The sequence below is a fragment of the Neltuma alba genome, unplaced genomic scaffold (assembly GCF_004799145.2).
Source record: "Neltuma alba isolate B1F8T4 unplaced genomic scaffold, ASM479914v2 tig00013636_pilon, whole genome shotgun sequence".
In the NCBI taxonomy this organism is placed as follows: domain Eukaryota; kingdom Viridiplantae; phylum Streptophyta; class Magnoliopsida; order Fabales; family Fabaceae; genus Neltuma; species Neltuma alba.
The window spans coordinates 1-132,283 of NW_021637820.1; the positions used below are offsets into that span (position 1 = coordinate 1).

The following is a 132,283-nucleotide window of genomic DNA, read 5'->3' on the forward strand; positions in this document are numbered from 1 at the left end:
CCTTCTTCTACCAAGCCAAATTCACTGTGAAAACACTGATACGAGTACTTATATCGGACTCATGTGGTGTTTGCGTTGTAGGAATGATGTAAATGCTATTTCCTTGCTACATGAAATGGTCTCTTCAACTGTCAACTGTCAACTATTCTACAAGTCTTAACTAATATGCGACTTCTTTTCTTTTTTTTTTGTTTCTATCTCAACTAGAGACAGTAAGTGGATAGATAAATTGGGCCCTCTTCTTTTAATCCTGGTGTTATCCAAGAGCCATAGTTTATTTCTTCAGTTTAAAAAATGTTGCCACAAGAGTACTAAACAAGTTTTAGCTTTCGGATTAAGAGCTAAGCTTGACATTTTTGTCCCTTTGATATGTGTGCCGTCTCTGAGAAAGAGGTGTGAGATGCTCATTCATGGCTCTGTTACAGTGCCTGCTTTCACCTCAATTTCTGAAGCCAATCATGGTCATGCAGGCTCACATTTTAATGCCATTGCTTCTGTTATGGATGTAAACCATGCGTGCTCGGGGTCTGTCTATATATATATATTTTTTTTCAAAGATAAACTAGTCTTCTACTGAAACCTATTCAAAACACTATCGGATACTAGACGTGAATGGTTTGTTTATTTTTAATTTAACAATAATCATAAATAGACTCATGTTCAAACCGTTTTGATGTTACAAAAGAATTGATATTAGAATAACATTAAATATAAAAGTCATAGCTTAACATCCTATTAATAAGCCATAGATTATATAGCTTTATTTTTTTTCATAATCAATGTAATGCATAGGCAAATCACTCATGTTCAAACCGTTCTGAAGTCAGAAACAAATCCATGATGAAAATGCCTGATTATTCAAGGATTTTAAAATTTGCACTTATATGAAGTTATTATAATGCAAAGAAAGTAAAGGGTGGGGAGTTTTTTTTATTTATTCCTCTCTTTTTGTAAAAAAAAAAAAAATTGTTTTGACCAAGCTATGGCCAATGGACAAGGAACCAGTAAAAGTAAAATGAAGTAAACAAATTTTTTTGAGTTAAAATATGCCTACAATAAAATACTTTCCCGCTCTCTCGAGTCTTTTTCCTAATTTGATATGTATTAACTCAATCAATCCACTTGTTTATGTTTATGTCAAGTGTCTTAGTCACAAGGGACAATATGAATAGTGGTAGGAGAGCAACCTCTTTGCGTGGTTACACAAAAAAAGCACAATTGAAATAATTTAAAAGACAAAGAAATCAATGATATGAGATTCTAGTCCATTTCATCCAATTTAATGCTCCTATAAGCCAATTGTTGCCCTCCAATTATTCCAAAAAGACAGGTTTCTTAATCAACTTCACATAATGCCAAGCCGAGTGAAGTCTCACGCAGGCCTAAAATAGTGAAATGTTTCATATTTTGGACACTTCAAGGTTGGGATGATGATAGTTTAATGTTCATTTGAAGTGGACAAAACAATTAATTCTTGACGTTGGCCTGCAAACAACAATGCTGATTTAGGACTTGACTTGGCCATAGCTGATTTCTTCAAGTGTTATAGTTTTTCACTTTGATGAGGAGTAATCCCTAAAATTGCCAGTACTAAAGATTTAGCAAATATTCCAACTTTTGAGTGCGTGGCTTTTCCCCCCTATGATTGAGTTTATAATAATCAGAATAGCTTTTATGTATTTTTATAGTGCTCAAAATGAATCTTGTCATTTTGTATATAATTACATGATATCCGATAATATCAATAATTGTATTCAAATATTATTAGGTCTAACTAGAAGTGATTTTTTTCACCTAAAAAGTGAGATTTACAAGTTTAAAGTTTTTTTTGTCCACCTAACGGATTAGTAGGAATAAGCTATGTCTTTAAACTTGTACTCGCAGTATTGAAGTTTCCATTAGTAGACATTTTCATCACATGAGAAACATAATCTCTTTCTTTAATCTTCTCTCGTAACTTTTTTTTTTTTTTTACGGTAATTAAGTCCTTACCCATTCAAACCACCATTAGCGAAAAATAAACTATATAACGTTTTTGCTTATAAAAACAAGTGAAACAAACTATACAGGTTTTATTAATGTATTGAAATCAGTATGACTAAAATTATTGGAACATGTTGCTGGTTAAAAAAAAAATATTGAACATGGGGAAGCGTAGGGCAACAATATAATTATAACAAGTTCGTATTTTGTTGATTTTTTTCACATGATAACATAATAAATCAAATTTACAACATGGGCTAATTAACAGGATTGCCGTCCAAAGTTAAAAAAGTTTGAAAAAAAAAACATTTTAAACAATTATTCATACCGCTTTTAATCTTTTCAACTTTGAAATTCTGTCTAATCGTTGGTTCTTCTAATCATTATTACGTGGGCACAGGCCAAAATGAGCATTTCTTTTAGCTTTTAGTCAGTTTGCTATTTCAACAAAAAAAGTTAAGCGTATGAAGCTAAAAGGTCAATACAAGGTAAGTAATTCCCACTAACTCTTATATTTCTTTTATAAGATTTATCCCCAAAAAAGAACATTATATATGCCCAAAATTATGGCATGCATCTTTCACGGGTATTTAAATAAATCCCATTTATTTTTTTTAAGAGGAAACTTTTTTCTTATTAGAAAAGAAGTTTACTAGCGAGCTAATTTATATTGTACTCCTCTTGTCCTTATTATAAGACCCCATTTGACTTTTTATTTGGTCCTAATTATAAGACCCCAATCTATTTTATCTTTTATATTTATGCATTTTTTTCCAAGATAATCCTTCTAATAATGATAGTTTTAGCCATATACTTAATTAGCAAGGATATTTTAGGAATGACAACACTTATTTATTTTAAATAACCAACTTAACTTACTTCCTTAATCTCTTCAAATAAGTCAATTGGGTCTTATAATTAGGACCGGAGGAGTAGTATATAATGGTATGGTATATAATGTGATAAAGGCATTAGTAAAAGAAAATGAAGCAAAGTGATGAGTAAGGGGGAAGGAAGAACAAGGGGAAACGGTGAAGAGTGAAGACTAAATGATGAGGTCCCTCCCGCGGATCTTTCCCAGAAGCAAAGTGCAATATTATACCTTTAAATGTTCACCTAAGATTTGTCTTTAGACTTTAATTTGGATGACCTTCACAAAAAAGGGCAAAAAAGGATGATGTGCGAATGAGATTGAGAAGTATCCGCGCAATTTGTGAATTATTATATTATTTGATAGTTTATAAAAATATAAATTAATACTACCTCCAGTACTAATTATAAAATTTCGTTTGTAGATTAATAAAAACCGGCGATAGTACATATATAGCCAACATACCAGTTATTTTATGGTTAGTATACGGAAGGTTTTTCATAGTGGAAAATAGCTAATATAATATTATCTGTGTCTCAAATTATCCATACTTACTTCTCTAATTCATAATAAATAGTACGACCCTCGTGAATGTTAAGACTCCCATTATTTCAATGATAACGCTCAATAGTCTTGTGATCACGATACAACGCATCAGAATATTTGAAAAGAATTGTCACAAAAAAAAAAAAAAGAATATTTGAACTGAACAATCTGGGTGATGGTGACTTCGTCAAATTCTATTTCAATTCATGCCACTTATATTACATCCTCATCCAGTAATATTTTCTTTTTATTAAAACATAGGTATCCTTCTATTAAAAGTAATCCCATTCAAGATACTGTTGGGCACTAAATGTGAGTATCTCCTCACTTAATACTCCTCCAGTCCTTAATATAAGACCCATTTAACTAATTTGATTAGATTAAAAAAGTTAGATAAGTTAGTTAATTATAACAAATATGATATTTTTTCCCTAAAACATCATAATCATCTTTCTTAATATCACATCTTCCTCTTCTACTTGATTATGGTGAAAGAAGTATCCATAAGAGTAATTGAGAAAAAATTGATAAGTATGAAAAATAGATATTATATTTAGGACTAAAATTAACTTAACAATTAGACTCTATATTAAGGACTGGAGGAATAATATAATTCAATATGAACTAGTGCAATTCATTTCCGCCCGTAGGTTTCGAATTATCATCAAATGCATTGCTCTTTCCAGTACATATGTGTATATGTTGGTCACACTGTATCCAATAATACTGAGCATTAGCTACTTGTAGGTTCAGTTTTGATTGTTCTTTAAGTTTTTTTGAAGAACTTTTGTTGTTCACGGAGGTTGTTTACAATTGCCAAGGCTAACTAGTAGATTTCTCACTTTATTTGACCTTGTCTTCTCAAACTTATCAACCAGATACAGATTTGAAGTGGGAAGTTAGAGAGAACTCATCAGGAAAGCACACTGGTATTATACAAGGAAGTTATTACAACTCATTCTGCCCCTAACCGAAGGCAAAATGGGGTCCTAACAAAACAAAAAGAGATATAAAGATATTGTAACATTTGTAACTACTATCTAATGATTAACGAGGATGAAGATAACTATTTAATTAATTTAAATAAATTAAAAAAAAATTAGATAAATTAGTCTATTAATATAATTTTCCGTCAATCTCGTAAATAATTTAGGAAGACAAATTGAAGTGGTGTAACTGTGACGAAAGAGAAGTAACACCAAATCCCTCCTGTCCTGGCTTCCCACTTTAGTAGCAACCGACGTGCCTGAAGTGACTTTTGCATCTCCCTCTACACTGCTTGCCGCCCACAAAAAAAAAGAAGGATCTAAGCCACCTCTATGGACAACCTTCCCACTATAGTCATCAATAGTTTTCCAAAGTTGCCGTCACCAGTGTTTTTCGTTTTTGAAGAAACGTAAGTGAACTTGAAGCAACGTGAATTGTGAATTGTAGTGATTCAAAACTCGAATGTTTAATGGATATTAATGACAGGGGGTAATAATATTGTAAAAATTTATATATAAGTCCTTATAACTTCAATCAGTTTTAAATCAGGTTCTTATAGTTTTTTTTTTCATGTCCTTATAATTTTATATGTTTTTAATCAGATTTTTATAATTTTGTTTCTTTTTATCAAGTCCTTATTGTTTTACTTTATTTTTAATTAGTTCCTTGTAGTTTTTATTCTTTATTCTATAAATAATATTATTCTATAAATAATAAATATTATAATAATCTTATGTTAATATTCTTTTAAATTTTTAGTTAAACATATATATGATTTATTTTTCAATTCTGATGTTTATAATTATAAAATTCAAATTATAATAATAAAATTTTCTAAAATTAGAATATAATTCTAAATAATTTATAGTTAAGTATAATTGATTATTCTGATTAATTATCAATTACTTAATGATTATCTTAATTATTTTGTCTAATTATATAAGTATTAATTTAAAAATGAAATTAATTTTACAGAATAAAGTTAATAAATAATTTTTTTAAAATGAAAAAGGACCTAATTAAAAGATAAGTGAAACTATAAGGATTTGATAAAAAGAAAAAAAATGGAGGGGCCTAATGAAAAACACGTGAAAGTAAAAGGATCTGATAAAAAAAAATTTATAGGAACCTGAATAAAAATTAGATAAAACTATAAAGACCGGAGATTAATTATCCTGATAATATTTATATTTGTGATGTACTGAAGCATCAACATCTCATCTTGAGGAATTTTTGAACCTTATTTGTAGGAGTCCATGTTTTCCACAAGGGTTGAAGCCTCGCAATTATTAAAACTGTTGAGATTAATAAAAAAAATAAAAATTAATAATTTAAGAGGGTATTTGGATGGAAATCAAATCATGATTTAAGAATTATTTTATGATTATGTGAGATGAGTCTTGTCTCAATTTAGATAAAAATACATTTTTCAAGTGCCTTTGGTTACCAAACACCCTCTTAATCCACAAGTGGGTGAGCTCAAATGAACCACGGTCTCTAAACTAAAATACAAGCGTTGTGCTTCATATGAGTCTTGGCTCTCTGCTTTCTGGGTCTTCTCCGGGCCAAGTGGACCAAAATGCCAAGGGCTCAGCCTTGGGAGAATGACCCAATTGGTATGGGCTAATTGTCAAATCAACGGCCCATTATTACCCCGGGTCGTTTAAAAACCAGATAATGGCAAGAACGGATCATTTCATTGATTTTTTTAGGAAAAATTACAATAAAATACTTTCTGAATTTCAAAATGACAAATAAGACACCCAAATAAATAAAATGACAAAGAAGGCATCAGGTACCAATCTGAAATTTTAATTTTTAGCCTTAAAACATGTTGCAAAACCCATTGACCAAGTAGTAACTCTTACTATAAAAGTTGTAAATTTCACTATGCGTTTTGTAAAATTCAAAATCAAAATTTCAGATTAATACCTAATACTTTTTTTGTCATTTTGTTTATTCGGATACCTTATTCGTCATTTTGAAATTCAGAAGGTATTTTACTGTCAATTTTTTTATGTTTAATGGCCAATTAATGTTGTTAATTTAAACACCAAATATTCTTCTCTATTGCCTTTTAAAAAAAAAAAAAAAAAGAATAGCACTTTTTGGTGAAAAGCATTCAACATCTTCACAACTTATATAAAGTAACTAGAATTTCTTCCCCGTAAGATGTATATGGATTAACATATTTGATTATATTTAAAATTCTAATAAATTGCATTATCTATTGTAGTTCTAGATTTACTTTTTATAGGAGATGGTTTTTTTTATTCATTCAAATAGAACTTGAATTAGAGATGCTTTCAATTGACATACTACTTAATTATAATGCTCCACATTTAATATAATATATTCAAATCCCAATTAAAATATTATCCAAATTGAAAATTAAATATTAATTTCTTCATTTAAGCCTCCAATTGAGTTTTCATTTATTTATAATGTTTTCTATTTAATTCAATATATTCAAATTTTAATTAATATGTTATTCAAATCTCATTAATTGAATATATTAGGATCCAATAACGTCATACCCGATTCATTTTCAAACAAATCGAGTATTACATGTTTTTAAGAATATAATTGATATATTGATATATACTCCTCTAGTTGTATTTATAAACTACTTCTTTTATATTTCGTACAAACTAAAGAAAACTTTAAATTTTATTAATTTTCATTTAAAATTCAATAATTTTTAACTTTATCTCTATTTAATATACATTATACCTCACATAAACAAAATCAATATAATAATAAATAAAGGGTAAAATTATATATTTATATAAAAAATTTCTCTCAATGCCTTATAAAATATAAATAGAATTAAAAAATATATTCTCTTTCTTTCCCGTAAATATAACAGGAGGAGTAGCATTTAGGATCACGAGTTGTTTTCAAAGGAAAATGATCATGAAAAAGAGCAAGGGGCGTTATTTTCGGTAAAATTATGGCTTCTACGACTTTTATAGAATCTAGACGATTGGGAGATGGAAACAAAAGCAAATGGATGAGAAAAAAGAAAAAATGCACAAAAGCAAATTGACTGGGGTGACAGTTAAGTGGGCGCGCGAGAGCAAATTTGTTGCTTTTTATAAGTTGGGTTTAATAGAAGGATTAATTCCTTACAATATAATCAGCTAATATTTAAATCTCTGTTAGAAAAAATATTCACTAAGACTGGTAGTGTTTGGAATAGTAGTATCTCTCATAAGAAGATGCATATATCTTAGGGGAAAAAAATATATCAAGAGTGCGGAACTTTCAGAGCGGAACTTTTACACGCTGAAGCAATCTCCTTACCTTAGCTGACGCAGCACGGCACGACACTTCTTATGATCAACACGTGATCCGTTCTCCCTCATACTTATCAGTTTATCATCATCTACCTGTCGCCATCATCCATTTCTAATATCAACTAACCACTCTATGATTGGCCTAACAGTAATATAAACAATACCAGTATGATTATCGTATTTGGGAACAAAACAGCAACTTCCAGTTTCATCATAAAACCAACATATTGCTAAATTTTAATTCTGCTTCACCCACGCTTCTTTCACGTTAACAATCTGATGTAACCAGATATGCATTAGTTATTATTGCATGGTTGGTTAATTTGATGAAACCGAATAGGCCTCTCCGTTAAGGTTGAGTTCAGTGTTGTTTTCTTTCACAGTTTCTGGGACAAAACGTGGCGCCATAGCAGTGGCCCACCACCAGCAATTTCTTGCTTGCGCTTTCGTCACCGTTCTTATCAGTGATACGCCCATGCGCAGCTTTCCATGTCATTCTCGCCAAGGTCCGACAAAGTTTGCAAATTTAAGTTTAGTTGGGCCCTCCCAAGGTGACGTGACGGTGCGCTCTCTATAAAAGAAATGTCTTCATTGTCAGAATTCTGAATATTGACCTTCATTTTCCAATTCTGCTCATTATCATCGACCTTCATTATACTGATTTTGACCCGTGTAGCAGCTGGAATATACGGAACTTCCTGCTCTGCGATCATAGGAGGTGGCCCCGATCGAGAGGAGTTGGTATTTTTTTCTTTTTTCTATCTGAAATCTGCTCGGCGTTTAGTTATCTGTTTAAATGTTTATTGCATTACCGTTCAAGCTTTAGAGTGAATTTCGCTTGAGATTTTGTCTTTTGTCTTTCTAGTGAATGGTTGTATGGAGAAAACCGGGGGAGCTGCGGATAGACGGACGATGCTTGGGAATGGAGTTGTTGGCATACTTGCGGAGACCGTGAATAAATGGGAGAGAAGGGCGGCTTTAACACCGTTACACTGTGCTCGTCTTCTTCACGGTGGAAGCGAGCATACAGGGGTGTCTCGAATCATCGTGCAGCCGTCCACGAAGCGAATTTATCATGATGCATTGTACGAGGATGTTGGCTGTGAAGTATCGGAAGACTTGTCCGAATGTGGTCTCATTTTGGGCATAAAGCAACCAAAGGTGAATTTCATAATTTATTTGACTTATGTTCCTCCCCACGTAATTTTCCAGTTGTCTGTGCTTTTTGTGATTTTGGATCAGGTACTTAGCATTATGCACTGAAATTTTGACGCTATCATATGGTTTTCATGCAGTTAGAGTCTATTTTACCCGACAGAGCTTACGCCTTTTTCTCCCATACCCATAAAGCTCAGAAAGAAAACATGCCTCTGCTGGATAAGGTATCTTCTGCTCTTTATTTTGGGATTGTGACTTCATCAAATTTCTAATGGAAATCTTGTGACTGACTGTTATTTTTGTTGTTTCAATTGTAGATACTAGCTGAGAGGGTATCGTTATATGACTACGAATTGATTGTTGGGAACGAAGGAAAAAGGTTGATTGCATTTGGGAAATTTGCTGGTAGAGCTGGAATGATTGACTTCCTAAGCGCGTTGGGACAGCGTACGTTCTTCTTTGATCTTTGTCATTCGTACATTGAACGTGTTTATTATTTGCTTGAGTTTTTGAATCTTCCAAGCTCAGATAGGCCTATTTTTTCCGTCTCTCCTTGGCTAATTTTGTTTTTGGTCTGTTAATATATAATGAAAATATTCACGAGCTTTTGTTTCATCGCTTAAGCTCTTTTTTTTTTTTTTAACTGAATTAATTGTATGACCTTGAACTTGACATTTTCTCTGTTCATAATATGCCAGGGTTTTTAAGTCTTGGATATTCCACACCTTTCTTATCACTGGGATCATCTTACATGTACCCTTCATTGGCTGCTGCAAAGGCTGCTGTGATTTCTGTTGGGGAAGCAATTGCTGCCGATGGCTTGCCAATGGGAATCTGTCCATTGGTCTTTGTATTTACTGGTTCAGGAAACGGTGTGTTGATAAACTTTGTAGCTTTGCTAGGAAATTGTGCTTTAACTTTTCACCTTACACGTCCTTTCCTGAAGACAAATAATGCAGACTGAAATTAAAAATGTCACTGTGTCCTTGAGCTTAGATTTTTTATATCTCATTCTGTTCAATTGTTAATTTTTCATTCTGCTGGAATAACATTCAATCTCTCTGATCACTCATCTATCAGCAATGATACAGTCTTCTTGTCATTTAATTACATGTATTAATTTAATATTGAGCTGTAAATCCTCTGTTCTTCGTAGTTTCTAATGGCGCACAAGAGATTCTTAAGCTACTTCCTCACACCTTTGTGGATCCGTGTAGACTTCACGATCTTCATAAAATGGTAAATTATCAGCAGGATACTAATTTTAGAACTGTAAATTCTTTGTTTTCTCTAGTTTATGTGGAGAAAGAAAGCAATACCTTTTTCACGAGCTCATCACTTTAGTATTCATGTGGAATAATATTTAAATCTTTATACGAAAAATACTTGTATAAAAAAAATAAAATTCAAGTACTAATTCTACATTGTAATCAAATTACAGTATGTTGAAAATGTTATATAATTATATTGCTTCTCAGGTTCCTAATGCCTTGCAATCAATCTCAAAATAGCCCTTTTTTTTCTGGTGCATTTTGATGTGGATTTCCATTTCAGGGCATGAATTTTTTGTGGGTAAATGCCCCTCTATATCTTAAAATTATAATATTTTTGTTGGTCAGGGTAACGATCAATCAGTGCATACATCAAAAAGAGTTTTCCAAGTTTATGGCTGTGTTGTGACTGCCCAAGACATGGTTGAACCCAAAGATCCCGCAAAATCATTTGACAAGGTGAGTTGGCTAATATTGTGATTGAGTTTTGGCATCCTTTTTAGCTGCATCCCATTTGTTCAGCTTAGGAGTAGTAGTTTCCTTTTACCATGAACTGCAATAAGTCTTGGCTTGCTGTTGGGATGCACTTGGCTCTAGAATGTGAGATCCAGTTTTATTAGAATGCATGGACTGACATCGGCGGTCATGGTCATTCATCATTGTAGTGGACAAGTAAAGAAGTAATGCATTTCACAGGTAAAATATCAAAACAATGCAGTAGAACAATATTACTCATAGTGTATATGGGCCATTGTTTTTTAAAGAAAGAAGCATGTACTGTTTATTAGCAGTCCTCTTGGATGACTCTGGCATATAAAAATTAATTTCTACTATCATTTTATCATTGCCCTGTTTCACGTGTTGACCAAAGGTAAATAACTGAATCATCCATGGTCTCCCAATTGTTAAAATTATTTGAAAATGACTTTTTGGAGTGTCATGCTACACTAATCAATGTCATTGCTGCTTCTGCTTTATTATTATTATTTTACTAATTGTTATCTTAATTTTGAACTGTTCTTTACAATTTCTTTTTCATTGATGCTTTTTGTTTTTTCTTAATATTCATGTATATAGTGATTCCGCTGTTTCAATTTTTAGTCATATTATCTTCTTTGTTGTTAGGGTGATTCAAGAAGATTGGTGTCTTCTATTAGTCTGATGGTGAGATTTTGGACTTTCACTAACTTTATATGGTAATTTCAGGCTGACTATTATTCACATCCAGAACATTACGACTCTGTTTTCCATGAAAAAGTTGCTCCATATGCATCTGTGATTGGTAGGTCCTTCTTGCTTACAATGTTGAGCCAACTTAATGCTTTATATGATTAGCTATTCTTTTCAATTTGGCTTGGCCTTCATTTTTCATGAGCTGATTAAATGGCTTTAAGTGTATTTCGTACTCTAATACTTCCAATTTGAATGTTTTGTTATTTCTTAAAAATGATAAATACACACGTTCTGCTTTGTTTTCAATGATATGGTTTGTAGATTGAGATGATTTTGAACCATGCCAGGTTATGTTTTTAATACATTTAATCTTAATAAATTGCTTTCATTCTGTGCTTTTCATTTTCTCTTGCACAGCTTGTGTGCATGTGTTTGTTTATGTATTTCATGATCTACAAGCGCTACTTACATTTACCTCTCTTAGTCAATTGCATGTATTGGGAGAATAGATTTCCTCGGTTGTTAAGTACAAAGCAGCTTCAAGATTTGATGAGAAACGGCTGTCCACTTGTTGGAATATCAGACATCACATGTGATATAGGGGGATCAATAGAATTTGTCAACCAAACTACATCAATTGATTCACCTTTTTTCAGGTATAGCATTGGTAGAGCTATGGTACTGATTTGGCATTTTGATTATTTAGTCTTGTTTGTTCATTTACACGGTTGACTTTTGTTTTAAGAGAGTAATAGTGGTTATGCATTCATTGTTGAATATCACAATAATTCTGGTATTCGACAACATAGAACAGAATACATTGATTATATAAACATTTGTCCAAGTTAGTGAATTACAAAGCCATCATCTGGAGACTATCCTGGCTGAGATGTTTGTGAAGAATTAGGTAATAGGAAAGAAAGCTGTCAGAGTATAGAAATGAATTTTTAAGGTACCATTTATCTGTTTCTGATAATCACATTCATGAATTTGGAAGAGAACAAAGAGTATGCATAACATTGGAGCTGACATGCACCAAGAGACCTTCAAAATTTTGTTTCATTTTACGAGCCAGAGAAAGCTGTCATCCCATGTCCTGTATGAAACTTCTTGTTGCTGTCTTTCAAGCTGCATTATCCCTTTTGAAGTAGGCCCATGGTTCGGACACATCTATGTCATTGACATGATTGTCAATGTTACTTTATTCCATCTGCAAACTTATGGATTAAACTAAGTTCTTATGGTTGGGAATTCGAAGGGCTACTCTGGAAGAGGAAATGACTAAAAGTTCAAAATAAGAGGTGTTGTGCTCTAGTCTCCAATCATCAATGATATCATCAATATTACCATCCTTACCGGAAATAGTTATTAATGTGAAAGTATGAAGGAAAGTAGCCCTCGTGCTTCAAGAGTATACTTAAACTGAGAACATAGCTTCATAAAATTTTGTTCCATAATTTGATAAAAAATCATTTATTTTGTTTGTAGCTCGTGAACCTTCTGTAGCTATGAGAGTTCCTTCACTTCATATCAACATATTTGGAATTAAATGAAATAGGAAGGGGAGGGACGGAAAAAACTTGAGGGCGTGAAATACCATTATACTTGGTTTCACATTTTGTAGCCATGAAATGTAAATATGGGTAAAAGTTATGCTGAAATGTTGCATTATAGATTCTGTCCACTAGGAGTGAAGTCGAGCTTGAATAAGTATCTTAGGCAAGTGGTATGTTAAAAGATCGATAATGGAATCACTTTCATTTTCTGCTTGCAAATATTTTTTATGCATAAATGTCAACATTAAAATAGCACACAACATAATGACATTGCATCTATGATTATTGAGAAATTTTGTACCCCTTCTAATGATGCGGTTAAACATTGCTTTTAGATATGATCCCTTAACTGACTCCTACTATGACCACATGGATGGGAGTGGCATAGTATGTTTAGCTGTAGACATCCTCCCAACAGAATTTGCAAAAGAGGTTGGTGTATTGTCATTTGGGAGTTACTTTTATAATTTTACATGAAAGAATTCTGTGATTTTGCAAATTCTTGAACATGTTATTTCTCTATGGCTAGGCTTCCCAACATTTTGGAAACATACTGTCCCAGTTTGTCAAAAATTTGGCTTCTACTTCAGACATTTCAGAGTTGCCGGATTACTTAAGAAGAGCTTGCATAACCCACGGAGGAGTGCTGACCTCTTTATACGAATATATACCACGCATGCGGCACTCTGGTGGAGAGTATGTTTCTAACCTATCATTCCAGACCATCTTTGTTCACGGTTAATCTCTGGAATACAAATTCTGCTTCGAGTACTACGAATTTCTTTCTGTGAATTCTGCAGGGAATTTGCTTATCACGAAATAGCAATCTTTGACAACTGTACCAGGCTTTAAGCATTTTTGTTTTGGTTGAAAATGCTTAGTACTGTTGCACGATCTTTAGTATAATTGTACTCTGCCTTGTATAAATATCCTTGCCTAACCTTTCAATCTACCTTCTTTATTAAATGATAAATAATATACTAATCTGTGCCTGCTGCTTCATAAGTTTTACCTGCAGTCAAAACATAAGGTTTCGTTCCTTTCATTTTTGACTGATGCTACCGGAGGGTCATCTGCTTTTATATCCCTCTAAATGAAAAACGAGGAAGTAATAAAGAATTAGGACAGAAACCTTTGAGATTAAAAAAATTACACGGAATAAACTGTTGAAAATTTAGTATGGTAAGTATAATGACTGAAATTATAGTTCTTGACTTATTACCCAGCTTCTTGGCTCACAGTTAGGATAAAGTTGATTGATATCATTTGATGAAGTAAATAGATGTGTCTCTGAATTTAGAACTTGAATGAAAGTATACACCAAATTGACTCAATATTTTACATCAAAAGCAATCCTTCTCGTGCACAATATCAGCTTCATGCCCAAGGTCCCCCAATTATTAAAGTCCTTGTTCTCCACTTAAACTTGTACAACACTTTCTGATGTCCATCAAGCTGGAAGTAGCAGTGTTCTCTATTTAGTCTCCTTTTTAGGAAACTGTATTCAATTTATAACTATTTTATGAACTTACTAGTTTTGTTAAATGGACTTTCAATATACGTATGTTCATTTTTGGTTTATCTAAGTAGTTTGTTTACTGTTTTCTGTGTGATTGTTGTTCAAATTATACACTATCTGTCGTTTTATTTGCAGGGAACTATCAGGAGGTTTAGCAAATTCTTCATCTCATAATATCAAATACAAGATATTGGTATGTTATATGGTTTAGTGTTTTTAGAGATTAATTATGTTTTGCAAGCTGAGTTGTAGTCATGGTAATCAACATGGCTGCTACTTGATTTTCTGATCAAGATGGTCTGATATAAATGACAGGTTTCTCTGAGTGGTCACTTATTTGATCGGTTTCTGATAAATGAGGCTTTAGATATTATCGAAGCTTTGGGAGGCTCCTTCCAGTTAGTCAAGTGTCAAGTGGGTCAAAGTGCTGATGCTATGTCATACTCAGAACTTGAAGTGAGTAGCCATCTAATTTAAACCAAGATGTTTATCTTTACGCCTTAAAAGTGAATAATTCAAGTAAGTAAAACGAGAAGATCATTGTTAATGAAGTGAGTTAATGAAGACTTCCCATTAGATAGTAAATTTGACGGAGAAATTTGTAGTATATTTGAGTGAATCTCGATGGAAAGCAAATCTGGATTTTCACAGAAGCATGTTTTTGGTCATTCAAAAGGTTTTGCCCTGTTAAAAGCAGTTTGTATCATCTTGGTATTTTTCTCCTCCCTCCCTCCCTCTCACACATATTCTGATCAAAGCATATCTTCTTGGTCATATTGAATATGCTCTGATGAAAAAGTAAAAAACAGATTATTTCCTTTTTGACCAAAAACGATTTCATTTCTCTCTCTTACCTACTCAATATTTGGCTGTCTTAAGGAAAGCTACAATGGTTTAGTGATCTTTGAATGCAGTTAAAGTCAGATTTATCCCAAGATTATCTACATTTCCTCTTCATTTAGATATTTATTTTAGAAATGATACATTTAAAGTACATACGAGTGGATTTTTATGTTGGTTCAATTATAATCTAATTGTATGCTGCTTATGAACAGGTTGGTGCAAACGATAGGGCAGTTCTGGATCAAATCATTGATAATTTAACTTCTCTTAAGATTTCACTGAGACTTGGCAAAGTTCAACAGAGTAGTTTAAAGAGTGAACCTGAGCCAAAAAAGAAGGCTGCAGTTTTGATTCTTGGTGCTGGTCGTGTATGTCAACCAGCTGCAGAGATGTTATCATCAATTGGAAGTTTTTCATCCAGTCAATGGTGTAAACCATTGGTTGAATATGACTACGAAGAAGATACTGATATTGAAGTCATTGTGGGATCTCTTTATCTGAAGGATGCAGAACAGGTACTTTGACCAAGATATTTTGCTTTTACATCGGTTAGTTAAGGAAGCAAACTGGGTTTGATGTGGGGATGCTTGATATGATAATATTGCTGATCAATGCAGATTGTTGAGGGTATTCCAGGTGCCACTGGAATTCAACTTGATGTGATGGATCATGCCAGTCTTTGTAATTATATTTCGCAGGTACAATTTGGTAGTCTTTTGGAAAGTAGTTTCTATAATACTCATATAAATTGATTCTTTCAAAAGCATCTTGCTGAGGTCTTCAGTATATGCTTTAGGAAGACACGCAGATGGAATTTGGAAGGTGATAGCACCTTGCTCTATCTAATGTTATAATCCTATAATAAACTAATACACTTTCTTCATGCTTTAATGTTGACTATGGTTTGTTTCTCGGTTCTTGGTCAACTACCATTTTCAACTATAATGTACTCCCCTTGCACAAACTTCCAGCATACCGATCTCTGTCCATCTTCTTAGGATCTTGTTGGCGGTCCTATCAACATCTTGTCTTTCTTATTTCTTGACAGGTTAACGTTGTCATAAGTCTTCTGCCCCCGAGTTGTCACATTTTGGTAGCAAATGCTTGTATTGAGGTACTTCACAGTAGCTAGTGCGATGAACTGGGAAACAATTTTTATTTCTTTGTTGTGGCTACATTAGTGACTTCTATTTCATGCAGCTTAAAAGACACCTTGTCACTGCTAGCTATGTTGATAGCTCCATGACAATGTTAGATGATAAGGCAAAAGAGGCTGGTATAACAATCCTTGGCGAGATGGGCTTGGACCCAGGCATAGGTAAGACTTATTTTGACGGTATCAGTTCCCAGGACTTCAGTAGCTTAAAATAGGTTCTAGTAGTGCGCTTATACCTGGTATTGGTTTTTGGACCTTGGTTTACGGGGGAATTTCTGTAAATTTATGTTTCATTTCTGATGGTATGATGCTTATGGTTGAAGGTGTCATTTAAAATCGTTTATTCAAAGCATTTTTGCAATCATTTACTTCTTATTATATATTTATAGAAAATTCTCCCAAGTATTTTAAAATGAATTATTGTTTACTATTTTCATACATCAACACATTGAGAGTGCACATCTAGTATTTTCAGCAGATATCGCAATAAGCTTATTGTTTGTGCATGTTTGGCCAGGTTGTCTTCGGTTTACATTTTTTGTTCAGAATTTTTCCTCTTTTGTGTTGGTTCTTTTAGGATCAAATGTTCCTAATATTTTATTTTGCTAATTTCCTCTTTTGCTTAGGCAGCTAGTGTGCTTAGCATTTTTCCTACCTGTGACCTAGTTCTAGTCCCATTGGTGAGCGAGTGTCAGAGATAATTTCAACTATGACTATTCAGCCAAAATACAAACTAACAATGGTTTTATGTCTCAGATCATATGATGGCAATGAAGATGATTGACCAAGCACATGAGAGGAATGGGAAAATAAAATCTTTCACTTCTTACTGTGGCGGACTCCCATCCCCTGCAGCTGCTAACAACCCATTAGCATATAAATTTAGGTAATTCATGGAATTTCTTATACCTACGCAAACGGTTTTATATTGTTCCTAAAAGTGATTATTACTTTTGCTCATCTGAAATTGGGTTTTTATGCAACCTATTGGTGAAGAGCTGAAAATCACCTCTCAAACCGGCACATTATGCAATTATGAAGCTGACTTCCTTAAGGAGAAATGAGAAATTACTTGTTGATTCTGTTCGATGTCTTGATAAATTACTGTTATCACTCTGAATTGTGCAATGTCAATGATTTGTATGGGGGCATAATTTTCTATTACTAATTTTAGAAATATGATGCCATTAAAGCATACATGTAGGTTTTTTATATGCATAAAATAGTCACTTCATCTATGCATTCTGCTTATAGGGGTAATTTGATGGTGATTTGGTGACCATTGTTGCTGTCAGAACTCATAATTTGCTATTTTCAGTTGGAATCCAGCGGGGGCTATCCGAGCCGGGCGCAATCCTGCTACCTACAGATCTTGTGGTGAAACTGTGAATGTAGATGGTGAGCTTTTAATAAGTTGCAAATATAATGTCAAGAGAGCAGTTGAATGCATGCTCGGACCTATTATTTTTCTTGTTCATTTTCTGCTTTTCCTTTAACTCGATTCTGTTATCTTGCATTCACCCATCTGTTCTGTTTTTGTACCCCTCCCATCTCTTCTCTGCGTCGGGCTATTATGTTAATAGCTGTTCCCTTTCAATCTCACTTCATTTTTTTGACAGGGGACAGTCTTTATGATTCAGCTACAAGACTACAGATACCTGATCTTCCAGCTTTTTCTTTAGAGTGTCTGCCAAATCGGAACTCCTTAGTTTATGGAGATTTGTATGGAATAGGATCTGAAGCATCAACCATTTTCCGGGGAACCCTCCGTTATGAAGGCATGGCATATTATATCCAATTTTAGGCATTTGAGATGGGTTGATCACATTCTGTAAACATGAATAAGAAAATTATGATCACTTGTTCTTACTGCACAGGGTTTAGCAAGATCATGGGGACACTTTCTAGGATTGGCTTCTTTAACCAAGAAGCTCATCCCTTTCTTAAGAATGGAACGAGACCAACTTTCAGAGCATTTTTGTTCGAACTTCTAAAAATTTCAAGTGAAGATCCAACGGGGTCTCTAATTGGAGAGAAAAACATCGTGAAAAGGATATTATCATTAGGACATTGCAAGGAGCAAGGAACTGCGTCAAAGACAGCCAAAACTATCATGTGCGCAGACCATTCCCCTCTCTTTGTCATCTATTCATTTGGTAGATTATCTTTGTGATTGTGAATCGGGTCCTATCTTTTAGATTTTTGGGACTTCATGAGGAAACAGAAATCCCTGTTTCCTGCCAAAGTGCTTTTGACGTCATCTGTTTGCGTATGGAGGAAAGGTTAGCCTACTCCAGCACAGAACAGGTATGTTTTTGTGCAAAAATGAAAGTAAAATAAATGGCGAAGTTTGGGTGTCTGAGTGTTCTCTTGAAGCATTATAATATTTCAAGTAGCCAAGTTTTGTGAAAACAAGTGATGGCTGGGTTATTATGATCTATGCTCTTTATTATGGACCAGAAAATTGCTTATCCTCAGCCAGAAACGAAGTGTTATTGTAATATGTAGTACAGAGTAGTTATAGATGTACTTAAGTTCTATCTGACAAATAATCAGGATATGGTGCTTTTGCACCATGAAGTGGAGATAGAGTTCCCAGACAGCCAGCAAACAGAGAGCCATAGGGCAACATTGCTCGAATTTGGAAGGACTATTGATGGAAAAACCACAAGTGCCATGGCCATCACTGTTGGAATTCCAGCGGCTGCTGGAGCTCTGGTACCTGTTTTGCATTTCTGTTCCTTTACACTGTAATCCAAGCTGCTAATGTTAACAAAACTTTCTATATCTATTTTCACAGCTCTTGCTGAAGGACAAGATTCAAACAAGAGGTGTCTTGAGGCCTTTAGAATCTGAAGTATACAACCCAGGTCAATGCAATGTATATTCATCTGGTCTTGATTTATTGTCCACGTGGCGGAAAAATGATGATTATATCACCTATATGGCCCCCACAAATGGAATCAAAATGAATCTTAAAAAATTGCTTTGCAATTGTTATTGTTAGTAGTATGTATCAGTGAAGCTACTTGGTATATTTGGGAAGTGTTTTTAACTAAAGCAAACTTGTTTTTGCAGCTCTAGATATTATACAAGCCTGTGGCATCAAGTTGATAGAGAAGAATGATTGATTTGTGCTGCGATATTCATATTTGGTTGAAAGAAGCGTGCTATGCTATTCAATGTTCCTTCAAGTTTCAGCAGCTTCACATCACTGTGAATAATACCAATTGTAATAATTACTGCAAATTATATATATATTCACAACACACCTCTAGTGTTGCGTAGATGAGAAATGCCAGGGATGGATATTGTTCGCTAAATGTAAGTGTTCAACCCAACTTTGAAAACAAATAAAAAATGATTCGCTTCTGCTTGATCATGGAAGTTTCCGTTTTTTTAATGTCCTTGTAAAGATGACTGAATAGATTTATTTATTTTTTTAACCGAGTGAAGTAAATAAATTGAAAGTACTAATTGCTGTTTAGTCATAAACTCTTGACCTACCTTGCCATACTTAAGAAGTTAATTCAAACTTTCATAGCAGAGATTCCAGAGACTTTTTTCAGCTTTTTGAAAAAAGGCTGAGCATCTTGAACTCAAGAAGACTCATTTTAAGAGACATTTTAAAAATTGTGAACTAATCTGGGCATGGATGAGGAAGTAGAATGCCCACAGAGCATCTTGAACTCAAGAAGACTCATTTTAAGAGACATTTTAAAAAATTGTGAACTAATCTGGGCATGGATGAGGAAGTAGAATGCCCACAGAATTCCTCTGATCCAACATGATTTTATTTCTGGATGACCCAACATGCTTTGATGACATAGTCAAATCGAGATATCAATAACGTCAATATATCGTCAATATCAACATATTATATATAACATCACACACACTGCACCGTTTAAACGATATAAACAGCGCAGCTCATTCTAGATTCCGTGCAATGCATGGAGAAATGTGTCTTGAAATATTCATTATTGTTGTACAGCGAACCCAGTAAATGGATAGGATAGCAACGGGTGACGACTGCCTAACCCTACGAGTTTAAGATCAACTTCTATATCCATAATGGAATTGTAAAAGAATTCTCTGCTTAGATATCCTTATATAGTAGAATCATAGAATTTCCACTTCAATGAACAATTTCACATTCCACTCTTCCATGATGCTGCTCGAAAGTGGGGAAAAGAATGCTATTGTGAGCAATTTTATACTATTACCCCAGCTACCAGGCAAGTGCTCTCTCTTCAGCTGCTTCAAATTGTCTCACCTCCTCCATACATATTGTAGGCCTATTAATTGAACAGTACTTCGTAGCAAAAAGGGCGGTGTCACAAAAAAGTTACCAGCAGATTTAGAGACTATAAAGCTGTCAATAACATTATTTGTTGTTCCACTTGTTCCCAGTTTCTAACTTTCGTCACCAGAGGATGCTGATCAACAGATTCAGTCTTGCACCAAGGATACGAGTTCTCATAATCAAAAAGCAGGACCCTGATTCCGACTTCAGCACATTCTATAGCATATCTTGGGTTATCGTCAATTAGAACTTGAGCATCTAAAGACCTATCAGTTTCAGTAAGGAATATCTCTATCAGCAAAAATCACTGAAACTGACAAAGATCGTAGCTTATAGAGTGAACAGGGAATAGGGGAAACAAGATCACGAGGCAATTGCTCGTTACAACAAGTACAGTCCACACCACAGTTCACAAGGTTGGTATAAAAGCATCATTCTCACAGAATCATCAGAATGCATGTGAACAAGACTAGGGGGCATACCTACAAATCTCCGACTTGGGTCTAGGCACCCCATCAAGAGCAAAGTGGTTTCCAAAGTGAATTTCCTGAAAAAGTCCTGGAAAATTCTTCTCTAACCAGTCAATTGTGTGATCCTTGATAGCATTCTGCCGTGATCTGATCATAAACATACACAGGCAGCACCCTTTAGTTGAAGCTAACTAGATTTTGTTATAGGTTAAAAAAGGTTTGGCACAGTAAGCATACGTTACAACTGATAGGTTACAAAATCTTGATAACTTCTGAAGGGCTGTCTGAGCACCTGGGAGAGGGTGGATCCCTGTCTTGAAATACGGTGTCTTAAAAAACTCATGCACACGGGCAGCAGCTGCAGATCAACAAGGTCGATTGGCAATTAATTGCATGAAGCGAAAGAGAATTTCAAGAGAAATAAGAAACCTTTAATGTTAAGATGTTTGACAGCTTCAGCCTTCAAGGGACCTTTTGCCCCTTTTGACCAGCCCTATAAAAAGTCAGTTCTATTATGTTACAAATAAAATGCAACTGACAACTTGTTTATAATTATATGTCTTCTAGAGTGAGTCTATAACTATAATACATTGATCTTTAGGTATCCTGTGTAATAATCTGTAGAGGTTTTCTTTTATTTTCCATGTTCAGATTGCTACCTGTGGGCACCATGTCTTCTGGGAAAATTACTACGCGGCAAAGGTTAAAGAACCAATTCAAGCTGAATAGTTCAAGAATGAAGAAATGAGATAATCAACATCAGGATAGGCTGTCCTTATCAAAAACTGCCAACACAAAAAAAAAACAACTACAATTTGATTCATTTTGAGAATGAGATTTTCAGGGGATCCAATTTCAAGAACAATCCAATTCCATCACACAAGACACTTGATTCAATGAGCACGGCAAGAATCAAATGGGGGAAGGTATAATTGAAATCATCCTACAGGTTTTCAAAAGGAGGTGAGCAGTAAAACTGTTCACAATCTGAGAGGGTGATGTAGCCAATTAGCAGTTACCTTCCTCACGAGAACAATTCCATATCTGTAAGAGAAAGGAAGGGTGCATCAGACGCTAGATGAAAAGATGGAAAAATCTAAAATGACACCACAGACTGACTCTGCTGTTAAACGTACTAATTTTGTATGACAGTGAAATTTTGTAAAATAGAACCAAAGATCCCTCAATGCATATAACAAACAAGAGAAGAAAAGTAGTCCTAGAAAAGCGGATGCATAAAATCAAGAAGATTCAAAAACATTGACAAAGAAACATAAAATATAATTTACGAAAACTAAACCAAGGGCACAACGTATTGATGATTATCCATCACATTGCAAATGGGGATTACCCTGCACGAGATATTTTGGAAAATGGAAGGAGAAACAGAAGAAGGCACTGAACCACGCAACACACTCTTGCACCCCAGACTTTTTCCCTTAAAAGATTGGCGCATATCATTATCGATGGTAGGTTAAGTGCTTATCATCAAAATTCACGTTATGGAATATTACCAAAGAAATCAACACAGCCTAGATATTCCAACAACGTATTGTTTTCACAAACCCTTAGCCAATGCTTAAATTATATTATTTAATTATGGTGAAAAAGGGGCAGAAACTAGAGTCTAAAGGAGCATACCAATTGTTAAAATCACTGTTAGGTTAATAAGAACAATAAACAACATTTGCATGACCCAGTCACTCATCATGATTGTCTGGAATACTCAAGCAGCAACAATGTAATACCTTGAAAAACTCATACACATGGTACTCAGAAACTGAATAGTTTGATGAGTATTGATCTGCAATGAACCTGTTTAGAGCCGACACAAAGTTCCCTAATACTGCACATCAGAAAGCAGATAGGAGAATAAAGATTAGAAGAAAAGAGGAGCATAATCCGAAATTTGAACATGACATCAAACAGCAAATTGAAATGTCAATTGTGAAGTGTAACCTTATTTTAGATAAATTTCACTACATGATTTATTTCAGATTAAGGTGCTTGATATATTGCAGTCAGAATTGATATGGTATCTTGTATACTAAAGTATGAGACACCATGGCATTCATAATAACTATATTTGGCATGGCAATTGGCGGTATATTATGTTTCAATTATGGAAGATAAAAACATTAGGTTGCATATATTAATCAATGTTATTTACTTCGTGAAGTTCCAAATATACTCTTATAGGTTTAAATAAATTACCGGGTAAAGCGTCATCTGCATTCATGCCAAATCTAATCAGATATAAACAGAACACAGAACAGCACATGCCAGTGGTAGCTACTGAAATTGGAATGCACTCACGATGCGGGACAGGCTATTTATGAGGTAAGATAAAGAGAGGCATATGCGTTGATACCTTCATCAACGTCAACCGCAACAACAATTTTCCGGGACAAATGGCAATCCCGAAAATTTAGGGGTTTAGTGGGACTCCCATTTAACGATGTATTTATAATAGCATTGCGATTATTGTCCTGGACAGTAGCATCCTCTGTGTCCGCTAACAATGGCGGGCGAGGGAAAGCTGCAAAACCCCGGGCCGTCGGATTGACAAAAAGCTTATTATTATTGCTACTGGTATCAAAGCAACCTTGAAGAGTGAACCCAATGCATCTTTTAACCGGAAAAGCATTGACATGTAGTTGCTTCCGAAGAAATGGGAAAGATGGGTTGCAGCCGCTGCTCCCGCCACGGCCAGAAGAAAGAGAAGAATACTTCGATAAGGTTAAGTTGGAAGACGGGTCGTAGCCAACCATATAAGCCATGAGAAGATAATGGTGGTGGTGGTGGTGGTGGAGGTGCAGAGCTTGCTGAAACGCGAAGCGTGCAGAGCCTTGGCTATTCTTCAATTTAAACAACATAATATCCGTAGAATTTTACAATCACATGGTAACAGCAGCATGAACCAAGAAAGAACCCGATAATAAATTTGGATGAAAAGCAAAATACCCTAGAACAATGGCAAAATTTTCAACCCCGAAAACAAATTAATCTGATCAAACAGAGAACAACTTCACAGCCAATTGTGGCGGGGACAAAGAGGGTGGTTCAAGCACAAACTAAACCGAAAGAAACCCTAAGAATAAATAAGGAGAAGGAAGCCAATCCCGCCACAAAAAAACTGCAAGCCTCGGCTTTATAACATGATAACGTCCCAGTTCGGAAAAATCAATCCAGGCACCTACACCTCAGATCCCGTCAAAAAGAGGAAACTTCAGAAAGGAGCATTGGTTCAGTGAAATGACGGAAAACCTAAGAAAAATTGTTCGGCTGAAGAAGAATTTCTAGGTTCAGAATGGAATATGCATCAAAACAAGAAATCCCAATCAACGAAGCGGCCACCAGAGATCGTTCTTCACGGCTCTCTTACTTTCCCTCTGTTAAAAACTCTTCAAAAACTAGGCTTGGGTTTTGCCCATTGATTAATATACACACACACAAATATATAATCCAGCCCTGCGGACGTGATTTTTTCGTTTTTCTAATAGACATGAATTTTTTGGCCAAAAAAAAAATAGACATGAATTTTAATGCTAATGAATTTCTCTTATAATATCAAAGAAAATAAGCAAACACGTGATTGTTGGTTTATCGAAAATTCGGGCCGGAATTTCGATTCTCCTTGTCTTTCATCATCTATCCATGCAAAGAATCTGGCCGAAAAACAGAAGAAAACATTCAAAGAAGAATCCTGTATCAGATTCTCCTTTTCCCACCATTGTGTTATATTTTCATACATTTATCCCTTTTAATTTTATATATAATTTCAATTTAATTTTTTTTATTTGCATACTTTTAATCTTTTAATTTTAAAATTATTAAAAAAATATGATATTGAAATTTTAAATATGGATAAAACATTATCAACTGTTACTGCTAACCTATTAAATTTTATTTTCAAAACATCATGATCATTATAAAAAATCATTTAAATCTAATGATTTAGAGTTAAATGACAAATTTTTTTTAAATTAAAGAATCAAATTAAAATGTGTAAAGTTAAATGACCATATAAATATTTTATCCTATATTTTTAGATTTATTAATCAATAATAACAGTATCAATTGTACTTTGTGATTTTGATTCACATTTTTTATTCATATCTACGTATTACTTCTGATCCTAATTATAATATCTCATTTGCAGACTATAAACAAAATCTTATAATTAGGACCAGATGTAGTATTTTATATTTTATTTTGTTTTAAACACCTTAGGTTGAAAGGGATGACAACAAAAAAATACTTTTCCGATTCTAAATATAAAACCCATTTTATAGTATAATTTATATTTTAAAATAACTCTCATATTTAGGAATGGAGGAGTGTAAGATATGGCTGAAGATATACTTTTCCCAATTTGAAATGAAATTTTTATTTTGAATTAAATATTTTTATTTTAAATTTTTCTAGATGAAAGCACTTTGATTGAGAAAAATCCTCTTTCAAATAAAAATAAAATAATAATAAATCATAGTATACTTAGGAAAAATATGGAGTCTCAGAATATGAATCAAAGTGGGGCACAAAATTCCTTGTTCTCTGATCCTTATCCTTTGCTGAATTATTTATATGCTCTTTCGGTCCTCAATATAAAATCTAATTATTGAGTTGGTTTTGATTTTAAATATAAGACTCATTTCTCATATTTATCAATTTTTTCTAAATTACCCCTATAGATACTCTTTCAACCATAATTAAGTAGAACAGCGAGATGAGATATTAAGAAAGATGATTATGGTGTTTTAGAAAAAAATGTGTCACATTTCTTATAATTAATTAACTTACCTAACTTCCTTAATATAATCAAATTAGTTAAACAGATACTATATTAAGGATAGGAAGAGTATATATATTTTTGCAAATTGTAATTTTGATTAACCAGAATAACTTCCATGCAATTGCGCGCGGTTTATATACATATATGTGTGTGTGTGTACAGGTGCTTTTTTTTGGGGGGGGGGGTCAAAGGAGGCAGATACTTAAGAAAAAAAAAACACACACACACATTAGTAAAATAACGGTTATAGCGATTTTGCTTTTATATACGTTGAACATATTGTTTGGTATTATGAATGAAGCTGAATAATACGACTTAGGGGATAAAACTTTAAATAATGAATATAAATATAAAATATAAATTTCACATGTAATGAATGGCTTTATAAATACAAAAATATGTGAATTTAGGTAAATAAAAAAAAGTAAACCTAGAAAATCAATATCATTAAGCATATAAAACTCATAAAAAATCATCCTATTCCTGAATCATTAATTAATAATATTATTAATTTAAATTACCACTTAATTTTGTTGGCAAAAAAAATTAAAACTTAATTTCTTAAAAAAACAAAAAACAAGAAGAAGAAACTACACCCTCGCTTTTGGTGTAGCTTTTCCAGCCACCAGCGCATAATCATAATGCATATAAAAGTAAACAGTTAAAGCGACTTTGATCATTGGCCAACAAATCAAGAAGAAAGAAGTGACTTTGACAACCTATTTAACTTTTTAATTTGATCCATAATCCAGAAGGAAAATTGACAAATTACTATTCTGGAATCATAGCCCCACATAAAGTGAAACATTTTTGTGGCCAGGAAAAAAAAAAAGAAAAAACATTTTTGTGATCGTTTTACTTTTTGAAGAATCTGCTCATCTTTTTTATTTTCGAAATTTTCATCCGTTTCCTTTCCTTTTTATTATTTTGAATATTTTCTTTCCTCAATCCTTTCTCAGATAACTATTTAATAAATATCAAAGCCTATATAAAAGCGAAATTCTATTTCAATATTTATTTATCATTTTTTAATATAAAAGTTATATATTCTCATTTTTGAATTATATATTTATCTCTTTTTTGGTATTGAATTACTAGGGGTAGGGGATACTTTTAAGCTTACTTACATGATTATTTACGGTCATATATTGCCTACCAATAAGATTCTTATATTAAAAAATAGGATTTAATAATATTATAATTGTGGGTATGAGACGACTTCTTATTTTCAACTTTTGGCAAACAAAGTAAAGTTTAGTAGTATGAAAAATATCATTACATTCACTAATATCGGGAAGCCAAAACAAATCAACCAGGAACAAAAACTTATCGTGACAAAACAATCTCCAAATCTTCCAAATCCTTTCCAGAATAGAACCTAGAGACGACGATGGCTCACTGAGCGAACCTTGCGTTCCCCTACCTCTCATAATCTCAATTGCCACATAAGCAGCGGCTCCAATTTATTGCCTCCACCGGCTGCCTACTACTACCTTGCTGTGTTACTTTTTAATGATTAAATTGTTTATATGAGATTACACGATAACTTTTCTTGCAATTTACTAACTTCCAACTCTTTTTTTGGAGCACTGTACTAACATCCTACTTACTTCAACTTTTATTAGATATTTAAAAAAAAAGTATACTTAGTTGATTCAATGTTGGCATGCTTGTGATGATTTGTTTTTTCGTTTTTTTTTTTTTGAGTGAAATGCTTTTGATTATTCCTAATTATCAATACTTGCAAGTTACCATCATGAGCATTGAGTTTAGTTGCTGTGTCGCACAGACATGCGTAACTAGATTCATTGTACCATTAATTATTAGCAGATGATGTCGATTTTTTTTTTCTTCTTTTCAAAGCCATCATTGTGAGATGGTGATGAGTCCTTGTGACAAATATTGTTAAACCGTTGAACTTTACATCCATCTTTATTCTGATCAATGCCTCGAATGCTTATGAAGCTTGATATCTGTCCTGTCGTTCATCTTCATCCACTTGCACTTGATGCTTCCCTCACCGAAGTTTTAGTTAAGGAGAAGGTTAAAAATCATTTCATTAATGTCTCCCTGACATAATTTACCTGTCTTTGTCTGTTACAGACTAAACAACACATAAATACAAAGCTATAGTTATTGGGCAGAACACGGTTTCGTTACAGAACCACCTCCTGATCCAACAGCTATATTGGCCCCATCATAATCAAGTCTCATTTCATTATGCATATACGAGTTTGTTGCCAATGGAATACTTCAGCAACATTTTACCTTCTAATAATGACCACTTCAACTTATGGAAGTAACTGTGCGGTGCAGATGAACAAATGCCGATCCTTTTATTACACTCTGTCATCCACAAAAAGCAATGCCCAAAAAGGATTGAAATATGGAAGAGCACATCTACTGCCAAATTCAAAGCTTTTCTATCACCAAGTGATCCTTCTGAGCTAGAATTTTCTCTTGGTAATGATGTATCCAGGAATGACTCAACTTCGCTAGGAGAAGACAAGCTTAAGAGATCATCCTTATAGCTGATGGAATAATTTTGCTCTCATCGAAGAAGAATGCGATGAGTTTATTGTATCTCATGATGATGCAAATCTAAAAAGTAGATCCTGCAATATGAAAAGAGGGATATGGCACAGAAGGGAGGAGAGTAGGGCCACTGGCCAAGTATATGCACGGTTATGACTGGTTGATTAAATCTCGCATGGGAATAGAATATGGATGCGTAAACTAAAAAGACAGATCATATAAATGCCCATTGACATTGGCTCTAAAGGATAAGATCATTTCAATAATCAACCGATCACACAGAGATTGATAATCTTGATGAAAATAAAACTATACAAAAGAAAATCGTGATAATAGCCAACTCTGCACAACACTAAAAACAATAAAGAATAAATAAATTTAATTCCACAAAGTGGAATGATGAGCATGAAGCTTGATACCAGCATGACTATTGAATTCAGCATCATCATTGGGACAGCCAGCGAAGCGGAGTTAGTTTCGTGCTTCCCCAGATCAATCATGATCTCAAACTTGCAGCCACCTTGAGGGGGTGAAGGATCTATCTTAGTGACCATTGAAAGATTGTTAAAATTGCATGCATCCTTGCGCTGATCCATGGTTTGGTAGTACATGTTAAATGCATAAGAAGCATTCATCTTAGGATCCAAATTTCCACAAGAAGATCCAGGAGAAATGCTAGTGCAATCAGCATATGTGCAGGCATTGCTCATACTTTGAGCAAAATTTGGGTCTGAAGTACTTGCTTGTGGTGACATTACACACCAATGCTTTGGCAAATACTTGACCCCTTTTGCAGGAACCAGCGATTTTCCACCACCCAAGTTCAAGGGGTATTTTAGAGACCCATCATAGTTGAAGATCCCCCAATGCCTCTCAAAGTTTCCAGGATCAGTACTCTTAGCATCTTCATCTAGAAGCCCAAACACATAGATATCTGGTGGGGTAGATCTCTTTGGGCTACCTTGCTTTTTAACGATGCGATCAAATAACCCTTGATTGAACCTCTGGGCATTCTTTACATTGGCATTGGAGCTTCCATCTGTAGGCCACCCTACCTCCCCAATTATGATGGGCATTGAGCCAAAACCATTCTTTTCAAGAGCAGAAACAAGGGTATCAAAGTTGGCGTCTAGGACATTTGTGTAAGTTTTCGAACCATCAACTACTGGTTGTGCAGAGCCATTAAAAAAGGCAAATTCTTTTGGAAAGTTTGGATCAGCATCGAGGCTTAGGAAAGGATAGATGTTGATGGCGAGAGGAGCACCATTTTGGTTCAGAAACTTGATAATGGCCATCATTTGGTTATGGATATCAGGCCTAAAGTCTCCTCCTGATGGAAGGCCACTGCCACTCTGATACACATCAGCATTTAGAGGGACAGTCGCCTTCACCTGCCTTCCTAACCCAGCTTTTATGAGGGCTGCTTGGATGTTCTTGAGGGCTGGAAATGTGGATTGCACGAACATACCATTGTAGGATTTTAGAAAAGGTTCATTACCCACAGCAACATACCTGGGAATATTCATAGGCACTTTTGTTAGGGATGAAATTCATTTGGAACTTTGATCAAACATGTAGAAGAGCACAATGAGGATATGGGTTTAAGGATTCATTTGCAACTCCGCTAAAACACATAACAGATTGAAAAGAGCATGCGAACTTGTTTACAGAAAACGGTTCCTCGTATGAACTTTGTCGTACCTCCAGGCACTATTTTAAGAGGAGAAAAGCGGGCCACACATCGGGCAGAGACGAGGAAAGCCGCTTTTCTTATGGATATTCAAATGAGAAGTCAAAATATTTTTTTATCTCATGTAAATAAAGTCATACTCCCCAAAGAGACATAAAGGTAGTTCAACCCAAATCTAAAGTTGGGCTACCTAGGATATTAGATGCTCCTTTTAATGTGGGCATTTTAATTTAACCCAGCCCATGTGGCCTATGGCCCAATAAGGAATATCATATCCTTATCTATCTCGAGCCGATTATCTCCAAAGTCCAAACCCATAATGGGCTATGCGGGTTCAATTCAAGCCAATCCCAACCTTCTTTTGTTTGCCAACCAACTCAATTCTTATTTTAGTCATCCAAACTATACATATGTACGTAAGTACGTACATACATATGCACACGCTTATATCTAATAAAATTGTATGCTGAAACACAAGGAAGTGAAAAACAATAATTTGAAAAAAGGGATTGATTCGTAAACTGAAAACAGAAAGCGAGCAGAGCAACATGAAAGTTACCTGATATTGACCCCATTTTTGGAGATGAAAGTGGATACATTTTGGGAGACCCAAGCCTCAGCATTATTGACATTACTTGCAAGCGAAGCCAAGAGGTCATTGGGTATGCCAACCATCACCTCAATGCTTGAACGACCCAGAGCCCTGAGTGCCGCAGGATCTGCCTCGAATAGCTTCACTTTGTCGAACCCATTGTCCTTTAGGAGCTGCACCACTATTTTTGGTGGAAGGGGATGCGTAGAACGAGTCCCCCAGTTGCAAGCAAACCCAAACACGCCCTTCGCCAAAAAACATTGGCTTACAATGCAAAACCAAACCGCAAGGAACATAGTATTGTTGTACAACCCCATGTTGTCTCTGCTTGCTCTGTTTCTCTCTGTTTAGCCTGTCTCCAACACGAGCATGGGGTTTGAAGCTGATAAGAGCGTATTTAATGGGGGGAAAGAGTTGTGTCCTTTGATTCCGAAGAAAGTTACGGAAAGCATTGCATAAAAGTTCGACAAAGTACTGGATTCTAGGGGAATACCGCATGAAGACAAGAACCCGGATAACTTTCTGTTTTTTGTTGGAAATATGCGTGCGTGGGAGGACAGGAAGAACAGTCTAGGAAAGAAAGGAAGAATCGAAGCCAAAAGATACCTTTGTGTTTGACCCGAAACCTCACACAGAAGCAATGCACCTTTTGAATCCTTCCAAGTGTTGATGAAAATGAAAGCCACTTTTGATTATTCCCCCTCCTCTTAATGCATCCAGCCAAGGGGAATGGGAGTTCAAAATCCTTCAATTTTTTGGCAAAAATGAAATATGACATATTTATTTTATTTTTATCATCATTGTTTGATAATATTTATCTTCATATTATAGGGTACACTGTGCATACTCCTAAACTATAAATGTAGGAGTTAGTTTACTGCCTTATAAAAATTTAAAAACTTAGACAATAATTTATATGCAGCTGATTTTTTTTAAAATATTACTTTTAACCAATACTATTTCCTAAAATACATTTGCCAATACCTACTTCTTAATCAAACCTCCCCTAATATATGGAATCAATAAGAATATTGAGTGCATATATGAAGGAAAAAAGAAAAAGGAAAAAAGAAAAAACCAGAAATGTCCATCTCTTGATGGTTAAACTTTTATAAATCATATGATGATGGAAATTGTTTTTGCAAACAGATTGAGTAGTTTATATACGTAATAAACCTTATATTTAGCCTCGATTAGAATTATCAGATCAACCTTAAATACTCTCATTATACATATAAAGAACTTGAAAATTCACATCCGCGCTTCAACGTTTGCCTAAATTTGTCGTAACCGGTTATAATGTTGGCATTAAAAAAAAACAAAAAGTACCCATATAAAATGTAAAATCAACAAAATAACTCCATGCGAAAAATTCGAATTGACAAACTATTAATCAAATCAGACATGGACAATTAATGGGTAAGGCACTGTCGCTTGCCTTCTACCAATTCTTGTGTCTCGGGAACCTCAACTGTTGAAAATATGCAGGAAACTACTAATTTGCAACGAGTGGGGCAACAGGAAAATGCTCCCTTTGTTTTCTTGAATGATTTAAGAAAACTAAGTATTTGACATCTCATGAATACAAGGGTTTAACAGGGTACACAACTATTATGATACAACAACCAAAAACTGGTTCCACATGTTCTGAATCAGAATTTATGCTAATGTTCAAACACTACACTGCACAAACAACTGGACCTGGGCGAACTGCTATTGCGAGATAGATGAAGAAAATGACTATTACATTTGTATTGCCGGTCTTCTATAGAACTCCTACGGCTAGGCCAACACAAAATTAATTACCTATAGAAGATTTTCTTTTCAGACTGATGTCGAAGATTAAATGCAAAAGAATACAATATTTCCCGTTTCCAGGTCAAAGAAAATTGAATAGTATTTCCCGTTCCAGGTCGAAGAGAGTGGGAGGCCAAAGTGCTGAAACGGATCGTCTGATAATCAGTGACATTTAGAAGTAGCTATGGTAAGAGTGCTTTCAATTGTGCTTGAAATAGATCACCGAGGGCTCCCCGAATGTCCATCTGATCGAACCCAAAAAATGTCAGCATATCACAGGGCATTTCCCTCAACTAGTTTGCAAGCATCAAAATCATGAAAAGAGAATAAGTGGGAAAAAAAAATTGGTTGAAAATTGATATTTAAATTTTATTAGTATTCCAAATTTAGTTGTCCCGCAACTGCTCCGGAATGGCCTTATAGCTATTCTTTTTATTTCCTTTTTTCCCAGATATGCAATTCATCAAATACCAGGTTTGAATCACCCAATAATTTTCCAAGTAAATGAGCCTTTCAATGACTGTAAAAATAAGAAATTACCTGGTCGCAGCATACAAGCTTCGTCAGCAAGGGATAGAAATCTCTGAGGTGTCTTCTGAAAATCTTATTATTCATATAACACATGTTTTTAAGCACCTGAGAGAGCAAACAATTATGAGGACGTAAATATCTCAAGATCCGAACCATCACATGAAAAGCTGAAATGCATTGAGACCAACAACTATCAATAAACCATGTTCTTTCTGACTGAAATCTTAAAAGTTACAACTGAATGTGAAAGTAATTTGCAAATTACTAAAGACAAAAATCCGAAACAGAGAGTTCAATTGTCCTGTCAAAGGAAACATAAGCTGAACAAGCTATATCTACTACAATGGAATAGCATTAGTTCACAGGCTCCTTAAGCAGACCAAAAAAGTTTTCAAGGGAATGCATGCCAAGTACATAGTAAGTAATTAAGATAGCTAGAGCTTTTCCTCCATGTCCAGGGAAATAAGATGCAGAATTAGTTGGCAGACAACTCAAGGCAAAATTGCTCTACAAAGGCATGACGTGAAAATGCATAATTCTGTCACAGATGCGAACTGTAATACAAGACGCTTTTACAACAACAGAAATAAAGAAAATGTATTTGAAATTTCATATAAAACCATGGAGGGCAAATTGTGTACCTTCACTATGATAGGAGCACGCAGCTCCAAGACACGATGAATATCCATGTTGGGGGTTTCTCCAGCACTAGATTGGAGCTCAGATGCCTCCCTCAGTACCAGTTCACAGAAAGAAACCAGTTTCTCCTCAGCTATTCTTTCAAATTTCTCTTCAACCTCAGAATGCTGAGCAATGCTGGAGCCATCATCCACTTTACTATCAGCATGCTGAAAGCTGTCAGACTGCAGGTTCTTCTCTCTGTTTGTATCAAATCCATAAGTCGATTTCTGTAAGATTTCCAAATATATGCTAGTACCAGTTAATTCCTGGCGGAGAAGATTGACGGGTGGCCTGCCCAAGAATCATTTTGAGGTGATTTAGAGCTCCATACCAATGACAGATGAACTTAACACCATCAGCAAAGAAAAACAGATATGGATTTATTGACTACCTATCCTCGGGAATCTGGTGCATCCGAGTTCTAAGGTTGGCGGATGAGTTATATGAAGCAGCAAACTCCAACAGAGACACCAGAATGTCCGTGACAGCAATTTTCTGCTGTGCTTTTAACTTGCTCCAGTATTTTTTCTGCAAATGAATGTTACCCCTTGTTTTTAATTAAATAAATAAGTCAAAGTAGCAATTAAAGGGAACCCAAAATATGAGATTTAACACTATAAAAACAATCGCAGACAAACCTGAATACCATCGATTGCGCCAAGAAGAAGTAATTGAGTAATGCACTTTCCCCTGACAGTAACTAGCAAAGGACTCTCTTCATCCTTGGTATCAGGTTCTACAGCATCAGTAACCTAAAATGGCATTGAATCAAATCAAAATAATAAAAGCATTTATATGATCACTTTAAAACAGATGACATAAGATCAGCAAATGATAATCATATCCTGTACAATACCATAGCTGGAGAAGGAGGTTGAGAAGCATCTGAAGGTCGGCTTTGAGATTTGGAAGTAAGATTTCTGAGAAAGAGATTGTCCATCATATTTCCCATAATACGTTGACCTAATGTTTGATTCCGCTTGAGGCCTGCAACATCTGCCGGTCTGGGAGACCTTCCAGATGGTGAAGGAAGGCCTACAGCAATAAATAATTTCATGACTATCATCAAACATATATTTATTCTTCATTTTCCCCTGTATCCCACTTTTCATTTTCTTTCTACAGTGCAATGTAGAAAGAAAATCAAGTTAGCAATTTCCTATCTATAATGGTTTTCCATTTTCAAAAAAATACAGTGTCCATTTGATGTCATTTCAATAATCCCACTAAAAGCAAACTATGCATAAATATGAAATTTATTAGATGTTTTGAAAAACCTGACCTTCAGATCGGTCTGAATTTGTCTGCGATCCTAAACCTTCAACTCCATCAACATTTATATTTGAGTAAGCTTGAGGGAATAGCTTTCCGTTATCATTGACATTAAGCTGACGGACACCCACTGCCTCATTGTCAATAGACTTTACAGTAAGACCATCACCTGCACTGGTATCTGATCTATCTATGCCTCCATAATTTCTCATATTTTCAATGCTGAAGGTATTAAGCAGCTCAAGTGGTTGCGTTGTATATGCAGCATCACTGGAGATCAAAGTTAAATACACTGATCCTATTAATAAGGGCTTCATCACAGAAGATCTTCAGAAAACAAAACAAAATGTACCTTATGCTTTTCAGCAGTGTCTCCCAGTCAGCTTCACTAAACTGATGTCCCCCAACTTCAATTAGATGAACCAAGGCACCAAGAGATATTGAAACCACAGTTTGATCTGGCTTTTTGGCACAATCTAACAGCAAAGCCAGCAAAGGTGGCAGCATAAAACAAACCTCCTGGAAGAAAGTTGGCTCATAATTAATATTTTAAAACACAGCCATAATTAAATAATTGATAAGAAAATTTAAAAATTGAACTCATTCTTCATTTAATTTGAAGAAGTCAATCCTTCAAGTTTAAGGTATCAATGATGTAAGCACATTAAGTCTCTTCAAACAGCACATGTACATAAAAAAAAAAAAACAGTATTTCAGAGAAGCGCCTTCAACAATCCCAAATAACGACAGCTTGATAAGTAAATAAACTATTTTGACATATATACTTGTTCAAAAGTTTTCATGATACATATTCATTATCTATATCAAATGATTCAGTATATCTAGTTTTCTTTTTTGACCTCTCAACTGAATAAATGTCCTGATTGGTAGCATATCTTAATTCAATAACTTCAGTAATGTTGTTCTTCTCTCGCCAAGCTATCCCCAGTCTCATTAATCTGAAGAAAGCACCGACTAGCAAAAAGATGCATTGGTCTCAAGAAGTTCTTGGTATTGGTATTTGAATAATGAAAGCAACAAAATTGGTCCTGGCAGCTGTTATACTGAATTGACAATGCTAAAACTTAGCATCAAGATGAACAACCCTGATTAATATATTTAAAACTAGGCTACCCAGCTTATTAGCAGTCAAGTCACAAGGATAATAATGTTCTTAGTTCTTTACCTTGTAGAAAGTGTTGAAAAGGTTGCAGAGCAGCTGAAGTGAATGTATAATTGTTTCACGGAGCCATTCATCATCGGAAGAAACAATGCCCTCCTTTCCAGCTTGTCTCACATGATCAAAAATGGGAAATAGAACACGATGGAATATATTCTCCCAAAATGATGAAGAGAACTTGCTGCCTCTTTCATTGAGTAAATCAAACAGGACTTCAAGCGCACAGTTTCTCACCTCTGGTCTCATATCTGATGTTAGATCAGACAAGCCAGCCAACATTGGAAACCAATAATGCTCAGTCACATCAAAAGTTGGATCTACTTCTGCATTAATTGGCTTCAAAGCACCTCCAGGAATAAGACCCTAAAACAGACAAGCAATCTAAAACACTCTGAGTGATTTTGTAACAAGCAAACACCAAGGGTGATGACTTAACAAGAAACCAATTAGTAAAAGAATCTCAAGACATGACAATGATATGAAACTTCAAATTCCCAATAGTAAAAAACAAACCTCTGCAAGGCGATCCTCACAAATACGCAGGAGTGCTATGGCCTTCAAACTTATACGATGTGAAACCTTGTTGTTGGCAAACCTAATTAGACAATTTACGCAGTCCATGAAACAATCCCCAACTACTTGATCAAAGTGTTCCAAGATAACTGCAAATACACCAAGAGTCAAAATAGACAAAAATGCAGCAGACAACTATTATGGCAAGACCAAAGAAAGTCATTCCTACCCTGCTCAACGTTCTCAAATGCACTCTCAACAATTGATTCCAATTCATCATCAGCAGCAGCTGTAAAAATCATAAAGACACTACGCCATCCAGACTTGATGCTTCCAACCTTAGATTTGATCATCTGAGATAAAAACAACCACTAACCGTGTTAAGCAAATATGCCACAACCTAGGAAAAAGCCAATTTTGGAGACTAAACTAAACGAAAAGGAAAAGATGTGGGAAACCATTCAAGAGAGACCTGAACAATGCAGTCAACAATCAGGCTCCTTAAGGATTCACTTTGACTATTACGCATGAGGACAACAAACGGTTTGAGAATGTCATTTTGGAAGGTGAAATTGGCCAGCTCATCACGCTCCAAATACTTCATGCTTAGCTGTCTTAGAGAATCTATGGCATACATAGCAATTTTCTCATCATGATGACTCCCAGCTGATATGAAGTGATTCGCCAGAACATGCCATATTCTAGCCCAGACCTGGAAGACATACCAATAAGAATTTTCAACCTCAGAACACTCACAGAAGCATCAAAAGGCTGAACAGTTACATGGAAGAACACAATAGGCTCACAGTTTAATGTGAAGGGATAATAGCTCATTCATCTTAAAGATGATAAAAAGTTTGAGCAAAATCACATTTCTTATCATTCCACAGTAACTGAGAGGGTCTTGAATGATCGTGTGTATGTGTGTGCATGTATAATCAGGAAGCACCGGTTTGGTTGCTAGAGTCAAGCTTAAAGAATGAGAATGATGTCTCCATTTTATCATGATGTGTTGGTTGCCTGTTTATCTTGGCCTCATCCTTCCCATGGGAAAGCCCAATACCAGAAATGTGGGAATCAACATACCCATGGTAGACCTCATGAATCATGACTCCCCAGCCCAAATTCGTTTGAACCAAGTAAGTTACCCCTGCTACCTTTTGGATACAGTTGACTTATCTCCCTTCCCTAATTTAGTCACTTTATTTGTTTATTTTTTTCAACTTCTTTTTCCATTCCATTCTCATCCATTCCAATAATCAAGCAGCCTCAAAATGTATCAAGGGAGAAAAGGATGCAATCATCATCACAAATCGATGATCCAAATTAAAACAAAAACCATCATAAATAATTTTCCTATCATGATATTTGTATTAATATCATTAATTTATTAAAGATGATTAGCTACCCTTCTCACCTCTCACTTAAGAGCTATTATGCCAAATGACGGGTCAATATGTCGAAAACATGGAATAAACAATAGCATGCGATAAAAAATTTGAAAAGTAAACTAAGTTCCTACCAAAATCAATTTATGCTAGGCCACAGCAAGCTTATAAAGAAAAGACATACAACTTTATTTGATAAAAGGCATACCATACGTATACGAGCCATATTGTAATAGCTGATTTCAACAAGTTTTTGAAGGCTAAAAACACGAGCTGGTGTTTGTTTTAGTTCTTCAGCTGATACACCACAAAGAGCATTGAAGAATTCCACAACTGAATCACCAGGTAGCTTAACACTATTAAGAAATACTTTTTCAGCGGGTTTTCCAGCCAACTCCTTTAGAGATTGAACTACAGCATCCCTGGAGATTTGATTGGATCCAAGCATCACAGTGGCAGATATTGTTGGAGTTGATACTATGAATTCAAGGCGAGAAACACATTCCAGAACTGCATTCCATGTGTCTTGAAGGGCACCTGTGTCTGAGTCACAAAGAGCCAACAGTGTCCGCATGGCTTCCACATTTTTACTACGCATATCCTTTGGGGCATGTAAGAAAGTAAACCTGAAGTATCAACGGAGGGGCTAAGTGAATATTTTCTATTTTCATAAACGTCAGATTTGTCATACCGCAGGTCCATGCACTAAGCATGATCTAAGTCAAAATAGAGAAACATAAAACCATTTAAAATGGCAGGAGAGCATGTTGAAAGGATCACTTACCTGACCAGAGATGTTAAAAATGCATAGCGCATGGTATCCATTCCAAGCACATATGTAATATGAATGCCAGCTTTAAAACCCTCCATGCATAGAACAACACGAGGCTTATTGTCACCTTCTTCCATAGTCACAGAGAACGTAGCAAGCAACGGCCAACCAACAGCTTCTACCATGGGCCTTACAAGTTCAATCTGCCGAGAAGTGTAAAATACCCCCTTTTTAACACCCTTATTTCTGAATATAGCCTGTGTTTTCTTAACAATTTCTTCACTCTCCGCTTTGGCATCTGCTGATGACATCCTTTTGGGGAGAGCCAGATTAAGAATACTGACAAGACGTCCCTCTTCACTCTCTGGCTTTTGCTTACTGCTTTTTCCAATAACAGATGCATCATCTTTCATTTTAATCTCTTCTTTGACAATGGAATCATAGATGTCTTCCAGCATTTCTGTAGGAGCACATTCTTCAGCATCATTCATGGCATTAATACGTATAAAATCTGACTTGGACATTTTAGGCCACACCATTGGATTGTGCGCATCAGTATTCAACATAATAACAGCATATGCAAGAACATATGCTGTATCTGCATTTTTAAAAAGACCAGGATTATCTGCACAATATCTGCCACAGACAAGAGATGTGAAAAAGTTATCACCTCAATTAGTACAAAAGATATGAATTATCTAGATATGTAGAATACCTATCATACATGAATCTATCTTGTGTTTTTTGTTTTCCAAACGAACCAAAATGTAAAAATTACATTTTAGCAATTTTCTCTGGTATGGCAGACGAAAACCAAAACAATGACGACGATGAGGATAATAGGTGTAGTAGCAGAGTCTGTATTTCTTTTGAATCGCACAAGATCTTCTGAACTGTTCAGAGGTGCTTCACACATATAAACAGCATATGTACCTCACAAATTTTAAGTTTAACTACCCCTCCACATTTGGGAGTAAACTGGTCATTCATACAGGAATAGGAAAATAGAATTAAAATTAATTTATCATGTAATTATGACTTGGATTTAAGGCTTGCAATAGCAACTTTCAGCTGCTTTTCAAAATCTAACCCTCAGCAGAGTTTTATTAGGATTCTCATAGAATTAAACCATGTGACTTTCAATTCAATTAGATTTGTTTAAGTCACCTATAAATAGGCCCACAGTCATTGTTAAGACATAACTCCTCTATCATTACATCTATTTGGTGACTCATGTCTTGAAACAGACTATCAAACCCTACTTAGTCAAGGGGAAAGAAAAGGCCAAAAAGCTTGGGAAAATCAAAAATAAAACAAGCGTTACCTCTCTGCAAACTTTTCCATGATTCGGTCTATCTTTTGAGCTTCACCTGGAAGTCGGAACCCTTTGAGAAACTCACGGATGGCTGAATCAAACTTCATTCCAGAGAAGTTCATGGAATCTACATAAGCATGCATCACAGCAAGGGGAAACTCTTCATGCTGACCTAAATAATCACCAATAGTAACCTGAAATCCCAAAGGAACATTATATATTCCCAACCAAACTTGTATATAATGTTAGATTATAAACTATATTATAATAGATGAGTTACAACCTTGTCCAGATTTGGAGCGGTTTTCAAAAATTGAGCAACCGAAGCAGGTGCATTTTCTACCAACTTATTTGATATTAGATACTCCACCCCTTTCACTGGTTTCCTGTTGAACTAAAAGATCATCAAAACCATTAGTGAGACCCCAACAGCATGCCAAGCATTAAACAAGGAAGTTCAGCAAGCTGTTCCTTCCTGTTAAGAAGTTTCAAGCACTTATAATTGGTTACCTCAGCAACAGCAGCCTCCAATGTGGTTTTATGAGCCTTTGCCTTCTCAAAATCACTGGTTGCATCATCCCTGGATCTCATTTCCACAGAATCGCCAGCAGAAATCCCCTCATGCAGGTCACCCTTTCCTAACTTCTCTGATTCCTTATGTGATTTCTCCCAATCAACCAGTGATTTAAGAACATTTACTAGACCCTGAAAGGATAAAAAATGTGGGCGTGGACCACAAATTTAGTCACGATGTAGCTCAATTAAATAGTGACTTTAATAAATGAAATAAGCCATTACACATACTTGAAGTGATGCGCCTTTAACTGAAGATGATTGAGATGCAGCAACCGAATTAGGATCAGTATTTTGAATCCCTTGAGCTATTTTGGATAGAGATGTAACCTACATATTAAAATTGTAAAACAGATTGCTCATGAGTGAATTAAATAAATTCTGTACATTACATAACAGAAAATATAAATGTAAGACTATACCATTCGTTCAAACAAGTTTGGTGCCTCAAGATCACAATCATAGTTAACAAAAATGTCAACAAGCATCTGTGGATCCTTACTTACTTTCTCTAACATCCTGCAGAGCCGCACTTCATTAGATTAGTAATTGAGAAGAGAATAGCAAATGATATATTGAAAACCCATCATGCCGAGATATCCACTAAAACAAATTTATATGCCAACATAAAAAATATATAAATAATAATATTGTATGGCACATCTAGAGTTGGCAGAGAAGGGCATTATACCGAAGAACACTTAGTTTTAGGTTGACTGAAAATTCTGAACCATCAAGTGGTCTTAGAACTATCAAGGGAAAGAATATGCCTATTTCCCCCTGAAAGCCAAAAAAAAAAAAAAAAAACCACGCATCAAATTAACAATGTCTATCGTGAGAAGCTACTGTCACATCTGCAAAATGATATGCATACTTTGAGGCTCTCCCTGAATCGCAGTAACAGGACAGAGAATATTCCGGTAGCATACTGTCAAGTGTCAAAGAAGGGCATCATCACCATAAATTTTGCGAACTCCTTTAAGGAAATGAGGGAAGATAATCTAATTCCCAAAAACAAAGTAGGAAAGAAGGAAAGAGAAAAGAGAACCTGAAATATGACAGGGGATTGTGAAACTGAAGCTCGCAATAATGCATATGAAAGATAAGCCTTTACTGAATCAATAAAATGAAAGTTCTTTGTAAATGAATGGCTAACTCCTTCCAACAAACCCTGAGAAAGAAAACGAAGGATCCTTGAGATCACAATCAAACACTGAGCATTTAACATTGAAACAAGTAACTTTCAAAAACAGGCAATCGTGAAGATCAAATATAGAACAATGAAGATTGCCAAACAATATATCAACCTCTTTCCTGTCAGGATGGCGTGAAATAAATATAGTAGTGCATAATGATTTCTGCATGCCCATGAGTAGGGATAGGCAAAATATCCCTATAGGTCCCCCAAAATCTTACTTATTTTTAAGGGTCTGAATATAGCAAGATACCTACCCCACTGAAGAATCATAGGTAGTGCGCGCATGTGCGTGCATGTCTACTAGTTTAATACTTCCTCTGTTCCTTATTATAAGAGACAATTATAAAGTATATCAAGTTTCTTATTATAAGAGACACTTATAGGTTGTCTCAAATTTTGTGTGTTGATTTCCTATTTTACCCCTATTTAATTACTTATATTACTCATATAATTGTATTTAATTCCCATTCATTCTCTCTCCCACACATTATCTCTCTCCCACATAAATAAGGGTATTGTTGGCAAAAATGTTACACTCTTTACATATGTATTGCACCTAACTAATTTTAACTAATTTTTTGAATAATGTGATTTAGTTAATTGTATCTTATAAAACGGAACGGAGGGAGCACTATTAGAAAATAGCAGGAAATAATACAATCCCAAATGCATTCTATTGTTCTTTCAGACAATTCCTTTTTCTGTTTTTGTGATTTTATATCAGTTTATTAGAAGTACAAAAGGCTCAACTTTGGAAAAATTATTCATTTAGTAAATTTTCCCACAGGGGATTCAAGGATTCAGTAGAGAAAGAAACTTGTTCTTTCTTTATAAATGCTTGGGGGTGAGTAATATAATACCCCATCCATCATTGTCTCTGCACTTGAGAAGATAATGTCATGGATATTTGGATACAATACATTATGAAGCATAATTTGACTAACTAATCAAATTAAAGGCTAGAAGCAGATATAAAAATCACTTTATACCTGCAGAAGTTCAAGAGACAATATTCGTGTTCTGGTTGTAACTTCATCACTATCTTCCTTCATACACATCTGCCAAATTAATGTACGGAGCATTAGAGAGGTTAACAGGGAGATAGCAGCAATTCCAATATCATAATGACAGACAACCTACCTTGCAAAGAGTGCGGAAGACCAGCAGAGCATCACGTTGTGCAATACCCATGCTCTCCAGATCAATTCCTCTTAACAGAAACAAGACTAATAGTCTGAGCATCTACTCTGAGTAAGAGCTATACAATGAGCTACCAAAAGTACAATATCATATTCATACCGGATTATCTTTTTACCATCTTCAATATGCACAGCCTTGTCAAGTACAGCCTCTAAGCCCTGTACAACATGTAAATATAAGTGAAATATATACTATATGAGATGCATAAATAAGCACATTTTTGTTTACTACTGTTACAAGCCTAGAGGAGGATTTCTCCAAAAACACTAGTCCATTAGGAAGAGCCTCAAGAATTGTAAATCCACTTATGCATCCCTTACTACCCAATGTGAGATTTAATAGGATCCTTGCAGAGATTTACCCATCATAGCCAACATCCGCAACAGCTCTGCCCTTGGTAGCTCACTCAACCATCTCGTCACTCACTCTACCAAAAGACTAGCTAGTTAGGAAGTCAAAACCTCTAGACTTAGAGACCTATTTAGACATCTAATACTACCCAATAGGGGTCCCAATAGGATTCTAGCAGCTACCTTATACTCAATCCTCTTCTTAGGATGACAATTAGTCCTCCTCGTTTATATGTTACCCTCCCCTTAATGAAGTTTATCTAAAAGAAATACATATGCACATCTTTCACCTTGATATCAGCACCACCAGCAAGATTTTGAAGTTCCTCAAGCGATGTTGGAGACGCCTCCTTTATTTGGCTAAGTGCATCGCCTAGAGTCATTTCCTTGTCATTTGAATCCCCCATGGAAGTTTCCTCAGTTTTTGTGTTCAAATTCTCTGCTGAAGCATCCTCTGAAGGTAAACCAGAACCAGATAAAGATTCAACCTGGATAATTTGATAGATGTCACTAATAGTATTCCATAACAGGTATATCCAAAAGATGCTGAATGGAAGGGATTTCAATTCCACACCAGATCAGTTTCCATTCTCCTAAAAGTGATGCTAATCATCTGTGTCAACATTGCCTTCGCTGTTGCTTGGTTTATAGGACTCTTGCTATATATCCAGACAATTAATATAACAAGTAAGTACTGTATAATAATATTACAAGCCTTGGAGAATACACAAGAAGTAATAGTACCTGTTAAGAGCAATATTGTAGCATACTCGAATAACTCCCAGCAACGGTTCCCCATGCACTGAACAAGGGACAGGCATTGTATCATGAAGATGTGTTCAAAACACACACTCAACGAAGCATGGAGAGAAAGAAGATTCAAATATTAAAACAAAAGGAGAAAACAAAGAAGAGAACCACCGCATGTTATAGCAGCAACAGTGGTTCTTTATGCAAAGGACCATGAGAAAATCAGGCCGACACAAAGCACAGCTAGAAGAATGCATGCATCTATAATTCCAGAGTACTGTGATTAATTTGAACAAACCAATGCCATAACTGAAAATAAATTGTCAAAGAAACGAAGCAGTAGTGCGCCCCTTATGGCTTTTGTCTAAAACATTGTATGCCCCCCCCCCAATTGGCTTGAAAGTGATCACGCCTGATTATAGATAACAGCAGACCCTCACAGGAGAAACTACTCAACCTAAGGGCATTGTGTTCTCCATTAAAATGCATTTATCAACAATTAGAAGCCTCATGACCCATTAATAAGGTATTAGTACTGTGTCATGCCTAATTGGAAAGCTCCGTTTCCAGCCCAAACTTTGCACCATTTTGATACATTTCAAATCAATAATCAATAACTTCGGAAAAAGGAAAATCAAGATACTATTCCAGATCTTATAGATATTTTGACTGAAATTATACAGTATTTAACTGCCTATTGCCATGGAATTTTGTTTAAAATAAAACATATCACCTGGTAAATTTTCTTTCTTTTTCAGTTCACTGTCACACACACACACACACACAGAAACAGACAGACAGACATCCTCCATTACCGATTCCATAGTCAACGCATTAAAGTTGCCTCTTTCAAATAGACTAAAACTGGAATGTAAATTGCATCCAAAGAAGAAAATAAATGAGAATTCTAGTTCCAGACTGAAAGCCTCATAACTAGCTATCATCTTTCACATCTCAGATACGAAAACAAATATGAAGATAAAATGCAGCCAAAACAAACAATGAAAAGCTGAGGGAAGATTAGTCAGAAAATTTTGCTAAACAAACTTCCTTATTTACTTCAGCTTATTGAAAGATAGACAGGGATAAAATTCTGTTAAATCTACACTTATAGATATCTTTATTTCTGATTATGAAATACTTACTAAAATGAACGCAAGATACTCAAAAATAATATTTGAAAACAAAAAAAGGGTCTAATTAAACATGAAATTTAGGCTCCTTTTGAGAAAAAAGTTTGTCTTCAATGAACAATATATTAACCATTTACTACCTATACACAAAATGCATCCACATCACTTACTGCAACTAAAGTGAAAACAAGGTACATTAAACTAAAGCCTATATGCAAGATCCTCAAATATGTTTTGTTCACAGCAATAAATTATTCTCAGCAGAAATATATCACAAGAAAATGGATTTGATTTAACAACAGTACCTCTGAACTTTGCGGAGGCCACAGCAGTAAGAAGTACCTTCAGCACTTGGAGTACAGTACTGCTTCAATAAAATAGGTGAAATAAGAAACTTGAATTCAGAAAGCCATTAAAAAACTACATTGATGCATACCTGTCAGGTGAAGAATTGTCGATAGAACTGCAAACCATGTTCAGAATGTCTGTAAAAAGTGGGGCATTTTTACCACCATCTAACCCAGGATCTCCCTCCAGATGATCATAAGCAATAAGTTTCTGTGCTTAAAAGTAAACAAGTAGATTAAGCAACTCTCTCAATTTTACCATCAATGTTCATGGTTACTTGTAAGATTTATCAAGAATATATCACAACTTAGTGCTTCTGTGTATATTCACACAAACTTACATACATTTATATACACACAAAACATTAGTCAATGATGAAATAGAAGGATTTCTCCCTTCCTCCATCAATGGGTAAGAACATAAACCAATTAAGTGAGCACATACATGTAGACAGTCTAAGGCAGGTTCTAGAATTTTCAAGTTCTTTGTCTCAAAGGAAAGTCTGAGTGGCTTCAAAACAAGCTCCGCATCAGCTCCATCAAGAGTATGCCCAGCATGAGCTAAAATAGCAGTAATATTTACACTCTTAGGCCTGCTACCGGGCTCTGCCTCCTCAATAACATGTTCACCCTTCTGTGACTGATCTGCCTCTGTTCTAGTTGCTCCAGCTTCAGTGTCAAGCGCGCTACAAACAAAAATTATTTCTCTGTTATAACTACACAGCTCCAAAGACCAGATTCAATATGGAGGGATTGATCTCACTCTCACCATATAAGGATGATTCATTTTCCATATAATTAATTTATTAAATAGCTTACAGTAGAAAAATTCAATGAGAGTGGCATTGACTAGATCAGAAGGAAATGTTCAAAGAACTATAATGTGTCATAATAATGATTTGCAACATAATATTGCTGCACATAACATATCTATGATGCTAAAACATAGAGGAATCATGCACTTCCTCCATGAATGACATGAGAAACTTAAAGGGCAAAGAAAATTTTTTTAAATCCTGATAAAATTAGGCGAAGTGACAGTAAAGCTTCATTGTTCTGATAGATTGCTGGTAGAACCGAAAGTAAACAGAGAATGTTTTTCTCAGAGCTTAATGATAGCTTTGACAATAATAACCTTTTTTTGTGACAATGCTATATTGGAAGCTAGAAGAGGAAAAATGCAAAATTAACAAGAATAATCTGAAGCATTTACCTCTCATCTCCTGCAGAGGGTGCTGCTTGATTGGCCTCACCTGGAGCAGCCTGCTGTATCTGATTGAAACCTTTAGTAACGTCTGAAAAGAAAACAGAATCCACAAAGCAATTAACGAAACCATGAGCATAGTAGCAGCATCGAGCATTCCCGCTAACTGAACTAGAATAAGAGATCGCTTGGAATAGACAAAAGCGGGTCATAACGACAACTAAAATAGAGAAAAGAAAAAGAAAGGCAATGTAAGACAGGATCTAGGGTTGGCAACCTATGTACGTCTGAAGAGCCTTCTGTAGCTCGGGATACTTCTTGGTAGAAGAACACTCTTTGAGCAGTGATTCGAATGCTCGAGTTACAAAACCCCCAGCAGCACCTCCAGCCATTGTTTTGCTAAACTCCTGGCAGCAAAATTCAAACCGCCACACAGATCACCACCCAGACAACTCGGTTCGAAACGAAAATGCAGCTAAATTGAAGATCAAAAGAAACCAAAACAAGATCCATTAATCCTAAGAATCCACGGAAAAGTCTCCGCAATCGGTAACTCATCCACCAGCGAAGGAATTCGATGCCACAGAACGATAGGAAAGTGGGAGAAAATTATACCTCGGCAAAAATAAAAGAGAGTGAACGTGAATAGATCAGAGTAAATAGCAATGAGAGAATGGAGAAGGAAAGAGCAATTGAGACAAAGTAACGCTTTTGGATCTGTCTGTAGTATATTTCTCTAAAGCTTCATCACGGGTCTGCTCTGGTCTCTCGCTTCAGACCATGAAACATTCTATGCTGCCAGTCTCAACTCCCATCTGAGATTTTACAGGGAAGAAGATTATTTTGCTCAAGCCAATGGCTTTTTTTTTTTTTTGGCCCGCGAAAATTTTTCTTACGCTGGGACGTCGTCTGAGCTGTTTTTTCAATCGTTTCGGCCTTCATGGTCAACTTCGAGGAATTTAGATAAACGAGTTAAAATGTGCACCCAACAAAAAGAAGAGCTAAAATGTTGGCCAAAAAATAGATAAATAAGTTAAAAAGCAAGAAAAAAAAACTAGCTTAGTTTGTAAGAAATGATGTAAATAGGTGTGTAAAATTCAAAGCTTATCAATACTGAATTACTGATGCAAATAAAAAAAATAAAATTTGTACTATTTATAAGTCATCTTCTATTAAAAAAACAAACACATTTTTCTACTAATACATAAATTTTATAGAAAGCTAAATTATGCGATTAGGCTTGTGAATAATTGTTGTTAGGATGCATGACTTGCTTATTGTATTTGCTAATCTGGGTGATCAAGTGATTTGACTATAAATTACTTATAAAGCTCAATTTGAAATGGATAACTACACTCTTTTATGAGAGGTATTTTTCGCCAAAATTGTGAACGACACTGCTTCTTTTCATATTAGTGATATTTTGCTCTTTTAAGTATTTTGGGCATCATATGTTTTAAATTGTTGAGCATATTGCACATGGTTGCATCTGCGGATGGCTTCAATATGTACATAGTAGCAAACATGATAACGGGAGGTGGTGATTTAAAATTTCAGCAACACGCTTGCATAAAAATTGCAGTATAACACTACCTTCAGTTTTAATTATAAGAGCTAGTTAACTAATTTGAGTAAATCAAAGAAAGAAGTTAAGTTAGTTATTTGTAATAAATATGTATTGTCTTTTCTAAAATATCTTTGTTAATAAAGTGCATTGGCTAAAACTATCATTATTAGAAAAACTATTTTGGAAAAAATGCATATATATGATAGACAAAATAAATTGAGGTCTTATATTTAAAACTAAAATAAAAGTCAAACAACATCTTATATTAAAGACTGGAGGTAGTATTAACTATTGATTGATATTGATGGGTGATGAAAATAGCTAAGGACCAGAGGAGTATTAATATAAAAATTATTCATATCCAGGCCCAGGCTGAAGAGAATTATCCGCGTTTCTTTTCAACTATCATGCGTTAAGGGATTCAAGTAAACAAATAATAAAGAGCCAAGAGACTTTCTTGAAAGCAGCACTATTAAAGATACATTGGAATTTCGAATTCAGATCTAGGTCAGCCAAGCTCACAGATAAGGACTAGTCGTTTCGTTCCACCCACGCAACAATCAATATCATGGCAAGAGACTGCATCGGAAATTAATCTTTGTTCAGTATTTCATTCTCCTTGACACCTCCAAACAGAGAGTTAACAAAGAAATGAGAGCGAGTTATATGCTGTCAGCGTGAGAAAGCCAACATGCTCATCAACGGTCATACACTGAACTATATGGAGCAGTTCAGAAGATTCTGAGGTGCAAAAAGATGTGTTCTATATATCCTTTACGTTCTTCGTTTCATACCAAGCCATGTCATTGCAAAAGAAAGGAAATAAACACTTTTTTGCATTATAAAGAAGCCAAAATGTATTGTTGGGCAAAAGAAAGGAGTCTGGGACGCTGGTGTTGTGTCATGCTTGCTTTGGCCTCCCCAAGCCCAAGCATAAGTAAATTAGGGAAGTGACATGTTTATCATTTGCTTTGAGCATCCGTTGCCTTGCTCTCTTCCATCTTCTTCTGCATTTTGTATTGCAAGGTAGCCGGTGCGCAATCCAATGGTGTTTCTCCTGAATAACAAGTAATTAGTTAGGCCTACTGTCATAACAACACTTTAAATGGCTGAACCCTAAGAAGAGAAAGGATTTAATTGCCTTGTGCATTCTTGTATTCTAAGCTTGCCCCAGCATCCATGAGAATGAAAACTATATCAGTCTGATTGAAGACAGCAGCCTTCAGAAAACGTTGAAATAAGTAAGAATTATATGTGATTAAAAAATATAATTATGTTTGTCGGCAAAATAAAACAATATATAGTTATGTTTATGCAATCAGATCCAAATGCTGGTTCAGCATGCGTGCGTGCCTATAGAAAGAGAGAAATACCAAATGCAATAAAGACAGTCCTTGCTTGTCCCTGTAATTTGCATCCACGCCCTGCACACATTAAAACTCATATAAATACTGATTCTAGAAAAAAGCTAAAAAAGCGTAAACTCTTTTTCTTTTTAAACCAAATGGTTTTTTTTTTTTCTTTTTGGGGGGGGGGGGTGACCTGATTTAGAAGTTTCCTAACAGAAGCAGCATCACCATTTTTTATTGCTTCTCTCAAACCCTGAGAACACAAAATGCAATTAGTATGCAATTTGATAAAACTAGGATCTTCAGGCAATGGGGCCTTGAATATTGCATAAATCTATGTAAAGATATGATACCTCTCCGGTAGCTTCATAGTCCATCAGGGAACTGTCAGAGGCACCACGGGAAACATGACCAAGATTGAAAGAACTGTAGTTTGCATAACGAACATCAAATAATGATAACACAAACTATCGGAGAGCATAATTGGGTACAGATTTTGTGAAACCCAGTTTATGAGCAAAAAAATACTGAAAATAATGGCTTCTTTATGAATATAAGATATCTTGAAAAAACAGGCATCAAAGAGTGGCACCTTTGCAGGTATAGCACAAAAATAAACCATATCAAGAAGTTGTACATAATGCTCTGGTACTCGACTACTAGGGCTTAGATATCTTGGAGGAAAATATATTGTAAATTTGTAAGTTAAAGCTTTCAAGATAAGAAGCTCCTCTCTTTTCTTCTAGACTGAATTTAACTAATGATAAAACCAGGCAGTAATCAACATATGCAAAAGAATAATGTTGGTCTTTAAGTAGATACTAAAAGTAACATCGTCATAACAGAGATCTAACAATCAATACCCACCTAAACTTGCTGTTTGATGTAGAGCTTCTACTTTTAGGAACATCTGACTTCTTTGGTTTAGGGTTTGATGGAGGTGTTATGACTGGAGTGATTTTTTTCTTGTGCTAAAGAGAAAAAAGAAACCAATGAGCACATGACTGCACCAAATGATATATGCACCTTATGATGATAGAAGTCTATTACCTGCTGGGGCTGTTCATCAGAAGAAGGGGCTGGAGCTTCACAAATGCAAAGAGGCATTCCACATTTACACTCTTTAATACCTACTGCAACCTTACTCTCTGCTGTTGGTGCGATCTTTGAATTTACATGCGCATCAATGTCTAGTTTGGAAAATGCATTTGTAATGGTATGTGTTCCATCTGAAGAAACCTGTGGGTCAGGCTTCCCCGATCTGACCCAAACAAAAGACATGATTTATTGTTGATACCTTAACAGATAGCAATATCATAAAAGACTAAGTACGGCCAAGCCAAATTTTTCAGAGAAGACAAGAAACATAGCCATAGGTCAATGATAATTATTAAAAAAAAAAAATCTGCCAATAACTCCACCTCACACCATCAAGCTAGACGACTTACTACTGTTATTTACTCTTGAGACCAATCTATAACCAAAGTTTAAAGCTGTTAGCTCTAACATCGAGTAAGATCTTTGGCTTCGTTGAATGATTTCCCAACAGGCCCCATAATTATATTTTGAAAAGTCTTATTTTTGTTCCACGAATAATATTATCTACAGTTGGTACAAAATTAAACTAGCCATGGGTAACATGAAGTGCTTAAAACTATTCACATTGGCAAGAAGAAACTAATCAACGCACAGGTAAACTTTCTTGAGCCGTTGATAAAAAGCAGTGCTAGTTTAGCTAGGCCACTCATCCCCGGAAAAAAAAAAAAAAAGCTACAGGAGTGTTTGGATGCATGCAGATGAGAGCTCACAATAGATGCTTACTCAACAAACAAAAAGTTCCTTCAATATATTGCCCTTACTGCAAGCACATCCCCCACATAAAAATGTGAGGAAAGAATTCTTCTCTCACTCGGGGTTAAAAAAACCATTTTAACACAAATGTTAAGTTGCTGAGTGAAGGACCAAAATTTATTTAACAATATCTCAAACAGTTTCTAGTGCGTCTTTAGAATGATACCATTCTCCATTTGACAAGGCATAAATTAGAGAATATGCCAGTATTCTATACCAATTAATGTATTGCACATTGAGCACTCTGCTCCACATTCAATTGGTGGATCAAGCATTAAGCCTAGGCATGCAGTGATGGCTAAACAACATAATTTTAAAAGAATTCTGAAGCTTTTAATTCTTATCTGCACGCATAAATATATACAGAGCTTTGTCTCTCATTCAAAGATTTTGTGAATTTGATTTTCCATCAAATGAGGGAGGGAATAAGATATAAAAAAGTACAAGGTATTCATATTAGACGCTCAACTGAAGGAAACCTTCTAAATCATCCTAGCATAGTTAGAATGTATTATATAAAAACAGCAGGATAGCTAGCTTAGAAATCAGATGCTACTTCAACAAATGTAACAAGATATGATGTTCAACAGAAAGTAATTTACCCCGAATTGTTGAAACAATCAGCGCATACTCTGACATTCGAGTAAATGCCAAACTGAGGTAAAGCCTACAAATAAAGATATCTTTGAATAAAGTTCAACCACCAATAAAACAATCTGCATAACTATTAAACAAGAGGAAAGGGGGGGGGGGATACCATTTGATTGGATGAATGTTCATGGCACAATGTTCTCCCACAGCATCTACAGTGGTGCTGCATGCAGATCTTACAGATATAAATTTTTAAATCGTAACAGTAAAATGAAAAGATAATTTGAAGGGGAATGAGTCCCCTTCGCAAACTTTTAGTCCCATTTCCAAACATACTAGCACAATTTTTAGTTCCCATTGTTATCACATCATAATTTGGCATTAAAGTAAAAGCAGCTTCATGGTTTCCCAATAGTGGCTACTACAGGTGGGATTTACTAAAATCACATTTTCAGTCACTGGGCAGGACAGAACAGTCTAAGCTGGCTCACCCTAATCATGAGCCAGTTCAGTCCATAAGATTTTCTACAGAATCTATGAATTCCTTCCAATCTGCTGTTATTACTAAATTACATTATAATTATAAGTATCTCAAAACCATAAAATAAAGCCACTTTACTTCTGCTACATCAATCCTCTTATCCTAATGGAAGATCATATTAATTTAAATCATTTCAATACTTTTCGCAAGACACTGAATCTCATGACCACTTATATGTGATAGATTACATGTTAGCAAGATCACATCAGCACACCTGGTCTTCGTTTATCTAAATAGCACAAAACACGATCTTTACCCAAATTCCAAATTTACAAATATAAAATGAAGCAGCGAATAGTTATACGCATGACTAAAATGATCAATAGCCAGGAATTCTTTATTAGGGGATGGGTTGGGAGGAAGGAGAGAGGTACCCGTCGCCTGAAGGTGTTGAAGCTGCAATTGCAGACATCGCAGCGCGCTGATTCTTGGAATTGGGGAGGTTCCACTGACATTTTCTTATCTTCGTCAAATGGGTTTCTTCCTTACTTTTTTCTCCTTAGTGAAAAATTGCAACTTCAATGTCTGAAACAGAAAATTGATCACTTAATTACTTCGAAGATCGATGAGGAGCAGAAGGTGCTGATATTCGGTACCCTGCGCTGGATTAGGGACAGGGTCCATTTGACAACAAATCTATTTTTCAAAAAAATAGATAAATTATAATAAATAAATGGGTTAAGTTGCATCCAACGCCCTGAAATATTTTATGGGGTGCATCTAATATCTTAAAATATTTTGTGATGCATCCAGCACCCTAAAATATTTTTTAGGGATGTCCATCACTCTGAAGTACTTTTTTTGCCTTGGTGCTAGATACATCAAAAAAATATTTTGACTGTTGGACGCACCTAAAAAAATACTTTAAAATGCTAGATGTACTACAAAATACTTTAGGGTATTGGATACATCTAAAAAAATATTTTAGGGTATTGGATACACCATAAAATATTTTAGAATACTGAATGTACCCGAAAAATATTTTAAAGTGTTGGATGCAGCTTGATCCTAAATAAATTACTCTGGCCAACATAGTTAAAACGCTTACTTTTTTTCCTTTCTTGCACAACAGAAATTTTTTTGTTACAAAAAAATTTAGTCAGTTGAATCACAGATTTCAAAAATCACCTCAACAAAAATTCTCATATTAACAGCAGAATTTAAACTATAAACTCATCATTTCTGAGGAGGTCGTAAAATGGTTTCACTGCCATCAGTACTTCAGTAGCTAAAAACAGGCCAGGCTAATAGACAGACAGGCTCTTTTTTATAAGAAGTCGGCCGAGGGTGATATTTTATAACTTTTTTTCAAGCCATCAGGCCCATACAAAAGTGAGGTACCACAAAAACCTACTAAAAAAACTTATGTTTTTATAAATTTCAAAGAGGCTTAAACCTGGGCCTTTAAGTAAGACTAAAAATATGTCATAATTATATAAATCAATTCAAAATTATAAATTCAATCTAAATTATCTAAAATATATCATAAAATATGATACAATATAATCAACTAACAAGGTAATACCAAATACATAATTTTGCATAATATTATAAATTCGTAACAAGTTTATATTATCCTGATAGGCTTAAAAAGTTTCTTAGAAAGCCTAACTGTTAAATAAAACATACATTTTAGAAGGTATAACCCTACTCTCATTTTCAGAAATACTAGATTATGGATGTCTATATATTTCCATCCGGAAACATCCTAAAAAACATATACTCCTCCGGTCCTAATTATAAGACCCAATTGACTTATTTGAGGAGATTAAGGAAGTAAGTTAAGTTGGTTATTTATAATAAATAAGTATTGTTATTCCTAAAATATTCTTGCTAATTAAGTATATTGGCTAAAACTATCATTATTAGAAGGATTATCTTGGAAAAAAGCATAAATATAAGAGAGAAAATGGATTCTTATAATTAGGACCAAATAAAAAGTCAAATTGGGTCTATAATAAGGACGGAGGAGTATAAACACTGACTAAAATTACTTGATTGTAATAGCTAATAGAATAACAAATGATCATGCCATCAAAGCGTAACTACTATTTTCACACGCGCTTATTGATTCAGTTACAAGTTTAATCATGAAGAACTAAAAAAACAGTTTAGCAAATAACAACCACTAACTAATAAATGATTATATCATTTAAAATTGTCGCGGTCTCTAGGTTCAATTGTTGCGTATTATATATAAATATATATATTGATCTTTGTCAAGACATAGCTTCAAGCAAAATAATATGATTATATAAAAAAAATACCGAGGATGAAGACCTAGGGACGATATCCTGCAATAAATTATCTGGTTCGTGATCTGAACTCATTTTATCCTCATTTGCCCTTAGAAAGAAAGAGAATGAATAAATAGATTGCATTGTGTGATGCAAATAAATGCTTCACAGGAATGGCAGCTTTGAATTGTACTCAGGACTTGACGGGGTATTCCTGGGAACATATTTTCTCACAAAAATGCCTTTGTTGAAGAAAAAAACTAAGACTATTCACAAAACAGATTGGGACTGAGACAGATCTACTCCGATTCCGTCCTGATAACCAATAACAGGACAGAATTTCTATCATGTATCCCATCCCATCCCGGTATTGTCTCGATCCCAGTCGGGACAAGACCGGGACCAGACATCCCGATATATATATTTTTTAATTTTTTAATAAAATTTATTTTTTTTTCTAATTGTAGTTTTTTAGACTTAGGTATTGTAAAAACATATTTTTGTTTTATTTTTTATTTTTTTAGGCACCCTTAAACAAAAGCTCAAAATATTACATATAGTAGTCATTAAAAACTCTAAACAAAAGCTTTTAACACAATAAAACTTGTTATAGATTCTAATCATCAATAGTCTCAAATCATCAACAAATATAAATCTGTGAATAAATATATCTATAGTTCCATGCAATAGTCTCAGATCTTAAAAAAATATATAAAAAATAATATTATATAAATAAGATAAAAATTTTAAAAATAAAAGGGACCGGATTGTGCCAGGACGGGACGATCTCGTCCCGTGTCCTGTCCTGTCTCTTTTTTTCCCGTCCCTAAAAATTTCAGGACAGACCTGTCCCGTCGCAATAAAGTCTGGACTGGAACGGACTCGACCGGAATGGCCCGGCCTTGAACACCCCTAAAAAAACAATCACTTCAAGCTGGTGTTCTGCAAGTACGGCATAGTCAAACTGGATAAGTCAAGTAGTAGTACTACGCTATAACTGTAGGAATCTAATTCGTCTCAGCACTTGTTCATGCACAATTCTTCCTATTCATTTGATTTTACTAGCAAGAGATGGATAACCAAGAAGGAATACTGAACCAACTACATTATTTATTTGGCCAACATCATAAATAACTAGTTTTATCTGATGCAATATTCCACCTATGATAAGAAATGTAGTGTAGCAAGCCTAACGTATTGTTCGTTTATTTATATACATATATCAGCCGTCTTTGTATTCTTCTATTTAAGTCGGGTATTTTAGTCTGCAGATTTTTTTTTAATGGCAGAAACGCCAAAAGTGGGTATTTTGCCATTTGTATACTTATTGTTTAGTCATTATCAGTCACTCTCCTGAGAAAACAAAGTCATTTCCAAGCCCAGGAGATTTTTGAGGATTTTATTGGGTCAACAAAAGATCTCAGCGATTTGATTCCTCATGAACATAAACCATCAGAAAACAGGTAGAGTGGTTGGTTGATAAGATTTCAAAGAGTACTTTTTAAAAAATATTTTTATATAAATTGAGATAAGATTTTTTTAATATTTATTTTGTATGTCATGAAATTATTTTTACAAATCATGGTCCAACCAAACACGCCCTAAAGCTAAAGTTGACGACAATGACATTAAAAAGGAAAGACGGGAGAAAGTAAAAGTGGCCTGGTTTTTTAGTAAGGTTAATTAATTAACACAAATCCAGATGAATACTTATTTGGAAAAATCTCAAAAAAAATAATTATTGAATTTAAAAATTTCAAATCAGGAATTATTACAAAAATATGTTATCATTTGTTTTTTTTAATGTAGTCATTTTTTAATAAATATAGTAACTAATACTGATTTAAAATTTTAAAATTCAACCATCACTTTTTAAAGATTTTTCCTACTTATTTTGTGATAAGTTGTTTCCTAAACACAGTAGCAAGTACAAAGTTTATCACTTCATATTTAGTGGATCTCATCACAAATTTTATATCACGTGTCATCCATGTTTTGCGTCAAGCTATTTTGGGTATAGGCGTCGCTGTCTGGAATTTCCTAAAATAATCATTTTTACATTTTATAGGACAATAATGTTTTTTATATATTTATTTTGTATAACTAAATATGCTTCTTTTTTTTCAAATATTATCCAAATCCATGCTAAATTGCCTAAGTTACTCTTCTTCTTCTTCTATTTTTGTTGAATTTAGATGGGTTAGTTCTTAAGGATTAAGAACCTAAGTATATCTCCTAATTCAAATGACACTTACCAAGATACTTAGAATCACCCACCAACAAAAATCCTCATACAATCAATTAGATTAAAATTTACGACTTTTTGAGTTATGAGTCGACTTCTTATTAACTGGACCAACTTTGATAGGAGCTATTCTTTCTAATAGGCTAGTTTTTTTGGGAGATTGAGCTTTTTTTTTGTTTATGCTTATTACATTAGTGTTTTTATTGAAAAATGACTACCTACGAAGAATTCTGATTAGCAGGAGTCAGAATGAAGTGCCGTTAAGTTTAAGGGTAGTCTCCTAATAAATTAGTCTTCTTCTTCGCAACTTACGTGAATAGAATGTCATTTTGTAAATATGATAGGACTTCCTTTGCTGGCGTGATTGTAATATTTCTTACTTCCCTTTGTCGCTTCGGCTCTGGGTGAAAAGCAAGTTATACCATTAGTCATGAGGATAGCTAGGTGCTTGTAATGATAATTGGAAATGCGAATTCGTGAAGGAAATGATACATTATCCCTGCATCCGGGAATGTTTGAATCTGCGTCGCGATAAGGAACATAGGGGAAATCCTTTCAAGAAGTGTACAGTGACCTTGACAAATTTTATTAAAGAGCAATTTACTCTTTTGGTCCTTTTTTTTATTTTTAAATTACTTCTAATATATTTTATTCAAATCGGTAAAAATTTAAAAGGAAAAAAATCCTAAAAATGCATCTAAAATTTTTAAATCTTAAGCAAAAAAAAGTGTTGTTATTTACTTTTTAAATACTATTAATTATTGTTAAAGAGTAGTAAATAATATTGGTTTAAAATTTTGAAATTCAATTTTTTTTTCAAATTCTCGCAATTTTAAAATTCATTAACCCTATTTCAATTTTTTTTATTTTTTAAATTTTACTCTAATTTAATATATTTTCTAAGAATAGCTGTTTAAAGGGTAAAATTATACTTAGTATTTGTAAATAGAATCAGGGGTAGATACTTGATTTCTAATTAAAACCCGTTTGTAATTACTTTTTAATCAAATTACTAGATGCCTCACTTTCATTCAGATCATTCCGTGGGAGCCACGAGTTATATTCTTTTGGAGGGAAAAAAGGAAAAAGAAGAGAGAAATAATGAGGAACCGATGGGCAGAAAGGGAAAGTGAGTAAATTTTTCTGCCATCGCAACTGCTTGTGCATAGTGATTTCTGGATTCGGTACAGTTTGCTGACGTGTCAGCGTCCCGCGCCAAAGAGAAAAAGCTTCCATTGGCGGAAGGGAAAGGTCAAAGATGTGGCAATGTGAGAGACAGACAAGGGAGAAGAAAACAAATAACAAATCGAAGCACAAAAAACACGTTGCTTATTGAAATATTGTTTCCACAAAGAATTTATAATTCCTGATAATTGAACACCACAGGGAATAACAGCTTCATAAAAGCTTCCAGATATCAAACACTTGCAAATCCGGTGTTGTTGGGGTTGAAATCTACGGGAGCGTTTGGATCGATCTGTTCAATTATCTTCCAGATGGAGGGAAAGCTTGACTCTGATGATGGGGTGAAGCCCATGACCGAGCAAGGAGCCGGAGGAGAGAAAGGCCAGGACTTGGTTCCAGAAGCTTCTCCCCTCACTGCGAATCCTGGGAAAAATGTTGACGGTGATGCTTGTAACGGAGAGGCAGTTGAAGAATCTGCTGGAGATTTACTGGGAAAGGAGCAACTCTCTGCAAACAGGTAGGTTTCTCTCTATTTTGGTTCTGCTTTGTGTCTCCCTTTTTGTCCTTTTGAATAATTGTGCCTCTCTATTTATGTATACGCTACCTGCTAGAAGTTACCCGGAACCCCTTTTTCTTGGACTCTTTCTGCGTTTGGTTGTTTTCTCGGCGAGCTATTTACCCACTAGGTCTCGATAATTGAAGTTAACACTCTCCAGTTCCTTCAGATGTCAAGCCGCGTATGCGAGATAAGCCATGGTTTCTTAGTTAGCGCCTTTAAGGGCCTCCTAATGCCAGTGCTGTGTTAAGCTAAACGGTGTGCCTTTGGGTACTTTAACTGTTTTTAGGACACAGAAATCACGGACGAATATTTATGTCTGGAAAATAATTTAATTTATGGCTTCAGGTGTGCTGAGAGGGGATAAAAATACAACATTAGAAGCAATAAGAATAGAAAGAAAGAGATAATTTGGGGTTATGGTAAACGAAGTGCTCATTTTTGTAGCCTGTGCCTCAAGTTTGCTTCAGATCAAGGTTTTAAATGCATTTCGTGTGTTCCCGATCCTAGATCAAGGAAAAAGCTGTTCATGAAAAGGATTTTCTCTTAACAGGGAATTATTTTACAGACTGTACCTGAATCATGAAGCCGTGACTTAAAACTCATTTAATTTACCAAATACCAACTTAACAAAGCTAAGTTTTTACCTTACGCAGATATGCAGTACATTAATTGAAAGGACAAAGAGCAACTTAAATCCTTTTAAAACAACGCTGCTCATGATTCCTTGGATTGCCTTTCACCAATGGAACAAAATGCTTGAACTAATAGCACTTCAATTAGCGTGGATGTCATGGAGGATTGCCAATATAAATAGCTCATATGAGCGCTACCTGCACATAAAGAGTTTTTATTATGTATTCTGTTCAGCAGCTTAGTTAGAATTCAAGTTTTGTTACAAGATAAATATAAACTTAACACATCGGCCTCAGGGATGAAATCATACCTTTTTAAAGTCACAGATATGACGACGGTTGCCATGGTCAATGAGATGCATCTTGCATATCCATTTTTTTGTGAGGAAATGCTTTTAATGCTTAGATAAATGTGTATGCCAGAATAAAGGGCATAAGTGATATAAAAGGATGCCACTGCTTTGATATTCCTTTGAAGGACAATGCATTAAAGAATCAATATTTCGTAATCACGTGATATCAATTTGCAATCCATTTTTTGGACCCTTTGACAAATTGTTATCCGGACTTGTATGAAATTGTGGAAACTTCTTATCTCACTTCACACCCAAATCTTGAGACTCTTCTAAATACATATCAAGGTAATGACTCTTGAAATCTAGGAAAACTGCTAGTCTTGTGCATCACTGATTCTGAAAGAATTCTAATTCCAATTAATGTCTAGCTTACTTTGTTGCATGCATGTGTCATCACTTGTTTCATGTTTACTACTTTTTCTGTTGATATTTTAGGTCAATGCCAGCATCTGGACCGAATGCAACTCAGCTCACCATCTTCTTTAATGGGAATGTTTGTGTCTATGATGGAATTCCTGCAGAAAAGGTAGCCCCTTTCTGAAACTTAGATGTCATAAAGGAACTTTGCTACTGCTGTACCTCATTCCAGTTCTTCATTTGATATTTTTGTTACCCCTGTTTCATGAACAGGTACATGAGATAATACGTATTGCTGCTTCTGCTGCTAAGTCTGCTGACATGAAGAGTGGAATGCAATCCTCCTTTACTTCACCCATTCCCTCAAGGCCATCTTCTCCACAGGGAACTCCTAATAATGTGGCTTCACCAAAACCTCTATGTTTTCCTGCGCAGAAGAGTTCCATTTGTGGGTTGCAAGGTGGCACTCTTCCCCTTGTTGAACTACATTTAGATGATGACTTCTTGAATGAGCTTGTCATCTTTTGTTGTGTGATGTGTTCTTATCAACTTAGCCCCCGTATTTGTTGTCTGGTATTCAAATTTACTAATAATTCCAATCTCTTTGTTCCTTTTGGATGATATCTCTGTTCAGAATTTCCAATTGCACGCAGACAGTCACTGCAGCGCTTTCTTGAGAAGCGACGAGATAGGTACTATATCTGCCATGTTTGGTTGGTTTGTTCTTGTGAGTTCATCTATCATGTGCTTGTTGCATATCTGTAGTGCTTGTGGGGATGTGTTGCATGCAAAAGTCTCTCTGGCTAGATTATTGTGTGGGTTATATATCTCTGACTTTGTTTTGTCCCTTAATTTTTGTTCAATTCCAGTCTCATCATTTGTTTTTCTGAAGAATTGTCAATTTCAATGTTCTCCTAGATGTGATTCTGTGAGAGTCTGCAAGGAATATCCTGTACACAGAATGATGCATCGCATTGTTCCTTCGTGTGATTCTCTTAGTTGGGTCTAAGGGAAAACACTGACAATACTTGAAAAGATTAAAGACAAAATTGAAATCCAGAAAAATTTAAGAGACAAAGTAGAAACTTCATTCAAAGTTAAGGGACAAAACCAAGAGTACACTTTTGGCCAATTAATTGGTCATTTACTGGTTCCCTAATGGGCTTCTTTATTTTTCCTACAGGTTGGGGAGCAGAGCCCCATATGCGTCTCCAGCAAGAACCAAAGCGTCTGAAAACACAGAGAACAGCTGCAGTGCTGATAATGCACCTGATCTGGCCTCCTTCAAACACTCAGAGGAGGAGCTTCAACCTAGTATCACTGCATCTTAAGTTTCGAGAGTTGTTTCTACTTAATGGCTAAAATTATTCTGGTGTGTAGAAGAACCTCAATATGTTTGCATGTAAAAGTTTAATGACTTTAATGACTCTGAATTTGTGATATGGTTTTTTGTTCAGTCTTCAGTATACATGTAACCTAACTGCTGAACCTGAAAAGGGTCGGTGAATGTGACTTGAAAGTCTACAATGGTGTCTGTTCTCTATGTTCAGAACATCCATCTTAATTGTTATTCTTGGACAATGTTGTGTTTCTGGACAATTAATTATATGTCATGTTCATATTGTGGCGTTTGTTTTTATGATTCCTCTGCAGTATTTCTTCTTTCCAAATATTTATCTCTCTTGTTTCTCGGGACAAAAGTGGATTGGCTTATTAAAAGTTTTAAATGAGAATGGGAGTATTTTGGATGTAAAGAATTTAAATATGCTCATTTTTTGAGAATTATCTAAATTAATACTATTTCCGGTTCTTAATATAAAATCTTGTTTGATTTTTATTTTGGTTTTAAATATAACACTCCAATTCACTTTATCTATTATATTTATACTTTTTTTTCCAAGTTAATTCTTCTAACAATGGTAGTTTTAATCAATACATTTGATTAGCAAGGATATTTTTTTAAAGACAACATCTATTTATTACAAATAATTAATTTAACTTTTTTTCTTAATCTTTTTAAATTAATCAACTAGTTCTTGTAATTAAAAACGAAAGAAGTATTATATGATTTTGTTGTGGCAGATCACAGCTCACTTCATTAATCATTACTGTAATTTATTCCTATAATTTATTTTGCCCATTTTCCAAGAATCTGACTCTTGGCATGTTCTGAAGGAGGACGGTGTCTTCCCCCCTTGTGAGTCTTAGTTGAGACGTGGATGACCGACTAATTAAATCCATGGCATCTTGTAAATGAATTTTCCTTCATAATAATGGAAGCATATTTCACTGGAATTTTTAAGGTTTAGAATGGACAAATTCTTGCTCCTCCTAATTTGTAGAACCCCATGTTCCCAACCACTCCAAAGGAATCATAAGCAATCTGCAAATGATAACACCAACTTTCTTCAATGACTAAAAGATTATTTTAGAGGCAATGGTGATTAGAAAAATTAGTTGAGCATGGTCAACAACTCATTAGGTACAAGGGGAATGATTATCAAAATGGGTTGGTTTACCAAACCGGCGCTTCAAGAATCTTTGAGGACAATCAACATCATCTTCAATCTTTCCCTCGCTCTTAATTTTCCCATCACTTTACTATTTTATTTTAATTTAATGTTGGCCCGATCAAGTAATAAAGAACAAGGATGCTTCAATGGATGGTGTGGAAAACTCGTTCACCCTTAATAAAATAAAATTTTGATTAAATTCGTGCGATAGTGCGTGCGTAGATTTTATGTTATGGACTGGACTGTTCAGCAAAGAATGTGAAAAGTCCACAAAAGAGACGTTAATGGATAGAGTACAATGGCGTTGCGGCAATTCCTTATCCTTAAATTTTAAACCCATATATTTTTCTCAACAGAAATAAAATCAAATCCCGTTTAATTTTTTGATCTATATACATGACCCTGTTCACCTACAAGTGCGTGATAAAATATTCTAGAAAAATGACAGGTTAAATAAATGGATCATTCAAGAGCCCCCCTCATGCATATTTCAATCAACCTCAATTTTCGCGTTGTTAGTACAAACAAGAAGGTATTCTTCTCTGGGGAAAAAAAAAATTAAAGATGCAAGTTCAACACATTGTCAATTTCTCTCTCTTATTAACGTTGAACATCAGAAGTTGCATGTCTCTCTTCCAAAGCTAATGAGGAAGTGTACAAGTAAACAACCGTCTAGAGGGTCTATTATCTCTTTTCAGCCAAGTTTTTTTTTTTAAAAAAAAAAATTTTTGGTTTCTGTTGAAGTTTTTAACCTTGGTTTTCAAGGGCGCAACAGTCGGCTCCTCATATTCTTTTCAATTGCAGCCATGCCATCAATGTCGGCACTTGCTTGAAAAACATTTCATATTTAGTGCTCCTCCAGTCCTTACCCAACCTGCTTTTCTTAGTAATACTACAGATGCTTTTAAAATGAGATCAATGGCTAAATATCCTGCAGAAAACTGTAATTGTTATATGCACATATGGACACCGTGTTCAAATACAACCCCCAAACTAAGCATATGTTACTTTCTTCCAATAGCGGAGGGATAAGAAGTAGGAAACAGAGGTCCAAAATAAGTTCAAAATGACATCCTTGTTTCACAACAAAGACTATATTTCAAAACACATTTTATTACCAGAGGGGATGAGTTTTCAACGAAGTTTACCTACAGCCTCATCTCCATTATTTACATTCTAATGCACACTGCGTAGAATTCCATGAAGGTAACCCCCGGTCATTACAAAAGACACAAGTGATACAACACCTGCAGGAAAAATCTTCCCCGATCTCTTGAAACGAGAACCCATCACCACCAGAAGCGCAGCTGAGATGCCTGGCAGAAAATAAATCCATGTATGACAACGGTTTCAGGGTAAAAATCCTTAAACTCTAATCATGCCAGAGGTCAAAATTAAAGCGTATCAATGTCACAAATGTATCCCACCCAACTAGGGAAATTACTAACTCAACAAAGTGCACTATTGCCAATCACATTTGATCATGGTTAAGAAAATTGAAACTGCAGTGGAATATGTATTGAGAAACTAATCACTTACCAAGCCCAAGAGATGATGCAAAAACTGGTCTTACAGGCAGCTCTGTAAAAACATAATACAGCAGCATAGCAGATAATCCGCCTGCCAACAGTGATTTCAGGCTGCCGCTCTTCAAAAAGCCAATTAAACCACCAGCTGCCAAAATCCCCACATAAACAAGATTAGAATCCATACAAAACTGGGAAAAGAATAAGAAAATGCATACTCATGGTCTAGTTCAACAGACAGACATTGCTGGTGACCAAAATATGGATTAGTTAAGAACTACAGAGACTTTAACACAATAAAATAATTGTCTGGGATGCGACAAACGCTGCAAATTATTCAAAGATCTGATATTGATGAACTAATCGACATGCAATGCACTTCCAGTTATTCAGAGGTATCACATGAAATTTTAAATGTATCTACTGTCAAAATTACTTTGTCTAGGCCAATAAATGTTGGTCCAGTGTGTGAGGACTTGGTCCATTCCCCATAAAAATATGGGTCAAAATCTTATTGCCAACATGATGACCTTATTGGTGGATAATTTGTACACTACTTTATAATCACTCTTTGAACAGTGAGGCTTGCCATGGCTCTAATAGGTTTCCAAAACCAATATAAGCACCTTTTGAATACTGAAGCTTGCCATGGCCCTAATAAGTTACAACCCAATTCACCTCAACATTTTTGTTCTGGGGAAAACATTGCTGTCAGAACTTAAGTGGTATTGGTAGAATGGTACAGAAGTACCAACATCAGTATATTAGAAAATCGACTTCTTAAATGCAGAGAATTAGGAAGCATGAACACCAACACAGGCACAAGGAGGCAACAAATTTTTAAGTGTCCTCTAGTATCTTAAGACGTCATATAGTATTATGTCCTGTCATGTTTAATATATGCATCTGTACGCATGGATACAATCAAACTAAAACTTTGATGGAAAGCAATCTAGATTCGAATTGATTTGCCCCTATACCAAACTACAACTTTTTTATCAAATTAACTTCGCGGGTTTTAAGCATATCCTTAAACCCAGCAAGTGTAAATACTAGCGTATAAGTGACTAGGGAGCAGATCCAAATGAAGCATTATTTAAACACCTTTGACCGAATCTCCAGAGCCCATTACAACCTTTCTAAGGTAAACTGGATGCCACCAAGCATCATTAGCTGAGAAACAATACTGGAAGGAAAACAGGGGGATAAAACTCATGCATCATTCTTCCTTCCAAAGGAGTATCTCAACGTTTAGGCCAGTCTTGTTATCAAAAGCAATAAATGAAAAAATCGCAGTCTTGCAACGCAGAGGGTACAGGAAGCCGCCAAAAATAAGGCGATTACCTCCAACTAGCGCCGCATATCCTAGAGTAACTTTCTGAGACATTGATAACCCCGCCTTCTTTTCGTCTCCGCTTGAACCCTCCTCACCTTTGTCATCATCAGCGCTGCCTCCATTACCGTCGCCACCATCTCCTCCTCCACCACCACCACCGTCATTCCTGTCGCCAAACCCGTCTCCAGCACCACCAGTTGTATCTAAGTCCAAATCTGGTTGATTGGCTTCCAAATTAGAGAGAATCGAGGCCTTAGAGTCGGAAGAGGCAACAGCAGAGCACAAATGCCTCTGATTCCACCTGTTCCCCAAGTAAACCGAACCCACAGAGAGAGATAGCAGAGAGAAGCGATCAGAGGGAGCAGCTGCTGCTGCAAAGCTGCCAGCAGCATATGGAATGCAGTTCAGAGGTGACACTTGGAGCTGAAGTCTCCGAGCTCCGGCGCAGCCGCCGCCGAGAGACCAGTAGCATATGGTACTGCCGCGACAGACACCTAACGCACCCTGAACCATCGAATCGGAGTTTTTGTAAGCTGTATTTGTTTGTTTACGGCTCAACGTTTCGTCGTCTTCGTTCTTTATTCTTCTGGTGATTTCCGCGGTTCCAGAATTACCCGCTCCCATTCACAACCCGACCCAACTCCTTATTTGGGCCAATTCGTACCATTTTGGACTTACAGGTCTGTTTAATGCATAATTAACCTCCAAAGCCCAAGCACAATCCAATTTTTGAGAGACTTTATGAAAAAGCCTCGGTCGTGATTTTGACAACAAAAACATTCACAAGTAAACTAACTAAAAGGAACCAACAAAAGTTGATCCAGTTGGTAAGGAATCGTCTCATAACCCACAAGGTCGTGAGTTCGAATCCCGCTGCCGATGTGAAAATCTTGTTGGTGGGCGATCTGTAGTACTTCTGTAAGCGCTCTTTGAGCCTGGAGGCATGCCCTGGCCTTGGTGAGCTCCCGGGACCCAACTCACCTAAACTTTTTGTAGCAAAAAAAAAAAAAGGAAAATTGCAAAAAAAAAGTACACACAAGGATCCGTTCATAAAAATTATTGTCAAAACCCATATTAATATTGTCATAGATCCTAATTTACAATTTTTCTATTTCGACAACTTTTTTTTGCCATTTTCCCTAAACTAAATATAATTTGCTCAAATTTCATTAGGATCTCTCTGACAAAAGAAACAAAATTAAAAGCCAAAAAAGCTGTAAATGAAGAAATAAATGACTGATAATCCTCAAATAAAAATTGTAATTTAAATAATCAGAGCTTATTGGGAATTGACATTATCCTGCTCGTGTTTCCTCGTATACGTCACCCTCATCGCGCAGATCATGTCTCTCAACTGCCCTCAAAAGTTGCTTAATTCGAAAACCTACCGTCCCTTCTGTTATCTCTGATCGCGACATTCCGATTAATATCTTTGTTGGTCGTCATTTCAGCTAATTCTTCTCAATTATCTTGATTAGCCAAACATTTATTTCTGATGCAAAGCATGGTAAACTAGCAATATATTTAGACACAAAAAGAGACCAATAAAAGAGAAAAACAAGCGAACCTATTACGTTTTGTTTTACCGTTTCTGCTACGCTGATAATTACGAGATGTTCTGTCGAACAAAAGTGTGCAAACCAACAAAATGGTGAGGTAGCAGAATATCCTTCGGAAACCACAACAATTTCATGTCATAGAAATCTCCATTTTAATGCCTCAATTTTATCATGACGGGCAATATCACAACCTTGTAAAACCTTCAAACAGAAAACTCTATAATCACATAGAATGGCGCAGCAACTGGGGATCAAGTAACAGCCTCTATCATCTTGTGAATTAACAGAGCAAAAACGGTGATCTAGATAGAAGCAGATATTATGGAAGGTTCAGAGAAGATTAGTCATCCGGCAATACTGATGATGATGATAATAAGCTTGTTCATACCAGTTACTGCAGGTAGTAAGCATGTACGCATCAAGAACAGCTTAGGATCTGGAAAGAACATGACCCTGCATTGCCAATCCAAAGATGATGATCTGGGTGTACATAACATAGAAGATGGAGATGAATTTGGCTGGGACTTCTCTGACAATGTGACTGGTACCACACTGTTTTTCTGTGATTTGGAGTGGGAAAATGTTCAGCAGTACCATTTTGATGCTTATAACTTTGGCAGACATTGTCAGGTGTCACACCGGATGTGCATGGCTTATATCAGCTGAAGGCATTTATGGTTTAAATGGACAAACGAGGTACTGGGAATTCATATACAGCTGGCCTACAAATTGATCTCAAGATTTTGTAGATTCAGTGTTTTGTATCAACCTTAATGATTACCTAACTACTTTAAGATCATTTAATGGCAGGATGCTTACAAGTCTCTTCCTGCTATTGCTTCACATCCTTCTCATAAATTTGTAATTTGCAATGTTTGCTTCCTCTGGAATGGCCCTGCAGACTGAAAAGGGAAAAAGAAAGGAACAAAAACGCTGCATATCACCCCTGTCCTTATTTTCCCTTCAGTGTATTTCTAAAGGACACAGTTCCTTTAATTGTCTTCAACTGTAGAGTTTGATATAACTTTAGCACGCATTCTCATGATACGCTACCAGTAAAGACAAATTCTTCAACTGATAAAGGTATTGACTAGATGAATAAAAGCAATGGAATCATTGAAGCTAGTACCAGAAAAGAGAGCATGAGTTACAAAAAAAATTGATGAACTCAGTTTACAAACTTAAACATGAAACAAGGTAGGGAGCTACTAATTTAGAACTCCAGGCCATGTTCCCGGGCTGCATCAGCAATTGCTTGGACACGGCCATGGTACGGGTAACCACCTCGGTCAAAAGCCACCTTTGTGATTCCCTTCTCCAGACAGGACTTTGCAATGAGTTCACCAACCCTCTTGGCTACTTCCTGAAACCATAAGCCTAAAAGATTCAGGACCAGCGTTTAGTGATTGAGAATAATAAGGAAAGAAAGCAGATACAGCGGGTAAGGAAGATTTCTTTTCTTTTCTTTTCTTTCTTTTGTTTTGTTTTTTCTTTTGGGAAGATTTCTTTTCTTTTCTTTTCTTTCTTTTGTTTTGTTTTTTCTTTTTGGGGGGGGGGGGGGGATCACAAGCCAAAAAACAAATAATTGTGGCATACAAAAATATGGAAGCTGCTCATTGAGAAGATTCTCAAGTAACAACAGAAAAGCCAGCTAATAATAGATATTATCAGGTGACTATTTACTTGTTATTTTCTAAGGTACATTGTGGAATATAAGGATTGAAGAGTTTGCTTCACCTTCTATATGAATTATCTTCTCTCCTGGTTGCTACTGAAACATTTACATGGAATTAAAGGGAAACGGAAAAACATGGAAACATGAAGATCAGTTGCAAACTTAATGCATATATATCTTCACATCAAATAGAGATGATCTTGAACAAATAATATTTCTTCCTTCTATACCAGAATAACTCTACTGAATTTTGTGTATTAAAATGAACAAACAAAAATTGTTAAAGTAATGACATTGAGAAAGGGCATCCACTTCATGCGTAGTGACTCCACATCACCTCACCTTGGATTGCCAAAAAAGTTAGTAAGTAATGGCGGAGAGCTTTGCTGTCAAACCTTGCCTTGAAGCACAAAAGAACTAGACTTACAATAGTTACAGAGAGAACGCACGAATATGCAGATTCTATAAGCCCAAGAAGTTTTTCCTTCTTCACAATTTTATTGTTAATGTGTAAGAATGTACAAAACATATCCAAGAAGAAGCTTTTGGCTTAGAGAGAAAGAGAGAGAGAATACAAATAAATGGGTGGAACAACAATTTGCAATAGTAATGCAGATTTGCTACATCACTTCCCCCCCGGGGGGGGTTTGTGAACAGAAGCTTTCTCCTGGTCATGCTGAAGACAGAGGATAATATAAAGCGGATATGGTTCCAACTTGATATCAAGAATCTGTGACTGATTCCTAAACTTCTGTCCCTCTATATGTGTTAACTTTATGTTAGCAAGACACTAGTTATTTGAATCAGCACCATACAAAACAATGGACAAAAATTAACAAGTACTCATAGCATATAAAAGCCTTCAAAAACTTACAATTGTGGGACCAGAGGTGTAATTAAACTCTTCAGAAACTGGCTTCTGCATCGTTGAAGCTGATGCAAGTGTGTGCATCTTAGTGTCATCAATCACCTGGACGTAGAGATGCTTGTTGGACCGGAAGACAGACAATCTTGGTCTTTCGGGTGTTCCTTCGACCTGAGAAGCATGAAAATGAATTCCATAATAGATACGCATTGCATTCTTAATGACAGCAACATTCATTTAATATAGCCTGATTTACTAGCACGGGAAAATGCCAGTTGCCAAGTTAGTCCCATATACCAAAAGCTAAAGAAATGACGATGACCAAAACAACAAAAAGGTTCAATGTAAACAAGAGTAACCTTCACAAGGGCTTCCAGAAGTTTTTTTAATACATAAATTATTTATTGCATTTTTGTTTAACTCTGCAGTATCAGTATTTCGTTAAACCAAATTCTGTAATTTACACCTTTTGTGACCCAAGAATTTGAAGGAGCCTGCACGATTGCTTGCTTTACAGTCTTTCTTTCCTCATCCTCATTCTTCCTGCCTTTTTTCTCAAGGAAATTATATATATATATGGATATATATATATATATATATGGGGAACGGCTGGATAGAAACTAGATGCTCATATTGCAAATCTGTTTGTGTAATTTATTAGCTTCTTTCAGAAATCCAAAGTAAAAAAGGGAAGAAAGCTTGAACATCACCTTCTTTCTGACTCGAATATGGCGGGCAGTCCTATCCTCTCCTCTGGTCCTGGTCTTGGCTTCCACCACAAGAGACGACGAAGAACAGGGGTTCGAGAATGGCCTCGAAATGGAAGCGGGAGATGCCATTAACTTGGGGCCCATCCATGATTGGTGGGAAGAAGCTAATGCACAATGAAGGAAGGAAAGTGAAGAAGTAGACATTGTCCGATTTCTGTGTTGAAAATTGAAATTCAACGACACAGAGAACCAGTGGCTTCACCTTATCCTCCTCCCCTTCCCCGTCCCGCTGCTTTATCACGTTGGGCCTCCTCTTTTCACAACCCATTTAATTTTTTTGGGTAAAAGATTATATTTTTCTTGAAAATTAACGGTCTTCATTATTAAACTGGACATGTTTTTTTACATTGCGTAAAATTTGAAAAATAAAGCAAAGTATGAAGGATGGAGCACACTTTTTTTTTATAATCTGTGAATAATGAAAGTCACTACAAATTTTATTATATATTGATTAATGATTAATGTTTTAGGGGAGGTAATCAACTGGAAAGTTAAGCATTGTCATATGCAAGGCATTGTGTTGTGTTATTACCCTTACAAAAACAAAGAATCCTTTGGTTATAGATTCTGAAAAATAAAAATACTCCATCCATCCCTTGTTATAAGCATCAACTATAATCTCCCTCTCGTTCTTAAATGTAAGCAAGATTTGAAAGTTGTTTAAAATTTTTGTAATGAATTCCCTATTTTGTCCTTATTAATTATTTATTTTAATACTCAATATATTTATTATCTCATTTTCTAAACCATAATCTCTTCATCACACGTTCTCTCTCTTTCATAATTCTTTTTATTATAATAATTTTCTTATTTTCTCTCTTATACTCTCTCCCCTCCCCATAAATAAAGACATTTTAGAAGAAGAACTTTTAATTTTTACACATATATTGTCTTTAACTAATTTTAACTAACATTTTGATCCACGGGATGGGTTTCAATGTTGCTTATAAAAAGAGATGGAGAAAGTAAAACTTATTCTGGAAAAACAAAATATATAATTTTAAAGTTAGTCGTATTTTCATCAATGATAATTACGTTAACAAAATAATTATTTTTTTACCCTATATTCACCTCAAATATATTTTTCAAAATAATAATTCAAATATATTTTGTAATTTTTTAATAAACTACTCTACCCAATTGATTCAGAAACATAAAAAATGGATAATACAACCAAACAAGACCTGACTTCTCTCTCTCTCTCTCTCTCTCTACAAAAAAGAGAGAACACTATTGCAAAAAGATTGCAGCCTCTCTCTCACATTATCAAGAAGAAACACCAGCTTGTTCTGTTACTGCTCTTAAAACCTTAATAGATAAATGAAAATGTAAATGATGAAACGAGGCATGTATATCTATGAAAATGAGGCGAATCTTGTTTGGATATCATGTCAATGTCATTTACATACAGACAATCTGGCGTCGCCGAAACACAATTCACGGTATAGCCTCTCAACTATTTATAGAATAGCTGAAATCCATGTTCTTATGCCAGATTGATCATCCACGTATATTATTCAAACAATTTCTATCCCATTGTGTCATTTGCTAGAGGTGGGAACTAAATTTCATTATCTCCTGCCAAATCTTTCAACCCTTAAACGACGCACTTCCTCTGCAGAAAGACCACGAGATTCACGGTGCCATACGTGAGGTGTAGAACTATTCTCACTTCGTCTGGCACCACACATCTCACATAAACTTAGCAAACCAGGATTATCATATGTGCATATCTGGCATCTCCATGCACCAGACTGAGCAGTTCTTCTTCTCTGATCCCTACCGACAGTTCCCCTGCCGGAGATCCTCCCCCGGCGAAACCGAAATAATTTTTTTAAAAACTTGAAAGGCCAGTTCAATACCCCGATAAGACCCCCGATGAGCGGAGTTAGGGGGTCTGAGCCTGAGTAGCCACCCCTTAACCGCAGATAAAGCAGACCAGCAAGTATGCCACCAAGATGACCAAGAAATGAGACACCAGGTACAAACATTTGAATAAGAAACAATTCGGCCCAGGCGGCATAACGGGATGGTACTATCACTCCATGTACGTAAGTATATTCATCATGTGCTTGGGAATTAAGCACAACTTTCATGGCAAACAGGACACCAGAGAACCCAACGGCATATTCATTGTAATAAGCTCTCTCATAGTCAAACAATAGGAGGAGTGATCTGGATAGCATTAGAGTGACGCCCTGGGATAAAGCAAGCAAGGCAGCCACCATGGAAGCAAATTCAGCACTCCCCATTGCAGTTTCTAACTGCATTCCCTTCCACAGAAGTGACAGCATGTTGTAGACCAGGTGAGGTTCACTGATATGATAGAATGCTGACAAGAAGAACCGTTTCAGGTCCTTGCGCTGCAAGAACAGAGAATAGGATTAACATCTGAGGATCTGACCAATTTCAAAACAGACTAAATATTCAGCATTAAACACATCATAACATGAAACTCAAAACTTTTGTTATGGATCAATGAATAGATTCAATAGAGTTTAAAACATGATTTCATAATAAAATCACTCCATCAATAATCAATAATTATTATAGAATGTGGATAAATAATGAAAAGGAGAAATGACATCTCAAACTTCTAAATTAACCATGTCCCTGATAACAAGACGCATTAAAATTAAAAACTGACTTTATTGATGGCAAGAAATTAACAGACTTAAATTATATAAATTGACACAAAAAGTGATCCGCATGGCATGTATTCCAATATCGCAGTAGCGAAATCTGATAAGCTGAATCAACAGATAACTACTAATTAGTGCCAGTACACAGCATCTACTTCCTTTAAATTAAAGGGAATAACTGGCCCTAGTACTATCAGGGTCTTTGAAAAACAAGTACACACGTTAAATCATCATTCATTGAATAACGCTGGAAGAAGAAAACCCCGTCATATCCGCTCCAAATATTTAAGTAATTGGTGCTCTCATTCCTGGGCTGATAGAAACCATGAACATTCTTGCACATTAGAGATAACCACTACAGTGTTATCCCATCCAGACTTCAGCCACTACAATGTTAACCTATGAAGGATATGCAATTCAGATTTCAGTTATTTCTATATCCCACAAGTGCCAAATTTTTGCACAGGACAACACGCCACGTTTCAAGAAGTATTGTACTCTTCAAATTTTGCAACAATCTCTCCATGCTTCAAAGAAGTAAACTCTTAAGAAGCGCACTACTGACTTCCCCGTACCCAATTGCACATGAGATAGTTCAATACATGGAATGATGGTTTGAAATTAAACAAACAAAGCATAGCCATAGAAAATTGTGATCACGTCCAAACAATCTAACGTGAGGGAAAATTATTCGTCTGCGGCAGGTAAATAAAAAAGGAATTGAGAAAGGAAGATAAAGAACCATCATTAAAGACCCACCTTGAGGATGAGGTAGGGATTGAACCAGACTTCATCTATAGAAGGAAGGATTGATTCCAAGAAGCTAGGTCTCAGATAAATGAGAGTATTTGCAGCAATAAGACCAGCAGTAATAGGAGGTTTCCTATCTGACCTATAATACTCGCTAAATGTATGAAGCGCCATCAGAGGCAGCATACCCCTCGATACCCGTCTTCCAATTCTCACTTCCATCCTTCGATTCAATCTCTCTATCTTCCTTCCAGTCAATTGCTGTATTAGCAGGAAGTAGAAATTGATTATTTCTTTTGGCCAGATAGTGGAAATTGGTCTAATCCCCAAGAGAAACGAACAACTCTAATTGACACACTCGATTTGCCTTTGCGACGAAGAAACGCACATGTACGTCGGAGAAAATTCGAGACGTTTCCCCGGCGTTTCTAACTAAAGGTGTGTTTGGCATCGCGTTTCGTACGTCTCTACCAGTAAAAGCTACTTTTGAGATTTTGAAGTTGTTTGGATTGACTTTTTTTTGTGATGGGCTTACAGGGTCTAATGAGTTATTGGGTAGAAGCTTTTTTTTTTTTTTGCTTTTGGAGTGAGGAGCAGTTCGGGGTGAGGAAATATTTTTTTAGTAAATACTGAACATAAATTATTGCAAAAGTAAATACTAACGTAAAATTGGAAGAAGAAAAAAGCACCATGCTATTTTTTCATTTATTTACTTAATGTTTATATTTTTTTAAAAAAAAGATATCTTTTTGTTTTTATTTTATTGCTTAGAACTTACTATTATAATATTACTTAATAAAATTTATATCATTTTCAGTTATTTTGTATCTAAACTTACTTTTTTATTATTTATCCAAACAAGTTTCAGTTTCTCAAACTGACTGTTCTGTAAAAGTTAATACAAACATAAATCACATCATCTATCTGACTTTTATTTAATTTGACTTATGCAAAAGTCAGATTAGAAAAAAGTAATTTCTTCCACCGCTTATCTAAATACACCCTAAAATTCTTTCCCAGTCGCGCTTCCGGGAGGCGGGCACCAACGAGAGTACGACATCGTTTGTTTCTGACAAAACGCATGTCGTACGAACACAAACAAATTAGGCTTAGACGACGTCTCGTTTAGGAACTTTTGCTGCTGCTTCTCGTCATGCATGTATTTTCATTTTTCATTAATAGACAACTATTGGCGGGTATAGATGGTAGAAGGAAGGGTTTTGTGAATATAGTTTATGATATTATAATTGACAACTATGGTCCAGTGTTGTATTTCTCCAATCTTGATGTAAAAACTATTTAATTTACATAAATTAAAAAAACTAAATAAATTACTTAATTCTAACAAATACTCCTCCGGTCCTTAATATAAGACCCATTTAACTAATTTGATTATATTAAGGAAGTTAGGTAAGTTAGTTAATTATAAGAAAAGTGACACATTTTTCCTAAAATACCATAATCATCTTTCTTAATACCCTCTCTCCCTCTTCTACTTGATTATGGTTGAGGGAGTATCCATAAGGGTAATTTAGAGAAAAATGATAAATATGAGAAATGGGTCTTATATTTAGGACCAAAACCAACTCAAGAATTGGATCCTATATTAAGGACCGGAGGAGTAATATAACATTATCTTTCTAAAATATCTTTATATAACGTTACATTATATATCCATTTATACGTTATAATATCCATTTCTCTAATACTAAGAAGCAAAAAGAAGACAAATCATGAAATTCAGCTCTAGAGACTTATGCCCCGTTTATCAAAGATATGTGTTCCTTTTTCAATAATCATGGCGTCTGGGATTTCTGCTTTAGCGCAGAGCCTATACTACTTTTGACGTGAGATCGAGTTCAGCTCTAGAGCAAGAGTCCCTTTGTATACCACATCATGACTTGATTAAATCACACCCAGAAGCAAAGCCGTTGCTGATCGATAAGTATAAGGACACGTTTGTCTGTGTGTGTACTTCTCTCAATTGTCTCCTTCGTAAAACTTGAATGAATTTTATTTGAGGAAATTCAGGTTTTTGAGGAGTGGGGGTAGGCAGATCGGAAGATGCGTTAAAATTAGAAATGATATCAAAACTGGAAATAACTGTGAAATGAACGAACTGAAGTGACCTGTGATTTTGACCTGCAGGCTAAAGAACCAAAAATGAAAAAACAAAACACATTGAAGTAGCTTTGGATTTTGGTCTGCATTTTTGGGAATCAACAATAGAGCTGCGCAAAGGATGGCGATAATCTCAACACAAAAACCTTAGTAATGAAGTTGAAACCACACTATGCCAAACTACGAAAAAATAATTGTCATTTATAATGTGAATATATAGTACAACTTATTAAACAAGAAAATTAAACAAGTAAGAAATCAGCGCAAAAAGCCTATTCAGTCATACTACTGTTCATAAGTTAACGATCATTAGTATAACTCATTTATTATTAAAAAAGCGAATTATATATTTCGTTCAGCAGTTTTGGCAATTGAAACTGATGAGAAGCAATGGATGATAGTATGTAATACATTGACGAGAATAAGATTCCTGCATAGTGATAAGTCAGTTTTGTCAAAACTGTAACTCGTGCAAGGCTGTGTCTTGGGAAGTCAGTGAACGCCGATCATTTGTCATCATTGGGAGCGCCTGGTTGCTATCCTCCTCGTCATTCACAATACTCTCTTGTCTTTCTCTCTATCTCCATCTGTTCCCTCACACACACACACACCATATATATATATATTATATAGACGAAACACAACGTGTGCATAGGTAATAATCTCTGATTCTCCTTATATACATATTCTCCTTCGTCTTTTCGTCTGATCAGTTCTCGTCAGGAGTTTCCTCTTCTGGGCTTGTCCGCCATGGTAATAGTTATTGTAATGTTTGGCATACCTTTGATGGCCACGAAAGGATTTTCCTGCATTTGATTTGATTCGTTGTTATGGTTCATGCATTATATATATGCATATCCATATATATGATAGGGATTGATGCAGTAACTTGCTTGTTTTTCGTCCTTTTTCAGTTGTTCAGACATCTTTTTAGGTGTAAAATTAAAGAAGAGAGCTTTGTTTATGACCCTCTTCCAAATAGTTTCTTGATGCATGAATCCACAGCGCAGATTTTTTTTCTCAGATGATGTGATTTATTGAAATAGGTGGAACTGGTGTTTATATATTCGATCCCTTTTTAGTCACTCAACTCTCCTGAAATCTTTACTGCTACAAACTATGTATCGTATTGCATTTTCCTTTTATATATATAAGCCTACACACGCACGCACGCACGCACGCACGCACGCACAGACACATTAATATCGTCATCGGCTTAATAACCTTAAAAAAAATTATAGGGTGTGGAAGAAGAGGTTGGAGATAAGATGAAGGATGTGGAGTATCATGCTATGAGGAACGTGAAGCAGGGAGGGTTTAGAGCTACGTACTTCTTGTTCGGTGAGTAAAATAGACAGCGTTTGATTATCTAGTTTGGTTCGGAGAAAAAGGAATAACAGAAGCGAGCAATAATTAATTAATGTACGAATGGCACTTGGATATGCAGCAATGATGTTCCTGGACAACATAGGATTCGTGGCAAACATGGCGAGCATGGTACTATATTTCATGATGGTAATGTTCTTTGACCTTGGCGGGGCGGCAACCACCACCACCAACTTCCTTGGCACCGCCTTCTTGCTCACCATCGCTGGCGGATTCATCTCCGACACTTACCTCACTCGCCTCAACACTTGCCTCCTCTTCGGTGTTATCCAGTTACTTGTCCGTAACATCAAAACTCTACACTTCTAACCCTGCCCTTCCCTTTGGTCTGAGATTAATTATTAATTAGATGAGAAATTTGAGTTGCAGGGATACATGTTGCTGGTGATTCAATCACATAACAAGGAGCTTCAACCTGCAGGCCCATGTGGCGAATCAACGTGCGTGCATCGGTCGAAGGCGGCGCTGTTCTACGCTTCCATATACTTGCTGGCTCTGGGAGGTGGTGGAATCAGAGGCTGCGTGCCGGCTCTCGGAGCCGACCAGTTCGACTATAAGAACCCAAAGGAGCGGAAGTTCATAGCCAGTTTCTTCAACTGGCTTCTCCTCAGTATCACTCTCGGCGCCTCCATTGGAGTCACCTTCGTCATCTATGTGAGCACTGTCAAAAAGGCTTGGGACAAAGGTTTCATCATCTCCATGTCCTGTGCTGCTGCTGGTCTCGTTTTCATTACCTTGGGCAAGCCTTTCTATCGTGTCCGTGAACCAGGGAATAGCCCTTTGCTCAGAGTCTTGGAGGTTAATATATATAGACACTCACTTATTGTTACCGATCTCCTATAAGTTCTATGAATTTCTGTAAGTCTTAATCGTATTAATTCATTGGCAGGTTTTGGTGGTGGCAGTCAAGAATCGGAAGGTGCAAGTACCTGAAAATGCCCACGAGTTATACCAAGTTAAAAATCGTCATGAAAAACCCATGCCTCACACTAAACAACTTAGGTGGCAACCCTCTATAGATCAGTCACAAAGTTTTTTGATGATATATGCTGGAATTAAAATTTGGTGATTGGGAACGCAGGTTACTGGACAAGGCGGCCGTTCTTCCAAAAGGAACCACAGAAGCGAAGAAATGGCAAGTGTGCACAGTAACACAGGTGGAAGAAGTGAAGATCTTAACCAGAATGATGCCCATTCTTCTGAGCACCATCATCATGAACACGTGCCTGGCACAACTTCAGACCGTGTCGGTCCAACAAGGCTCCATCATGAACACCCGAATCGGAAACTTCGAGGTCCCGGCTGCCTCCATCCCCATCATCCCCTTGCTCTTCATGTCCCTTCTCATCCCTGTCTACGAGTTCGCCTTCGTCCCCCTCCTCCGCCGCATCACCGGCCACCCCAACGGTATCACCCACCTCCAGCGAGTCGGGGTGGGTCTTGTCCTCTCAGCCATCTCCATGGCCGTCGCCGGCATCGTGGAAGTCAAGAGGAAGAACCAATTCAACCAGCACCAACATAAAATCAGCTTGTTCTGGCTTTCCTTTCACTACGCGATCTTCGGAATCGCTGACATGTTCACCCTCGTCGGCCTCATGGAGTTCTTCTACAAGGAAGCACCCGCAGGTATATGCACATATATACACTAAATGATTATTATATTGAATCGATCACTATATCATATTTAGAAACTGACATACGCATGCATTCGTGTAGGCATGCGATCTCTGTCGACTTCATTCTCGTGGCTTTCGCTAGCCATGGGATACTACTTGAGCTCAGCTTTCGTAGATATGATAAACTCGGTGACGAGGAAGCGAACGAGCAACAAGATGGGCTGGGTGGAAGGGCAGGATCTGAACCAGGTGCATGCGGAGCTATTCTATTGGTTCTTGGCGATGCTGAGTGTGATCAACTTCGCTAACTATCTGTACTGGGCAAACTGGTATAAGTACAAGGAAGATGTTCCAGGGGACGAGGAATTGCTGCTTAGACCCAATGATCCTAGTCATAATGTGGGTGACAGTACTGTGTCTGCAAGTTTCGTGTCTGGAAACCAACAAGCTTCCCTCACTCCAGCTCATCAACATGCACAAACCCAGGAGACTTGATTATCCCTAACAGCGATATGTCAAAATTAATCATTTAATTTAATTCAGTTGTTTTGTCGCATTGATTTCTCGTATGATCATAATACCAAACCATCCTGTGCGGTCGAAAGGACAAGACAAATTAATAATATCAGAGACTATAAACGTAACAAATGTATATCGATGCATGGAATGTTTCATCATCAAGTTATAAAGAGAAAAGCACATTTTGTTCCATCAGTATTTATTTATATAAATAGCAATCCACTAATTTAGAAAGATTAAAAAAGTTATTAAATTATTTTAAAGTACTTATATTTATCTTTTTTTTAAAATAATTTGTCTCAATTATAAATTGATATATAACCTAATAATATATATAAGTATTTTAGAGAAAACATATAATGTATTATGATTAAGTAATTTAATGATTTTTTTAATCTTTTAAAATTAGTCAAGACTTGGCTGGTGCCACGTGGCAATGAAATAAATATCAGTTCAATGCATGTGTGCGGCCTTGTCTCTAATTAGGAGTGGACTCCGAGTAGCTCTGTGAACACTGAACAAGATCCTTCCATCAATTGGAGCCGGGCCACGGCACCGACGTTATTTGCGGGGTGGGGGGAACGCAAGCCCAAAAGGTTTTTCGGGTCGGCCATGGAAACCGACTCAATCCAAGTAAGCCCCCTGCGGCTTGTGAATGTGATTAACAACAGAAAAGAATTGATCAAGTGATCGTATATAAAAGCCGAAAGTACTGTTTGGCTAATTGAAATCAGTCCCCGTGTGGGTGTATTATAAGCAGCATCGTCACAGATTTAAAATCAATTGCATGACAGGCATGAACCACTTCTTGTCACGTGGCTCTCATGCCAAAAAAAATTACTTCCTCCTATCATTAATATAAGAACTAGTTGACTAATTTGAGTAAATTAAAAAACCAGTTAAGTTAGGTATTTATAATAAATAGGTGTTGTTTTTTAAAATATTTTTGCCAATCAAATGTATTAACTTGAACTATCTTAAAAAAATAATTAAATATGAGAAACAAAATAGATGTGAGTCTTATATTTAGAAGAACCAAAATAAAAATCAAACGAACTCTTATACTACATTCGGTCCTAATTATAAGAGCCAGTTGACTAATCTGAGGAGATTAAGGAAGTAAGTTGAGTTAGTTGTTTGTCCTAAATAAGTGTTGTCTTTCCTAAAATATCATTGCTAATCAAATGCATTGACTAAAACTATCATTGTTAGAAGGGTTACTTTGGAAAAAAATTTATAAATATGAGAGACAAAATGGATTGGGGTCTTATATTTAGAATCAAAATAAAAGTTAAACAAGGTCTTATATTAAGGACTGGAGGTAGTATTAAGATTGGAGATAATATGATAAATAGTTGGATCAAGGACACATAAGTAAAAGATAGAGAGACGGTTATCTTAATTAGGCACACGGGGGTGTAATTAATTAATCAAATTAAGTACACTATTGGACGTAGGAAACAGAAAAACAAATGAAAGTCAATATTATATAAACAAGATATTGATATACAGATATATATATATATATATATATATATATGCATGGCTGGCAGTAAAACAAGTGTTGATTAAAAATGGAGAAAATGTCGGGAGCACTAATTATGGTGTCAAATAAGGCAGAGAAAGATGACTTTATCGGGTTTCATGAAAATGAAAAGGAGGAAACCAATTAGGCATGTAGCTAATTGTGGGGAACAGTATTGGATTGTATGATAAGTAGGGTTGGCTCTGAAGTGTAACACAAAGCTGAAACTATTGGGAGCTCACCCCACGAGGCCCCACCCCCCACACCTCATATGTCTCTCTCAATCCTTCATTTTGAAACAAAAGAGAACACATCAGATCTACGATCGACTACTACACATGTACATGTAAATATATATATATATATGTTTATATATATGCACAGAGAAACATACAGAGAAGGAGCTCATGATGCTTAAGCTGCACACAAAGTGCTATCTGACAAAAAAATGTGAGAGTAAGATAAATAATGGAAGGAAGCAGTAAAGAGAAAGGAGGTGAGATGAGATCCATGCTCAAGTAAAGCAACGTAGCCAGGGCGGATATGACCCAGTAACCTTTTTCTTTTGCCATTGCTTGCAAGCCGTGACAATCCAAATCTTCTTCCTCACTCTCTCCCGCCTTCCAGAAGCTTTACTTCTTTGCAACAAGATCAAATAAATTTAGGTTATGCAAATATGTGTGACTTTCTCATTGTCCAAGGCCCGGTTTGGATCTGCTTTTTGTAATTATTGCCTATAAATACTTTCCCCTAAGTTGAGACATAATTTTTCTCATATATTTATTTTATGTTATCATGATTTAAAAACTGTTTTTAAAAGTTCTTACCATTGCTATTACAAACAAACTCTAATTTAATTGTACTACATCATTAACCAAAATCTTCTAATTAATTGCCTTTATTTACAGTAATTTTGATATTTTAAGATGTCAATTAAGTTTTCTGGGTCAGATGTAAATTAGAATAATAAATAACTATTCTTTTCTTGATGACTTGGGAATTAATTAGGAGAATTGAGAAAGGAGTGATTAATTTGCTCCAGTTTTGCCCTCTCTTGCGGTCAAATTAATAAAGTTGTAATATTCAATCTAATTTCCCATTATGTATAGGAGGTGCAAATGCAATTATGTTGGTAAAAGTAGGAAACCATGGGAAACAAGTTCCTATAATAGAAATATATGACGGAAAACAACCAGAAAAAAGTTTGGCAATCATACAAACACACACAAAAAGAGTTCAGAATCAAATCGTAGAGGTTTATATCTCTCTCTCCACCAAAAAAAGACAGAAAAGAGAAAATAAATAATTAAAAGTTGGCATCCATCATAAGTACATTGAATTGTATCTATGAATATAGCCATGTAGCTAGGTTAAATTAATCTACATGTTCTCGACTGAGGCTATGTGTCAGGAAAAAAATTAAATTCTCATGCCAATTAGCTGCCACTTGCAATTCATATGGCAAATAAGGAAACAGTTAGATAGATAGGTTTAAGTATGTCTCAGCCGTAGGTCTGATAAATTTTCAAAGACTTCATATAGAAAAATAGGTAGGCACCAGTTGGCTTGGTTGAAAAAGTAGTTAGGCATATTGATATTTCATAAAGCAATCAATCAGACGTTAATTAATTTATTATAATGAATTGTTAATTCTTCGCACTCATAACAGGTCGAAAAATGAAGCCGTCTGATCTGCAAATATTTAAAATCTGCAAATATTCAAATTAATACATTATATATTACATGCATATATATATATAAGTTTGTGGCTGTGCATACCAAAGAAAAAAATAATGGGTGTGATTATATTGTTCGATAGTGGTGGAGAAAATGGGAGGCACGTGGGAGAGTTTCATATGAAGGAGTTGAAGGCATGTTTGGTAGTTAGAATGGGCATTAGAAAATGAGTAGAGGGAGAAAGACATATTGGATTCAGCTTCGAATCGATATAAATGGAGTCACTCAATGTATTTTTATACTAGCTCTGATCCTTAATGTAAAAAATTAAAAAATTAGTTAAGAAATGAATCTATTCATAAACATAACATATCAATCACTTATGTCTCTCAAATTGATATTTCATTTTTAAACTATCATTGCTAATTACAAATAATAAAAAGGTTCCATTTAAGAGTAGTTATGATTAAAAAATATATTTTAAAAAAATTAATTCATATTTTTTATAATTAATTAATTTTAACTAATTTTCTCAATCTATCAAAATTAGCTATTTATATTGAAAACGAAAGATAAAATGTGTGGTGAAATTTTTTTACGATGAGAAATATTTTGTGTTGTACCTACATTTTCTATAGCATATAAGTGATCCTAATCAGTGCTGGGAATATATCTCAACTACTTATATATGATATTTTGATTTGACTGAATAAGATACCCTTCTGGTACTAAATATAAGACATATTTTATAGTGTAATTTATACTTACACTACAAAATGGGTCTTATATTTAAAATCGGAGGAATATTTTGAATTTAGATGAGATGGATATTAGGATTAATTTTAGATAATAATATCACGTCCTGGGGTATTGAAAGAGGCATATGGCTCCATGATGAAATAAGAAAGAGGAGTGATGAATGGAAGGAGCTCCATTGTCTTACGAAAACTAGCCATAGTATTGCCAATGTGGACACAATTATATATCCGAGATCGGACCATTTCTACCTTGCAAGTTTCAAATCTCTTCTTTTTGTCCCTTGTTTGTCCCCTCCTCACTTTTATTTATGCCTTTCACGTTTCACATCCTTTTTTGAGGATTCCCTCCGCGTAATATAATACGATTATTTTCCCTTTTTGTTTTTTTTATCTTTTTAAAAAAATTTCATTGAACCAATGCCCACTACAAAAAAAAAAAAAAACTTTCATCTACTGTTCAAAAAGTCACCACTAAAACAAAAGGTCGCTGCTAAGTCATTAACGTAACAGCTATCACTAACACTTATCAGTAGCAATAAAACGAGTCACAGCTGAAAAGTTGCCGCTGAAGGTAGCATAAAAATAATATCATGTCACTGCCCCTTGCCACGTCACTCACCACTTCCCTCCCTCACCAATTCAATGTCCTGGCCCATTCATCTCACTCCAATCACATTGGATTAAACAAAGGTGAGGGTCTCATCTACTAGGAAGAAAATATGTGAATGTGAATAAATATGATTTGGTAATTCTATCTTTTTCGATCTTTAATATAAAATCTAATTTCTAATACTATTTTCGTTTTTGGTATAAGATATTGTTTGACTTTTATTTTGATTCTAAATATAAGACCGCAATCTGTCTCTCACATTTATGTATTTTTTTCAAGGTAATCATTCTAACAATAGTAGTTCTAACCAATATACTTGATTAGTAAAAATATTTTGAAAAAAACAACACATATTTATTACAAATAACTAACTTAATTTTTTTTTAATATTTTCAAATTAATGAACTAGCTGGTAGAATTAGTACAGGAGGAAATATAAATTAGGAGCGCAGCAGTACAACGCAGTAGTAAAAATAAAGGGAGGTCTGGGGGTAGAATTTGAGTTAAGACAGTGTTCCCTCTTTCTGGTGGCATCGTGACTGGTTGATACGCTTTTGGGTGTGAGTAATAATTGGATCACATTGAACTTCTCTCACTCACGCCCACACCTTATTTAATTCGTTTTCCTTTTCGTCACTCGTCTCGTCCCAGCCCTACTTCCTCCACGTACTATCACTATTTAATTTGTTCTAATTATTGGATTTTGTTTAATTTTAATAAAAGTTTAAAACTCTTGCAAATTGGATTCATGGATTGGCATATCCACCAAAATAGTACACAACGTCATAATAATTGCTTCCTGCGCGTTCCCTTCATTCCAATTGAATTATTAATAATTTAGTTATTGGACGCCATCACTTCACTTACGTGCAAAATATACATATATGATCATACTGCAGCCTCATTATTATCTTAAATTCTTTGTACTATCATAATGTTATATGGCCTCTCGAATGATTATACTAGTCACAGCCTGAGAATGCCACGTCGGCATGCTTGTCTCATAATTAAACTTAGCTTTTTCCTTGTAGTATAGATATAGCATTATTCTAGTTATATTTACGAGGTAATAAAGAGAGAATTTTTTTTTATCATATTTATAAGTAACACTATTAAATTTTTAATATGAGCATACTATTTCACCCTTCATTGATTATGCAGATTATTATCTTTTTAAAAAAATTATATATATTAAATAGGAGTAAAATTAAAAATTTGTTAAAATTTAAAGCAAAATTAATGATATTCAAGGTTTTTTTTTTAAATTTTAGTGAGACATATTGAAACTAACTTTTTTTTAATAAACAGAAGTATTTTTTTATGAAAGGGAACCATATTTGAGGTACTGTTAGGCATTAAACACGAGCACTTCTCCAAGTAAAAATACAAAACTTGATTCACCGTATTGTGGGGACTAACCTTTTTTGTTAGACATAATATTATTGTTAACTAGCTTATAAACAAAACTACAAAAGTGTGTGTGTGTGTACGTGCGCTATGAGAGCTTTGGCTTTTCTTAGACCATATTAATGGCAATAGTTGATGTATTATTTAGAATAACTCAATGCATACTCCCGATGGTCCGTATTATAAGAAGTCTTATGGAAAGAATTATTTGTAATCCATTATTTTATAAAATATTTTGATGCTTTCAATAAGTATTAAATATTTTTTCTCATCTACTTTCATATTTAATAAGGGCAGTAAAAGAGAGTGGAAATTTATTTGACGTTGAAATTTAGAGTATCTAATAAGAATATTAATATTGAAAATTGTTTAAATTTCATGATAAACTTAATATTTTTAAATGTATTAGTTAAAAGCGTGTTATATTTATATTTACGGATAGGAGGGAGCTGAGTAGGAGCTTGCACTGTTTTAGATTAAAAAAAATGTGGACTGTGTGTGAGTAATTAAAATGACTGCAGGGGTGTTTGAAGAATTAACAAACGTACTTTAAAAAAATATATTTACTTAAATTGAGATAATTTTTTTATCCTAAAATTACTACTTCAAACAGGTAGCAAGTAAGGGGAGGCTGTTGCATGCAAGAGAAGCAGTGAAGGATGGAAGAAAAGGTCATGGAAAAGAGAGAGAGAGAAATAAAAGAACATTGTGTGGTGTGCAAATTCCAAAGACCTTGCTGCTCCTTTGACATCATGTTTCTTTGTCGTCTATTCTTTTATTATTACTTCATTCACTTTCACTCCCTTTAATTCGTTTGTTGTGTCATTAATCCCATTTAATCCCTCACCACGCCCCCCTATACTCTCTCACATGCACCTATTGTCTCCTCAGCTTAAAAAATAAATAAATTTTTAAAAATTTACATTCATAAATTAATTTTTACATCTGTATAATTCAGACTGCATCATTTATAAAACAATTTGTAAAGTTTTTAATACTTTTGCCAACATTTTTTTTTATTTTTAATTTTTGTCTATAATGCCTATAGGCTATAAATAAGTTCCCCGCATAATTCATGTCACTTGAGATCACCCATCACTCCTAATTAATTTCAAAGGTCACATCGCTACCAATTGAATTCAATTACAAAACCTTTTAATTTTTGCCCCACGCTTGTACTCTTGAGTCAGTAGATGGATATGAGTATTGTTAAAGCCCTCTCCATTTATTTATTACCAGAGTCCATATCATTTGTAAAATTGTACGATTTTTATATAAAATTTTATTTAATTTTTATCTTGATCTTAAATATAAAACTTCAATTCATTTTGTCTCTTATATTTATATATTTTTTTAAGCTAGTCATTTTTATAATGATAGCTGTAGCCAATACACTTGATTGGCAAGGATATTTTAGAAAAGACAACACATATTTATTATAAATAACTAACTTAACTTATTTTCTTAACCTCTTCAAATGTTTAGAACTGGAGGTAGTATAATCATCATTAAATTAAAATGTTAACCTGCACTTAATTAATCAATGATCTATAAATCATCATAATCGTGATAAAATTATTATTCACTCACACATGGCTGCAGAGTGCAGAATGCAAAGTCGAACATATTGATTGTAACACCCTAATCTTTATAGACTCTCGTTTAATTTGATCCTATATATATATATATATATATATATATATAAATCATTCTTGTTAAATGATATGTGTGAGGAGATAATTAATATATAAGTCCTTATAGTTTCAACTGGTTTTTAATCAGGTCCCTATAATTTTTTTTCTTTTTATCAGGTCCTTATACTTTCATATATTTTTAATCAAGTCCTTATAATTTTTTTTCTTTTTATCAGGTCCTTATTGTTTTACTTTGTTTTTAATTAGGTCCTTGTAGTTTTTATTCTTTATTTTACAAATAATAACATTTTAAAAATAATAAATTATTGTAACAATCTTATGTTAATATTCTTTTAAATTTTTAGTTAAACAAATATATTATTTATTTTCAATTCAAATTTTTATAATTATAAAATTCAAATTATAATAATAAATTTTTCTAAAATTAAAATATGATTATAAATAATTTATACTTAAGTATAATTATTATTCTGATTATTAATTAATTACTAAATTATTATATTAATTAGTTTGTCCAATTATATAATTATTAATTTAAAATGAAATTAATTTTAAAGAATAAAGTTAATAAATAATTTTTCAAAAACTACAAAGCACCTAATTAAAAAATAAGTGAAACTATAAGGACCTGATAAAAAGAAAAAAAAATAGAAGGACCTAATTAAAAACACACGAAAGTAAAAGGATCTGATAAAAAGAAAAAATTTTATAAGGACCCAATTAAAAATCAGATGAAACTATAAGGACCTGGAGATTAATTATCCCTATGTGTGAGAGACAGAAATTGGAGTGGATTTATTAATTAATAAGTTAGAGAATATAATGAAGAGTGAACATATATTTAAATTGTTGGGAGTTGTTGATGATGGGAAAGTGGTAGGAAGAGGAAAAAGAAGAGAGAGAGGAGTGAGGGGTGTGGTTTGGCCAGATTTGAAATGGAAAGCAGAGAAATTAATAGAGCCCATTCAATGCAATCCCGATATTGCCTGTTGAGGCTAGACATAATACTTACCCCAACATCCTGAACTCGGCTTCCTCTTCCTACCAACCCCGCTCTTTAATTTATTCGCCTTCTCAACATTCATCCAATCCAATTCACTAACTTATTATTCGCTACGTTTCTTATTATGTAAGATATATAAATATATATTTTTTTCTAATTATATCTCTTTTTTATAAAAATGATATATGAGAGATAATAAATAAAAATTTATTATAAAAAGATAATAAGTTACGTATATTTAATCGGATAAAAATGAAAAGGTTAGTTTAAGATTTCAAACAAAAATGAGTTGTTTCTTATATTTAGAGGTATAACTATGAGAAAGATTGTTTACTATAAAAAGCCACCCGAGGAGTACTATGGTTTTGTGATTCATTGCTTTTGTAGAAAAGTGTATATATAAATAAAGTTAAAAAATTATTACTCCTCCGGTCCTTAATATAAGACCCATTTAACTAATTTGATTAGATTAAGGAAGTTAGGTAAGTTAGTTGATTATAAGAAAAGTGGCACATTTTCCCTAAAATACCATAGTCATATTTCTTAATACCCCTCATTTCTCTTATACTTAATTATGGTTGAAGGAATATCCATAAGGGTAATTTAGAGAAAATTGATAAATATGAGAAATGGGTCTTATATTTAGGACCAAAACTAACTCAAGAATTGGGTCCTATATTAAGGACCGGAGGAGTAGTACATTTTAAGATTAGGTTACTGAAACATGTTATACGTGTCTTATAAATATAACTGAAAAAAAATAGTTAGTAGGACCTCATATTTAGGATTCCGGTGAATTAATAATGAAGTAGTCATGTCAGGATCATAGGGTAGTATTGGAAGAGTTAAATGCAAGCAAGTTTAGCCAAAATAGGGTCCGACCTGTGGTAAGTCAAGGCTTGTGCTGCATTAAACGTCTTTGGATAGTACTCCTTTTCTCGCCAGGCAATCCATTTTCCCTCTCTTGCCATTCCTTTCTCTCCATCCTTCTTATCTTTTATATGCACTCTCTCTTCCCAACCCCTTTTCCCATTGTTTTCATCCTTTTGGGTAATTAACTCTGTGATCCTAATTCATCTCTTTCTCCCCTATTCACTTATCATCTTCCTTTAATTTCCCAACTAAAGATGGATTAAAGTCAGTTAAAGATAGTAAATATGCAAAAAAAAATGTAACTTGTTCACAAAAAAATTATTATTTATGGGAACAAAAAGGCCTAAGAAAGAAAATCTACGATTCAAATAATTTACCTTGATAGTAAATATAATAATATTAATATGAACAATTAAATGGGAGCAAAACAAAAAAGAATTAACGAAAAAAAAATGGAGGCAGAACAACCTCCAAATATCCCATATAAATATCAACAAATCATGCCCAGACTTGAGTTGCTTTATTAACATTACACTGTCACGAGTGGGAATAATTGTTTTCAGTTTTTTAAATATCAGCTGTATTTTTTTTTTGTTGCTGAAAATGAAAAAAACCTGGATGCCAGTACTGACCGTTGCAATAACAAAAATATGTTATATTTATTTAAGTATTGAAAATAAGCTTGCTTTGAATTAAATCGCAAGAAACGATGTGTGTTTCTTCCTTTATTATTATTTTTCAGCTGGAAAAATAGAGTTTGTTCTTGCGTTGGTTTTTCAAACAACAAGTGGTCCAAAATGTCACCGTACCTTGTGACATTATCATTAAGTGAGAAAGCTTTCATTTTTCTGGCCAACAAACAGGGGAAAAAAGCTTTTATTTCATGCTAATATAATTGATTATTTTATGCAAAGTATTTAAAAATTGCTCGACCAAATGTGAATTTTTAAAATCACTTCATTAATATACATAAATAAAGGAGAAGGATCTAATAACGTAACATACCAACAAAAATAATGTTGTCATCCAACCTCTCAAACGAGCAAAAAGGTTTAATATTAAAATATAATTTACATAGGATTATTATATCTAACTAAGAATACTCATACTATTAATGAATTTGTATGAGAAAGGGTACTTTTATCAATACCATACTTTTCTCTGTGTTAATGATTTGATTTCGTTATTTTATTATAATTAATTAATTAATTAATTATCATACATGGTGTGCATGTCCACTGTGTTCCTTAGGCAAACCATTGGCCCTTTCTCATCTTTAAAATTCACAACACGATGGGAAGGGAAGTGTCACGCAAAAAATTTAAATAAAGCAATAACAGGGCCTGAAAAATAAAATAAACCCATAAATGATTTTTGGAAAAAAAAAATAAAGTGGATTTCTAGGGTTCCAACCAACATAAACTTTCTAAAAAATTAATTAATTAAAGACCATGTAGCTTAGGCCTTGTGGACATGTCGCCCACCCTCAGGGCAAATCAAAACCAACAGAAGAACCCATTCAATCTCTGACTCCTCTCTCTCATTACATCTCTGGATGTTTAAAGTAGCTTGTCTAGCCAAAAGCATTAATCAATTTAGAACCTTTTTCCATAATCTAGATTTGTTATCCAAATACTCTGTTTATTAAAATTTTAATTGCTTCGTGTGAATATGAAAGCAACAATGCTAATAAATGAAATTTCCTTTTACTGTATTTGCGTATATCATGTGTATATATATAGGCAGGCCAATGTGGCCGCTTTTTATTTTTCAGTGTTGATCAGTTTTTGGTTGATTGGAAGATGATAACCGGAGAACAGGTCGATGGCCAGCAAACCCAGTCATCATCATCATCATCTTCTTCTTCTTCAATTGATAGCAGTAATTACCCTTCTGGGACTGTGAAACCTGCAGCTTCTTCATCTTCTTCGTGTCTCTCAAGTGTTTGTAGAAATACTAACAGTTCCAGAACTGATCTGATCACTGACCTGAGGCTTGGTCTTACCATTTCTCCTTCTCAACCTGGCTTTTCCAATTCAAATCCCAGGTCAAGGTACCTTACCCATTCCCTTGTTCTCTCGTAATGTCAAAGAATCTAACTCTTTTGATGCTCAAAGCTTGAGAATTTCAGGGGTTTTGTTCCTTTAATTTTTTTTTTTTGGGGGCTATTATGTCGTCTCTGTTACTCTGTATATGAAACCATGATCAGTGAATGGTCTTTTTGTCTCCGCATATGTGAAGTTTTGTGGTACAATAGGCCTCTTCTGGAGCTAAAAGCTTGAGAATTTCATGGGTTTCGTTTCCATTTTTTGTTTTGTTGTTGCCTCTGTATATAAAACCATGATTCGTGTATGAAACTTCTGTACGTTTCTGCAGATATGAACCCCCTGTTGCAGACTTCTCTTTTTCCTAACCTGAAACCTTGAGAATTTCATGGGTTTTATAGTCTCAGTGTATGTCAAATTATGATTCAGAAATGAATTCTTGGAGATTTATGTTTCAGGAATCAAACTTCAGATTGGCCTCCAATCAAGTCCATACTGAGAAGCACTCTTGTGGAGAAACAAAACCAGTGGAGCCAAGGGCCTTCCTTATTTGTCAAAGTGTACATGGAAGGCATACCAATTGGTAGAAAATTGAACCTTCTGGCACACCATAGTTATGATGGGCTTGTCAGAGCTTTAGGCCACATGTTCAGGACCACCATTCTCTGTAAGCACTAATGAAAACCCTCATTGATTACAATCTTCTTCCTCTCCCTCCTCTGCAGATTCTTCTTTCTTTTGTAATCTGTACCATCATGTTTAGATCAGGAAAGTTTTTCATTTCCTTCCTTCTTTCAGGCCCTAATTCCCAACCACTTCATTCTGGAAATTTTCATGTGTTAACTTATGAGGATCAAGAAGGGGACTGGATGATGGTTGGAGATGTGCCATGGGAGTAAGTAATATATCTCGAGATCAAACCCAAACTTTGGCTTTGATCTTCTTTTCTGAAAAGGGATTTTTCTTGTTCAAGCTAAGCCTGTCACTTATGGTAATTATTTCTCAATGCATTTATCACAGGATGTTCTTGACCAGTGTGAAAAGGCTGAAGATCACCAGAGCAGACAGATGCTAGCTAATCTAATGCATAAACTCTTCTCCCAACAAGTTTCCTCTCAATTTTTACTGTCCATACATTTTTGTCTTAGTTAATGGGTGGGCTAAAAAAGCAAAAGTAGAGTTTGCCCAGAAAAACCAGTGGTCTCCATGACCAAGGCTACATATGATAGTTATATAAACCAATATTATAAATGTATAGCATCTCACTTCAGTGCATAGCTACAATGCTTCTGACTAATGAGACTCTGTTCCATGTTGAAAGATTTTGAGTTCTGGTTCTGTAATATATTAAATTCTATTCCAATTCATCTCAGCATGATCTTGAAGCAGAAGAGAAAATTCTTTGAACCACATAATTCACAGCTAGAACTTCTATAGAAGTACGTTCCACACGCATGTTGTCATGTGTACAAAAGGATTCAGGGTCTCCAAAATGCAAGGCCCACAGCCTAGCACTCATTACCTAGTTTTGAGTTTTAAATACCGTAAATTCGTTATATCATCTGTCCAAATCTTACCAGGTCAGAGTAAATTATTTGATGGAAATTCTGCTTAACAGAGTTTGATTTTAAGATGAAATCAGATACAACATCAGACATCTGTGAAGGAAGGATCTTGGGGAATTCAGACCACTACATAAATCTTGGAAATACAACTTATTTTTTTGGTTTTATAGTTGATATGATCAAAAACTAATGTCACACTCACACATCACCTGGTTGAATCAAATATATGTTTGCGAGAGGTGTCGTAAGTTTCACATAACTTATCTAATCCTTTGGAACACAGTTTAACGATTTAAAAGTTAAAATGACAACTGTATTGGAGACAAATTAAGCTTGAAAAGTAATCCGACAGGGAACCCAAAAAAAAAAAAAGAAGAAGAAGAAACTGGAACTCAAAAGTTTGTGCTCGAAGGGTTGATAAAAATGAAAAGGGCAAAAAAAAGAAAAAAAGAAAAAGGAAGGCAATATGTATAGTATTTATTTATATATATACCTAACTTGGAGCCTGAGTTTTGCTTGTGTGTTAGGGTTTTGTTGGGGAAGAATATGATGGTGGTGGTGGTCTCCCACACTCGTGTCAGGAACAGAGATTTTGCTTTAAGAATGTCAAAATTAGAACAAGTCTTGTCTCTAAACACGTGTGGTGCCCCCCACTCATGACATAACATCATTTAACATTTTTTCTCTGAGATGTGAACTCAGGTTTTGAATTTGATTCTGCATCTAACCTCCATGTTTCACCAACTGATGGCGATGCCTTATCTGCATAATCATTTTTATTCCTTCTTTTCTTTTTCTCGCCTTTTCTCTATTTCGTTAATTTCTTTTTATCCTTTGTCAACATCTAATAATTATTGTCTCTTCATCTGTTTTTAAATATAAGAGCCAGACAAAAAATTCACTTTAATCTTAAATATGATATCTTAATTTATTTTGCCTTCCAAATTCATAATCTTTGGCTAGGGTATCTCTCTGAATTACATGTATTAAGGAGTTTTGAATCAAGAAATAGCTCAAATACATATGATTACATATGATAGTGGGGGAAAATGAAGATATATTTGCTATAAATAATTAATTTAACTCATTTTTTAATATTCACAATCTACTTATTTAGCTATCATATTAACTATTAGCATATTTTAACTTTCAGCAAGCGTGTAGTTGCAAATTACAGTTCTTCTTCTTCTTCTTTTTCCCCAGAAGAAGAATAAAAAGAAAGCCGTCAAGTGAGAAGATTCTCTATTTTTTTTCCCCTAACTTAATAATTTATTTATCATTTTTTAAAAGTGTAAAGTCAACATTAAAGTTGTCCACTCAAAATCATCTAAAGATGAATTTGTTTCAACTTTACCCGTGAACTTAGTGAAGGTAAAGGGTAACGTGATTGCACAACCAAATGCAAATTGAGCATCATACAGATTTCACTGTCTCTATTTAATAATTTTACATCATCCAATGACACCAATTTTAATTTTAATTTACACATACAGTGTATAGTAGTTAGGGGTGGCATAAAGACAAGTAATATCAAGAAAAAATGACAGACAAATACCTAGTAAATTTTAAAATGATAAAGAGGTGATTTTGACAGGTTTTAAGTAGTAAAAACTATTACAAGAGTAAACAGTATGACTTATTTATCTTTTTAAAATTCAATAGATATTGTTTTTTTATTTTCTCTAATATCAATAATTCAAAATTTGCAATGGATTAAAACATTAACATCTCTTATTAAGGGGAAAAAAAGATTGACTTCCTAGTTGAGACTCGAGATTTTTTTTATTTTTATGGATAATGTCTTGGGAATTATTATATTAAAAACTTGTTTTCTTTTTCGGCATGGAAAAACTCGGTATTATTTCCACAGCAAACTTCTTTTTGTAACAAGAGAAAACGCAATAGGGATATGAAACATTAATACTTTAATATATAATAATTTAAATGCTACCTCTGGTCCTATTTATAAGAGCGAGTTTGTAGTCTATAAATGAGGTCTCATTAATAGAACCGGGAGTAGTATTATTATTTATAAATCTTCATGCATAATATATCAGCGGTGGTGAGAACTTTTTTGTACGTAAAGACAATTAAGGAATTTTACAAAAAATTTCAGAATGGTCTCTAAAAACCTCATATATATTAAGACATTTTGAATGACCATCTTGGGATTACTGTATTTTGGAGGTCCTTAAATGTCTCTCTCATATATTTCATATTTTAGTTGTTTTAATTTATAAAGGTAGAACTTAAAATTTCACTTTAAACAAGCTAAACTCTCTTCTACAGTTCTACTCTCTACTCCAACTAATATACACTGTTATCTAAAATTAATTAATATTTTTGGCTCAATATTTTACTTATTTTTATATAAAAATTTAGATAAGTTGCCTCAGTAATTTATACACACATATTTAGATCAGTTGCCTCAATAATTTATATACATATTGTTTAATTCTTCAATACTGTATACATAAATGGAGCAGCTAGCCCAAAACGCAAGAGACTATTGGGCCGCCAAGGCTGGCCTACTAATTTGTCAGAAATTCAAGCCCAAATACACAATTAGGTCCATTACCCAAAAAAAATCTCTCATAATGGGGCCTTTAATCATTTCTGAAATTTGACCATCCTCGCCAGAAACGCGGTGCGGGATTCTCCGTTAATTCCCTTCCCGCCCGGACGGAATTGGAAGATCTTCTGGCTGAAGCTAACTGGTTTTTCACAAATTTGAGCGCATCTCCAGTTTATCATACCGAACCCAAAGGGATTCAAGATTTTGATACGAACAATAATATTTGGCTGAAGTAGCGAAGGGGAACCCCTGATGAAGACCCCTCCATCTGCTTTCTACAAAAACCCCGTCAAGTTCAGAATGTAAGTTCAAAAACACTCTCTTTTCTCGCTGTGCGCTTCCGTTCCGGTTCTGGATAATATCAGGTAAATGTTGTATGTACTCGCAGCCCAACTGCTGATAATTTGGTACCCATTCGACTGGATATCGAAATTGATGGCCAGAGATACAAGGATGCTTTCACTTGGAACCCTTCTGGTAAATTTCTCCTTTATTGTTGGCTTCCGCTACTTCCTTATCCATTATTCTCCTCTTTTCGTTTTTCCATTATAATTTAGTTTCTTCTTATTATTCGAAAATAACAACAATAAGAATAACTATGGGAATTGCTTCCTTGTAGCTTGCCAGACTAATTTTACATTGGAGATTTACTTCTGGCACATATGCTCTAAACTATCAGCTACTGGCTTAATATTTCTTCAGAGACGCTTATGAAAATAAATAATATTTCTTCAGAGCCGTGGGCACTCTAGGTTACTTTGGCATGTCACTGCTGATGGTCATCTTATTTTCCGAGTAACGGCAGTGTATGATAAGTTGGCTTATGACTGCTGCTGATCTTCATTGTATGCAATGTTAAAACTTGTTTCTTAATTATGATATAAGTAACGGTCATGTCTTGGGTACCATGAATTTTCCATGTTTCGGGCCCACGCCATCTGTTAATTTGAAATCTTAAACAAATTCTCTATGTGCGTGTATTTTGAAATGATAATGGTATAGCAGTATATTAATATGTTCACCTTGTGTTTTTACCTATGATGAATTCATGCCGTAAATTTCCATGTTATAGATCCCGATTCAGAGGTGGTGGTCTTTGCAAAAAGGACAGTTAAAGACTTAAAGTTGCCTCCAGCTTTTGTCACACAGATTGCTCAATCCATTCAAGTTACGAGATATTACAATACTACCTTCCCTTGTCAATAGCACTTTCCAATTCCATATGATACCTGGCTAATTTTTCTACATCTTCTGATGTCGCTTTACATGCATGTTCCCTTCCCAAACCCTGTGTTGAATATAAGTTGCACTTTTATTATTCAGTCCCAGCTGGCAGAATTCCGATCATACGAAGGACAGGATATGTATGCTGGAGAGAAGATTGTTCCTATCAAGGTCTCTCTCGATATCCTAACATTTGATCCTGCTTTCATCTTATAAATGAATTCTTCTGCGTGCCAAATAAAATGAATAGAATGCTTGTTTTCTTTTTCTTTTATACTGTATGCTCATTTACATAATTATTTAGTTATTTTTTGACAGCTTGATCTTCGTGTAAATCATACTCTCATAAAGGACCAGTTTCTATGGGTAAGATTGAGGCTTTGAGATCAAATCATTAATTTTTAAATTCTGTTTGCAGCACTTTTATTTGGTTATCTGCTTGTATATGTCTAATTAGGACTTGAACAACTTCGAGAGTGATCCTGAAGAGTTTGCTAGAACCTTTTGCAAAGATATGGCTATTGAAGACCCTGAGGTTGGAGTAAGTATATCTAGTCATCTCCTAATCCTCTATGCTATAGTTATTCCATCTGTTGTGGACACATTAGGGGAGAATTTAGAACTCCATGCCTCCCATTTTTAAGTGAAATTTTATCCTGTCCTATTACATTAAGCAGGAGGTAGTTTGTGTCAAAATTAATTCGCTTTGGTAATACATTTTTGTGTTATGATTAAAATAATCTGATGAAAAGACATCATGTTTTCACCCGTGTTTTGCAGCCTGCTATTGCATTTGCGATCAGAGAGCAGCTTTATGAGGTCAGTTATTTTATTGCTTGATTGATATGTCATGTTCCAAAGTTATTTTTGATCGAGTTAACATACTCTTAATTTTTATATATATATTTAGATTGCAATTCAAAGTGTAGTCTCAGCAAGAGAAAGCAGGATGAACAAGAAGGGTCGTCGGGGATTTGAATATACTCCAGTCAGGTTTCTATTACACTCGTTTCATACCTCATTTGATCTGGTGAAAGATTTTATGTGGTGAAAAATCCTACATACTCATGTCATCATATGTATTTCTGATCCATTATTCCGTTTGTCTCTTTGCCAATCAATTGATCAACAGTAAAGGAGGCACTACAGCAGTGGACTTGGTCAAGTTATTTGGTCAGAAATCTAGTGTTGTTCGGTGAGTCAGTTTAAGCTCTTTGATGAAATTTGGTATTCCTTCGATCTTTAATGTAGGATCTAATTTGATAATTAATATTGGTCTTATATGTAAGACCTATTTCATATGTTTATCAATTTTTTTTCCAAATTCATCCTATTGATATTCTCTCAATAATAATTAAATAAGAGAGGGAGGGAGGGAGGAAATTAAGGAACATGATTAGGGTGCTTTAAAAAAAATATGATATTAACTAATTTAACTAATATTCTTAATCTATTTAAATTAGTTAACTAGGTTTTATATTAAGGACCAAAGGAGTATTTCATGACATGTTTATTATCATGTTGGACTCGACATGTAGTCATGATGCCTAGGTAGTTAAGTGAATCATAGGATGTAATAAGAGTTAACTTATTATGCTTGGTTTTAGAAGTGACTCAGTTTGTGCCCCAGAAGTTGCCCGAGGCAGGTTTCTATCGCTTGACAAATTTTGTGATTGTATCTCAGTTTTGTTTTCCTTTTGGGCTGGCAAATGTTTCAGCATTTTCATTTTTTTCCCCTTGCCAGGCTTTGTGGAATTGCATGTCATTTCCTCTTTGCTACCTTATGCACGCACACATACATTTTACTTCCGTTTTTGTGGTCTATACTGTCTTCTATGTGATTGTATCCAATGATTAGTGTTGGTTTATGTGAAATGAGATAGACATGAGGAAAGACCATATCTTTATTGGTAAATACTCAGAAGTACAAGACAAGGCATTGAACTCCACTAATAACAGCCTTAGTTACAGTCAACATAAATCCTATATGCTGCTATTATTACAATTATATCTTAGTACTAGCATTCACATCATACTTCTATCCTCCCAACAGCTTATACACATAACCTTCCTTTCAATTGTCATGTTTATATTTTGTTTGTAACCATGGTACTTAATGATAAGATTGTTTAGTTAATTTAAAATGAAACATCTGACAGGCTTTGCCTGTTTCTTTGAATGTATCAGGAAAAGAAAGGAGTGGGATGTGTATGAACCCATTGTGGACCTTCTGTCCAATGAGGAAGTTGATGCTCTGGAAGCAAAGGAAGAAAGAAATTTCAGGTGACATGTTGCAGGGTTAGTCATTCTTTATTCTCAAAAGAACAGATTAAGATGCACCATTAAAAGCAATGTATACGGCCTGTGCAGGCTAAGACCCTTGCTCCCCATTGTTGTCTTTTTTCCTCCTATCCTGTGGAAAGAACTCTTTAAGTCTCTTTCTGCCTCTCATGTAATAGTACAAAGTCTATTGCTGTCTGTATTAGTATGTGATTTCTAGAAGTTTAGGAGGCATCCCCCCCCCCCCCCCCCCAAAAAAAAAAGAAAAGATATATACTCTTGCCAACTCAAGCACCTGCTGGAAAGTAACTTGAGGTTCGCTGAGACTCGTAACCTCAGCTTGTGAACTAGGGGCATAAAATAACATGCGATTGTCTGGTAAGTACTCAAGTTTTCAGAAATCTTCATCTACATTTGATGGAAATCGTTTATAAATGAGACTTCTATCTAAGATTAATAATGTATACAAGTTGACTGTTGATAGCGCAATTGTTGCCGGTTCACCGTCACACGCGTCTGCTCATGCCAAATAATACACTTGTTCTCTATACGGTCGTTTCTAGGATTCTGTTGTGACCTCTTGTATTTTTCATACATATTCGTGACACGTGTTTATTCTCACATGTTCACATGCCTATATAAACGGCAACCTGAAATTACTGAGCGATGAATGAGAGGTATTTTTCCATGCTCTATCAATCCCAAAACCCCTTGAGCTGTCAATCCAGTTCGAAGCATGCATATTTTTTAGATTGTACATAAATACTCTCATGTTCTGATGTTTGCACCCTTGTCTATTCGCATAGTCATGTTGATAGTGATGCTTACTCATTGTCGTTGTTTGAACTTGGTGGTACTGTGGTGTCAATTACCAGTAGTTTCACTGGCAATTCCAATGATGGCTTTCTGGCTTAGATTGGTCCACGATGGTCAACTTTTTTTTGCGTCTCTCCTTCAGGTTCTAGTAGGGGTGCACATGGGCAGGGCTGGGCAGGGCAAGACCCCTGCCCGATGCCCAGCCCAAAGTATGAGCGGGCTACATTTTGCAACCCGATGCCCGGCCCTGCCCATAGAAGCCCTAACTATTTTGGGCTGGGCATGGGCGGGCTGGGCAGGGCGGGCTTTGCTGCCTAAATGGTGATGACTTGCCGATATCACATGTAAAAAAACTTTCGTCCATAACTGAAAATTACATTTCATAATTTTATATTTTCACACATTGAAATTATCTAGAAATAATTCAAAACAAGTCTTAGCAAATATCCAAATAAATAGTATTCATAATCCATTTAGAACAAAACAACTCTCAACATTGTAATTAAATCTTTGAAATTCAAACAGTTCGCATCAATCTCTAGAAAGTTGAGAAAAGAATAAAACATCTGAAAAAATTGAAGAGGGGTTGAAGCACATTGAGATATTCCATTGAAGGTCGGGGATGGTGATATAATAGAAGCTTGATTATCCATTCAAGTGGCAAAATTAAATGTTACCTAAAAGATTGCAAAATGATATTAAAACTGAAACCATGGGCTAACAGTAATAATATAGACCATATAAAAATAGGGTGAAAATAATTGTAAAAAAGAAAAATAAAAAATCTTATAATAATTTAATATAACCCCTTTTAATATGCAAATACTTATTATGCGATACAATGTAGTTAGCAGTCTATACAACTAAAAGACTTCTTTCCATCATATGACTTGTTCATAAAAAATTAATACAAAATAACTAAATATAAATTAAATAAAACATAAAACATGTAATTCAGATAATTAAAACCCAATTTTCTTTTCCTGCTCTTACTCCAATCTTGTTTTCTATCTTGTATAAATATTTCAAATTGTTGATTTATACAAATATATAATGTATGAACTCCATTTTTTAACAAAGAAAGTTGTTAATGGCATAGAAGGGAAGACTGACTTATAAATAGCCAACATTACAACAGCAACACACAATAGGATATACCCAATAAAACTCACTAAGAACAAGTTAAAAGCAAAATACTATTGCTTCTTTAAAAGAATTAAATCCCCTAAAATGAAAACTAACAGACATGTGACAATAATAAATTAAATTGCAAAGGGGAGGGAGATAACTTTTTTTTTGGGTAAAAAAAGTAATATATTAATATTATTTCATAAATTATAATATATATATATATATATATATAATTTGAGCAGGGTCAAATGGACAGGGCAGCATGTCCTGCCCAATGCCCAGCCCTGCCCATGAAATGCCCAGCCCAAAGATGCCCATTCTTTTTCGGGCTCTTTTTTTTCGGGTTGGGCTGGGCAATTTTTCTTCAGGCTTGGGCGGGCTTAGCGGGCTTCAGGGCTTCATGCACACCCCTAGGTTCTAGTAGTTTCCCTTCCTATTTCAAGTTCAAAACTAATTCAGAATAGTTTTTTCACCTGCCAGGCTCTGAAAGTTTGATGTGGGGATTAAATGTCATGTGTATTGCATGCCAACAACATAATTTCTCTGGCAACTCAGGCTATCTAAATGTGATTGTAGGTGGGTCCCCTTGAAAGGGTTTCAGGGAAGTCAGGGACATTTAGATATATTCACATGTTTACAATTCCCCTCACTAGTGGCCAACTCTTCGACGTGAAACTTGGTCCCACCTCTATCATCATCTTCATCACAGGGGGAAAGGAATCTTTTTACCGACCCCGTGGCCACATGCTTCTCGAAGACGAAGTTGAAAAACTTGACCATTTTATCCTATTTAATGAAGTTCCAAGGAAGATTAATAATTTCTCCATCCTTACACATAGAAGGATAGATATAATAAAACCGAACGAGTACTATCTTTAAAAGGATAAGTTCTATTTTATTTTTCCTCAAGACTCAATCTATCAAGTTGTTTATCAATTCCAAACACACTAAATGTCAATAACTCCAAGTTCAATGTGATGATTGCGTTCCATTAAAATACTTTTTAATATTCAAGAATAAGGTCTGAACTTTGAACCGGGCATTGTGTAGATTTCAAGAAACTTGGCAACTTGTCCTATATGTTTGTCATTTAATTAGTCCCGGGCCCGTCTTTTTCATCCTGTCAAAGGAGGGACACAAAAAAATCTTCCATTATGTGGCTAATATCTCCCTTCGACTTCGAATCGAGCCTACATAAACTTTTTACTGTTTTTAACAGACCATTCATTCTGCGATACAAAACTGTGTATTGTGTATAGTATGTACATTATCACACCCAAAAGAGCAATATAAATAAGTCAATTCTCTCTTTTCTCTATTCATTGTTTTTCTTTGCTTTCGACCATATCACACGGATTTGCTCAAATTAACACTCAGTTACTAATGACTAGGTTTACCAGATCATGGAAGAAAAAAAATCACTTGAGCTTTTAAGGCATTTCATGAGGAAAAGAACTATAGAATCACGTCAACATCAACTAACAGTACAATATTCATTTCAATCATGCAAGGTGGGATCCCATGGAATCCTATCTTCCTTCTTCTTCCTCATAGACCATACCCAAGAGATAAGGGCAGAGACAGAAAGCAAGCAGATGATGGAAGGAAACAAATTAGAAAAAGAGCCAAAAAAAAATTAAATGAAAAAAAAATCTAGCTTTCATTAAAAAAAAAAAAATCTCACCATGATTTTTGCTTGTCAATCATGGGGATTCCCTATTGTAAACATCCTAACGGAAAATACAGACAGAAACTGCCACGTACCCCAAGAACACCAGAACATCATCCTTCTCTTTTCTTTTATTTGCTCCCTATTTTTACAGAGAAAAGTTCATTCATATCACATTCAAAAGCTAGTTATATAAGTAGCTAGCTTAGAAAAGATGGTATGATGCAATCTATGACCTAAACATCAGCACACTAAAACATCTGCTAATTGCTTGGTGGGAATCTGTTCTTCTGCGTAGGATCATCAAATAGATCAGGAAGTGCTGATATTGCAGGAGGCATTAGATTTGGACTTGTCCAGAATAGACCACATCACTTGGACATCTTCATAACCACAAGCCATGACTTCACCTTGAAGATCCATTCCTCTGTTCTCTTGCTCTGCAAAAATCAAGCCCCAAATCAACACACATATGATAACTGATATATGTAAATAGGCTCAGATAATTAAGCATTCGCGCACACACCTGACTGAGACTTGTTTGGAGATTCCCTTGGAGGCTGATGATTGAAGAAAGTGCGGGCTTTTTTGAATGGGGTTGTGATAGTCTTCTTCCAAGAGGCCATTTTTGGTGGGTCACTGAATATGAGTGCCAAGTGTAATAGGTTATATATGTTGCAGAGGAAGTCTGTGAAGTAGAAGAGAAAGGCCAGATCCGAGAGGTGAGGCTATAGATGAAATTTAAGGAGCATATATAAGAACAACCCCACCCCCAAAAAAATCTCATAAAAGTAAAACAAAAGGGTAGCCCCCTGAGCCTAAGCACATGCTCCACGGGGCCACAGTCTCTTCTCGCACGTGATTTCTTTTTTACTGCCTCTGTTCCACCCATCTGATAACATCACATTATATTTTGAGCCCACACTCTCTAACAAGTTACATTTTCTTACAACCACAAAAGTGAATGTATATAATTCACAACTACAAAAAAAAAGGAAAAAAAAAAAAAAAGAAAAGGTGAAAGTGAAGATGAGAAATAGTTTTCATATATAATGAAATTAGGATGTTTTGCTTATGACCTCATGGACTATGGACTAGTGATATGAAAACTCACTTATAAGTGAAAGGCCACAGGATCAATCCCGCTTGTAATCTCAGCAGTTAGGGTGTTTTCAAGGGGAAATAAAAGCAAACACATGGTGTGCAGTTGTTGGTGGATGCAGAGTGAGGGAGGGAGGGCTTGGAAGTTGAAAGAAGATGGAGTCAGAATGAGCGAATGGTGCAAATTGTAGAGCAGTTGTTAGCTGCAAAGGCCAATATCACGGCATGTGATGCTCTTATCTCTTCTCAAATCTCATGTTCTGAGCTGATGTTGGAACGTGCACCACTCCTGAAACCCCCAGCATCTTCCCCACTATCCCGTCTTTCCTGCCCCCTCTTTAATTATATTGGGTCCCCTCTCCTTATCATTGATACCACTTATTTTTATCACGAGTCACTTTTAACATATTTCATTGAAATAGCATGCCTTATAATTAGAATAAAGGAATTTCTTCTCTTCCTACCTTATGAGTGAGACCACAATAATGATGTAAGACAAGTCATAGTGTTCATGATATACAAATGATACTATGGTTGAGAGCTGTGTTCAGAACCATGTTGCATGTGGTTCCCAATTGCCCACAACATCTTGAAACCAAAAAGGTTGCCTCAAATAATTGTGAATCTTAGAGATGGATAATCTATAAGCATTTTTATAAATTCTTTCTAAATGTAAGACTTGTGCGAACCTTAATAATATTTTTTTGGGGGGGGGGAATCAAATGTGAATTGAGTTGATGTAAAAAAGGGTGGCGAAGTTTTGGTTTAAAAAATTTCGACTAAAAAATGTATAGAAATAAAAGCATTCATAAATCTGTTATATTGAAAATTTTGAATTGAAATATAGTTTTTAACTCACTCACTCCTTCTTCTTTTTTTTTTTCCATAGCTCCCGATCTAATTGGATTTTCTCTCCTTTTGAGATGCTTTCTTTATTCAGGAATATCTGTAAAACACTATAAGAACTTAAAAAAAATATTTCCAAGCAAGTCAAGATAAAACTCCTTTTATATACTGTAAAATTATTTTTAAAAGACTAATCTAAACACTCCTTAATAGATGAATGATCTAATCTCGACTCAATTAAACTATATGTATAAATAGGGTAATGTATAAGAATGTGAAGAGATGGAGAATGCAGATTGGATTCAATTGAAGGGTTGACAAGGACAAGGAATAGTACTGGAGGGAGGGACCATTGTATGTATTGTGATGATTATTTATTTATTATAAAAACCTTCTGAACAAATGTTAGCTTCCCAATAGAGCTTCCTTGGATTTTAAAAAAAGTGTGTTCCATCATTGGTTTCAACAAATTAATCAATGTGGGTATTCTCTTCACTGCCACATTGCAATTAAAATAACATCCCACTCCCACATGCTTGCTTGGTACTTGCAACCAAAATAATCCACACTTACAATATTATCATTATCTTTTTGGAAATTTCAAACCCCTTTAAGATACAGACACTATCATCTTCTTTTGTCAATCACCTATAGATATACCTACTCTTCTAACTTCATTTATAGGAAAAAAGAGAGTATTTTTATTTATATAAATTATAGCATTAAACGTATCAGTCTACTCCTAATTTATATTTTATAAATTATTTTTATATATGTTAAATAGAGACAAAACTGAGAAATTATCAAATTTTAATCACATTTTGGAAGTGTCTTATGGATATGATAATAGAAATATCCATAATTTTTAACTATATGAGTATTTAATTACTCTTACCCAATCAGAAGCTCCTATTTTATAAATTCACTTACTCATCTGTAGAATAAGAAAAATAAATCGAATAAATGTATATGACTTGTTATGATTTTATATTTAACAGCTTCGCAAATGCAAGCTATTATTGAAGGAGTAATTATATAAATTTATTTATTCCCTTTCACATGCAATATTGTGGGTGACAACCCAAGGGTGGTGATAAAATAATAATTTGCACTTACATGGATGAAATAATTTGATTTATTTAACAAAAACGAAATTATTGGAGGGTTGCTTTCACATGTACACACACATACAAGTGCAGTCTTTGGGAATTTCATCGGTTGCTACTTTCAACTTTTCTATAAGTACGTATCTGTACCGCTCGCCCTTACTATTACCACGTTTTTTTCCAATATAATTATATATTTTTAAATGTTTTTATATGAATCTTTATTTTGCGATGTTTGAGGCGGAATATTCAGAGGTACTTTGGCATATGATTCTATTTATAATATACTGTATACTCATAAACCATGTTCATTGGTGACCCACTCCAATAATTAAGTATTGGAATCTTTAACCCCTTACTCATTTCAATAATCAATCGTTCATGCATATGACAAACAATTGTAAGGTAATTTAATCAATGTCGGGCATCCTCTCCTTGTTTTTTTAAAAATTAAATTATGAAAATATTAATTAATTTTAAATTAATTTTTTAACTATTTTAATTTTAAAATTATGAAAATATTAATTAATTTTAAATGATTTTAAAGAAATCCTTGTACTCCCTCTAATCCTATATATAATCTAGTTAGGAAATTTATTTTAGTCTTAAATATATTTATTTCTGAAATTTATAATTCTCCCATTCATACTTTTTGCACAAGCTAGCGGTCAAGGATTAATTTTATTACAAATAATTAAAGAAGATCTTTTATGAAAAGGGAAAATTGGGGATAAATCCTTTGTTGAAAAATTAATTAGTAAATAGTTCCTAAGATGATGAGTTACATGAAGAAAGATAAGTTGCACGTGAGGAAGATAGTTTGCACAAAATATCATTTGGATGCAAGAGACTAACTTGTATATTTGGGAATATGTGTTACACACAACAGAAGTTCAATTGGATAAAGAGGAGATGTGACATAAGGAAATATAATTACACACAAAGAAAAATAGATTGCATATGAGGAAAGTTAAGTTATACACTGAGAAAGCGAAGTTGCATAAAGTTTTTAAATGTCGTTTACCAATTAAATTTTTAATGAAGATTTATTCCCAATTTTTCCTGTATAACAAGCCAGCACACTTGTTTTTTGTCAGTATCAACATACATTTTTAATAAATAACTAATTTAATCAAAATTTTAAAAAAAATTTATAAAATGAATCATCTATATTTAAATGATGATGTTAGGAAAAGGCATCCAATTGCTTGGAACAAAGCAATTACGAAAGGCAGAAGGAGGAATGGACGTCTAGCTTGAATTCGGCACATTGTGGACTATTTGTAATAATTGAGGGAGCATGGATGGATGGATGGAAATCAGGTAGACAGATACATGTAATGTGCTTAAATATGATGATTGAAGTTTTGTGGGATCACAAGAACATGATCATGTTGTCTCTTTAGGAAGACGGATTTGACCCCACATCCTTCTTTGGGTATCTTGTTCAGTCTTGTCAATTATCTACCCTTTGTTGATATTTTATTCAAATGGAAATATATTGTTATAAGACATATTTAATTTATTTGATTAAATTAAAAAATTTAGAAAGTTAGTTAAAATACTATCTTCATCTTTTTTAATATTCTTCCTCACATTTCTACTTGATTATGGCAAGAGGTAATTTAGAAAAAATTGATAAATATGATAAATAGATTTTGCATTTAAAATCAAAATTAACTCAACAATTAAGTCCTATATTAAAAATCGAAGAGGTAATTCACACCTCACCTTTTGGGGAAAAAAATTAGTTTTGGCATAATTAATGAATGAATAAAAATTACATATAACTGATTGTATATAATGTTGGTTAAGTTGATAAAAAGTTGGATTATAACTTACCATCCCGCTATTAATGTGAGAAACTTTGTTAATGGATAATTTATAAATGCATTATAAGCATACTTTTTTTTTTGATACACTAGAAAGGACAGCAAACTATCTAACAACAGGCGGCTTTACAAGCGCAAGCACCAGATCCCTGCTTACGATTTGTAAGCCCTTGGCTTCGTTAAGTGCTTTCTTAGCAAGGGTGTCTGCTAAGTGGTTTACATCTCTACTTATGGCCTGAAGCTTCACCGTCCAGCTCCATTTCAGCACATTCTGAATCTCGTGAATCACCTTGCTATCCTCATGGGCTTTGAATTCTACTTCTGCAATGGCCTTCAGTGCTTCAAAGGAGTCGCATCTTAATATAATCTCGTTCTCACCAGTGTCCCAGGCGCGTTTTAGACCCATTAAGCATCCCCACAATTCTGTTGTAAAGTGGTCACCATGCTCCATATTAAGAATGAAACCTTCACGCCCTTCATTATCAAAAAACCTGAGTATATCGCCGCAAGCTACCTTTCTTTGCCATTTCGAGAAGGCCCCATCTACTTCCACAATCAGTTTGGGGTTCATTGTATTAGCGTCCACCTTAGTCACCTGCTGTTGTAGAGCGTTCATCTTCACACCATAAAGGGTTGAGGTGGCGGTACGAAAACAGTTAGCAATCGCCAGTGCTCTTACAGTAATACTTGATAGGCTCGTCTCAGCACTTGAGTGTGTGAGATCGTTCCTGGCTCTCTAGAGAAGCCAACAAATGATAATGAAGATATTCTTCCAGTCTCCTTCCATATTTCTGATGTGTTTTTTCATGTTCATTTGAATCCACTCTTGCAAGTCACTCGAAAAGAAACAGTGTCGGTAAGCAGGACTGACTGATTCCCAAAGATTCCGAATGTCTGGACGATCACGGAGAGCATGGGTTTCCACCTTGATTTCCTGCTTGCGCCTATCACAAAGACCATTGAGATGGAGTCCTCTTCTATGTTTGAGACTATTGGTGATGATATGACCATGAGACAGAAGCCAAGCAAAAGTTTTACATCGTTGGGGAACTCTAAGCTTCCAAATGATGTTCTGGTTGTAAGCTGGCTCTTCACAGGGCGGCTCAATGCCATATAGGCTGACTTTGTGATGAAGTGACCACTCTTGTTCCACTTTCAACGAATGAGGTTGGTGCCGTATTTGTCTTTGGTTTCTTGAACCCCTTCTTTGACATGCTTCCGGTTATCGCGAATGTCTCTCCAAGTGTTTGACCTTGGTCTCTCAGCATTTATGTGAGGCAAAAGATCATTTCCGCATTTGTACTTGCTACGAATAACCTTGACCCAGATGGCATCTTTCTTAGTGATGAGGCCCCACCCAAGCTTTATCATAAAAGCTCTGTTCTGTTGCTTGATGTGTCTCATTCCCAATCCTCCAAACTATTTTTCTAGGCACACTCTATCCCTAGAAAGTAAATGCATCCTACGTTGTTCATCAGGTGATCCCCAAAGGAAGTCACGTGCTTCTTTCTCAATAAGATTGCAAGTGCTATGAGGTATGTAAGTTGTTTGCATAGCATAGGTTGGCATAGCGTTGATGACAACTTTTACGAGAGTACTACGTCCTGCAAATGAGAGGCCATTGATCTTCCAATTACTCAGTCAGCTTTTAACTTTATCGATGATGTATTGGTACGTCCCTTTAGAGATTCTATCATGATGGATAGGGATGCCTAAGTACTTCCTGAGGTCGCCAATCTGCGTAAATATGAGTTATGTGCTAATCTGAGTCGTCTTATTGTGATTCACATTTTAGGAGAAGAAGACTTTTGTTTTTACATGGTTGGATTTTTGTCCTGAGATCTCACAGAAATAGTTGAGGCAATCTTTAACCACCTTCACCTATCCTAAGCTTGCTTCTGCAAAAATTAATAAATCGTTAGAAAAAATAAATGAGATATAGGAGGACCAATCTTACCTAAATCGATGGGTCTCCATTTTCTTGCATTTATTTCTTTCTGAATGATGTGGGCCAGCTTTTCCATACATATCACAAAGAGGTAGGGAGAGAGAGGATCTCCCTATCTAAGCCCCCTAGAAGGAGAGAATTTGTCAGTTTTATTGCCTTCTCACAAAATTTGCATTGAAGGAGAGGAGATACAAGCTCTAATGACTCCTCTAATTGGCTCTTATATGTTTAACTCCTCCAGGCAATTCATGACAAAGTCCCATCGAATGCGATCATATGCTTTTTCAAGGTCTATTTTGATAGATGTGAAGACTCTTTTCCCTTTCATGTTCCTTATTGAATGAACAACTTCCTATGTAACAATAATGTTATCTAAACTAGCACGACCAGGAACAAAGCTACTTTGATTTGGTGAGATGATGCTGGGGAGAAGACACTTCAATCTATTCATCTCCACCTTAGAAATCACCTTATCGATTATGTTACAAAGACTAATAGGTCTAAAATCCCTAATAGTCTCAATTGAAGGATCAGTAAAGGTTTGTCTTACCATATTGATAACAGACTTACCAACCATCTCCCATTGGCTTTGGTAGAAAAGAGCATTCAAACCATCTAGGCTTGGTGATTTTAATGCCCCCATACTAAACAGTGCAGCTTTTACCTCTTCGCTATTGACCTCCTTTTTTAGATTTTCTAGGTAAAAAGATTCGAGATTAGGAAATGTAAAGCAGTTCACCTGGTCTGTTGAGGCACATCCCTCTTCGTTGAAGAGGTTAATGAAAAAGTTGGTAGCAAGGCGCTTGATTAAATCAGTGTCATCGATCCATTCACCATTCTCTTGCTTTATAGCTTGAATTCTATTTCGACGTCTTCTCCTGTTTGCTCTCACATGAAAATATTTGGAATTTTTGTCTCCAAGCATGTACCGATCGCACTTGGCTCTTTGGGCCCAAAAGAGATCTTCTTGTAGGATCATTTCTTCCAAACCTAACCAGAGTTGCCATTAGAGTTGGTCTAGGGACGATGAGTTGCCCGAGATCGCAATGGTTCTTGATATGCCCTCCAGCCGTCCCATAAGGAGGCTCTTTTTCTGTCCTATGTGCCCAAATGTTGTCTTACTCCAGTTAATAAGGTCATCTGTGAACCTCTCAATGTTAGGACCTGAGCATGCATTATTATTCCACTTGTCTTTCACTAACTTGTTGAAGTCATCATGGAAGACCCAAGGGGTATTAAAGTGAAACCGGCAATTAAATTTATGACGAGAAAGCATACCAAGTCTAAGCGGGAGCAGTATTGGCCTGTAGTCTAACTTGAACCATGGCCGGTTTTTGACTATAGCATCTAGATAGGTGCTTCTAACTTTAGAGTTGGAGAGCATCCGATCAATTCTACTCTCGCATCCCTCTCTTTTCTAAGTGAAAATGGTCCAGAGCACCCCAGGTCCACCAATTCCAACTCCTCTACCCAGTTGCAAAAGTCACAGTCCGCAAAGGTGGTTTTTGTCACACTTGACCTGCGTTCATGAGAGAATAAAGTACTGTTAAAATCACCACCAATAAACCACAGCCAATTGTTACCTGGCTTGAGACGTTAAAGGTCGTTCCATAAAGAGTGTCGAACAGAAGGGGTACGACAAGCGTAGACAATAGTGATAAAAAATTTTCGTTGCATCGTTTAGCCATTGCATGGATAAATTGACTTTTGGCTTCTATTATTGACAAAGAAAAGTCTTCATTTGTCCAAGAAACCCATATGCCACCACAAAAGCCTGAGGCATCCACGACTTCAAAGTGTTGGAATCCCAGCTTTTTGCACGTGTTCTTGGCCTTGTCTTCGCTGGCTTTGGTTTCAAATAAGGCACAGAAGCCAATTTTATAGTGTTTTTAATTTCTCTTATAAGTCCTAGAAAGGCTTGGGCCTTGGTTCCCCTACAGTTCCAAAATATATAATTCATGGAGCACTAATGTAAGGGGAATTCTTGCTTATAGACCTTTGGTTGTTTGAGGAAGAATTTTTTGTTTATGTTTTGAGTGAGGATATTGGGTTTAGACTGGTCTCAACATGCACTGACATCATATCTGTATCCAGGTTGATGATCTCAGACTCTATAGAGTAAGGTGTTGTATTCTGTTCCATTATAGACTCATTAGAGTTCTGCGACCCAACTGTCTTCACGTGACCAGTCCCATTGGTTTCTTGTGGTCCATATTCAGGAAGGCCCGCTAAGGCTTCAAAGGGGTTCTGGGCTTTCTAAAAGCTAGAGCTTGCTGCAGGCCACTTTGGTGTCTTCGTGAGGTTGGTTGTGGACTCAGGAGGGATATTTTGTTTCCACCAATTTTCTTTTTGCTTTTTAGTGAATTGACTTGGTCTACTAGGACCCACTTCTTATTAATCTGAGCTTCTTTCCTCATGATTTTTGAGTGACTGTTATTCCCTTGTGCTATTTTAACGCTTTCCTTCCTATTCAGGATATCTGGGTCAACTACACCACCTTTGTCGCGATTCTGCATTGATATGAAGTTATTGTCCTGATTATTCTCTTGGTTATTACTGTTAGATCCTAATTTTGCATTACTTCCTGATCTGCCACCCTTGTTCCATTGCACCAGGTTCCAAAGTCCAAGTCTGTCTGTCTACGGCGGTGCTGTGCTACATGAGAAGTTGCCGGTGGTTGGTTTGTCACATGGTCGCTTTGGGATCCCACTTTCAGACACACGATGCCATAGTTTTTGTTGCACCATAGTCGAGTCCACCGCAGTGATAGTAGAGCCCCCATTCGCTAGTTCCAGAGCTTTGCTTATGCCTTCAGCAAGATTGCTATTCTGCGTTAGATACAGTACTAGAGTCGGGGGCTTTACGGTTGTCTGGGCATACGTCCTTGTGGTGTCCATACTTGCCATAATGGAAGAAAATCAAGTGAAGTCCCCCACATTCTAAAGTATGCCGTCTGCCAAAGATATTAACCGTTGGTTTCAGCTTCTTCTGAAGGTCTAGTTCAACACAGAGTTGAGCAAATCTTCCTCTTTCACTATTATAAGTTATCATGTCCACCTTCAAAGTCCTTCTGATGAGGTTTCTGATGCGTTTCAGGCTTTCAATATTAAAGAACTCCAAAGGAAGAAGGGGAATTCTCAGCCACACCGCAACTTTCTTCTGAACATCAGTGCTCCAGGGGTTGAAGTTGGGTCGCCATCATTGCACAATGAGGTACCTGTCTGTGATCATCTAGGGCCCTTCCTGGTAGATCGTGTTCAAATCTTCTTCATCTTCAACAGAGACTACAAAGAACCCATTATCCAAGTCTCGAGTTGTAAATTTCTCTTAGGTTTTCCAGAGTCTTGCTAAGTTCACTCTCATTGACCACAAGGGGATTGTTTTGCCTAGAAGCTTGATGATGAGAGATTTCCTCCATGGAGTGCACTAGTGCTCATATTCCTTCCTAGTTATTTAGAGGGTGGGGCAGTCTTCATTGTCCTCATCAGCCTGGTTCTGCGTGTGTTCCTCAAACCCAGTGGAGAAGTATTCATTCAGGCCCTCCAGGTAGTTGTTCCATGCATTGACTAGCACTCTGCTCCCCTTCCTGTTGCTTGATAAATCACTCTAGTTCGTACCCCACCAGTTTGTCCTTAAAGGTTTGTTTCTTGTCCTCGCTTTGCTCAGCATCGGGTCTTTATTTTTTGTCCCCATTGATCTTCCTGTATTTTTTCTTTCGGCGCTTGGATGGGTCATCGTCTTCCACCGCACCACCACCGTTTTTAGAGAGAGTTTCAGAGCTCATAGTTTCTCAGCTGTGAGCAAGATATTCCTGCACAATAATCATTATAAGCATTCTTTGAACATGTGAAATTATAAGAATTTGATAAAAGCAACTATAGAAATTTAATAAAAAAATCTTATCACATTGTAAGGAATTCAATTATTTCCTTCTTAACGGCTATGAGTTCTAGCCTTATGAATGGAAAAAGCGAAGCCATCCCCTCACTCAAGCTTGGCTTGAGCTGACTCACAAGCAGATCAGTCAATAATATTAAATATTAAATATTAAATTGAATGCTTTGTTATATATATAAAAAAAACTGTTGGTATTCCTAATTTAACAATTGGGTGATTGGTTGGCCAAAAAAAAAAAACAATTGAGTAATTGAATTATGATATTATAATTTAATGTAAAAATATTCAAATATATTCAATAACTTTAAAAAAATGAATACTCCAAAAGTGTTTTCATTCAATTAAAATTATGTCACTAGAGTTTTTATTATTTATTGGCTCTCTTATAAAGGGGAGAACAGATCAAGAGGTGTAAAAAAATAATGATGTCACGTGTAGAGATATTAATCTCATAATTAAGGCCAGGATTAGGAAAAAGTGAAAAGTCTATCATTTTATATTTTGGATGGTATTTCTGAAGAGTGGAGTAAAAAATATAGACTCACCAAATAAAGCAACATGAATCAATTAATTATTTAATTTTATATCAACTGATGGATTTGGAAAATTCTCATTCCTCGCTCAATGCTGAGAACCCCAACTTTAATTAAGGTTTTTTTTATAGGCTACTTGGTATCTTGGTATTAATTATTCGCTTGCTTTTATACCAAACACACATTTAAGTTCATGTCAGAAAAAGACACACTTAATTTTTGATGAAATATTTTGGATGATTTTCTTGGGCCTTTGTGTGGCATTGGTTAAAAAATAGCCTAGTTTATAGCTTAGCCCAATTAAGCACATTATGTGCCAGTGGGCCAAGCCCAATAAGGTTTGTTTGATAAAGCAAGAGCAAGCCCAATACCTTTTAGCACGCTTTATTAGGCGCAGGCGTGTCTTTTATTCTTTTTAATTATCTTTTAATAATAGTATGGAATAAAAAATTAAATAAAAAAGATAATTTTGGGGGATCAGAATTGTTGCATAAAATAGGGTCAAAGAGACAGAAGAAGACCGGTCGAAGTAACCCAACAATTGATAGTGCTAAACAGATTATTAATTGTTAATTAAAATTGAATTAGGTGAATAAAGATAGAACCCATTGACTGATTATTATTCCATTCAAACTTGATTTTCTTTGTACGTTGGAATTAATGGACTCCAACTTCTCTTCTAATTCATGGTGGCTTGGTCAAATCCACCATTCATTTTCTCCATTATAATATAGACTTCTTTAATCCTAATTATAAGATACTTTCAACATGTTTTTACTAAAATTAAGAAAAACCTAAATCTTATCAACCTTGTTTAAAATTTTAATAATTTTTTAATTTTATTCTTATATAATTTTCAAAATTGTACATTTATGTAGATTTAATGAAGCAACTTAAAGCAAAGATATCTTTCTATGTCTTATTAATGTGATAAGAGGAGTATATAATATTACTTCACAAAAAAAAAGGAGTATATAATATTAATGGTTCTATAAAATAATACTGTTATTTAGAAAGGTATTAAGTAGTTCCATTAAATTTGAAAATTATGACTATGAAAGGAACCCTACCATATCAATCACGATGATCAGTAAAACTTTGATATGCATGGCAGAATTCGACATTTTTATAATTTATGAACTGACTAGATTCAAATTGAAGTGATTTTTTATTCTGAAAAATGAAATAAAATTTTTCTATTATTTTAACTAAATTTATAATATAATTTGCTCGATCATTCACGGGTCTATGCCTTTGGTTGAGGGAAATCACGTGGTCGTTAATGTCTTCCAGTGCACGCACAGAATATTTAGAATAAGGACCTCGAATATAAATAAACAATTAAGAGAGGTTTATTTATGATAATAATAAAAAATTAATATTCGCACTACCGAACTAATTTAATTCCATGGTAAAAATAAAATAAAATAATTAATTTAATTCATTCACTCTATTGAAACAATGAAACCTTAGAAACTGGCAACGAAAATCCAAATTCAAAGTAGATAAATGAAAGGTCCAAATAAGAGGAATACCGAACACCATCACCTTGCTTCACAAAACACATCCATTCACACACAACCCAGTCACATATTCACCCATTAATTGTTTATATTTTTCATTTAAAACAATGAAAACCATTTTGTAAATACTCATATTTTTTCTCAACTTTTAATTTGATACCTATATTTTTTTATCTTTATTAAATCCTTTGATTTTACTCTGTTAACCTTGTAACTTTGTTCTATTAGTGCTGTTAGTTTTGTAATTTTGTTTTGTTAGCACCGCTAATCCATTTACAAGGACTTACGGTGCTAATAATATTGATAGAGCAAAATTAAAAAAATTTAATAAAGAGAGAAAAAAATAGATATCAAATTAAAAATCGAAGGAAAGTGCATGTATCTTCAAAATGATTTTTGAGAGTATAAATTAACTGAGGATGTGGAATTCGAGTATTTAAAAAAAAAAAATCTGGTGATTGCATTATTTAGAGCAGACATGAGTTTGACTCAGTAATAAGCATTTTCTTCCTGTGCCATTCAAAATGCAGTTCATCATAATGCATAGATTTCTCAGAACTACACTGCTTAAATTGGAGTACAAGAGAAGAAAAAAACTTTCTTATCCAAAGAATCCAATAAAAACCTGCTTTCTTTTAAGCACTTGATGACATATCTTCTTTTTCCTTCTTCCAAATTTGGCAAACATTTTACAGCTTGGAGCCATTAAACCTTGTCTACTTGCAGTACACTAGCTATTTACAAGCATTCAATTCACCAGCTTCTTCTTCACTTGTTCCATCATATCCCATGAGATTTAACTCTTAGCTGCAACAATTCCAAAAACCAGAAAAAGCCACTCCCCTAGTTGATTGAGAAGATGCTGTTAGCCTTCTATATACTGTACTTTAAAATTCAGACAGCATATATATAGAGGTCTTTGCATCACTTCACACACACACATATATATATATATATATATATATATATATCTGTGTATAGTACTAGTCCTTGTCAATCTGTCTCCTGAAGGCTGAAGCTGATAACCCCAAATCAGATTCCTCTAGTCTACAGAAGGATAAGCCTTTTCTGGTTTCACACCAGCTCACTGGCTTCCCCGAAAGAGTACACGTGCCCGCCAAGTGTTTGTACAAAATGCTTCCCTTATAGGGAAAAGGAGAAACTTTGGCGAGTGATAGTTATCTCTTATCTGTACTCTACCTTGCTATGCTACATGTATTTTCAGATAGATCCCGTTTTCCAAAGTTCAATAAATCTAGTTATTCTTAAAGCTATTTATGTATATTATGTTGAAGGTGGATTTTACTAGACGCTAGTAAGTGTGTATAACATGTTGAAAGTATCCCAAATTGTGAAGCGAATCAATCAACCAATTGCGTACATATATAATCCATAGCCGTAAAAATGATAGAGTAATATCGTAGTAATCACAAATTGTGTGAAAGCAAATAGTTCTTAAATCAAGGACTAGAAAAAAAGAATTACAATCCACAATCCTCTTAACCTGAGCAGAGAGTACAAACAAAAAGAAGACTGATTTATCTGTTGGGTATCTACTTATAACATATGACGTATAACATGCTAATTGACTTGGTCAATAACCTCGTCAAATACACATTGTAATAAAAAACATAAATTTAATAATTCATAATTTAATCTGTCATAAACTCTTCAACATTGTAATAGGGAACAAGCTAACTACCAAAAGGTTACAAGTTCAGCACATGATCATTGAGTTGCTCTACTTATCTTCTACTAATAGAGTTCAGCTCAAAATTCCTTATATTTTTGGCTGAAAGGAGAGGAGTTCAATATATTGTTCATGATAATTGAGCACTAGTTCGTGCAGTGAAAAGAGCTTTTTTCCACTTAAACCAGGCAGAACTGAGAACAATAAAATTCCACGGATATAGACACTGGTTTACGAAAAAGATGCTGGAATACTGTTCCAACGTGCCATACTGTTATGTGGTATCCTGTCATTCTGATAGTGTACATTTATTGAAGATTCCAATCAACCTTTGCCAATGGTTTTAAAGTGAACCCCAGAAAAGCATAAGAGCACAAACTTCTCTTTCTCTCTCTCTCTCTCTATATATATATATAAAACTATAGCCTATGCCACTGGCATTATTGCACCTCTCTAGTTCTTCCATTATCAATATATCTAACAGTATGCTGTCACTATTGTGCATATCAAGTTTTTGGATGCTGTCATGTCTTTTAATTCTGACATAATCCTTAAAAAAACGAAATGGAACCTATGCAAGTTTATCCGATAAAAACTAAAAAGAAGCTGAAGACAGTACCCAAAAAAAAAAAAAAAGCTTTAATTATATGCTGTCCTCAGTTTCCATATTTTCCCCCTCTACTACATTGGCAATACAAGCTCCTGCTTTAGACTAGACTTTTTGATTTTAAGTTGAGAACCAATCTCCGTACTTTCAATTTTAGAAACAATATAGTTGCAGCAAATGTTGGATTATCTGCATGCATTACCGGATCATGGAAAAGTAAATGCCCAGAAGAATTAAATAAACATGGTCACCAATAAAACAAGAAGAAACAGCGTTATCTTCAAGTTTGAAGTTTCTGACTTCTCTGGGGGAACACAAGGTAGGTCAAAAACCTTATGTTTATTGAGAGAGGCCAAGACAAAACTGCTTGGGAAAAACCCATGCCTAAAGAAACATAGAATTAAAGAAAAAAAGTATGCTACCTAAATTTACGGTAAGAACTCATGTTCTTATCAAGTTGATGCATATAGACTTCAATCAACGTATAAATTACCTCTGGTTTTAAATATCAGAGCTAACTAACTAATTTGAGTAAATTACGAAAATAGGATAAATAGGTGTTATCTTTCCTAAAATATTTTTGCTGATCAAGTATATATTGGCTAAAATTATCATTATTAGAAGGACTATTTTGGAAAAAATACATAAATATAAGAAACAAAATGGATTGAGGTATTATATTGAGAATCAAAATAAAAATCAAATAAGATCTTATATTAAGGACTAGAGGTAGTACCTTATACTTCTGATGTGTTGAACACATTGAATACTTCATTTTTTTTTCCCATGGCACTAATTACTTGGTTGAAAGAGAAGTTTGGTATGAGATATTGTGCTTCCAAATTTATGCAGCAGACAAAGCTGAATTATTTTCTCTCAATGACAGTACCATCTTTTGACAAAATCGCGAAACCAATGTTCTCCGTGCATGTGATTCTTTCAGCGAGTTATGTTCAATCTGCACCTGGTCGCAACTTTTTTAATTTTTCTTTTTTGTTTTTTGGAAAAGAAAAATCCAATATCTTCTTGTCTCTTGGAGAAAAGAACCAGGGAATATATGAAGGGATAAAATATAGGTGAAGAGAAATATAGCCAAGAGCTGCTATCAAATCAAAAAAAGAAAAGAAAGAAAGATAACACTTGATATTGTACATCTTGTACTCCCATGATTTCTTTTCTTGACAGCAAAATGCATCATTTCAACATGGCTTTACAAAGTTGAAGATTCGCAGAAAGAGAGAATTAGTACTATCAAATTATGGCCTCCTGTCATATGTCGTCATTTAGTTACTTGAAGAAGCAACTACTGCAAGTTCTCGTCCAAAAACTAGAATAAATACTTGTGTCACTACTTAAAACAGTATCATTCAGCAATCACTTGGAAAACTTAAACATCACGAACTAGACTGTTCAGCATCCAATTATTTCTTTTTTAATAAACTTCTCTGGAATATTAACCAATCCTTTTGTGAAGTTCTTATGCCAACACCACATTATTCATCTCCAAATCCCAAGATCTTTCCCGTTAAACATATTCAAGCTTTATGTCATGAACAAAATGCTTGACACCCCCATGCATTATAATCAGCAGTAAAGTAAAAGAAAATAGAGAGGAAGAAGAGGAATAATAGCCAGAATGGATGTAAATGAAATCACACGTAATAACATAAATGAATAAATGTTTTTACATTATTGAGGACCACATTATTCCAGCTAACAAGATTGGTCAGAATTTCGAGAAGAAAGCTAAAACTAGTTTGCAAGAATGGAAAATCAAAGAAGAGGAGAAGGAAGGTTCTTGTTCTTGTCTTGTTTTTGCGCTTAAGAAGCGAACTGATGCTCAGAGTCTGAGACACGGGAGGCATAGAAACGAGCAATGAAAGCAGAAGCTTTCCTGTCAATACCAGGCTCTGCGACCCAACGGCCTCTGTCTTCATCACTTGCAAATATCCTTTCTCCACCGGGACCATCTTCCCAGTAGTAATCATCTCTGCTTCCACTTGAAAAGCACGACTTGAATATGCCACAGAATGATGAGAATGATGACTTCTTTGCTCCCATTCTCACTTTCCTGATGCTGATAATTGATCGTCTTCTTCTTCTCTTCTTGGCGGGGTTTGATGATGATGATGTGGTAGTGGTGATTCTGTGAGACTCGCTGTTTGATATTATCTCAAGGGGGTTCTTGAGAACCAAGCAACTTGTAGTCTGAAGCCGCATGGATACGAAGGTTGTATTTATAGAGCAAGCTTTGTGAGAGGCTATTTTTTTTTTATGAGGAAGGAAATGGACGGTGAGGATTCTCTGATAAGACTCACAAGAGAGGCATGGCTGTAAAAATCCCCCCCCCCCCCCGGGTGGAGAAGCAAAACCACTCCTGTCCCCTGCTTTTGACTTTCTCTGGTGATTTGGTCATACGCTGCCCAACTTTGCTTTCCCTAACGAACAGTAACACATGTTTATATTACATGTAACTACTTAACTTTATTCAGAGTAATAGTATTAATTAGTCCAGTCTTATTCCTTCCAGTTAAAAAAAAAAAAGCAATTTTTTATCTGATAAAGAACTCAGATTTGGCGAAATAAGTGATGAAGATATAGCAGACAAATGGTTTTTAATAGCTAAATGGTAGAAAACTGTGTCTAGTTAGGCAGGTCAGTGTGATTTAGTTTCCTGCGTCAAAAAAAGAGATGCTTCATTCTTTGTTTTAGATATTTGGTGTTTTTAAATAATGCCTACAGAATTAGCTAGCTTGATGCCTTTGTTGAATCTACGCGTATATAACTATGTCATCTCTCTACGTATAGAGTCTCCCTGGATTACACTCGGTTCTTCTTTTTCTCATTTTTAAACTCTTTCTTGGAATCCAGATGGCAGGAATAACAACTACTTGGACTGGAAAGTTCAAGTCTTTGGTATAAAGGTTCATAAATTACACATCTGGAAGAAGCTTTTGGAATGAGAGGGTTAAAATAAAAAGAGAAAGGAAAAAAGAAGAAAGAAAAAAAGAGGAGAGGAGGCGGCTGGATTGCTTAATTCATACCCACTTATTTTAAATCTTAGATGTGAGTTGGGTTAGTGTGATTTTCTTAAGATATGAAGAAGATCTTTAAGTTTGATATTTGTACTTCCAAAATTCAAATAACGATTGGTGTTTATAAGGCGATATTCCTTCAGTTCTAAATATAAGACCCTTATACATACTAGTATAAGAGTCTTATATTTAGGACCGGAAGAGTAGTTTATATTTGTCTTCTATCCACCCAAAAGTAAAGGTAAAAATTTTAATCAATAACTATGTATGTAGATGTAAAAATTATGCATGTACAAGTAGTGACTAGGAGTGTGATTACTTATAGCCTGTTTGGGGTGGTGTTTTGGGAGGAAAAAATAACTTATAGATGTAATAAGTTAGTTTGCAAAACTAGGAGTTTCTTTTCACAGTTTTTGTCCAATCTGATTTATAAGTCAAAAACTACTTTTTTAAGCATGATTGTAAAAGCACTTAAAACTTACTTATGATTTATGAAAAAATAGCTTTTTGAAATTAAAAGATATTTTTGCCCTTATGTCTATGTTATTTTTATGCTTTTCTCTATATATTTCTCATGCTTCCAAATTAATTTTTAGTTATTTATTTTTAATATTCTCTTAAGTTAAAATCATTTTCAACAGTTTTTATAATATTTTTAATTTTTAATATTATTTTTATTTTATATTTACATAAATTATACAGAGTATATCATCTAATTAATTATGTAATATTATTTGGTGTAAATTTTTTTTACATTAATATGATTTCTAATTTAAATATATTTTATTCATTAAATATAACTTTTTCCTGTTATAATAATATAAAATTGTTATATTTTGTAAATTTATATTTTTAATCATTTTTTGTTATCTAATAAAATTCATACCCATTTTGGTAATCATACAAACTAAATTTATTTTTATTCAAGTATAATCCAAACAATTTGTTTACCCAATTTAATTTTTACAAACTAACTTTTATAAAATACAATTCAAATTACCAATTTAACTTTTACTCAATCTAACTTTTTCAAAAGTCAAATTGATAATAAACTGTTTTTCCAATCGCTAATTCAAACAAATCCTTAACTAGACTCTCTCATCGGCTTGATCTACTTTCATCTCCTAAACCAAAGGCAGATGGTGATAAAAGAGTGTTATTGTTTTCTATTATGTGTATTCTCTGTTTTGATTAATGAATTTCAGTTATCATTATAAAAAAAAAATTACAGACCAGCTTCCAGCACATATACAAATATAAAAGCAAAGTAACTCATCATTAAGCTAATCCTAGAAGTCACTGAAATCATAGGATTCAAAGTACCGACCTGTTAAGCATTTAGCACATGCAGAGAGAAACTTCCTAGCAAGAACTTACTATAATTTTTTTTTTTATAAAAATAGCACATCCTTCAATGGAGCAATCAGTCCTGATTATATACTACAGATCGTATAATAAATTACTGAATAAGTAAGCGTACATTAAAAGTACTGCTCCTAAAAGCCGGAAGCCTCCTTTCTCACCAATGAAATACGATTTGCGTTCACACTTCACACAGTGATCTTATATAATAATTCAGAAAAGATGCAGAAAGCAGCAAGAAGAAGAACAAGTACTTTAAAAAGTGAAGGAAAAAAAATATCTCTAAGCTGTCTTTATATATACTTAGCTACGAATGCAACAACTATGCCTAAGAGCCACAAAATATATGTTTATATATATTTGCTTACATATAATAATACCAGGTCCTGTACCATCTTTATCTGCAAACAGAAAAAAATAACAAGAACAAAATGCAAAGCAAAGCTTTTGTGGTTTTGCTTTCCCCCTCTTGTATATATAGAAATGAACCACTTTTCCAGCTCTACATTGTTAGTATATTGGTTTTTTTGGGTGATCTTTGCAAAGAAGGAAGCTAGGTTTCTAGATATACACATAGAGAAGTGTCAGTTTGTGGTGAAGGTGGTGAGAGACTGTGATCTTCCCAGAAATTCCTATTCCAACACACAGTGCCTTCAAGCTGTCTTCCTTTATTATGTACCTCATGTACGTTTCATTTTATCGCATTATCTTATGTCTATATATGTACTCCTTTAATTTTGTTTATAGATTAAAAAAAAAAATCTTAAACTGCTCATTAACTCTGTCTTAAAATTTTTAACAACTTTTTAATTTTACTCTGATTTAATATATACATTTTTTTTAAAAAAAAAACCACCCATACTATAATAAATAAAAGATATAATAATATATTTATGTTAGAAAAATTTAATGGGTTGATTTATAAATAAAAATAAGAAAAATTTTATCTTTACCTTATAAATTAGGATTAGAGGGGTATGTATTTAACAATTCCTTCTCCTCACTTTTTTCATTTTCAATTTTATATGTCAATATGTTGGCCTAAACAAATGTGTGCCTTTGTTGGTTGTGAGATTGGGGAATCGTGTTGCTGTTCTTTATGCACTTCATAAAAGCCCTTTATTTAGGGACGATCTTAATTTAAAAAAAAAACAAAAGAAAAGTTAAGATACTGTTAGGCGTATATCTATAAAAGTTAGGTTCATACATGTATTTGTATTTGTGGGTTTTAATCATAATTCAAAAAAGGTGGCGATGATGATTATCTTCCTTTTTCCCACCATGTAACTATATATTTAATTAAAGCCACTTGGGATTTCGTAATCTTCCTTAGATGATTATGAACACACTTTTATGATTTATTACACAAAATTATTTAATATTCAGATGTCACATATCATGTGTTTCTCTCTACAAATTTCCTGATCTTTTATGGGTTTCTCTCCATTTAAAATACATATGCGATCTCTAATATAAAAGATACTAGAAGAGTTGAATTTAGTTCTAAATATAAGAATACAAATGATTTAAGAGAGTATTTTAAAAAAATTGATACATATATTTAACAAATAATTAATTTAACTAATTTTTTAATTTAACAAATTAGTTAAGTAGACGCTATATTAAGGATAGCTATGTCAATTTTTGGAATTCATTTTTAATTAGTGTACTGAGAAGTGCTTTAGATATTTCTGGACTTCATTTCTAATTTTTCAGAATCTGAGAGACTTTCCGAGATATATTTTTGAATAGCCCTTTTTGTAATGTGGAAAGTAACTTTTTTAATTTATATACCGTTGAAGATTTACAAGTGAATTCAAACTCGATACGGATCCTTGCTTGCGTGAATGTGAATGTCTGCTTCATCGAGTTTATGTGGTGAGTGATAATGAAAATTCATTTGGCTAATAATTCCAATAACAATTACTTGACAACATAATTCCTTATTTATTTTAATTTATTCAGTTTTATTTACTACTGAGCTTCATGGAAGCATATCTTAGGGTTCAATTTGTGCTTCCTTCTCCATCTTTCAATATATTATCTATTTTTTTCACCACTAATATGCTGTCAGTTGTAGTCAACAAGATGAAACATTATTCACTGTTTGGATGGATATACTACTATATTGAATCTGACTTCCCTACGTAACGTATATAATTCCCCCCGGTCGGTCGGTCTAAGATTTTTTCCCTGTTACGTAGAAATGTACTTTATCCCATTATTAACTGGCTTCATGATTTGGGGGGGGGGGGTGGTCATCAATATTCCTAAACTTACAAAAACAAATTCACTAAAATTATTATCACAATAAAATGTGTTGAGAAATTAAAATCATGCCAACAACTTGATGCTATTAAGGATGAGCAATATTTTTTTTTTCTCCGAAAAATCAATTACCATATCTTTGCTCTGTATTTAGGACCAACTAGGATTTTAAAACCCTGCTGGGTAATTAGGGACTGTGGGGTTAGCAAAAAGGGGAATAATAATTAGAGATGAAGGATTGTGGGGTGTGCATTGTTCCAAAGGCAGTTTGATAGATGATGAGCCTGCTTGCTTTCCTTTGATGGGCCGTGGGCTGGGCCAGAGAACAGAACAACAAAAGGAGTACGTTTGTATTGGGCCATCCGAGCATAAAGGAGTGAGAGAGAACTTCAGCGGACCCCATGACCCAGCCCATCAAGGACTGGACTCGACTTGCTCGATTTTAGCCCAAGTTAGTCCAGCCCCCACCAGATGAGGAGTACAAGACTAAAAACACTGGACCGGGCCCCAGGTTGATATTCGACCCGGTCAAACTCAGTTCACATGCTCCCCATTTCAAGGATAAAATTGATATCTTCAAAAATTGTTTAATAAAAAATATTTTGAATTATATATGTATTTTAAAATTTCATGTGATAAATAATATAAAATTTGAAGGATTTCCTGATAAATTTTTATGTTTTAAGATGTTAGCAAAGTTAATTTTGAATCGAGAAAAAGATCACAAGGATGACCATTTAACAGGATTTTTTTTTTTTGACGAGCCATTTAACAGGATTTTGGCATCATAAGTAGGAGGGGAACGAAATTGATTCAACACGTGAAAGGAAAAAAAAAAAAAAAAAAGAAGGTTAAAGTAGAATATCTGGATATGAGCAAAGACAGAGAGGCAGCAAGTAAAATTTAGCATCAATATGAATGAAGACAAAAAGGCACGTGTCTGTTCTTTACAATAGAAAGCAGAAACAGTGCTTAAAGGGAATTTGCTTGGAGGTGGAATTGAATTGAGAATCGACCATCACCACCTCATCTTCCTTCAGCCACCTACCCAACCAGTGGCACCCACCCACCATTCCTTCTCACGAATGGTCCGAAATACCCTCTCCATCAACGACTTCCTATAACGCTTCAACACTTAGACTTCACCAAACATTTTCCATCTTCCAAGGCCCCAGCTCTTTCAATGGAGGACGAAGCCTCTTCATCATCAAAGACCGCAGATTTGGATGCTCCTCTTCACGCAATTGGCTTCGAGATTGAAGACGTCTCGCCCCACAGGGTGGCCGGCAGCCTCCCTGTGACTCATAAGTGCTGCCAGGTCAACCCCCAACTTTTCTTCTTTCCCAATTTCCCCTTCTTTCTTCTGCGCTTGATTTACTGAAATCTCAATGTTTGTGGTTACCGAATTTAGCCGTTCAAGGTTTTACATGGAGGGGTGTCGGCCATGATCGCAGAGGGCCTGGCAAGCATGGGAGCTCACATGGCTTCTGGTTTCAAAAGAGTGGCCGGAGTTCAGCTCAGCATCAACCATCTCAGACGCGCCGAGCTGGGTGACTTGGTCCATGCTGAAGCCACCCCTCTTCATGTTGGCAAGAGCATCCAGGTCTTCCTTCCTCTTTCACATTGCATCTTTGTCTCTCTTAGTTCCTTCCATGCACAAAGGTTCAGTTTATGAGCTTTCTGGTATCAATAAAAACATCACAGAATCACAACATTATGGGTATAAACTAATAAACCTTTAATTCCTTCATACATTACCCACGCCATAAGCTGATGCTCTGCTGTTAGCCATCAAGAATTAAACGCGATTTAGTCCTACCATTTTATATCCTCTCATTCCCATTTCGTGACCAAATCACCTTGGAACCATATAGACCAATAATGACCTTGCACAATTCTGGTTTTTTTGGCCTCCTCTTCCATTAAGAACAGTCGATCATTTATCCTCCAACATCCTCCCTCCCTTTAATCATTACTCCGAATTCCATCTGCTGTACCTGTTGCCACAACTTCCTTATCCTGCATCCAAGCAACTTGATTCTGATGTAGTGAAATTCATAGCAGGCTCATATGTTGTCAGCACTTAGCTGTTGAACATCACCTTATTCCTGTAAAGCCTGATTTCACACAGAGCCAAGGCCATTAATCTGGCTTAGTCCGCCACTGCTAATGAAATGGATCGACTTAAGAAAACCGTAGAATTATAAATAGCAACCCCACCCCACCCCCCCCGGCCCCAAAAAAGAAGAGAGAGATAAATGGATGCAAGTGTTTCCATTCTTTACTCATAGAACCTCTGTCCCTAAACTGTTATCATCTCAACAATCGACATAGCCACATTCTGGTTTCCGTCTCTGCCTCGTGACCAAATCGTTATTAATCTGTTCATTTGACCAGTTGTTGAAAGAAACTGCTTGGAGATCTGCCGAATAACTTGAGAGTTGAGAAGAAAAACTATTACTAAAAAATTGAAAATTCCAACCTCTTTCGTCAGTATATGAACATTTTTCCGGCTAAACATGATTGATATCGCCTCAGCATTTCTTTTTTTGTGCTTGAGTTTTCCTATTCGGTGAAGTTGGAAGTGCTCTGGTCATCATATATTTAAATTAGCATAGAATGTTTTCTACTTTACTACACATAAACCAGCAGATAGAGAATTGAACCAATACAGTAATCAAGCTCACCCCAATGTTAAAGTTTGAGTTTGGTTTCAAGTGAACAATCAATTAATTGGCTGTTTCAGTTTTAATCTGCAGCTATTTGGCAGCTTAGTATCGTTAGCTTAAGAAGGATTGAAAACACTATCCGTTTCATTTTCCCTCGATGTGGCACTGGGCATCACACCATACCTTCTTACTCTTAGGAGAAAATGTTCACTGGATTAGGAACTACATGCCCCATAACGAGCAATTACATGTTGGTTAAATTCTACAACATAGAAGTCATATGTTGCTCTATTCAAACGTCATAAACAGACCCTGCTCATCAAATTTTACTCTATTTTGAAGCAGGTATGGGAAGTGAGAATTTGGAAGATAGATCCTTCAAACTCTCAAAATAGATCCTTGGTATCATCGTCTAGGGTTACTCTTCTAAGCAACATGCCAGTCCCAGATCATGCAAAAGATGCTGACAAAGCTCTCAAGAAGTATGCAAAACTGTGAATATTCATATGGTTTGATTTGTTGAGTAATAAGTACAAGTCTTCTGTAACCAGAATTGCATCAAGTCAAAAAAAAAACAAAGAATTCCTGAGATGCACAACATGATCATATCTTTTTTCGTGTATTTATGTATATGGATAATGAAACATCTTGCAATTAAAGGTTCAGGAGAAGCGTGGAAACTAATCCCACTACGAAAAGAAACACTATACACGATCAGCTTTTCTCAGCATTTTGCAATTACAGCACCAAACTCAAAAGAACCAATGGTTTCCTTTAATTTGAGTTCACTAGCTGCTTCATTTTCAACTGAACCAGATGAACGAACAGGCCTGACAAGCATTCAGCAATTCCCACATGGCGGTAAGTTCAGAGATATAGTTTTTTTTTTTTTTGGTTGGGGTGTGCAGGAGAACGTAGTGGTTATCTAGGCAATTGGGGATATTCAGAATTAGGATATTGAGTCCTTGTTCCGGAAGGATCTTGCATCTCTAGTGTCTCTGTCATTCTCTACCGTGCGAATTCCAGAAATTTCATGCCTTGAAACGAAGGGAAGACATCGCACCATCAGAGATAGACTGACAGAAAAGGCTTAAACTGTACATCTATACCAACTTATAACGAACAAAGGAACTCGAGAAGTATCACCTGAGATTTCTAAGTTCTTGAGCTAAGTCGTTCACCTCCATACTAGAAAGTTTGAGAGAAGATAAAGTTCCCGGTACCTCTTCTGAGGCAACTTTAGACAATTTTTTCATTGAAGCTCCTAATCTTCCAAAAGCCTGCGCATGGCATGAAAACTCACCAATAAATGCCAGCCATTCTAAACATGTGCTATAGATGTGCTAAAACAGATGAAAACTTAATTCTTTGCTCACAACACTGAATAGAAATCCTTTTGAACTTACAATTACAGTTGGAACAGATACCAAAGCCACTGAAAAGAATGCACCAAAAGCCTACCACCAAAACACCAAAAAGACAAACTGATAATGAGAAGAAATGACCATGAGAAACTAATTCAAGTTTCATATGCAAAAATATGCTTCCAAACTCTGTTTTGAATACCAAAGTCAGTAACAAATAAACAGAGAGGGTTAAAATAACAGTACCATGGAGAGTGAAAACAAGAGAGACAGAAGCCCCAGTTTTGGAGTGGGTCGAAACCCTAGATTTTTCACCGCATGAATGAGCGGAGTAGTCGAGACAAATGACTTTGCAGATGATGTGGCTGGGATCGACTTGGATGTCTCTGGTTTCGAAGTTAACTCCGATGAGATGGCTGATGCCGAAGTCGTTAGACGTCTTCGAGGAGTTAGGGCTGGAGCAAAGGAAGTGGAGATCGTCGTCGCCGGTTTCAGGGGAATCGGCAAACTGTTCCAGAGAAGCACAGACTGCGATTCCATTAGGCCCAACATTCTTTCAAGCTCCTTATTGTAATTCTTCTGGTTATTCTTTAGGAATATATTTGAAAATAAAATGTTGAGAAGAATCAATAGAAGCCTTCCTGCAGAAGCTAGTTGCCTCTGAAGTGGACGGAATGGAAGAATCAATGAAAGAAGGGCATGCATACAAGCCCTCCCGGAAAGTGTCCCTATGGCATTTGGAGGGAGAAATATCGCTAATTTTAAAATCATACTCTTTCCACTGTCAAATAATAGTGCAAGGAATAATTATATTGATATTTGATATACATGTATTCATAATTAATAAATTAATACATATGATTACAAATGGATGGCTGTCTGAATTTTTTTCCTTCCTTTTTCCAACGATTTTTTTTAATATTTTGTACATTATTACAACAATTGACTTATAATTTACCATTGTTTATCGTTTTTTTTAATGACATTTATCGTTTTTACTTTTACCTGAAAAAATCAAAAGTATTTAGAAGCCTTAAAAAAATTAGATAGTCATTGAACCCTGCATGTTAATGAATTATTTCTTATTTTTAAGGGTGAAGTACGTAGAATATAGTAGTACTATGTCATTTGTGCATCCAATATCTCAATTTTATTTGTGATGCATCTGATACTTTTATATTATTTTTTTTATGAACCTGGTTTTTTCTTAATTTTATTTATTATGATGATTTATGGTGTTCAATGCATAATAAAAAAAATCAAAAAAATAATATCAGGATAATAGATATATCTGAAAAATAATATTATGATACTGAATTTTTTTTTTTAAGGCACTGGAAAGATTTGGTATTGAGCACCGCTCTACCCTAAAATATGACAAGCTCCTTAAAATGTCTCTATGCAAAGTCAGAAAAAATAATAAATATGAGAGATAACATGAATTAAGATTCTATATTTATTATCAAACACAACTCCCTAACTTTTTTTTCCACTTAACTCCCTAGCTAACTTTAACATTTATGATAAAAAAAAGTAGTAATCATAAGAAAATATTTAGATCAAGTTTTTTACATTCATAATGTCAAATTCTCTAATCACATATGACTATGTATTTTATTTTATTTTATGTGAATTTATAATTAAATAATAATAAATAAAAAATAGTACACTTACCATATGTGATTGGAAAATTTGTTGTAATAAATATAAAAACTTAGATATAAGTATTGTATAAAAACCTAGATATTGCATAACCCCAAATCAAAAATTCCTTAAAAAAATGTATTATTATTGCAAGTCAAGTGTTGTCTAAATTTGTTAATATATACTACCTCCGGTTTTTAATATAAAATCTTGTTTGACTTTTATTTTGGTCCTAAATATAAAATCCTAATCCACTTTGTCTTTCATATTTATGTATTTTTTTTCAAAGTAGTCCTTCTAATAATAGTAGTTCTAATCAATACACTTGATTATCAAGAATATTTTAGGAAAGACAACAAATATTTAAATAAATATTTAACTTAACTTCTTTTCTTAATCTTTTCACATTAGTCAGCTAGCTCTTATAATTAGGATCAGACGTCTAGTTTTAATAGGCACGATCAGGTGATAATTTCTCTGTTACTTTTTACACTGAATGATTTTTAGCTCACCACTCTCATGAAATGAATGTTTAGTTCTCTGGTAAAAAAAAAAAAAAAGAATGTTTAGTTCATGACAAGATTTTTGTATTTGAGCTCTTTCACTGTATTCCCTGTATATAAATTCGCTACAAAACTAGGCTTCGGTCTTTTGCCTTTCTAGTCACGCCAAAGTAATCGAACTTTCAACGACCTACAATTCCAACTCTCTGGGAAGCCAACATTTCATGCAACTACGTTGCTTACCAAATGATTTGTTTGAATTCTTCTTTAAAATGTATTTTTCTGGGGTTACTAAGTCTGACAAGAAAGCAGACTTTTATTAACCAGTCTTGTGCACTATACATTTTGATACAAATATCACCTGCTCCGAGACATACCGACTTTATGTTAAATTATATATAATGATATACTACATTCACTTCTAAATATAAGAACTAATTGACTTATTTAAATAGATTAAAAAAACAAATTAAATTAATTATTTGTAATAAATAAGTATTGTCTTTTATAAAATATCCTTACTAATCAAGTTTGTTGGTTAGAAATATTATTATTAGAATGACTATTTTAGGAAAAAATAAATAAATATGAGAGACAAAAATGGATTGGGTCTTATATTTAGGACCAAAACAAAAATCAAATAAGATTTTATATTAAAGACTGGAAGCAGTATAAAAGTATATATATTTTTCCTATTTCTTAATTTCCTAAATGATTGAAAAATGTTACCCCCGGAATAGAGAGAAGGTTAAAATGTAAAAGGATAGCAGAGGTCGAATAAATTGAGAAAAATAGTAAGACGATAGAGATCTGGACGCGGGTCAGACGCGCACAGAAATAAATTTCCATTCCAGGGCATTTTCTGGATTCTGGTATACCCCGTCGGCTTATCCATCAGTTTGATATTCAACTTGACAAGGTTTTTATTAAGCGCAAAAAAAGAAAAAAATGATGGCAACTCTAGCTTTTCCACTTCAAACACATTATGGTACTCTTTGCACGTTCTTTTCCTTTTGTTTTTTTTACCCCTTGGACTGACTAATGCCATGGAATTCTTGAGGCTTCTAAATTTCCTGTAATATTCAAATCCTCCATTTTTCATAGAATCATCCGAAAAACTCCGTCTGATCTCTGAGATAAGAGTTAGATGGAGTTATATTTAGTTTTAAATAGAATACATCAATTTATTTTGTTGTTCATGTTTATTGTTTTTTGAAACTAATTTACGTAACTTGTAAATTGATATAAAATCTAATGTTGTACATAAATATTTCAATGATGTTGAGTTATAAATGACTAATTTGTCTCTTTTTTCAATTTATGTAAATTAAATTAGTTAAGGAGCCATTATATTAATAACCAGATGTAGTATTATTTAGCAATATGGATACAAGTTGGCTCCATGTAAAAGGAAAAAACAAAAAAACAAAAATCAATATTAAAGGATATCAAGATTACATTTATATGGACATCATTAAAAATAAAAATGCAGTCTTAGGATCGAATGTTGAAAGGTGACATGATTGTTAAATAAAAGCAGTTGCGTGCAATGCCTCTGGTTGAACACAGAGAGAGAGAGAGGGACAGGGAGAAAAATCTCCATGGAGGAAGCAAAAATGATGATGATAAGATACAAGTCATAACTCAGTGAAAGGTCGACCTCCTTAAAAAAACTACTTAATACATTTGATTTGCCTATTTATAATGCACTTCATTGACCTGTATTTTATTAATTATATCTGTCTATATTTTTTCCTAGACCGTGACTCATCTTGGATATTTTTTAACATTTTAATTTCTTCAGGTGTCCCGGATTTTCCTTTCAACCATCAAGGAAATT

The 132,283-nt window shown here is 34.8% G+C and overlaps 15 protein-coding genes and 1 pseudogene across 22 annotated transcripts; 6 read left to right on the plus strand and 10 right to left on the minus strand.

Annotated features, from left to right (window-relative positions):
• The first annotated feature begins 8,035 nt into the window (after positions 1-8,035).
• Positions 8,036-19,839, plus strand: LOC114738607 (alpha-aminoadipic semialdehyde synthase-like). 3 transcript variants are annotated; one of them, XM_028926676.1, is made up of 26 exons: positions 8,036-8,237; positions 8,366-8,427; positions 8,552-8,847; positions 8,982-9,068; positions 9,162-9,291; positions 9,543-9,716; positions 10,001-10,083; positions 10,464-10,574; positions 11,322-11,397; positions 11,773-11,944; positions 13,180-13,276; positions 13,374-13,540; positions 14,499-14,556; positions 14,679-14,819; positions 15,419-15,721; positions 15,824-15,904; positions 16,255-16,320; positions 16,407-16,524; positions 17,119-17,248; positions 17,681-17,760; positions 17,982-18,140; positions 18,240-18,477; positions 18,561-18,669; positions 18,919-19,080; positions 19,163-19,243; positions 19,441-19,839. In XM_028926676.1, exons 1-26 carry the CDS (start codon positions 8,176-8,178, stop codon positions 19,444-19,446), a joined length of 3,249 nt encoding a protein of 1,082 aa, XP_028782509.1. In that variant the 5' UTR covers positions 8,036-8,175; the 3' UTR covers positions 19,447-19,839. The 3 variants fall into 3 exon arrangements, with proteins under 3 accessions (XP_028782509.1, XP_028782508.1, XP_028782510.1); XM_028926675.1 differs by having other exon boundaries at positions 8,038-8,237; positions 19,163-19,232; XM_028926677.1 differs by having other exon boundaries at positions 8,230-8,248; positions 19,163-19,232.
• A 301-nt stretch (positions 19,840-20,140) lies between these two features.
• Positions 20,141-24,532, minus strand: LOC114738610 (uncharacterized). The gene is made up of 6 exons (XM_028926680.1): positions 23,510-24,532; positions 22,887-22,984; positions 22,158-22,182; positions 21,376-21,496; positions 21,151-21,285; positions 20,141-20,934 (listed from the first exon to the last, which is right to left on the minus strand). The coding sequence occupies exons 1-6, from the start codon at positions 24,012-24,014 to the stop codon at positions 20,730-20,732; spliced, it is 1,089 nt and encodes a 362-aa protein (XP_028782513.1). The 5' UTR covers positions 24,015-24,532; the 3' UTR covers positions 20,141-20,729.
• On the minus strand, positions 20,848-31,075 carry LOC114738609 (glucan endo-1,3-beta-glucosidase 5). 2 transcript variants are annotated; one of them, XM_028926679.1, is made up of 4 exons: positions 30,718-31,075; positions 28,989-29,980; positions 21,151-21,171; positions 20,848-20,934 (listed from the first exon to the last, which is right to left on the minus strand). In XM_028926679.1, the coding sequence occupies exons 1-4, from the start codon at positions 31,065-31,067 to the stop codon at positions 20,927-20,929; spliced, it is 1,371 nt and encodes a 456-aa protein (XP_028782512.1). In that variant the 5' UTR covers positions 31,068-31,075; the 3' UTR covers positions 20,848-20,926. The 2 variants fall into 2 exon arrangements, with proteins under 2 accessions (XP_028782512.1, XP_028782511.1); XM_028926678.1 differs by having other exon boundaries at positions 20,933-21,049.
• A 1,191-nt stretch (positions 31,076-32,266) lies between these two features.
• On the minus strand, positions 32,267-47,805 carry LOC114738599 (brefeldin A-inhibited guanine nucleotide-exchange protein 5). Of its 3 annotated transcripts, none has more exons than XM_028926665.1 (34): positions 47,570-47,805; positions 47,232-47,353; positions 46,964-47,045; positions 46,196-46,436; positions 45,840-45,961; positions 45,709-45,767; positions 44,265-44,322; positions 44,095-44,179; positions 43,811-44,008; positions 43,270-43,328; positions 43,111-43,180; positions 42,960-43,028; positions 41,821-41,943; positions 41,647-41,700; positions 41,464-41,552; positions 41,195-41,291; positions 41,004-41,102; positions 40,710-40,904; positions 40,483-40,593; positions 40,209-40,393; positions 38,897-39,520; positions 38,321-38,738; positions 37,197-37,436; positions 36,954-37,077; positions 36,725-36,873; positions 36,218-36,574; positions 35,384-35,550; positions 35,042-35,301; positions 34,616-34,794; positions 34,398-34,511; positions 34,151-34,287; positions 33,720-34,050; positions 33,088-33,183; positions 32,267-32,792 (listed from the first exon to the last, which is right to left on the minus strand). In XM_028926665.1, the coding sequence occupies exons 2-34, from the start codon at positions 47,344-47,346 to the stop codon at positions 32,730-32,732; spliced, it is 5,370 nt and encodes a 1,789-aa protein (XP_028782498.1). In that variant the 5' UTR covers positions 47,347-47,353; positions 47,570-47,805; the 3' UTR covers positions 32,267-32,729. The 3 variants fall into 3 exon arrangements, with proteins under 3 accessions (XP_028782498.1, XP_028782496.1, XP_028782497.1); XM_028926663.1 differs by having other exon boundaries at positions 47,232-47,361; XM_028926664.1 differs by having other exon boundaries at positions 47,232-47,429.
• A 1,458-nt stretch (positions 47,806-49,263) lies between these two features.
• On the minus strand, positions 49,264-53,462 carry LOC114738601 (vacuolar protein sorting-associated protein 27-like). Of its 3 annotated transcripts, none has more exons than XM_028926668.1 (10): positions 53,228-53,462; positions 52,479-52,535; positions 52,324-52,388; positions 50,921-51,131; positions 50,738-50,832; positions 50,224-50,296; positions 50,064-50,123; positions 49,895-49,945; positions 49,663-49,741; positions 49,264-49,578 (listed from the first exon to the last, which is right to left on the minus strand). In XM_028926668.1, exons 1-10 carry the CDS (start codon positions 53,306-53,308, stop codon positions 49,484-49,486), a joined length of 867 nt encoding a protein of 288 aa, XP_028782501.1. In that variant the 5' UTR covers positions 53,309-53,462; the 3' UTR covers positions 49,264-49,483. The 3 variants fall into 3 exon arrangements, with proteins under 3 accessions (XP_028782501.1, XP_028782500.1, XP_028782499.1); XM_028926667.1 differs by having other exon boundaries at positions 50,738-50,835; positions 53,228-53,461; XM_028926666.1 differs by having other exon boundaries at positions 50,738-50,841; positions 53,228-53,461.
• Positions 53,463-58,677: 5,215 nt separating this feature from the next.
• Positions 58,678-62,063, plus strand: LOC114738602 (protein TIFY 3B-like). Its single transcript, XM_028926670.1, has 5 exons — positions 58,678-59,037; positions 60,503-60,593; positions 60,698-60,884; positions 61,059-61,116; positions 61,608-62,063. Exons 1-5 carry the CDS (start codon positions 58,832-58,834, stop codon positions 61,753-61,755), a joined length of 690 nt encoding a protein of 229 aa, XP_028782503.1. The 5' UTR covers positions 58,678-58,831; the 3' UTR covers positions 61,756-62,063.
• A 1,806-nt stretch (positions 62,064-63,869) lies between these two features.
• On the minus strand, positions 63,870-66,443 carry LOC114738606 (protein FATTY ACID EXPORT 2, chloroplastic-like). Its single transcript, XM_028926674.1, has 3 exons — positions 65,808-66,443; positions 64,477-64,611; positions 63,870-64,253 (listed from the first exon to the last, which is right to left on the minus strand). Exons 1-3 carry the CDS (start codon positions 66,421-66,423, stop codon positions 64,114-64,116), a joined length of 891 nt encoding a protein of 296 aa, XP_028782507.1. The 5' UTR covers positions 66,424-66,443; the 3' UTR covers positions 63,870-64,113.
• Positions 66,444-68,329: 1,886 nt separating this feature from the next.
• On the minus strand, positions 68,330-70,893 carry LOC114738612 (50S ribosomal protein L18, chloroplastic-like). Its single transcript, XM_028926683.1, has 3 exons — positions 70,609-70,893; positions 69,908-70,069; positions 68,330-68,721 (listed from the first exon to the last, which is right to left on the minus strand). The coding sequence occupies exons 1-3, from the start codon at positions 70,810-70,812 to the stop codon at positions 68,572-68,574; spliced, it is 516 nt and encodes a 171-aa protein (XP_028782516.1). The 5' UTR covers positions 70,813-70,893; the 3' UTR covers positions 68,330-68,571.
• Positions 70,894-72,018: 1,125 nt separating this feature from the next.
• On the minus strand, positions 72,019-74,478 carry LOC114738611 (rhomboid-like protein 14, mitochondrial). Its single transcript, XM_028926682.1, has 2 exons — positions 74,070-74,478; positions 72,019-73,031 (listed from the first exon to the last, which is right to left on the minus strand). The coding sequence occupies exons 1-2, from the start codon at positions 74,280-74,282 to the stop codon at positions 72,240-72,242; spliced, it is 1,005 nt and encodes a 334-aa protein (XP_028782515.1). The 5' UTR covers positions 74,283-74,478; the 3' UTR covers positions 72,019-72,239.
• A 243-nt stretch (positions 74,479-74,721) lies between these two features.
• Positions 74,722-79,678, plus strand: LOC114738614 (protein NRT1/ PTR FAMILY 4.5-like; annotated as a pseudogene).
• Positions 79,679-90,972: 11,294 nt separating this feature from the next.
• Positions 90,973-92,346, plus strand: LOC114738616 (auxin-responsive protein IAA31). Its single transcript, XM_028926686.1, has 4 exons — positions 90,973-91,263; positions 91,714-91,922; positions 92,054-92,150; positions 92,276-92,346. The coding sequence occupies exons 1-4, from the start codon at positions 91,013-91,015 to the stop codon at positions 92,328-92,330; spliced, it is 612 nt and encodes a 203-aa protein (XP_028782519.1). The 5' UTR covers positions 90,973-91,012; the 3' UTR covers positions 92,331-92,346.
• A 3,116-nt stretch (positions 92,347-95,462) lies between these two features.
• LOC114738613 (chromatin structure-remodeling complex protein BSH-like) lies at positions 95,463-98,937 on the plus strand. Its single transcript, XM_028926684.1, has 10 exons — positions 95,463-95,697; positions 95,784-95,872; positions 96,468-96,562; positions 96,719-96,790; positions 96,938-96,985; positions 97,077-97,160; positions 97,400-97,438; positions 97,530-97,612; positions 97,752-97,814; positions 98,807-98,937. Exons 1-10 carry the CDS (start codon positions 95,648-95,650, stop codon positions 98,904-98,906), a joined length of 723 nt encoding a protein of 240 aa, XP_028782517.1. The 5' UTR covers positions 95,463-95,647; the 3' UTR covers positions 98,907-98,937.
• A 3,352-nt stretch (positions 98,938-102,289) lies between these two features.
• LOC114738615 (uncharacterized) lies at positions 102,290-103,158 on the minus strand. The gene is made up of 2 exons (XM_028926685.1): positions 103,042-103,158; positions 102,290-102,955 (listed from the first exon to the last, which is right to left on the minus strand). The coding sequence occupies exons 1-2, from the start codon at positions 103,139-103,141 to the stop codon at positions 102,828-102,830; spliced, it is 228 nt and encodes a 75-aa protein (XP_028782518.1). The 5' UTR covers positions 103,142-103,158; the 3' UTR covers positions 102,290-102,827.
• Positions 103,159-119,241: 16,083 nt separating this feature from the next.
• LOC114738605 (uncharacterized) lies at positions 119,242-119,785 on the minus strand. Its single transcript, XM_028926673.1, has one exon. The coding sequence runs from the start codon at positions 119,657-119,659 to the stop codon at positions 119,420-119,422; it is 240 nt and encodes a 79-aa protein (XP_028782506.1). The 5' UTR covers positions 119,660-119,785; the 3' UTR covers positions 119,242-119,419.
• A 5,374-nt stretch (positions 119,786-125,159) lies between these two features.
• Positions 125,160-127,507, plus strand: LOC114738604 (1,4-dihydroxy-2-naphthoyl-CoA thioesterase 1-like). The gene is made up of 3 exons (XM_028926672.1): positions 125,160-125,581; positions 125,675-125,866; positions 127,278-127,507. The coding sequence occupies exons 1-3, from the start codon at positions 125,447-125,449 to the stop codon at positions 127,428-127,430; spliced, it is 480 nt and encodes a 159-aa protein (XP_028782505.1). The 5' UTR covers positions 125,160-125,446; the 3' UTR covers positions 127,431-127,507.
• LOC114738603 (uncharacterized) lies at positions 127,416-129,002 on the minus strand. The gene is made up of 4 exons (XM_028926671.1): positions 128,543-129,002; positions 128,339-128,389; positions 128,079-128,212; positions 127,416-127,969 (listed from the first exon to the last, which is right to left on the minus strand). Exons 1-4 carry the CDS (start codon positions 128,999-129,001, stop codon positions 127,882-127,884), a joined length of 732 nt encoding a protein of 243 aa, XP_028782504.1. The 5' UTR covers position 129,002; the 3' UTR covers positions 127,416-127,881.
• Between the last annotated feature and the right edge of the window lie 3,281 nt (positions 129,003-132,283).

Coding starts and splice junctions, on each gene's coding strand:
- LOC114738607 (XM_028926675.1), top strand. CDS start 8,176: ATGTCATTCTCGCCAAGGTCCGACAAAGTTTGCAAATTTAAGTTTAGT. Junction 9,717..10,000: donor ATTTACTGGTTCAGGAAACG/GTGTGTTGATAA, acceptor TGTTCTTCGTAG/TTTCTAATGGCGCACAAGAG. Junction 10,575..11,321: donor CCGCAAAATCATTTGACAAG/GTGAGTTGGCTA, acceptor TGGTAATTTCAG/GCTGACTATTATTCACATCC.
- LOC114738610 (XM_028926680.1), bottom strand. CDS start 24,014: ATGTTGTTTAAATTGAAGAATAGCCAAGGCTCTGCACGCTTCGCGTTT. Junction 22,985..23,509: donor TGCGGTTGACGTTGATGAAG/GTATCAACGCAT, acceptor TCTGATGTGCAG/TATTAGGGAACTTTGTGTCG. Junction 21,286..21,375: donor TGTAACCTATCAGTTGTAAC/GTATGCTTACTG, acceptor GTTTATGATCAG/ATCACGGCAGAATGCTATCA.
- LOC114738609 (XM_028926678.1), bottom strand. CDS start 31,067: ATGGGGTTGTACAACAATACTATGTTCCTTGCGGTTTGGTTTTGCATT. Junction 29,981..30,717: donor AAAAATGGGGTCAATATCAG/GTAACTTTCATG, acceptor GAATATTCCCAG/GTATGTTGCTGTGGGTAATG. Junction 21,172..28,988: donor AGATCCTTCACCCCCTCAAG/GTGGCTGCAAGT, acceptor TGGGGTGCCTAG/ACCCAAGTCGGAGATTTGTA.
- LOC114738599 (XM_028926665.1), bottom strand. CDS start 47,346: ATGGCTGGAGGTGCTGCTGGGGGTTTTGTAACTCGAGCATTCGAATCA. Junction 34,051..34,150: donor CACCAGATTCCCGAGGATAG/GTAGTCAATAAA, acceptor ATTCTTGGGCAG/GCCACCCGTCAATCTTCTCC. Junction 32,793..33,087: donor AGCTTGTATGCTGCGACCAG/GTAATTTCTTAT, acceptor GGGTTCGATCAG/ATGGACATTCGGGGAGCCCT.
- LOC114738601 (XM_028926666.1), bottom strand. CDS start 53,308: ATGTCAGTGGAACCTCCCCAATTCCAAGAATCAGCGCGCTGCGATGTC. Junction 52,536..53,227: donor TCAACACCTTCAGGCGACGG/GTACCTCTCTCC, acceptor ATCTGCATGCAG/CACCACTGTAGATGCTGTGG. Junction 51,132..52,323: donor GATTGTTTCAACAATTCGGG/GTAAATTACTTT, acceptor TGTTTGGGTCAG/ATCGGGGAAGCCTGACCCAC.
- LOC114738602 (XM_028926670.1), top strand. CDS start 58,832: ATGGAGGGAAAGCTTGACTCTGATGATGGGGTGAAGCCCATGACCGAG. Junction 60,594..60,697: donor ATGGAATTCCTGCAGAAAAG/GTAGCCCCTTTC, acceptor TTTCATGAACAG/GTACATGAGATAATACGTAT. Junction 61,117..61,607: donor CTTGAGAAGCGACGAGATAG/GTACTATATCTG, acceptor TTTTTCCTACAG/GTTGGGGAGCAGAGCCCCAT.
- LOC114738606 (XM_028926674.1), bottom strand. CDS start 66,423: ATGGGAGCGGGTAATTCTGGAACCGCGGAAATCACCAGAAGAATAAAG. Junction 64,612..65,807: donor ATATGCGGCGCTAGTTGGAG/GTAATCGCCTTA, acceptor GGATTTTGGCAG/CTGGTGGTTTAATTGGCTTT. Junction 64,254..64,476: donor TGCATCATCTCTTGGGCTTG/GTAAGTGATTAG, acceptor ATTTTCTGCCAG/GCATCTCAGCTGCGCTTCTG.
- LOC114738612 (XM_028926683.1), bottom strand. CDS start 70,812: ATGTCTACTTCTTCACTTTCCTTCCTTCATTGTGCATTAGCTTCTTCC. Junction 70,070..70,608: donor ATATTCGAGTCAGAAAGAAG/GTGATGTTCAAG, acceptor CATGCTTCTCAG/GTCGAAGGAACACCCGAAAG. Junction 68,722..69,907: donor ACACCTCTGGTCCCACAATT/GTAAGTTTTTGA, acceptor TTATGGTTTCAG/GAAGTAGCCAAGAGGGTTGG.
- LOC114738611 (XM_028926682.1), bottom strand. CDS start 74,282: ATGGAAGTGAGAATTGGAAGACGGGTATCGAGGGGTATGCTGCCTCTG. Junction 73,032..74,069: donor ATCCCTACCTCATCCTCAAG/GTGGGTCTTTAA, acceptor CTGTTCTTGCAG/CGCAAGGACCTGAAACGGTT.
- LOC114738616 (XM_028926686.1), top strand. CDS start 91,013: ATGATAACCGGAGAACAGGTCGATGGCCAGCAAACCCAGTCATCATCA. Junction 91,264..91,713: donor AATTCAAATCCCAGGTCAAG/GTACCTTACCCA, acceptor TTTATGTTTCAG/GAATCAAACTTCAGATTGGC. Junction 92,151..92,275: donor GTTGGAGATGTGCCATGGGA/GTAAGTAATATA, acceptor CATTTATCACAG/GATGTTCTTGACCAGTGTGA.
- LOC114738613 (XM_028926684.1), top strand. CDS start 95,648: ATGAAGACCCCTCCATCTGCTTTCTACAAAAACCCCGTCAAGTTCAGA. Junction 96,563..96,718: donor AGATTGCTCAATCCATTCAA/GTTACGAGATAT, acceptor TTTATTATTCAG/TCCCAGCTGGCAGAATTCCG. Junction 97,613..97,751: donor TTTGAATATACTCCAGTCAG/GTTTCTATTACA, acceptor ATTGATCAACAG/TAAAGGAGGCACTACAGCAG.
- LOC114738615 (XM_028926685.1), bottom strand. CDS start 103,141: ATGGCCTCTTGGAAGAAGACTATCACAACCCCATTCAAAAAAGCCCGC. Junction 102,956..103,041: donor TCCAAACAAGTCTCAGTCAG/GTGTGTGCGCGA, acceptor TGATTTTTGCAG/AGCAAGAGAACAGAGGAATG.
- LOC114738605 (XM_028926673.1), bottom strand. CDS start 119,659: ATGGGAGCAAAGAAGTCATCATTCTCATCATTCTGTGGCATATTCAAG.
- LOC114738604 (XM_028926672.1), top strand. CDS start 125,447: ATGGAGGACGAAGCCTCTTCATCATCAAAGACCGCAGATTTGGATGCT. Junction 125,582..125,674: donor TGACTCATAAGTGCTGCCAG/GTCAACCCCCAA, acceptor TACCGAATTTAG/CCGTTCAAGGTTTTACATGG. Junction 125,867..127,277: donor ATGTTGGCAAGAGCATCCAG/GTCTTCCTTCCT, acceptor ATTTTGAAGCAG/GTATGGGAAGTGAGAATTTG.
- LOC114738603 (XM_028926671.1), bottom strand. CDS start 129,001: ATGCATGCCCTTCTTTCATTGATTCTTCCATTCCGTCCACTTCAGAGG. Junction 128,390..128,542: donor TCTTGTTTTCACTCTCCATG/GTACTGTTATTT, acceptor TTTTGGTGGTAG/GCTTTTGGTGCATTCTTTTC. Junction 127,970..128,078: donor CAAGAACTTAGAAATCTCAG/GTGATACTTCTC, acceptor CTTCGTTTCAAG/GCATGAAATTTCTGGAATTC.